Source organism: Microtus oregoni, unplaced genomic scaffold (genome assembly GCF_018167655.1).
Source record: "Microtus oregoni isolate MIOR12 unplaced genomic scaffold, Mior012 000011F_ref0000422, whole genome shotgun sequence".
NCBI lineage: Eukaryota > Metazoa > Chordata > Mammalia > Rodentia > Cricetidae > Microtus > Microtus oregoni.
Genome location: NW_024543070.1, coordinates 1,031,887 through 1,176,065, shown reverse-complemented (window position 1 = coordinate 1,176,065; position 144,179 = coordinate 1,031,887). Strand labels below are relative to the sequence as shown.

Sequence of the window (144,179 nt, the reverse complement as noted above, 5' to 3'; positions counted from 1 at the left end):
TTAATGTCATGGATTGGTGTGGGTGAGAAAACTCATAAACAATTGCTAGGATAGTGTACACATACTTTTCCTCAGGTAGATTAAAAAAATTTCTTTGAGTACCTGCTCCATCTTAAAAAGTATTGCAATTAAATTTTGTATTTTGTGGGTACACATATGCGCGTGTGTGTGGGAGCACGGGCATCGTGGCACATGGCCAGAGGGCGGTTTGTAGGAATCTGTTTTCTCCTTCCACCTTGTGGATCTTGGGAACCAATTTCAAATGTTCAGTCTTGATAGCAGGAGCCTTGACCTGTGGAGCCATCTTCTTCTTCATGTGCTAGGCCACCTTAAGTGTGGCTTCCACACACGACACCAGCACTACTTCATTTAGAAGAAACCAAAGAAACCATGCACTTGAGAAACTCAAGATAAAGCAATGATGAAAAAAAAATACCCAAACAAACAAAAACCACACCAATGAGTCAAAGGTGTGAGATTAATAGACATTTCCATGCTTTTACATTAAAAGAAAATAGTTAGGATGCCTAGGCCCCACTCATGATTCCATGCTATTTGATTTTCTTTTCTTTGGCTTACAAGCTACCAATCCTAGTGTGGTTTTTTCTTTTTCCTCTTGCTTTTCCTCCAGGCTATCATCGTTGTAGATGGTACTGGGTTATACAATGCTGTTAACCGATATTTCACACCCCTTCCCCCTCCTTTCTACTTTACTTCCTCTATGCATTTTTGATTTAGTTTATCTAGATAAAATGCAGTAACCACAAGTGAGAGGAACCACGGTATTTGTCCTTCTATGACTGACTTCTTGGAATTGACAGAATTATCTCCAGGAGCGTCGCTTGTCTTGCAAGTGAATTACCATGTTCTTTGTTATGGCTAAAAGACATTCCATTGCGTCTATTATACCCAGATCAGCCAAGTCCCTCAAAAACCAACAAGGAAACCAAGTCCCGTATGTAAAAGCAAAGAGCCTTTATTCTACACAAGTTTGCAAACTCCGACTCTCAGTGTGTTCAATGTATTGGAAGGATTGGAGAGCCCCTAGTTCAGTTAGAGTTGGGTTTTTATAGTAGCAAAAGTGGGGGTGAGGGATTTCTAAGGTTTAGGGCCACTGATTGGCTGACATTTGTCTAGGGATGTCCTGGTTAAAAACAAACAAACAAACAAAAATAACGATGGGTGTTTGCTGTCAGGTGATCCTATCTAAATGGTTGGAATGTTAGAAATTTCCTGGGTGTTTTCAGTTTGTGGTCCTTCCTGCAATCTGGTATTGCCTCAGGGGAAACTACTGAGAATCTGGCCTCCATTAAGCTTATCCTGGTTGGGTCGCACAGCGTCCACACTTTCCTTATCCATTCCTCTGTCGCTTGATAACCAGGTAGGACCCATAACTTAACTATTGTGAATCTTTTCAGTGTTTTTGATGAATTCCCATGGCGTCTGCATTAGTTCTCACCACCTCCATCAGGTGAAAGCTTCCCTTTTGTTAGTACCCTCACCAGCGTCCGTCATTTATTTACTTAATACCTGAGGCCCTGATTTGGGTTATATGTACTCTCCGGGTAGTTTTAATTTGCATTACTCTGGTAGTTAGTGAATACAGAGTGTTTCAGAAAGAAAGAAGTTGATATCGCACGTAATTCGGAAAACCATTCAGTTAAAACAGGACCGAGTATGTGGCTATGGGGCTAGACTGCAGGTCAGTGGCCTTCATAAGTCTCCAAGTTGGCTGCAGTACTACACATTGACCAGGTATAGTGCTGCATGCCCGTAATCCCAACACTGAGGAGTAAAACGACAAATTCCTGAGTATTTGAGAGAAGGAGTTAAGAACAGTCAGAGGAGTAGGAGTAGGGTGGGAGGTAGCAACTTGAAAAGACACAGAAAATCCAGAAGACAAAAGCTGATGGCACCAGGCACTGGTGGCTAACATCTTTAATCCCAGTACTCAGGAAGCAGAGGCAGGCAGATCTCTCAGTTTGAGGTTATCCTGGTCTACAGAGTGAGTTCCAGAATAGCCAGGTCTATACAACAAAACTCTGTCTCAAACAAGCAAACAAACAAACAAGGAAACAAACAAACAAAAAGCTGGTAAGTCCTACTTGTAATCCAGAGAAGAAAGATCACCAGGAGTTCAAGGCCAGCCTGGACTACAGTGTGTCTCAAAATAAAAACAAGACATTTAGATAGAAATGCTCTGATATTGTAAAAAAGCAAACAAATAAAATACATACAAGTCTGAAACTTGGAAGAGAGTTCAATGATAGAAGTGCAGGTTGGAAATAGCACAGACAGACCATAGCCGTTAAAGTCCAGAGGCTTGAAGAAACCTAAAAGAAATCAAGACAGAAATGGCTTAAGGGACAAACTTGTGATGGAAAAGGAAAGTTTGTGAAGAGTCACTAAGGAGATAAGAGAGTACAAAAAGCAAAGAGGAGACTTAAAATTCAACTTCATCTTAAAAACCAAGGGAGCAGAGAACTGGGGAAGTGACAGATGGTCAGGGACATGGTCTTCAGGTAAGTGTCATTTCATCTGTCAGTCACCAGGCTCTCTGTGGAAAGATGAGCGAATACAGCAAAGTTCCAAAGACTGAAGATTTAGTGTGGAGTAAAAAACAAAGGTCAAGGGGCTGGAGAGATGGCTCAGCAGTTAAGAGCACTGACTGCTCTTCCAGAGGACCTGGGTTTAATTTCCAGCTCCCACATGGTAGCTCACAACTGTCTGAAAATGCAGTTCCATGAGATCTGACACCTTCACACCAATGCACATAAAATAAAGTTAAATAAATCATTAAAAAATTAAAAAGAAAACAAAGGGCAAGGACAATAGGAAGTTCATTAACTTTGATGAGCAGAAGGGAAGACAACATTTCATCTTTGGAGGTAAAAGAGTAAACATCAAAGACTGTGGAGGATGATGAATGGAGGGAGAACCGTTTAAGATGGAGCTGTCATGAGATCAAAAAGAGTGGCTCGGGAGATGGGTGGATCAGTAGTTAAAAGCACTTGCTGCTCTTTCAGAGAGCCTTGCCTCAATTCTCAGCCCACACAAAATGGCTCACAACTGTTTGTCCCAGGGAAGCCGATGCCTTCCTATGGCCTCTGTGAGCATCAGTCATGCAAGTGGTACAGAGACAGACATGTAGACAAAACCCCCCATATGCTTATTTTTGTCCAGATGATCTATTATTAGAGAGAGTGGAGATTGTGATCACCTACTAATAGGTTGGTATTAATCTCTGGCTTTAATTACAGTAGTACATTTCTTATGGAATCAAGTGCACCAGAGTTTGGTGCATCCATGTTTAGGATAGAAATGTCCTCTTGGTTAACTTTTCATTTGGTTAGAACAAAGTGTTCTTTAACTATTTTGATTATCTTCCGTTTGAAGTTTATTTTGTCAGATACCATGATAGAGGCATCTTCTTGCTTCCTGGTCATATTTGTGTTTTTGTCCTTCTTCTTGCTCTAAAGTGATGCCTATCTTTAAAGCTGTGTTTCTTACAGACAACAGATAGATGGATTTTGTTTCTTTATTTATCCAGCCATCCTGTACCTTTTGATTAGAGAATTAAGGCCGTTAATAATTAAAGTTATTATTGAAAACTATGTGTTGATTAGTCATTGTGTTGTTGACTTTTGGTGGTGGTGGTGTGGATTTTTTTTTTGTTGTTGTTGTTGTTCTGTGTCTGATACAAACGGAGCAATTTGGGGCAGAAGAATGGATATATGGGTCTGGTTGAGCCTATTGGGTGGAATGAAGTCAAATAAACACAGGGGCTGGACTGGCATATGAAATGTGTGTTGTGTTCCAAGCTTAGTGTTTGGAGGGTGGGGCTGGTGGGAGAAGGGAAGAACCAGGTGGACTCATCTGGCTAAATTCTAGAGAAGAATCTGTAGGAATTGGCTGAGTGGAAAGGTTGGGTGTGGCTTGGAAGGGGTCTTTAGGTTGGGAGCACACAGAGTAGATCCCAGAAGAAACCTAAAGATTGATGGCAACACAAACAGGGATGGTCAAACTAAGCCAGGTTACTGAATATGAGACCCAGCCTAGGCCTCCAGGGTTGGAGAGGGTGATTAGAGGCAAGGATCAGGTAGACACAGCCAGCTAGAGCCTAGAGAAGAATGTGCAAGACCTGATTGGATGGAGAGGTTGGATGTGGGAGGGAAAAGCACATGCATAAATTTTAAAAAGAGAAAGAAACATAAAAGAGGGCAAAGACCTCAAGATTATCCTGTTATATAACAAGTTCACAAGTTCAAGGCTAGCCTCGGGTGCATAAGACAGTCTCTAAAGAACAAAATCACAAAACCAAATAAGAAAAAGAAAGAAGAAAGAAAGAAAGAAAGAAAGAAAGAAAGAGAAAAGATAGAAAGAAAAAAGAATTCTTGTGCTTTCTATCACTGTTACAAATTCCATGAACTCAATTCACTCCAGAAATACAGGGCTTATTGTGTTCCACAGTTTCTGGCATTTCAGCCCATCATCGTAACCGCCTGCTTTTTAGCCTGTGTTGAGCAGTGTATAATGGAACAGGAAACTGTTCCTCTTACAGCATCTGGGAAACAAAGACAGGAAGAGCCTCAGGTCTGATAGCCACTTCAAGAACTCACCACCAATGACCTAACTCCCTCCCCTAAGAGTCCAACTCTTGAAACTTGTGACCTTCCTCCTTAGCACAATGCGCTGGAGAACACCAGTCTTCCTGGGGCATTCCAGATAAAAGCTAGAGCCACTCATTTCTTGAAAACAAGAAGAAGGGGAAGAAAGAGAGAAGGGAACAAAGGTGATTGAAGTTTCCTTGTCTGCTAGCTTTCATTTTTTTCTCACTAACATCTTACAAAAAGATCAGGATGGTGTTTAGTGAGTAAACATCATGAGTGTAGTATAATTAGTTAAGGTAAGGGTTAGAGGTTCCACGAACATATAGTGGAACCCCTAACCCTTATTAGGTCATGCAATGATATTATAAACACTCCACACAACTCAAACAAGGAAAATATCTTGTTATTTGTTTTTCAATTTGGAAAAACATTTAACAGTTGTGTTACAGGTAGCCAGAAAAAGATTATATTCAAATGTGGGGGATTTTCTCTACAGAAGTCCCCCTGCTATGCCTCTTGAGCCAGGTACAGCCAATTAAAAAGGTATAGCAGCTAATCAGGTAGACTCAGGCATGCTCTATAGAAAGCCTGTAGCGCCGCCACATTTGGAGATAAACATGGAAGGACTCAGGGTTGCTAGTTTATTTCTGTCTTACGTTGAAACAAGGACTGATTTTACAGGAACATGGAAAGAGATAAACACCATGTCTACTACTTTTGGATGACACTCTCACTAATGTTTCAGGGAGAAGGAAAGAGAACGTGTTGGTTTGAAGCATGCTGGGGGAAGGGTAAGCCCAAGGCCTTTCTTTCCCAAGATGCCTCTCCCGTGAGGTTGCCCAAGTCCCATATAGTCTCATTTCCCTCTTGCTGATGAGGACACCGTGGTGAGTCACCTCCCTTTATGAGTCACCTTTAAGAAGAGGAAAGCCCCAGAGAAGAAATTATCATTAGAACGTTAGAGATGAGTGGATCAAATTAGCCTGTTGGCTATAGAGATTTAGATCGAGAACAATTAAGGACAGAAAACAAGAGGACCAACAACCCTCTCTGTTCAGATGAACCAGGGAGGGGCCATCTTGGGTGGCAAGCTCCCCAAGGTGGAATATCCCTGAGTCATAAGCAGGGATACGAGTGCTCACCTGCGCCTTAATTGCCAAGGGACTCAGTGACTGGTAGATTAGACCCATTCCTGAAAAGAAATTTAACAAAGTCGCCTGAATAGATCTTACCCAACTACTCCACAAATAAAACCCTAGTCCGAGTGATAGGATCCTACGAGGTGGACATTTAAACCTGATTACTTAGACCTCTTCTGACACCCAGTCTGGGATGCTGCAATAATACAGCTAGAAACACACGAGGCCAAACTTAGGATTTCCAGGGTTGTGATTAGCTAAGACTGAGAGTAAACATTTTGATTTCTTTAATTAATGGAATTATTCCAGCTCAATTTTCCAATTGTTTCTTGACTGGATGCGAGTACAGTGAAATCAGAAGCTGGCAAATATATTCATTCATTTATCCGGGTGAGAGAACCTATTCCTTTCACGTGCTGCTTAATGTTCATGGCTATTTTATTTGAAATTGAAAGTGTACTAAACAAACAGAAAATGAGATACATGGAGTGGCTATTGCATTCTCCAACTGTTATTTCCTTACTTAATTCTCTTCAAGACCAGTTGACTTGGTTATTCACATTTTGAGACGAGATAATGGATGTCATTGAGGTGAACTAGCTCATCCAAGGACACAGAATTCAGCATCCTACAAGATTTAATATGGAGTATATATGTATATATACATATATATTTATGTATATATATATATGGAATATATTCTCTGTCATCCTTTGAGCTACAAAATAGATACTTTCCACAAATCACCCTGCATTTGATGCTGAAAGTTCAATGTTCAATGTAGTTATATAATCCAAGACCATTCTCAGCCCAAACAGGATTCTTAATATAATAAAGAAGTTCTGTTCAGAGAACAAAGTTCAATGGATTGAAATGTGATAGACCATTCTAGAAGTTTAAGTGCTAGATAGTAAAATGAAGCTTTGGTTGTTTTGTAAGTTACAACAAAGACTCAAAGGCAAAAATGGGACAAGTTCCTTTAAGTTAAATGTATACTCTCTTATGTTTCCAGTATGGCTGCCCATGCACACCCAACTAGAATGTTTGAAATGATAATGACCCAGAGTTGAAACTATTTCTGTTCCTATCGCCTTTGTAAATCTTTATAACACTGGTGTTTACCATAAATGTTTACTAAACTGAATTAGATTCTCTTGAACTATAGCATCAGACTTTACTAGCAGTTAGTTATATGATCCTTATTTTTAAATCTATTCTTGGTGTGGGAGTCCTTCTGTCTATGTGTTGCTTTTATTGGTTAATAAATAAAACAGCTGTTTGAACCTATGACAGCACAGAATAGGGCAAGGCAGGAATTCCAAGCAGAGAGAGAAGAGAAAAGAAGGCCAAGTCAGAGAGACACCATGTAGCTGCTGAAGAAAACAGACACTGGAACTTTACCCAATAAGCCACAGCCTTGTGACAATATACAAAGTAATAGAAATGGGTTAATTTAAGATGTAATCATTAGTTAAGAAGCCTAAGCTAATAGGCCAAGCAGTGTTGTAATTAATATAGTTTCTGTGTGATTATTTTGGGTCTGGGTGGCCAGGGAACAAACAAGCAGCCCGCGCCTACATATTCTCTGGTACAGAACAAACTAAGAAGTAGGTCATGGATTTCCTTAAATTAGCATGAAAGCAAAGCAAAGTCAGTTGTTTCCTGTATGACTTGAAAACTGTTTTAAGTGACATTGGGGAAAAAAGTGACATTGGACATTCAAGAACCAAGTTGACTGTTTTACTTCTTCCTTTGTGTGTGTGTGTGTGTGTGTTTTTGTTTGTTTGTTTGTTTATACTCTCTTCATTTGGGGGGGGGGTTTCGAGACAGGGTTTTTAGCCTGTAGTTTTTAGAGCCTGTCCTGGAACTAGCTCTTGTAGACCAGGCTGGCCTTGAACTCACAGAGATCTGCCTGCCTCTGCCTCCCGAGTGCTGGGATTAAAGGCGTGCGCCACCACCACCTGGCACACTCTCTTCATTTTTAAAAATGGGGGTACTGCAGTGATGGGCTGAGTCCTCAGGTAGGTGTGACCTGGGGACAGCAGCTTGTGGACTATTTGAGATACACATACTTCTGTGCTAGAGGAAAACAGACCTTAGCCAGTGCCAAAGGGAGATATGCCATATGTTGTGACACACCTGACCATAGGGGTTGAGGACAAGGGACCTCCGATGGCAGTAAGAGGCACAAAGTTTCCAATTTTGTTGTGGAATCCTTGGGGGAGGGGCATTGTCATTGTTAACCACTAGAGAAAATAAGACGGGGGACACCGCTATCACTGACTGGGGTTTCAGGGGTTCAGAGACTATCTCAAGTCCAGGGACCCCAAACATGTGACTCTTCCCCTGAGAAGAAACAAAGGGTGATGAGTCAGGAATTATTTGACATTTGACCTCTTCTCCAGTACACACAGGAACACAAAAACCTGCTGCAAATCAGTTCATGAATCGTACCTTATCCAGGACTTTAGGGAACACCTGGCTCCCCCTGATTCCCTACTCATCTGTGAATAAGCTTATGCACCCTTCATTTTTAGACTCATAAAATGACAGAGCTCAGAATTTAGCCACTTCCCATGGAAGCTGGTAAACACCTGGCCCAGAAGAGAAAGCGTGCTTTGTTCCCCCGCTGTTGACCTTTCTTGGGCATTAGCCATCCTTTTCTGCAGAGATGGTTTCCAGGTATATCCAAGAGTGGAGGGAGCCACGCCAGATAGTTCAAAATTCTGAGCACACTGCAAAGTAACTGCTGTTGTTCTCTAAGCACTTTTGAGTGAGTGTCTTGGGAAATTCTCTTCCATGGTTACATATCTGATTTTATAATAGACATCAATAGGGAAATGGGATTTGTTTTTACAGGAATTCACTTTATAGCCAAATTTACTAGTATGCATTTCATAAAGTGAGAAATGAATTTATGTATGCTGATATCTATCCTCTCTCTACATGTGCCTACCTCTCCGGGGCCTTCTTCCCGCAGCATCCGACATGAACAAATTCACTGAGAGGAGAATGTGGCTAATTCGGCGAACCCACTAGGCTGGGTACCGGAAATCACAACATGCCTGCGTGACCACCTCGCCAACCCTAACAGCTAGGGTGTAACATGCCATCCTCTCCCCATTCCCTATGTAAAAAGTAAAACGAACTAATGAAGGAGTTATTATTCTCAGTATGCCGTTCTCATCCTTTCTTTATGAATCCCAAGATAACACATTAGCAAGGCCATTTGATTTTCCTGTGATCTCAAAGTCAGGAAGTACACCAGGACTACTAGAATCTTTTCATACCCTTTTCCCCAGTCTCCCGTATTCCCTTTATCCGTGAGACAGCATCGCCGGGCCTGTTCCATCTAACCACGTACTGGCCATTCCTCTTTCTCTTACCTATAGGCAGTTCTACTTTTCCTCTCTACCTACTGAAATCCAGTCCTGCCTTCTTCGCCCTCCTGAACCAAAGCAGATACACACACGAGTTCCAAGTTCTCAGAGGCTAGCTTTTCACGGATTGCCCCTCGAGTCTGTGATTAAAGTTCTTACCACGCTTGCTTTCAGGTGAGAGCAATCTTGAAGCCAAACTACAGACCTTAAAAGCACATACTTGGTGTGTGTGTGTGTGTGTGTGTGTGTGTGTGTGTGGCGGGGGACAAAGGGGGCTGGGCAGGAATGAGGCTAGACGCCCAGATGGGCTCTCTAAGTACAATTGCCACCACCATGCCTCAAGAGTCAGGAAGGAGACCCACAGCCCGGGAGTCTCTCTGCGCTTTAGATTATTCACTTTCCTAGCTAATCAATAATTGTTATAATTAAAATTGATAGCTGCAAATAACATGACAGAAGAGTGCTGCCAGAATACTGATTGTGTCTTTGGCTTGGAAAGATAGGCAGCAGAGTGGAACACTTATTTTCCAATTTGCTTTGAGCTGTGTGCAAATTGCTTTAGCTGTATCCAGCTGATTTAGACCTTGCCTGGAGGTGCGCGAGATTAATTGGGAGCCACACATTCATTGCTTACAGAATGGACTCTGTAATTGGCGAAATTTGTTAGTGCCAGTTATAAAATAACCATATAGTTCTACTTTTAGCTGCCCTTCCATTACTCTTTCCATAAGAGAGGCCGCAGGAGGCAATTAGGAGGGCTCTGATGATGAAGATGGGCCTTTTCCATGAGGACTCAAAGGAACGGGTCTACCATCGATATTTTTACCCAAGCAAAGGGTGGTGTGAATATGGTATTGATTTTTTTTCAAATGTTGAAAAAGTACTTGAGTACACGTAGGAATTTTTCCATCTTTACTGTGACCAAGAGTTACCTAAGAGAATCCAGTCTGTTGGAAGAACGAGCAGGTTTCTGAAGATGATTTTTTTCTTCTCTCTACTTGTTATATAGAACAAGTACTCTTTCTTCCTTATTGCAAATGGAAGCAATAAGAACAATCCCGAGGCTACAGTTGGGTGCCCCGCGGTTGGCAGTTTTTCTTCTCTCTCTTCTTTGTATCACAGGATTCTATGGGCCCCGCCTGCACAGCCTCCTGAGGACATGGGGTGAGGCTGAATAGACACAAGTTATTATTGTCCAGAAGGCTCCCCACCCCCTAAGAACAACAACTAGAAGGTTAACAATGAAGCATAAGCTATAATGACAGGCAATCAAAATAAAGGCTATCTTTCTTTTCTGGTAAGAGTCTCAAAAACTATTTTATAGCCAGGCATGGTGGCTCACACGCATCATCCCACCACCAGAGAGATGGAGGCAGAAGTCTACGTCACAGAGTGAAAATTGGTCGCAAAAACAAACAAACAAAAACCAAAATAAAACAACAAAAACCAAAAAAAAAAGTATCCTATAAGACAAACAAACATGCAAAGAAGTAAATTACAGCCCTTGGATCTTCTTGGAGTATTGCAGGGCACACCACATACAGAGGCTACTCTGTTCCCATAGATAATGAAAAACCAACTGTGGGCACAGAGCAGAAATATCTAGAGAGATTCTGCCACTCAAATGGCAAGTCCCATTTCTGTTCATTTAAGTAAACAAAAAGGTATAGGGAAGGGACTGTGGTCCCAGTCACTGGGAAACAGCAGGAGGAAGCTGTGTTTGGTGAACCACTGCATTTGGTGGCTCAAGAGTAGGTCCTACCTGGGCTCCTCCACGTCTTCCTTCTGTTTGTTCCTGTTTGCTTTTCTTCCCCTGCCCCCAATAGAACTTTCACCTTTGGAAGTGCCCATCATCCTGCATTTCTATTAGGTCTGTCCAACAACTGCTCTGAGAAGATGGAGCTTCTTTTCTCATGTTCCAGCAAATTCTATACACTAATACCAAAGACCCACTGTGAATAACAGGCATACTCACGAGCCAGCCACTGAGGTCAGGAGCGTGGAGTGTGTTTATTAGCCACATCTGAGTCTATACCCCTGGAGAAACACACACATAGAGCCCTTCCCTGTCTGACCTGCAGTAACCTTGAATGAGGGGACCCTCTTCCTCCACAGGAACACTGTGAAGGAGGGAAGCCTTCATAGAAATACTGGGGGAGACCTTAAATGGAGAAATGGGTGCTGGGCAGAGACAATAGCAAATGACAGCCACATTAAAGCTATGTAGTCAGCTATTAGGAAAGCTTTGAAATCTTTTGTGTTTGTTTTTATTTCTAGAGACTCGGTTTCTCTATGTAACAGTCCTGGCTGTCCTGGAATTCACTTTGTAGACCAGGCTGGCCTCGAATTCAGTGAGATTTGGTAACTCTGCCTCCCAAGTGCTGGGATTAAAGGCATCCGCCACTGCCCAGCTTTAAATCTTTCGTATTCAATGAGAACTTTGGGATCCAATTAAACCTAAAAACCGTTTGTTTCTCCTAGAAAATCGCCTACGTGATCACAGCATGGAAAAGGCCGCCCACTGTTTCAGAAGGGGCCACACATCCCTAAAGCTCAGCCACTAAGGAGGAGAAAGTCTTTCCTAAGTGAAAGAGCACTCTGTGGGGCTGCGGAAATGAGCCGGCAGGCAAAGATGTGAGTGAAAGCAAGAGGACAAGAGTTCAAATCCCAGGCACCCCAGAATTGAGGGGGTTCTAGATAGGCAGATCCTAGAGACTCCCTAGCCAGTTGTCCTAGCTGAAATAGCAAGATCCCTGCTCAAAATGAGATGGAGAGGTAAAGACGGACACCCGAAGTTATACTGTGGGGCACACACACACTTGCCTAATCTCCCTCTAAGTGCAAAAATTTTAAGTTTACATTTCCTTCTAACTTTACCCCCTCTAAGCAATTCTTGCCTTCTTTTTTTCTTAAATGAAGTTAGGTTGAGGCTTAGAAGATATATTTTAATACAAGCTTTAGCATGAAGTTAAAGAGAAAGAGAGACATTGAGAAGAAAGTAAGACACACCCAGCTGAGAGCATGGGTGTAGGCTTCCCCAAGAAACATCATTTCTCCAAGTAATTCTGAGGATAGGAATGTCTTCTTATGTGGTTTATTGGCAGGGCCAAGCTCTTCAAGGGCAAACTGTGCCAATTCCTGTTTTGTCCAAATGATAGGGGGTGCAGAACCAACTTTTCTAGCAGAGGACTAAGAGAGGCCACACAAGTGATGCCCATTCTTTATTTGGCACAAGAAAGTGAGAGTTCTGAGCCACAACTTTGTGTAGAGGGTAATTTAAGCGCTCAGAATGAAGATACAGCCAGCAAATATCAAATTTGCTTTGATCTTCCAAAGTTATATAAGAATATATGTGATCACCAGGGAGGAAAATTGATGCATAATAAAGCAACTTCTTTTATGGTTAGGATCAGAGGGCATGCTTAGACATTAAAGAGACTGCTCAAGAAAAAGTATTTCAGAACATTTACCTGGGAAATGTTCATTTGAATGCATTTAAATTAAAATTATTCTTGTGATTTGAAAAAAGTTAACTGTATAAAAAGATAAAAAATACTTTTAGAATTCAGCTGTGAGATATCTGAGTGCATAAGAGTACTTGCTCACAAGGCCAGCTACCTGAGTTTGAGCCCCAGAACCCACGCAGTGGAAAGAGAGAACTGGCTTCTCCAGCTGGTCCTCTGACCTCCACATCACACTGGCAATCTGGGATATTTGTGTGTGTGCGCATACAGAACACACACACACAAGCACACCATACAATAAATAAGTAAATGCTAAAAACTTATTTTTATAGGAAATAGAGAAAGGGAGGAAGGAAAGGAGGGAGGAAGGGAGCGAGAAAAGACAAAACCCTGGATATTAACAAAACACAAGATTAAAGGCATGAATTAACACATGGTTCAACTTCTCATACATACGTATGTAGAAAAATACTTTGCAGTTAACCATATATTTTCAATAAAAGAGTCAGAAAGAAGGCGAGGGAGGCATTTCTTCTGTTTCGGTCCAGTTATACATGACTTTGGCAATGAAAACACGCTGTGTAATTGAAACAAGACAAGATATGAGAATAAGGGTCCATAGAACAAACAAAAGGACAATTTGGTTTAAAATATCACTTGTCTTTTTATCCTCAGCCAGATGATAAAATATCATGACTAAAATAAAATAAAAATAGCCAAGAAAAAATATTCATACATTTATATATTGTTATATAATAATATCACTAAAATATCACCAACTCGTCAGGACTGTGAAAAAAATATCCATAAAATTTATATATTAAGCATTGCTACCAGTGCCTACCCAGGAAAGTGGCTCAGCATGGACACAAACATGTGTCTGGGGGAAATGTGTCTGTCCCCTATCACAGAAGCAGTTTTCAGAAAACCGGAAACCGATGAAGACATTTCAGAAAACTGGAGGCCGGGCAGTGTAGCTACAGCCACGTAGGCCATGGGGGATGGCCCTGACCATCAGTGGCCGAGCTGCAGAGAGTAGAACGGTGACCCCATGAGTCAAGCTGCCTGGCAGGTTTCCAGAGAGTTTGCCACATCTGATTGTGCCCTGTGCACTGATGAAAGTCACCTGAGAGATCTGACTGGAAAAGTCAATCAGGTTAAAAACTGCAGAGCTAAAATGGGGCTACTCAGGAGCTGTGAGCCACAGAAACATCTCCTTGAAGATTTCTGTTCCGGTGATGACTCCACCTTTGACCTGGTGCAGCTGCCGCGTCTCTGGCGCTGCAAGGCCCCCCTAGGGAAGACACTCTCGTTGGTCCTGTGAACCACCATCCAGCACACATGCCTCCGAGGCAGCACCAGAAGGACCTTTGAGGGACTTACTGAGCCTAGGATTTTACCTTGCCTGCTTCTCATTCCTGGCCAAAGGTGGTGGTGATTTAGTCCTAAGCCCCACCTCACTTCAGCTGAATTACTGTTTATCTTAAGAGTGACTGTAGGTGGAAATTAGCTGTGTGCGGAGAAATGTTTGAGTCAGACAGCTCGAGGCAGATAAACATTCTTGGACTAAATGAACCACTCACTTTGCCCTAATTACATAAAGTGCAATAAGCAAATACAGAAGAAAATAGAACCCGATAAAGAATGACGGGTTAACCAAGGTCAGCCCAGCAAGACCTGGATAGTTTGGTCTACCCGGAGCAGGCATGGCCTACATCCAATGGTGCCCTGTGCCTGTTCACTTTAAATTCTCTGTCCTGGGCTTTATAGTCACAATAGATCCATCCACACCAGCCTCCTGCTTTATCCAAGGCAATTTTTTTTTTCCAGACACACTCAGGGTGGTGACTTGTGCCTTTAATACCAGAACTCGGGAGGCAGAGATAGGTGGATCTCTGTGAGTTCAAGGCCAGCCTGGTCTGTAGGAGCTAGTTCCAGGACAGCCAGGGCTGGTACACAGAGAAATTCTGCCTTGAAACTCCTGCCCCCACCCAAAAAAAAAAAAAAAAAAAAAAAAAAAGATCCAAGAGGTTGGATGTAGTAATGCATGCATTCAGACTGAGCATGGGAGAGGCTGAGACAGGAGGATCATGGTTTCCATACCAGTCTGGGCTACTTAGGAAGAATGTAGCTTAAGAACAGACAATAATAGTAAGTAAATATAATAATATTTATTATAGTAATAAATAGTAATAAAAGATAGGAGCCTCCAAATAAAAAATAACTATTTTTGTTCTTTGTTTGTTTCCAGTCCCCAATTTTCTCAGTTTATTCGCAATTTAGATACATCCACTCTGAAAATGTGTTCATCTCCAGGAAGGACCCTTGCACATGATCTGTCTGTGATCAGTGGAGGAATGTTTGCTTCCGTGTACACGTGACACAATTGTCATAAATTGACCATGGAGTGAAAAATTAGTTGAACCCCAAAGGAATGCTCTTTGCTGGCTTGCTCCCCAAGGCTTATTCAGCCTGCTTTCTGATATGCTTCAGGCCCATCTTCAAAAAACAACTCTGCCCTCAGTAGGATGGGCCCTCCTACATTCATTGTGAAGCAACAAAATACCCAGCAGACATGCCCAGAGGCTGGTCTGTTTAGTGGAGGCAATTCCTCAACTCAAGGTCTCTCTTCAAGTCAGGTGACTTTAGTTTGTGTCAAGAAGACAAAATCCTAACCAGTACAGAATGAGCTACCTCAAACGACTAGTAATAAGCTTTCCTGAGGTAAATGAGACCTACGCATGCAAGGGTTGGGGGTATGACTCGGCCATGGGTCTTGCCTAGTCTATGGGAGAATGGGACATTCTTGGGGTTACAGCCTCATCCGACACACCTATCCAGATGTATGAAGTTGCTAGGGAAAGTTAAGTCAGAACAATCTATACTCAAACATATTCTAATATGTTTATGGAGATTAAAGAATAAATAATCATCTGTATTATAAGAAAAACTATCAAGTCATTTAAAATAAGATTGTTTTTAAAGTATGGAAGATATTTTTTATTGTACCTCAAAATATAATTAAGTGAAAACCAAGGACTGTAAGAAAGCATGAGGACTGTATTTGTTTTATGATTTATTCTGTTCGGTTTGGCTTTGTGAAACAAGGTCTCACTATGTAGCTCTGGCTGGCCGTAAGCTCAGTATATAGAGCAGATGGGCCTCAAACTCACAGCGATTTGCCTGCCTCTGCCTCCTGAGTGCTGGTATTGAGAGCATGGGAGCCACTACACCGAGAAGGGCCTGAATTTGGATCCCGGCGTTCCTGTAAACACTAGGTTTGCCAGGCCTAATGCTGCATTCTTAGGCAGATCTCTATCAGTTGGAGGCTACACTAGTCTACATAGTAAGTTTCAAGAGAGCCAGGATTGCACAGAGAGACTGTCTCAACTCAGCAAAACTTAGAAAACTTAGAAAAGTACATGCACTTGTAATCCCATCTCTATCAGGGCCAAGGGAAGTAGTGACAGGAAGGACCCTGGAGCTTGCTGGCCCCTAGAAAGATGCTTTGAGTTCCAGGTTCAATGGGGGACCCTGTCTGATGGCAATAAAGCATTAATGGATGGAAGAAGATACCTGGTGGCCTCTTCCCTCCTAAGTGGGCACATAGGAATGGGCACATGCAACACACAGACACAGACACGCAGGCATGCAGGCACACTATATACATATATGTTTAATATATTATATATGTACATAAAATTAAGCAAAATTTGTAATGAGATAGAAAATAGAAGAGTATAATTCAGTTCTCTTTACGTCGACAAAGCGAGTAGGTCGTAAAAGTGTAATTGTCACAAGGAAAAGATGGCATTAAACTTGGAGGAAGGAACATACACAGGGAAGGAAGATCATAAAAAGTAATTTATCACTGACAACAGCATGGGGCAGAGCAGTCCGGCAGCTTTTCTGTGAAGTGACCTTTGAATGAAGTAGACTTTGCTTGAGGTAATTCTCGGTTTTTCTTTGTCGTACTGGGTATTGGGCCAGGGTCTTGTGCGTGGGAAGCATTCCCTCGACAACTGGACCCAAGTCCCTCTTGAGGCAGAATGTCTTTAACACAAGCAGAAGAATTGTGTAAAATGTCCACATAAATATCCAAAGTGTGTGTGTGCGTGTGTGTATGCAAAGTAGCGGACTTTGCAACTATCACAGGAATTGTGTTTATGGAAACAAGCAAAAATCGCAACAAAATAATGAAACGGGACAGAAATAAGCTATCTTATAGAGTCATCAACAAAAATGGACTAAATTTTATTTAAAGAAATCAATTTTCAGACTGGAGTTCTAAGGAACTTAGCTCTCTAGCTTGCCTAAAAGCAAGATTCAGACAAAGATGGACAAAGATACTTTGTCCACACAGTGCTTAGCCCTGTCCTACCCTTCTTTGAAAGGCTCCCTTATCTCATACTCACTTGTTTTTCTTTTACCTGTGTGGTAAAACCACAGTGGCTGGGAGGCAGACCAGAAAAATTAATATCCATTAGCCATTAACGGCACTCCCCTGTCCCCAAGCCAAGCCACATTCTAGTCACCTTCCACTTGACACCACTCCACGGAGGCCTTCTTTCTATCCTGGGTCCCCTGCTTCCTGACGTCAGCCTTTTCACAGGTGATGGAGGAAGGTCATTGGCTAATAAAGGAACTGCCTTGGCCCATTTTATTGGTTAGAGGATAGGTGGGAGGAGTAGACAGGACAGAACGCTGGGAGGAAGAGGAAGTGAGGTCAGTCTCGACAGCTTTCCTCTCGGGAGCAGACGCCTGAGAGAGACGCCATGCCCTGCTCCCGGGATGAAGCTCCGACCCAGGATGGACATAGGCTAGAATCTTCCTGGTAAGCGCACTTTGGGGTGCCATACACAGATGATTAGAAATGGGCTAAATTAATATGTGAGAATTAGCCTAGAAGAGAATGGGCCAAGCAGTGTTTAAAAGAATACAGTGTCTGTGTAATTATTTTGGGGCATAAGCTAGCCGAGCAGGCGGCTGGGGTGCCAGGGACGCAGCCCCGCAGCTCATACTACTACACACAGGTATGAAGACTCATCCACAGAGACAGCAGAAACAACGTTCAGAGCAAATATGAAGTCCTTATAAGAAATGTCAAGGTCCTAGTTAATCTATCAATCTCCTGCCCATTTCTCCATCCAGTTCTTGGACATCAGACAGTGGATGTTTCTGAACAGAGAATATTCCATTCTTCTGTGAAAGACGACACAAATAAATGAGGCTGATGGGTGTGCATTAAATGTGTTCAGCGGAGATAATTAAATTATTCACCTGGGAACTGTGTCAGAGGAACAAAGTAGAGTATAGGTGTATGAACCTAGATAGGAAGGGACAAAAAAAGTTTCCAAATCAACACTAAATATTCATGATACACTAAATATACATGAAATGCATGGAGGACTGAATATTCATTATATCCTAAATATACATGAGGACACAAAATACTCAATATCCATAAAATCTTACTTTACCCACTCAATGGTGACAGTTGTGTGTGCGCGCACACACACACACGCACACACACACACACACGCCTCCTACCCTGAAGACTTAAATAAGCTGAAACTGCTCATCAGTCCAACACTCCAGCCCTTGACCAGGCAGTTCAATAGAGCAGGAGGGTGCTGACTGAAGGCTCTTGAGCTTCCTCACCCTCCCCTCTGGCCCTGGGAACTACACTGTCAGTAAGAATGACTGTGGTACCCAAAGGTCCACTGTGTATCACCCTTGTGCACCACAGAACTTGTGCAGTGTGCTAATCCGCATCATTCCTCGGCGCTATGTGTTGGCCAGAATCACTTCAGGAAACTGGGTAACCCCTGCATTTGATCTATGAGTTCTCTGACTATGGAATGGCTTCCTGGCCGTATGCTGGAAAGCACCAGCAGGTCAGCAGTGTGCCACACAGCATCTCATTCATCTCTGTCTTCCACCTGGAGCTCAGCTACTCTGGCCTCCTTGCTTTCTGTGAAACAGTTCGAGCACATTCTTCCCTCAGGGTCTCTGTGCTTCCTCTGTCCTCCACTGGAGACATTTGCTCCCGGCATCTTCACGCCTTTTCTCCTCTTTCCTTCCAGTATCTTCTCCTCAAAGCTCACTGTAAAATTACACAATGTCATATAGATTATTTCTTTATGATTTTTATGCATGTATGTGTGCACCTGTGTGAATTTGTGTACCCCCACATGTGGGCAAGAGCCCGAAAAGGCCAAAAGAGCACATGGTCCCTGGAAATAGTTACAAGCAGATGTGAGCTGCCGTGTAGATGTCTGGAAATTGAACTCACGTCCTCTGCAAGAGTCCTAAGTGCTCTTAACTGGTGAACCATCTTCCCAGCCCCGTTAGAAAATCTCATCATTTTCTAACAATTCTCCAACAGTCCACTGCCAAGTACTACCTTAAAATAGAGTTCTGACACTTCTCTCCTGCTAAGACAGATGCAACAGGCTAAGCACTCAGTCCTACAAGACTGCTCCACTTCCAGAAGCCAACCACAAGTGAGGCCCTCAAGCTGCTTCTGTGCCTGCTGGGATACCTGCAAGGCTGAGGTTTCCATGACCCTTCCCTCTCGTGCCTGCCTCGGCTCAATCATTTGCTATTCTGACACACAGAATTAAAGACTATTATACTTATAACTATGCTTTTATTGTAAATAATAGATCCCAGGAACAGAGGAAGAGAGATTCATAGGCAACAGGGGCACTGGGAAACAGGAGACAGATAGGCCGATGACATGGAACCCACCTTGAAGTTCCTTGAACGCTGTCATTGAAGTTTATATTGGAATCTCATTCTTTAGACATGATTGTAAATCATCAACCATTAATAACTCAACTCAATACCCGGTATTCCTCCTCGGATATCTTTATTTTTTTATTTTTTTGAGACAGGGTTTCTCTGTGTAACAGTCCTAGCTCTCCTGGAACTAGCTCTTGTAGACCAGGCTGGCCTCAGACTCATAGAGATCCACCTGTCTCTGCCTCCTGAGTGCGGGGATTAAAGACATGTACCACCACCACCAGGCACCTCCTCAAAATTCTAAACCACTGGTCATGTGACTGATTCCTGTGTTGTCTAATATCTGATCTGAGGCTCGACTCTTTAACATGAATCTAAGTATGGTTGGAAGTATGGTTCATTACAAATGGCAAATTAAGTCAGGAGGTTGAGGGAAGTATATTCTCCAAACAGAAGTTGGGGGGAGCCCTGACATGGCACCCCCATCTCCACTCATCTGACTGCAGTTGTGCAGTGAGTAGCCAACATAGAAAGAACACAGTTCCCGGGCCTGACGATAAGAACAGTAACGTGATTAAGTCCATGCCTTCTCCGAGTCTCATTTGAATGGAGGAGAAAACCATAAAAACTCTATGAACAAAGAGAGACTATGTCAGATCATGGAAAATGACGAAGCAGTAAAGTAGGGCGAAGATTCACCGAAGGAGAACAGGGATGTTTCCAGTTTGGATCTGTAAGGTAAAAACTACATAGTTGGCTCTTTTCCCTACACCACTCCCGTGCCTGTCACAGGACTCCTAAAGCCCTTGGAATGTCCTAACTCGCAAGCCTGCTGACTGTGCTTGGCTAGACAATGCTGCCAACATTTCCCAGGCCCGTTCCAGGCACATTTGGTTATTCCAATGATGGAAACCCATTACACCTGGCATGGGATTTTGGAGTATGCACAAGAAAGCTGGGCTAGTTTGATGATGGTGCAAAGTGAGCCAAAATGAGCTTCGGAGCTACCCCAAGTCTCTTCCAATCACAGAAGCGGGGATGCTGAAAGCTGGCAGCAGAAGCAGTAGGAGGGCCCACGGCTTCAGAGAATCAAGAGTGTGTGTGCACGACATTTCAAGATATAAGGGTTTTTTTGAAACACCATGACTGGCCTGTCAATTCTCTTCTTGCTCTTCTATACTATGAGATGCTCTTGTAGCCTTTCAATATTTGCAAGGAAGCCAGTTTGAATGGGCTTCTGCTTCTGGCCACAAATGGTGTTTGGACAAAGGACGTAGACACAGTATTGTAGGTCCTATCCAAAGAAGCCCAAGCTAGTACCTAATCTAGCAGCCTAGAGCTGCTTCTCATTCTTTGTGGTGCCCCACCTCCCAGCAAGCAGGTTCATCCCAGCCTACTGGACTCGCAGGCTCATCAGACCCCAGCAGGCTGCCCCCCTTGAACTTGAACATGAACACATTTCCTATTCCTGATCACTGAGATCCCCTCTGCCCTTGGATAAATCTCCTTTGCTTATGTTAGCAAGGCTCTGCTGCTTACACCTGCAAAGACTCGATGAAGGTGCGGTGGCACCGATGAGCCAAAACTAGACAAGGAGCCCTGCCAAGCGTGCAGAAGGAACAGCAGCGCCCGTACAACTGTTCCCGTTGAGTCGGATAAGATTCAAGACTTTGTCATCCAGGAGAATGCCACATTCGTATTTGCTACCGATTCATCCATGTCCACCCCTGCAGGATACAAAGTGAGTTCTTCGAGTCCACCTTGGAATGTGGCTCCGCATGCTCCAGAAGGCCCCAGTCGCCGGCGTCAGAGGACTGTCCCTGGCTCCGCAGGTCGCCAGAAAACTGCGGCAGTGGGAAGACAGGAGCTGAAACGGACTTGGTTTCTGGCGGAGGTGTGGGTGTGTGGCACTCGCTTGCCTCTGAGCCCAAGCCTCATTCAGAAGGAAACAAGAACGTCTGGCCGACTCCACCAAGGTGGAAGAATCAGCCTCCATGTCTTTCTACCTATGGTCATATCTGTCGCTCCCGGATAGCCAGTAACACCTGGGCTCACAGTGACATCGCATAAGAGGCCTGGTGATATTCCATTTTCGCCTGACCAGAAGACAAGGCAGCCCGATACAAAACTGTTTCCAAAATCCATCTTTTATTTACACACTATTTCATTCACTATCCTTCCCTTCCCAGGGTCTCTCGTAGCCCATGCTGGCCTTAAACTCAACATGTGTCTGAGGATGACTCTGTTCCTCCTGCATCTACCTCTTCAGGGCTATGGCTATAGGCACCCACCACTGCACTCAGTTCAAATGATGGCTAGGGACTAACCTAGGGACTGGTGCATGCCAGGCAAACTCTCTACATACTAGGCTGCACCTCTAGATTCGTATTTGATATCTGCATGTCTTATCATTGAAGGACTAGTACAGGTTTGAGAATATCAGGTGCACAGGCATCTGGGAATTTCTGAGGCTCCAGAGTTGTTTCCACCAGCGTTCCAACATGGATACTTGTCTGCATCATAGATCTTTAGATGTGGCTTTGCTGGATTCTTCAGAAACAGCCAGATTCTCCCAGAGGAGAGGGCTGTCCATCGCTGTCTATGAAGGTCATTAGGGGAATGTTTAGATTTTCTGGCTCTAGTAATCAACGGGCCATAGGAAACAGGGCCTGGATAGAATCTGTCTCATGCCATTATCCATTGCCAAAGTTCTGCATTAGGTCTTTGTCAGTTTGACATAACCTGGAGTACTTTAAGAAGAGGGAATCTCGGTTGAGAAGAAAATCTCTGGGGCATTTCCTTGATTGCTGGTTGATGGGGGAGGGTCTAGCCCACAGTGGACAATGCCATCCTGGATGGGTGGTCCTGGGGTATATATAAAAACAAACTCAGCAAGTCGTGTAAGTAAGTGAGTTGTGCTCCTCCAAGGCCTCTGCTTTAGATTCTGTCCCCAGGTTCTTACCTTGAGTTCTTGCCTTGGCCTCCCTCAATGGACTGTGATAACAATTCTTCCCCTGTTACTTTTGATTGGAGTCTTTAGCACAGCATAGAAAGCAAGCTAGGCCATACTTTATATATATATAAAATAACCCCCTTCCCAAAGTGTAGTGTCTGAGTACTAGATATGGTAGATGGGTCCTAGACCATCACTCCAGGTCAGAGACCCTCCAACAGGTGACCACTTACTCTTCCTTCCTCTTGTAAGAGTGTTAGTTCCTTGTGTAGGAAATCCAGACAAGGTTAGTGAAGGGAAGAAAACTGTGGCTGCTCCTTAGTCGTCTTCTCTACCTGAGAGGCTCCACTGTGCTGTCTACGACGGGACACAGTGTGAAGGCAGAGGTGACAGATCCCTTTTGCAACTAGACCTCCCCAGGACTTCCTCCCATATGTCTTCCATCAACAGCGTCATTGCTTTCTGAGATCTCGACAAAGATCTCTCTTGACCTAAAGCCTTCAGTTGTCCAAGCCTATGACGTTAAGTCTAAAGAACATCCCTCAAGGAATCTTCCTTGTTCCTGATACGGTATGAGTCTCTCTGTGCTAGTAACTAATCTTTCCTCCCGTTCCCCAGTTTTGGTCTGCTCCAGGGCGTGCCTTGCCTACCATCCATCTAACCCCTCCCCTCCTGTCTTTGCTTCTGTAAGTTCCTTTTTAGTCTCTGGAGTGAAGGTTGTTGGATTTTGGAAGTAGGGATGCCTTTTTCTGTCCTATACACAATATTTCTAAGGCATCTCTATAGGCAGGAGGTGGGGCTATGTGTAGAATGGGGTGTGTGTGTGTGTGAGAGAGGGAGAGAGATGTGTTAGGGAGTGGTTGTAGCGACTAGACCTTTTCTCACAAGGTGAGTCCTAATTAACTTTGTCACAAAACAAAATGAAAACCAAACGTAACAGGCTTATGAGTTACTCCTTCGTTTTCATTTGGGAGCTCAGCTCCTGGATGTGAAGGAAGCCCAAGTATACCTGAGGCTCTGTGCGAGTTCCTCATGAGCACTATCAGCTGCCTGCTGCCTGCCCAACCCCCACAGAGTCACACCTGTGGGAACCAGGCTCCAGGAGAATCAGGTAATCCCTGTGGTCTCTAAGCAAGATGTAGGCAAAGCAAGAAAACATGGACAACTCTCTTCTCTCATCCTAATGCAACCTTCGTTATGGGCCAGAGCCCAATCATGCCCGAAGTATCCAGGGTAGAGTCACATCCTCCTTAGCCCGTGGACATCTTAACGGACGTTCTCATCAGTGATGGTTTAGGCATGTGACCTCACTGGAGTTCAGGAGTGATGAGGAAAGGTTTCGTCTTCATTCCTAAGAGACAGATGGGAAGACAGAATGCTCTCCGGGGATGTTGATGCCTCTGGGTGGGAGCTCCACAACGGCCTTAAGCAAAGACCCGAGCGGAGGGGTGGAGTCATCTGTATAAAGTACGTGTTGGAGCACACCAAGCTTCTGACTTCATATCTGGGGATAGAAGCGCGCTCCTTGTTGGAGAAGGCAGGCTGGAATAGTGTCAGTTACGTGTAGCCGAGAGCATCCAACTGTCCAGTCACCTCGCCAGACCCATGCTCCACCTCCATGGCGATCATGCTGAACGCTATCCCCGTTCCATGGGTGACCCCAGCCGTCCTCTCTGTGGAGAGTTGTGGGGAAAGGGACCACCTTTTGTTTCTGACCTACAGTCTGTATTGACTGAGTAGGAACAGGACGACTCTAGTCCCTAACATTATTATTAGAAAGAACTAAAAAAAAGAAATCAATTAGTATGTTGTGACTCTAGAAAATTTCATTCAAGACAGAGACTTTTCATTAATCAAGAAAGGGGCTAGAAAGACCACTCAGTTTTTAATGGGCTGGTCAAACAAGAGGACCAGAATTTAGATGCTCAGGACTCAACAAAATGCTGGGTGGGCATGGTGCCCTGCACTGGGAGGCAGAGACGGAGAGTTCCCAGAACAACTGGTTGTCCAGACAGCTACTCTGTGAGGTCTAAGGTTGATTGCAAGAAACTGCCTCAGAGAATAAGAGAGAAAAGTAATGGTGGGGGATTCGGACATCATCCTTAAGGCCTCATATGTGTGTAGACTCACACACTGGCAGACATGCAGAAAAGGAAAGAGGACAGAGGGAAAGAGAAAAGGGGAAAAGAGGAAAGGAAAAAAACGTCTTAGGCCAGTTTTTGTTAATTTTTTTTTTTTAGGCTTTTGTTCTAATAAAAGCGGTTCTAATTCAAGGTTAGGAAATTCCAGTTTAAACATTTACATTGTACAAATCAATGTTTCTCATCGCTTTGCTTCCTTTGGTGCATACAGAATGTAAAGGAGAGATCTAGTTACAGGAAGTAAGTGTAAAGTTGTAGTTTAAACATCCTCCTCTTCTGACTCGCAAGTCCTCTGGGACACGAAGAATGACATCGTTTGGAAATGATTAAGCACAAAGTTGAGAGCCTTTGTCAGCACATAGCAATGGCCTGCGTTGGACTGACCCTATGGCGGTCCACTAGAATCAGACCTTTCTGCTTCCCCGCTTGGCCTCTGAGCTCTAAGCCCGACTTTGGCATCCTAGGCTTTTAGTTCAGGAGCACATCACAGAAGATTTGACCTCATGAAAAGGTTGACAAACATAGGTCTCCCCCAAACACCTGCAGCAATGCCCTGAGCACACCCCTGTCCCCAAACTCCTGAGGAGGCCTGGGCCTGGGTTTAGAGTTTAATAGGGTTCTAGGCTTGGCTCTGACATGGTCTTTGCCACATTCTCTCATGACTGGAGAACCAGACTGAGCTTCCTTCATCTTACTCTGAAAGGCATTAGCGAAGGTGAGCTGCTCTGTGCCTACTTCTCCAGGAAGTTTATGACGTGGTTTCAGAAGCAGTAGAGTGCAGATGTTATGAACTACACAGCAAGGACCTGAGCAAATGACCTTTGTGTTGTGTCTAAACACATCCAAAAGTTTAATCCCCAGCAAAGTAGTGCTGAGAGGTGAACCTTAGTGGGTTGTGCCCTAGAGGATGTGACATTATAATAGCCATGGAGGTGGGTTTCTTCAGGAATGGATTCGTGATACAAAGATGTCTGGTCCCTTCCCCATTTATAGTGATATTTTATTTATGATTTAATAAAGCTTGCCTGAAGATCAGAAGGTGAGACAAAGCCACTAGAGGCCAAGCAATGGTGTCACACCCTTTTAATGTCAGGATTTGGGAGACACGGGCAGATGGATCTCCTAGTGAGTTCAAGGCCACCCTGGGCTACACAAGATCAATGCAGAAACAGATTCAGATAGTGGTAGTAGGTCACCCCTTTAATCCCAGTATTAGGGAGTCACACACCTGTAATCCTAGCATTAAAGAGGAATATAAAACGGAAGGAGACAGAGGCTCAGGGCTCAGTCTGCAGTCGCCCAGCCTTGGTAGAGGGGAGACTTCTCTAGTGGCTTGACTGTTTTGCTTTTCTGATCTTCATCTTGAACCCCAATATCTGTCTCTTTGTGCTACACCCTGCTCTCTTCAGAGGATGTTTTCCACCATGTAACAATGGAGCCAGAAGGTTCTCATAAGATACACTCCTGCCACTGAGGATTTCCCAGGCTCAGTAAGTATAGGCCAAATAATCTTGTTTAGAAACTATTCCTAGCAAGCTGGGTGGTGATGGTACATACCCTAAATCCCAGCTCTTAGGAGGCAGAGGCAGGTGGATCTCTGTGACTTCAAGGCCAGTCTGGGCTACAGAGCGAATTACAGAACAGACTCCAAAGCTACAAAAAGAAACCCTATTTCAACTTCCCCCAACACCCCCCCCCCCAAAAAAAAAAAAAACTACCTTAGCTGGTGGCGTTGTATCAGCAACATTAATCAGACTAAGGCACTTTTGGGGTTTTACTTTAATCTATGGGGACATTTTGTAATCTAAAATGGTTATGAGATTTAAACTAGCAGTTTCTAACATTACCTACCAGTTATGGCATTCTGTAAGACATAGCAGTATTCCTGCGCTCTTACCTAGGCTAAATGAAAATTCTGTCAATATTGTAGACACAACGGCCCATCCGTGTGTGAGCCCTGGAATCTTGGGCATGTTAGGTAGCATGGTAGAGGGAATAGAGTTTGTAGATAGGAGCCAGCAAGATAGCTCGGTCAGTAAGGGCACTTGAGTTTGATCCTGAGGCCCACGTGGAAGAAGAAAACTGACTCCCAAAAGTTGTCCTCTGGCCTCCGTACATGCTCTGTGACACGATTCTGATTCCTTCCTTTTTCTGACTGGAAGATTACCCAACAGTGGTGGTTGTGGGGCTGGGGTTGGGGGTGTCCTTGAAAGCTATAGGGTGGTGAAGCTACCTGGTTTTCCAGAGCACAGTCTCTCGCAGAGGTGGCAGGCAAGCTCCACATGGCATGCCAAGTTCAGTCTGTTCCCTGGGACTGTCTACAGGGCTGTGCCAAGGTCTCCCTCGCACTTACATGGACAGACGGTGCTGCTGGGATTGGCCATGTCCTCTGTGAATTTAGGTGACCATTTCTGCACCACCTTACACGTCATCCTGGGTGAAAAGGCTTGACTATGGGTAGCCAAGTTTCAGTCCATAGTCAAAGCGGACCCTTTCCTGGGCTTGAAACTTGCATAGGCATGGGTGGTATCCATGCCCTATGCTCAGAAACATCTGGAAGACCCTCAACTTCCCGTTTCTCAATCTGTGTCTAAGTGGAGAACAGACCTCACCAAAATGCACGCTGTGTCTGACAATCTCGTAAAGATTATTTTTGTGGATGAAATGAATGTCTCCATGGAAAGCAAGTTCAAGTTCAAATCGAGCAAATCACTTAAGAATTGCCCATGTCCCCCATTTATCTACCTTCATGCTAGGAGACAATATATTGGAGGGCCAATGCAAAATAATATAGTAAATAGAACGAGGTGCAAACTGAATTCAGCCTCATGCATGTTTTCAAAATCACACTATACTAATTATACTAACGATTGTGCAAGGGTCTTCAGGATGGCTCAGTGAGTAAAGAAGGTTCAATCCCTGGGACCCATACGGTGAGAGAGAAAATCAACTCCCATGTAAGCTGTCCTCTGATTTTCATAGCTGTGTGTGTATGTGAGCGTGTCTGCAAACAATAATCTCCACACATGTACCGTGGGTATGTGTGTCTGCACATAATAAACAAATAATAAAAGGTAACATGCTTTAAACAACAATTTTTGAACCATATCCAATTCTCTTAGAAACACAGCCTGTACCAAACCTGTACAGTTTGAGCTACAGAGTAAACTCTACTGAGCAAAACAAGCCGTGGACTTGACCCAACTTTATCCACTAGCGAAACGACAACCTTCATTGTGTTTCTGTGGCGGTTCCTGGAGCCATTGATAGTTTTCTTATTTTGGTGGCCATGTATGTTCGTATGCACATGTGTGAGACCACGGGTGCAAATGTGCACTTGAGGGGCTGAGGAAACCACCTCAAAGGATTGGTCCATGCCTTCAATTTGGAAAGGTTTTTTTTTTCTCATTCAAAGCAGCTGTGTGTAGAGGCCTGCGAGCTGTAGTTCCTCCTCTCTCTGTTTCTGACCTTGCCGTTAGGAATTCTAGGATTACAAGTTAGTGCCGTGGAGCGCCTACCCCCAGTTTTTTTAATTACTAAAGTAACAAACAAGAAAGGACTTGGGAATCTACTGTGCAGCTGGACCTGGACAGGAATTCTATATTCCCTCTGCCAGTTGGTGATGAAAGCTTGTTGGGAAGGTTGTTTCTTATCTCATCCCGGGGAGTACTGAACATCCCAGAACCCCGAGACCAGTTTCCCAAACAAAGCACTACCTGGTCCAAACTGTCAGCATGGCTGAGCCTGAGACCCATCCCCCTATTTGCATATTATTTGTTTACAGAACTCAGAGATGATCCAAGGCGCAGGCCTGGCTCAGGGTCAGCTCGTTGGGGCTTCATTTGGCTTTCTCCCCCTCCCCCCAAGTGAACGGAAAGAAAACGGCGTTTACGACTCAGAGGGCTGCAGGAAAAGGGAATAAAATGACTGTGGTTAGTGACACAAACAATCATAAATGGCTTTGCCTGTCTTGTTTCTTTTTCAGAGTCAGAGCAGGACTGGCCTGGCCAGTAATTACCATTAAACGGCTGTTTCATCCTGTCTCAATCAGCTCTATTCATTCAGGTCATCCCCGGAGCCTTGGGCTGCAACTGCGGTAAGTCGGGGTCAGAGCCAGTGTGAATGGAAAAGGCCAGCCTTTTCACTAGGCATGTGTTAATGACCTGGGCCCAACATCAATGGCAAGTTTCCATGAAAACGCCATCTGAGAATCTCACGGAGAAATAAATGGCTCTGTATAGAGCCTATTGCCTTGTTTTTAATATCTGGCATTCCCTGGGACCTCAGCTGTAAACAGCCCCTCATTCGCTTTTGTCCAGGAAGTTCATTTGCACTCTGCCAGCACTGCAGGCTTTTTGCATATGTTCAGGACAAGCTGATATGAGCAGGCCTGGAATGAATAATGTTTAGTAAAATCAATAAACCCTATTATTAGTCACTAAGGGGACTGATTTTATGTCTATAAAAGTAAAACAATTAGAAGCGTATTAATGGCAGATTCATCATAGTAATATAATGGAGCCAAGTATGCTTGTCTTTGGGGAATCTTTAATTTACCATTCGGTGCTGAATATAGACTCAGCCAGAGAAATGGCACACACAATGTCAACGAGCCTTTGGCAATTCATGGCCTGCGTGAAGACACCAATGGTGACCGTAAGGGGGACAAATACAATTTCATTTTGCAAACACTGCAAAGCAGTCAGGAATAACATTCCAGGCAAAGCCTAAGGCAGAGGGAGGCTATTCAGATGGCCTTGTGTCTTTGGTCACGCATCCCTCCATATTTATCAGCATCCACATCCACCGCAAGCGTAGACTTAAGCATGGTCTCATGCACCTGTTTGTAATCTCTTTAGCCACCTAAGTAGGAGCGATCAGAAGCCCGATAAACAGACACGCACGACTTTACAACTCAAGAGAAGACTGGCTCCCTGCATAGTATTTGGAAAATAATTGCAGAGCACTCAAAGTTGAGAAACCATCAAGCATGCCCGGTTATCTCCCAGCCCTCAACAGGAACACGCTGCTTTAGCTGGGGAGGATAAAAGCCGACCTGCATTTTGTTCTAGTGTTTTGGCGGTTACAAGGCTGGTCAGGAACCGGAGTCGCAGGAAAGCCACCAACAGACAGACTAGAAAGCAACTGTTTGAACAGAGGAAACATACTCGCTTTTAACTGTAGAAGATGGCACCAAGTCTTGAAGGAATAAAATAGTCTGGTGGCTTGCAGACACAAGAACTGCATGAATCAAAGTCCAAAGAAAAATCATCTGAAAACTACCTGAGTGATCTCTTTCTCCTCAACACGGGTTAGACTTGGGAGCAAATGACACCCCAGGTAGCTTGGCCAAAGCACAGCAAGTCTTGCTCGGCAGTGACAGTAATCTATTTGTGAAGGAATAATCAAGGAATATACCCAGACAAGTTCTGTCTGTTCCAGCACTTTAACTTAGTGAACCAACTGGTAGAAGCGTACTTAGAGGAAAGTCCCAGAAACTCGCGATTGCAATGAGTTATGCCAAGCTCAAAGGCTCCGGTATGTAGCTCAGTGACAGTAGCCTGGTGTGCATGGTGTCCTGGGTTTGAGCCCCAGCACCAGGAAAAAGAAAAAAAAAAATCAACCAATCCAAGATGAAGTAAATTCGCAAAGGCAGATTTCTGCACTGGCTTTTCCATCTCACTGTAGCTTCTCTCCCACAAGTTTGCAGGAACCGCCTTCTTGTCAGTTAGTGACATCATCCCCGACTAATCAAGCTACAAACGCCCAGACATGCTCAGCTTCCTTCACTTTTTTCATAGCAATTATCAGACAACCTACCATAACCATATATATTTATATTCCAGAAAATGCAAGCTCTCTGAGCACGGGGATTTTTGTTTTGTTCACTGCAGTCTCTCCCAGCTTAGGATGGTACAGGTGGATCATGAGATGGGAAGCAGAGGCAAGGAGAACAGGTGTAATTTGATATGAAATACCCTTATGTCACTCCAGTGACAACCAGCTGATGTGTTATATGTTCTATCTACTGTCCACATGTCACGAGACTTACATGTTTACTCCAGGCATGGTGTTACATGCCTTTGATATGAGCATCTGAGAGGAGGCAGAGACAGGGCATGCCCTTAATGTCAGTACTTGGGAGGCAGAGGCAGAGGCAGAGGCAGGCAGATGGATCTTTGTGAGTTCAAGGCCCGTGTGGTCTACAGAGTGAGTTCCAGGACAGTCAAGGCTACACAGAGAAACCCTGCCTTGAAAACAAACAACAACAACAACAACAACAAAAGAGAGAAAGCAAAAACAAACAAACAAAAAAATAAAAAAAAGATTTGCGTGTTTGGCATACTATTATACCTGTGTCTATCAATTTGGGGTGCTATGTACCCATGCCTAGACCAAATGCCCTGTACTTATGCACATATTCACAGAATTAAACATTGTGTTCAGCTGTTATACCTGTGTATCATGTATGAAGAGTTGGTATCTGTATTGTCTGGATATCATGTATGAAGAGGTGGTGTCTCTGCACAGTTGCCTTACGCATTCACAGTCTATATGTTGTTGCCGTGTATTAGGTATGAAGAATTGGTATCTGCACATTGTTGTTTTACATATTCGTAGTATGAAGAGCTTCTTCTCTGAAAGTTAAACTTCCTTCTAGCCAACGAGAAGTAACATCAGACACACAAGAAACCATTATTTTAAAAAAAACAAAACAAAACCTTTTTTAATTCTGATTGCCAAATTATTTAAGGCAGGTATAAAAAAGGAAAGCATTCAATATACATTTTACATAAAATAAACTAGATTACAGCATAAAACAAGTAACCAGGCAATGGCGTTAAAGTCCTTCTTTTCTAAAACTGGATAATTGTAAACATTAAAGAAAAGAAAAAAAAAAAGAGCGCAGGGCTATTCAAGTACTAGAGCGATCACAGATGTTTCTGGTAGGTGTGCAGGCTATTGGGTTATCTGCCATTCAAGATTATCAAAAAATGATGCCTTGTTATTCACAGATGCTCATTATTTCCCCATCTTAATTTTTACATTATATATACAACACAGTTTTTGTGGCTCTGGCAACCCCATGCCTTCCAAAAGTATTTATTTCCACAATAAACAAGTACAAACAGTGACTACGGGAACATTTCACACTGATGCATCTTTAACAGGAGCCACCAATTAGACATCTAAATTGTACCAAGTGTCACCATCACAGTTGGCCTTTCTGGGGGGCTTTATGGGAGAGAGATGAAGGATATGCAAGGTTCAGGCACACTGATACAGAACATTATTTATTTACAGTTTCAAAGGGAAAGAATGTAAGCAGCCTGTTGTGGCTAACACTTTCAACATGACAAATACATTTTTTTAAATTTCCTTTACTGAGTGGTTTGCAACTTGGCAGCAGACCCTGTGTGTGCGAGCCTGGTTACTGTTACAAAAAAGTAAAGAATATATATATATATGTATATATATATATATGTATATATACAGATATGTATACGTATATATATATATAAAACAGAAGTTTAATTACAGCAACATTTGTTACTCTGTGATAAAATCTGTAATTTACAAAATGAAATGACTGGTTTTTGCCTGCCATTAAGGCATTTCAAATTAACACCATGGAACTGATGTCTATATAAAGCGCTTCCCCATGTGATCCAGTCACATGACACCGGACACGGCCGATCCTGTTATTCTCTGTAAAAGAAAAGCACACCTTAGCATCGACTTCTGGAAGAACACTGACGGGGAAAGCCTAAAGACAGCGAGACTAGAAGGCTCCCTTCACAGCTAATTCTATTTCTTTTGCTGAATTCCCAGGGAAATAAAACACGAAGTAATGCACTCCATCGTGGGAGAGTGTTAATTTTATTCTGGCAATCTTCTTTTGCATTTATTTTTCCTCCTTACGACAGCTTGTAGGGTAACTTAAAACACCAGGGAATAAATATAACCCTCAGCATTATAGGAGCTCATTTCTCCCCTTGCAACTTTATTTTTAACTATAATAAAATGAAGGGATTTGTGTCCTGGTATTTTATCATATAATACTGAGGCTAGAGCCTAGGATCCTGGGCATGGTAGTCAACTGCTACACCACTGAGTTACACCAGCCCCGTGAATACTGTTAACAAGTTGTAGGGATAACCTTTCCTTAACCTAAGGATGCTACTCTCATCTTAATATTAAAAAAAATTATCAATCATTTCCTTACTGATGTACATCACATTTATAGAATGAAGCCCATGGAATCTAAGTCCCATGGGAAGCATACTGCCATAATGTGTTCATTCATTACAATAATATCAAATGCAAAGCATCAAGTGTTTCATCCTCAAAGCCTCTCTTTCCTTCCCTGCAACCGTTAGCATGTCTCTGCTGGAACACTAATTTCAGGTGTTGGGAATATTTACCTTCTCTGTGCAGGAAACATTCCTGATGCAGACGCCTGGGCGGCCACCTGCTGAGAGGCAACGAGGGCGGCAGAGGTCAAGCCTAGGGAGGGGGAAGGAAAGGCGGGAAAGGTAAGAGGGACACAGGCCCAGCAGTGATGGGCACAAAACCAGTAGCAGTGATTTGTCCCTTCCTAAACGTCTATGTGAAATGGTTCATGTGGCTAGGGCAGACTACACACCATTCAGGGCAGCCAATATCTATGCCTTTCCTGGACACATAGTGGGTTTCTGAATAGCTATTCAGAGGATACAGCCCTTCCACCTCGCGGGCTCTGCGGCTCTGCCTGGCGCTGAGTGGTTCACACAGGTACCAGCTAATGACAAGCAGCAGAAGCCAGTGCAGCAGAGAAACAGCACGCCATTGTGTTTAGAATACTTTTATAATGGCTTCTATCACTGGAACATTTGCCCCAGTGACTTCAACATGATGGGTCCCAGAAAGTACGTGGGATAAATCAATTCAGAAAGACCTGCACTTTTCTGAGTCTAAATCAACTTAAGAAAAACAGTCCTAATCTCTAAGACAAAGGAAGCATGGGGGTTGTGCATGCTACTAATTCCCAAGACAGAGGTCAAGGGAGACTCAGACCTTCTTAAACTAATGCAATAAAAAAGAACAAGGGAAATGCTGTACAAGAAAAAAAAAAAAACATTCTGAGGAAAACACAGTAAACAAAGCAAACAGGAAGATTTTTTTCTCTGCTTCCATGGTTTTTATCTGGATATGTTTTCCTTATCCAGGGATAATCTGAGACATTACGGCAACATACAGAAACAACGAGATATTTATTCTGCTCACATATCCCCATTTACGTCCGTGATTCCATTTTCCTTCCACGTTCTCCTCGCACTTTGGGATTTGGGAGATTTAGCTATTCTGTCTGTCCATCTACCATATCATCTATCTATGTGCATTCTTTCAACAGAAAGTAACAAATGAACACAGAAGCCCAATTCCTTTATACTCCCTAAATTTGGACACATTTTTCAACATCGTCTTGCTAAGTAGTTGCACTGTGCAATCACTGATTTGCCCCCTACCCTGCAGAGATCCCATGTTGAGGTCCAGATTCCCATTTTCATTGCATTTGGACTCAAGAGCTTATGCAGAAGTAATTAAAATGAGGTCCTAGGGGCCCGTATACTGATCTGATGGGCTTAAGTGTTCTTATAGGAACGGGTTCTAGAAGCCTTGCTTTCCTGTTATGCCCTGTGAAGAAGGAGTAGGAAGCCCCTCCCTCACACTACTAAGAAGGGCCTCACCAGAAATGGTCCAGCACAACCAGCAATAGGCTCTCCAGTATTGGGACCAAAATAGAGACGGCTACCGATGCCTTATGTGGTGACAGATGGGGCAGGTAAGATGTGATCACCTCATGTGTCGTAAACGTGCTCTCTGTCTTTCTCATTTTAGTGCAAGTGTCCCATCAGTCAAGGGATGCCTTCTTCGACCGGGTAAGAAGTATTAGTACTGGCCATCTGGTTACTTGCATGGGAAAAAGAACTGGAGATATCAGAATAAATGACTTCACCAGAGTCACCTATCATGACTCCCTTCTCTCTATAATTTCCCCAAAGAAATTATTTTTTGATTTTTTTTTTTAATTTGGGACCCCAGATACTGGCTGGCTGCCACCCTCAGTTGGCAAAATAACATCTCCCAGTAACACTTATTAAGTGGTAGCTACTTCAAGCCTCAATAGAACACAAATGACTTTAGGTGAGTCTCTCAGGAATACTAGGAAATAAGTGTTAGGAATCATCCCCACAGCTAGTGTTAGTCAAAAATTCAGTATTGTCATTTTAAGTTAGTGACAAGAAGTCACAGCAACTGCTTGCCCAATCAGAAGGGCACCAATGTGATGAGCTGCTGACCTTGAAAAGGGTCATATTGACCAGGGATGAGAGGGTAGCCCATGCCAACATGGGTGTGGTGGTGGGTGTGCAGGTGCCGCTGGCCAAAGGGGGAGTGGCGATCCCGGTCCCGCTCTGTCTCCCGTTCCCGCTCGGTGGAAGTTTTCTCCACAGGCTGAAAAGAGAAATAGGGCCTCCTTTAATTCACCGACATACAAACATTAGCACATTAGCAGTACCAAAGCGCCTTTCCTACAGTCATGATACTTCACAGGTCATTGAGTAAATACAGACTCAAAACCCTATACCAATGGAAGACAGCTTCAAAGGACATGAATTTGTCTTAATAGAACTAGGCTCACAACAGAGAGCCTACCAAAGCAGGCTAAACAGCATCAATGTTTTCTGCATATATTTCCTAAAAATGATCTCAAGAGTCACTACTCACAATTGCTGTTTAGACACTCGGTGTCTTCCAGAAACAATTTTTATATATGAATTTTTTAAAAGGAGTTTTTGAGACTACTCTTAAAGGTTTTCTAATTATCCTTTTATTTATGCTTTGTGGAGGGAAATTATCAGTAAATTTTTCAAAAAAAAATTATAGGTACACTTTAGTTCCACAGCTCTGAAGGCAGAGGCAGGAGGATCCCTGTGAGTTTGAGGGCAGCCTGATCTACAAAGTGGGTTCCAGGACAGGCAGGGCTACACAGAGAAATCCTGTCTCAAAGCAAACAAGCAAACAAACAAACAAAAGCATCCATTGTGTTCCTACAGAAACACACACCCAAAGTCAAATTCACACAATATACAGCACACATATTTTAATCCCTTTATACTTCTCCTTCCTGGCTGTAGTCATGAGTTACACGGCTGTGATGCAGCTAGCCTGCATGAATGTTATGAAGGAAGTTGGCATACTAAAAATATTAAGACTTGTTTTCTTGTCATTATTTCCTCAACGGTGCAGTGTAAGAACTCTTACATAGCGCTTTCCTTGTAGTAGATACTTGGAGCTAATCGGGAAATTAAACTGAAAACACAAGGATGAATGCAGGCTTGTAGTCGAATACTATGTTTTATAAAGGGGGACGGGGTAGCCCAAGAGGTTCAGGAACTACTCCCCTGCACTTTCAGGGTGGGTGGACTTGACAGGAAACCACAGTCCTGCCCACATTCCAGATTCTTCATTTCTAAGAAGTCACCCGAAATGGCAGCTCTTCCTCATTGGAGAAAATTAAAGATTGTGTCTCTCACATACTTCTCCCTTTAGACCCTTACTCCCCTTCCCTGCTCTAGGCTCCCTCACTGGAACAAAGCCTGAATGTACAGAACGGAGGAATCACAAAACAAGGACCATGCACGGATCACCGTTTTAGCTTCTCTGTAGCGGTTGTATCCAAACTGTAAGCACGATTTTAATGTTAATCGGTCTCTTTATACACAGCGTTTAGGACCAGCAGTTGTCATTTTGCTGTCTCTTTCACAAAGACATTTTTTGGATTGCTTCTGTCGAATGAGAGGGACAGGGCAATGCATCAAGGCCACTGGGCGGGCAGCAGAAGCAGCCTTATTCCCCAGCCAAGTGACTCTGGCTTGTATGAGAGTCCCCGGACTCAAATGAATGTCTGGATAAAATCAGCTGCCATGGTGTGTCATGGACCCTCAGCACTGCTCCCCACGCGCAGAGTTCTGACTATGAATATGGACCATGGGAATACCCAGGTCAACAGAAGGATCTGAAACCTCAGGTTGGCTGACCAGCACAGGGGACAGGGTGACCTTTATCTATGTACATACTTAGACACATGAGGAGCTAGGCAGACTGTCTAGATTGGGTTTCTTTTCCCATCAGCCCCTGTCATGTAATTTTGGGCTACATTTGCTACTGTCTTTAACAGGAAGCAAGTCTTCTAATTTGAACAAGAAAACTTCCATTTTTGAAAGGTGCTTCTGAGGAAAACATTTGTTTGTTCGTTTTTAATTTGTATCTTTGCTGTTTGTTTTTCAGGCTAGAAATGTCACCTGGGCACATGATAGGTAAGTGCTCTACCACTGACCTACAACCCCCACCCTTAAGAAAACATTTTGTAAAAGCTCAATTTGTCTTATAGGCCAACAGTCGGTGGCCTTTGAGCCACTTTGTCACAAGGACACTATAAAACAGTCCTCCGGCATTTCCTTTCCTAATGTTTTAACCACAAACATTTTACACGAGAAGTCACTATAAACTTAAATTTCAACCTTACACACCTCCTCCTGGGTAAGCAGAGAATACCACACTTTTGCAACAGAAAAGCTCCCTGCTCCCACAAAGGCTGCAATGACATTTTCCCCTCCTGTGTGACCACATCTTATATTTCAACATTCCATTCTTTATGTATCGGAATAGAACAGCATCCTGAAATCCCAGCTGGGTTCCTAAACCATTTCTCTTTCATGACTGTTCTGTTGCTTGTCCCCCCTGTCCCCCCCAAACATGGCCTTTTAACTACCAACAAAAGGAGGCTTACAGCAGGGGACTTGCTGCGGTATTGGTTGGCGTGATGTTGGAGCAGGTCCAGGGCTTTGGCTTCACTGGCTGTTTTTGTGTTGATGCTGGGGCTGGTATTGACTTTCTCTGCCTCCTCTCTCCCAGACATCTTCCCATAAACAGGATAATGAAATCCTGGAGAGAGATAGGCCCCTGTAGATAAACAGCAAATGACACATCATGTTACAGGCTACATCTTAAAAACAAAACAAAAAAGAAAAAACAGTTCAATTACGTGAATTTTGGGTCCGAGTCAGACACCTTAAAATAAAGGGTCACATTAAGAACGGGCTACATCATTGTTTATCTGTGTCTAGGTTCCCCGATTTTCTTCTCTGGTTAATTCATCCTGATGAACGGAGGATATAAACAGAATTGAGCTTACAGCTACTTCATCCATTTATGTGTCCGCTTAAGTGAAAGAAACAGTAACTATAATGATTATGACAGTAAGTGCTTAGAATATTTCCACAGGCAATAAAGTATCTGTCAGTCTAAACGTCTCCAGTAAGCCATCAGGAACCAGGGAAGCTAGAGCCCGAGGACTCCTGACATTTCATTACAAAATATAAAAATCTCACATTAAATCAGTTTCATCTTGGGGACTTTAAGTAGCATTAAAAAACAAGCAAAACAAATGTCATTCCCGAAAGCCTCTAATTTATCTTCAGTTGTTAATAGCTATCATTTGAACACATCCTCTTCCCTCCAATGTAGTTAGAACCCACAACACGTACCAGGGTAACTGTGCATTAAGACAGGAGAAACAGCCCGGTATGCAGGGTGGCTGGGGTCGTACATCTGCGGGTAAGGATAAGCATGCAAGTACTGTATGTAGGACTGATGCTGGCTCATGGGTGAGGACACAGCCGCTCTTGTCCCCCGAGAGTCCTTCCAGTTCAGCGGCGTCCTCCGATCATCGGCCTTGAGCTTGCTTTCCTCCCCTGACTGAGAGTCGGGGCGCTTGGCCTCCTTGGGCTCCTCTTTGATGTTCGTTAAAGACACAGGAAGGCCTGGGGCACCACTCTCTTTGTTAGGCGTCTTCCTTGGACTGTCCTCTTTCGATTTCTTTTCTCTGTCAAGTTCTTCTGGCTTTTGTTGATCTAGATACTTGGGCTGGTACACATAATGATGCCATGTCCTTGCATCTGGATCCTGGTTTTAAAATAAAGACCTGCCTTAAAATCTCATTGATTAGAAAGCAAACCCATTCATCGACACAACAGCGCTACTTACTATTATTTCACACTGGGTTAACATGCTGTTCCTCCTATTCTGATAAAGTAATAGTGCCTGAGGTAGGCTTCATCATCAATCCTTGCACCACAGGCTAAACCAAAGGCTTTGAAAGTTCAGCCAACATCAAGGGGGCACATGGCAGCTGGGCTGAAAAGCTGGAACCTTAAATAATATCCTCAGACGCATTTAATTCAATCTTTGCTTTCCTTTTCCTATCTCACGCAGGTAAAGGGGATTTCAAAAACTATACCTCAAGCTAATAGTAGGAAATTTAAGCAATTGCTACAGCTGTTAACACCAATTAGAAGGAAAAGCAAAAAAACTCTTGGTGTCCTAACACATTTTCTTCACTGACTACAGCTGAGGCTTGTTAAGCTGCCTTGCTTCTCATTAATATGCTAACATTTTAGAACCAAAAATGTCAAGTTAATGGCACGTATTATGACTTATTTATTAGAAGACAAACCCAACGATAAGCCCTCCCAGATTGTCTTGTTCTACTGCAACCCTGGGAAACAAGAGCCTGATTTCGAGCTCTGAAGGGCATGGAACTGAAGATCCGTATGGCCTTGCTGACTCTGCACGTTCATGGCGTTAAACCCCCTGGAGGTTCAAGTCTTGAATGAGAATTTCAAGTTGGTCCTCCGTCCCAGCTCTGGCCGGAAACGTACAGAGCAGTAAAGTACTCTTGTTCTGACTCACTAGGGGGCAAGCACAGGGAGGTAAGTTGGGGTGCTGGTCCCGGGGAATACCAGAATTAATGATCACAGGGCAGCAGTGAGTCGGGGAGACCGAGCTGCATATGTATGGTTTCATGGTGACTGCACTTCACGTGTTCTCAGGGTGGCTGGAGGAACGGCTGAGACGCATCACCTGCAGCTCCTGACCCCTTGCAAACCCGCAGCACAAGAGTGTTCTACTTTGGGTTCTAAACAGAACATAAAACAGAAATTCTGGCATCTGAGACCCTTTGCCAGAGACATCTGGTGCCCACAGTTCACTAAGTGGTGAAGCAGGAGCCCAGTGCCCTGGGTTTAGAAATCTTAGAAGGCACTGACAGAAACTTGGTAAATAAAAAGAACGAGTGCTTTAGTGGAGGGATGGAAAATCTCAGAGTTCGAGAGACGTCAGAGGCCCTTTAGTGAAACGCCTTCACCTTAAGCTCATGAAGAAATTACCCCAGAGTTACAGACTTAGGAAACCCACACAGGGCGCATGCCCAGAGTTCCTCTACACACTAATTCAGATAAACAGTGGGTCCTGTACATTTTAGAGTTGTACAGGAACTCCCAGGGGTATTTTTTCAAGAGAGGAGGAACAAACTCTGATGATCGCTTCCTCCCAATGAAAAATGCCTCGCAAGATCAAGCCCAACATATGTGCACAACTCAGACTGCTCCCTGTCTGTTGGGGCCACACTCCACAATCTTACTTGTTTAAATCTCGAGGTTGGGTCTACACCTGTCTGCTTCATAGAGTCCATGACAGACTTCATTTCTACAGCCTCCTTAATAAGCTGGTGGTTTTCCATCTGCTTAGCTTTGAAGCTGTCGGCCTGAAGCTGCTGCTGGTGACTGGAGAGAAGCTGTGATTTACCTGTCTCCTCAGTTTTATTAGGCACTGTTGGCCCTACTTTAGAATGGTTTTTGTTAGGCTCCGGAGTAGAGGGAGCTTTTGAGATTGTGGCCGATGGCATGTTTTTCTGTTTACCGTCTTCCTTGCCCAGTTCTTTCAAGGGGAGCTCAGCCTTTCTTTCACAGTCCCCTCTCCCAGTCTGGGCCATTTTCTGCTCGGCCAGCCTCTGGTCCTCATAGTACTTCTCATACTGCTGTCTGTAGGCGGGGCTGGTGGCCATCAGAGATTTCTGGTCCATATAGAGCCCATAGGCATACTGGCCGTAATAAAGTGACTGAGCCAGGGCAGGGTGTCTTTGTGTGATGACTGACTGGTGCTGAGGCTGTAGGGATGTAGAATTATGGTCCACTTTCTTGGAATCTAACTGCTCTGCCTTGTCTTTCTTCTCGGCATCTTCCTCCGACTCCTTCTTGATCTTCATGCCCTGCGTGTTCCCACCATTCCCAGCTGTGGGGGCCCCAACTTGTCCAGGGTGCATGTAACTTGGAGAATAATAAGACTCGTAGCCGTGGTAATAGGGAGAGTGGGACTCTTTCAGCTGAGATGATTGCGCTGAGGTTGAAGGATGCCCTTTCACGACACCGTCTTTATTAGCAATGATATCTGATGGGGAACTGGCCTTTGACCTCATACCCTCCGACCTGCTGTCAGAACCACCATCATCTGCAGCATCTGATATATCCGAATAGGCTGGGCTGCTGGTCTTGGCCGCTGAACTCTCAGCCCCGTTCTGTGTCAACACATGCAGGGGGACCATGGGTGCCTGCCCGTTCACCAGGGTGCTGCATTCCATCCGGGAGGCACTCCCGATAGAAGGGCTGGGAGCGTTGTCCGTGAATGTGTAAACCTTATCGGCCTCAGCTTTGATGCTGGCCATGCGGCTCTCCTGAGACTCGGACAATCCATTCGCCAGCCCTTCACTCTTACTGAGATGGTCCTTTAAGAAATGCCCCGTCAAATCCTTGCCAGCTACCTTGGCATCCTCCAGCTTCCCCAGCTTAGCATCCATTTTGGGACCCCCAGTCTCTTTTCCTTCTTTGTCCTTTAGCTTCCGCTTCTCCTTTTTCTTTTTGTCTTTGAGCGACACCAGAGCTGGGTTCACGGTGATGGGCTCCCCCATAATTGTGGGCTTTGGTTGAATAGGCTTCAATGGAGGGCTCTTTGGTGTAGCCTGGACCACAGTGGTCGTGAGGGAGGGCAGTCCAGGTATGGTCCCCGTGGTGGTGGATGTGAAGGCAGCGGTAGGGATAGCAATCAGCTGTGGGGGCGTAGGGGCTGGGGCAGGGGCGATGGGCCGGGCACTTTTCAGTTTAGAGAGGTTTTTGTCCACTTTGCAATTGTTTGCTTTTTTGCCCTTTTCTTTGTCCCCCAAACCTTTTTTGTCAATCAGTCCTTCAGCTTCCAGTTTGGGCATTTCGGCAGCTAAGCTGCTGTCTGCTGCTGTGCAGCCGTCCAAGGCGGCTGCCATGTTGGAGATGACTGGAAGGTTGCTCAGTTCACTGTTAAGGCCCTTCTTCTTGCCAGAATTCTTCCCGGTTTTCGAACCTATGACAGAACCGGGGCCATTGCTCATGAGTTCTCTCTTTCCTTTGGGGGTCCCAGGGGGGTTCCCAGTCCCGGGTGATGCAGGTGCCTTCACCTGGTCATATGATGACACACCTGTGCTTGGCTCACTGCACTCGAGGGCCACATTACTCAAGGCTTCCTCACAGTCCGAGATCTTGTCCTCACTATCAGGCTCGAACTCCAGCTTGTTCTCTGGGTCCAGGTGCGCATGTGCCTGGTGGTACCTAAGGCCATTTATGTGCTTGTACTTTTTGTTGCAGTTTGGGTGGGGGCAATCAATTAACACTGGAGAGGAACAGCCTTGGTCCAAAAATGTCGTCTCTGGTTTCCCTTGAGGGGTGGTAGGGGTGCTTCTGGAATTGGTGCGGACCCGTTTCCCGGGTTTACTGTCCTCAGAGCTGGAGTTCAGATCCAGCTCCATCGGGGGCTTGTTCTTCCTTTTGTTGGTGGAGGAAGGGCTGGCTTTGATGTCCTCTGCAGCACAGTTTGGGGGGGTCCTTCGTCCACTGGCGTTGAGGCTGCCACGCCTCCCTTTCCCATTGGCCCCCCCTCTGTTCTTGCTCTGCAGCCCTCTGGACTCCGTGAAGCTGACCTCGGCGCCGGGGGCGGCCGCGGCAGACCTCGCTCTCTTCCCTCTGCCCCGGCCCCCTCGCATCTCCAGGTCACTCGTTGGTGATTCACAAAACCTAGGGAAGCAAGGAATGGATATCACAATGAGCATCTTCAAAAGAGCCAGGGGAGATCACAGGGACACAAGCTAGCACAGAGCACCGGCCACCTTGCCATTTCGAGGGCGGGGTGCAGCCAAGGGAAGGACATTCTATTTTTGCACAGGTTCATCGGCTCAAGACCAGGCTACCAAATGCATTATATCCACCCACAGAGAATCAAAGGGGAGCAGCTCAAAGAGCCGGCTTTCAATCAGTTCCAATTCCCATCTTGAAAAAGGAGAAGAAAACAAAGGAGAGAAGGGGGGGGGGGGACTGACAAGAAACCCGATGGAAAAGAAAGCTAGCATCTGCACTTTACAGATCAGGCCTAAAGGGCTCAGTTCTCCTTTGCCTGGTTTCAATTACAGGAAGAGTTTTATATATTATTCATTTCTTTCTATAGCTTCTTTGCAGAAATGGGAAAGGGGAAGCAGAGGAAGGAGCAAGAAAGAAAAGGCACCCACCTAGGAGGGGCCCAGTCGTGCTTGGTGCAGTCTAGTAGGGTCCCCACATACGTCTTGTTCCTCCACGTGACATTGACCACCAGGACACCTGTAGGGGAGAGGGGGTGGTTAAAGGGGAGCACATTTAACACCTATTACTTTATTTCCACTTCGTTTATTATTATTATTTTTACCAGCAAAGTTCTATTCTCACATGGCTTTCAGAAGCTGCGGTTTGCATCCTTCCCCTTTCTGGTTTCAGTGACCTCAAGTAAAAACCCACAGGAAATTGTGTGTGTGTGTGTGTTCGTGCGTGCGTGCACACACTCACGAATGTGGTGCACAGGGGTGAGAGTGTGTGAGGGTGTGATCAAGATATTGCTGACAGAAGGAAATGGTTTTTTGCCATGTCCTGCTGTAAAGCGGTGACATTCACCTCTTAATTTTTCTATTATTACACATAATTGCTTTCGTTTGGCAGGCAGCCAACGTAAACCAAGCCGGAGTTACCAGTGCTTAAGCCAGAGGGTGACTGAGAGGAATCTGGTTTCCAATTCAACACTATAAAACAATGGCAACTTTTTTTTTTATTAAGAAAAGAAAAATCCCACTTGCAGATATGTAAAAATAGGCACGGCGGAAAAGGCAGGGCCTTGGGGCAGCTGTGACTTCTTCTTGACCCTCCCCTCTTTGACTCTGTGAAGCAGCGAGCAGCCCAAAGGGCTCCGAGGCTCTTAAAATAGCTCTCGTAAGAAAATAAGTGTGCACAACACATTCGCTCTTGGGGTTATCGGCAGTCAACTTTGGTGAGCATTTGCCACAGAGGATTAGGAGAGAACGCTCAGAACCGTCACACGTTTCCTTCCAGCCACCCTGCTTTCCCTCCGCTGCACTGCAGGCTTCACCTCGGCACTGTGTCTGTGGGTCACTAAACCTGAGGGTGTGCAGTGTGCCAGACAGCGCTGAGGGACACATAACACCCTGCTTGTTCCTGCGAAGGACAAGTGCTACTTTAAGGAAACACACACACACACACACACACAAGTCCTTAAAGCGCATCTGTAAAGAGGCTGGATTCTGAGACAATTACAAGAGTAAGGTGAATAAATGAAACATTGAAGGGAGCCATTGTTTCTTTCAGTGCCTACCCCTTCCACCCCCAGAGACCCTTTCTCCAAGTCTTTACTGGGCGACTTACTCACCTATACTATCTACCATCTTGGGAACCTCACAAAGCAAGACCTTTGTTGTTGTTGTTGTTACTGGAGAACCCTTAAATAGAAGGTAAAATAATCTAAATGGTTGGGTCTCGAGTACTGGGGAAGGGAGATTTTTTTCTCTCAAAAGTCTCAAAAAGAGATCTTAAAATTGTTTTCCATATGGTCGGGGCTGCTGCTAGTTACGTGGCGGCTGATTTTACTCACTAGAAATTCTACCGGCAGTAGGCTAGCCGGGGAAGAAAAGCTAAAAAGAATGGCAAGCATCGCCTGAAATCAGGCTTGATTCCTTTTTATTCCCCCATGGAGGAAGGGTGGGGGCGTTTTTAACCGTTGAGTATGAAAAATCCCATTGTGATGAGAATCAATAGCAATTAGGCATTCGGTCAAAAATTGCACAAGATGGAACAATCGGAAAGGATTCTTTATGAGCACATCCCTTCAGGAAAGAGGGGTGGGGTGTGGAGGAGAGGGGCAAACTGGGCTGCCTTTCTCATCATCTGCTCTCTGGGGCACCGTGTGTGGTGTCAGAGACCTCTGCAGCTGCTTAAAATTCTTTAGCGTGTCAGCTATATTTACAGTGAGGGAATGTATCTGTATTGCCAGAAGGTTACTGCATTTTAGCTTCAGAGGCAATAGGCTGAAATCACTGCGTTCCAGAGTCCCTGATGTAGCACAAATGTATAATTAAAATTGCTTGAAAGGAAACATGAAAGAAACAACAAACCTTCCATTCTTGCAGTAATAAAATTAAAAACAGGAAAAGTCTGCACAGACACTTAACATTTGTCTGCAGTGAAAGGCTTTTGTTACTGCTTCTCCCCTAAGGGTTTCGCGTTTCCAGAAAACGCGGGCCGCCCATTGGCCAGTGCCTGCTGCGAACGCTCACGTCTGATTGGCTGGCCCGATGCAGCTAGCCTGAGCACAGGATGACAAGGCAAGGAGAAAGGGCAGGAGGAAGGATGCTCCCAGCTGCGGGAGAGTTGAAGCATCCATCGCCAGAAGCCCCACAAAGGCAGTGGAAGTTGGAAGCAGCCCCACCCCCACCCTCATGGTACCCTGACAGCCAAATCTGCGGCCTCCAGCCAGGCGAGGGTAACCGGGCCAAAAAGAAGGAAGGGACCCAACATAAGCCATAAATCAGTGGTTATCCCGGGCCACAGGTTGAAACGGTCAGGGAGACAGAAGTGCAGTTGCAACTTCCACGTGAAAAAACAGTTCACATCTGCTACTGCTTAGCAGCCACGTGCGCCACGTTGTTGTCTGTACTGGAAGGAGTAAAATTCTGTAAAGAAAAGTCCACTTTCAACTTCAGCGAACCTAAATAAGTCACCCTAATTTCAAGAAGCACTCTGAATTTAAAACGCTCAAAAGAAATGCTCCTCTCCCAGGGTGGCTTTTTGTTTTGTTTTTTGTTTTAATTCATTTTTTAACAGCCCCCTCAAGCAGTGCTAATTAGATTCATGGCCCTGTGGTGGTCCATCTTGTGCAAGCCTCTCCTCGGAGTCATAGCAGTTGAATTTGCTCAGAGGGAGTACAGACACTCAGCTGAGGCTCCAGGTTGGGGGAGAGGTTTGGGACTCACTGTTTTTTGTAGGTGGTCCGCGGCCATTGTGAAGGTCCAAGTAGGCGGTTTAGCTCTGAAACATGGAAATTGCTGGGAGTGGTGGCACTGTCCTTTATTTCCAGCAGAGGCTGGTGATTCTCTGTGAGCTGGAGGCCAGACTGGTCAACAGAGTGAGTTCCAGGCCAGCTAAGGGCTATACAGTGAGACCCTGCCTCAATCAGTACATCAAATCTATAATTTTTTATGATTTTGATGAAATTATAAATTTTAAATGTTTTGTAACACAAGGCTATATGAAGCATAAGTTACAAAAGGCACAGTGAGTGATGTAAATCAGATGAAAGTGCCCAGAAAGTACAGGCTTGAACTTCATAAGCCCAGGCTTAAAGGTACGTTTCTTTCTAAATAAATTAGACAATATACATACTTAGTTCCCTGAAGGTTTGTCTTTTCAAGCACACTTAATTCTTCTGAATCCCTTGCCTGTCTCTCTTTCTCTTCAAGCCCTTTTTATGTTTATAAGAATAAGGATCTCACTGGGATTTTTTTTTTTTTTTTGCCATTCCCTTTCCACCTATTTGAAAAATTCCTGAGGCATATTCCTGTTAATCCTAAGCAAATGGGGGGACATACAAGGATAGAATGGGAAGCTCAATAGTATGACTTTCTTCTTCATATTGTTGACACTTCATCCCACATACTGGTATACACACACACACACACACAGAGGCTTCATAAAGATTCACGCTCTGTTTCCTACTCAGATCCATCAAGTATTGGCTGTGTCTATTGGGTCTTTTTTAAGTACTTATTGGTTGCTACTGAATCACACTTTATTGGAAAATCTGTTCAGCTTCTGTACTTACAGGGTCTACAGTCTTACAGTCGGGGTAGACATGCATCACAATCTAGAAGTCGAAGCATGGCTTTGCATATTACCAGTACTTAAAGAGTGTGCTCTTTACTAGACTAGGACAATCTCACATTAGATGAGAACCTGGGTGTGATGCTCTTGGTTCCTGCTCTACCCTCATGCCCTGCTCAGAAGGACGTCTTAGACCAGCAAGTTCTCATACCAGTAATCCTAAACCTAACCTCCTATCACCGGATCAGTGACTGGAGCCTGATACAGAGGCAATCAGACACATTCATGCCAGGAATCTGGGTTGGCAATGTAGAAACTTGGAAATGATGATACAAAGAGAAGTCTAAAGATCTCTGTGTTAACTAAGAGGACCAGGATGGGCAAGGGCCTCAAAGATGTAATAGCTAAGAGATGAGACAAAGATGCCAAGCGCTAGATCAACACCTCAATACTTGTGTGTGTGTATATGTGTGTGTGCCTTCTTTGGGGGGAGTTAAGTGGGGTGGGACCAGCAAGATGGCAGAGTTCTCCCTCCTGTGGGAACTTGAGTCACCCATGGCTTTCTGCTCACTAGGAATGCTTCCGTGAGAAACTCATACATGTTTGAACATAAGATGTGTCATATCCTGGTAGGACGCTCCTTTACATTTCCCTCCATTCCTGGGCACCGTGAGCGGGTCTCTTCTAGCACTCCTTTGTATTTGGTATGGTCTTTGCACATACATCCCTGAGAAGCACTGACCCTCAAGCACAAGATCACTCAACACTTTCGAACCTCCAGGACTCTCATCACAATCAGCGCCTTTTCTCGAGGTCTCACTGCTTCTGTATTTTTTCCGTAAGAGTAATTTCCCACTAACTTACGGGGTGGCAGACTTTCTCTTTGGAGAGATTCTGCTTCTAAGTTACTATTTCTTGTATCTGTGAAGCCGCTGCCTCAAGAACTGGGCAAATGCTGATTGCCCAGTGGTTCTGCATCACTCTGCTTATATTACAGTTTAAAGACTGTCTGAGTCTTAAAAGAGCCTCATCCTTGGGAATGGGAGCATCACCAAGATACATCTGGATGGATTTGGTGTGCACTCAGGCAGAAAACACAAACCTCATTCTAATAACACCAAACTGTAACCCGTTTCTGCTGTAAATCCAAGCCCCGCCCCCTCGTGGGCTACACTTTCTTTTATTTTACTTTTCTAGAGAAACACCAAGGATAATAGAAAGGCCACTGTTTCAGATCCTGGGTCCCAGTGTGACTACTGCATAGGGCGGGGCTTATCAGCAGTCCTTTGTGTGGAATTCCTCTCCAAACAGTCCCTGGTTTTTCTGTTGGATGCTATCCTGGTGCTCTTCTCAAAGCTGAGACTGCTCTAGTGGCTCCGGACCGCTTTCCCTTCAACTAGATTCCTTTTCAGGGCACAAAGTTTATAATTATTTGAGAAGTTTTTAAGTTTGTCCATAAAATACCTACCAGCCAAAAGAGTAAAATGGCTTTTCTGTTGCCTATACCAAGGATGTATGGTGCACCAGCACAAGAAAAGTCAGTGTTGTCACATGACCATGAAACAGTTTTTTTTTTTTTTTTAAGGGAGCCCTACTGCTGGGCTGAATGTTTGAAGAGTCACTTTAACCACATCCTGTAATCAAACCATCTGGAACACAGTTCTGCGATTAGTCACCCTGAACATTGGGCTTTATCTGAACAAATAATGTATGGCAATGGAGCTTGCGAGATAGGGCAGGGCTGACAAAAAAAAAGTATAATGAAATACTTTATGCCCTAGTATGCCGCCACCCCAGTCGTAAACCCCAGAGACACACTGTTCTGGCGCTAATGCACTACCTTGTGAGAGCTTAACGATTCAAGGACAGAAGGGCCAGCATTTGCTGGTCTCCATGGATCTCTGTTGGCGGCTGGAATATGCTGGCATCACTGTACCTCTGTTAATTATAACCTCTATATGACAGTCCAGCATTCCATTTTGGTGCTATTTCCAGGGCATTAGAAGCAGGGTTCATTCATGGCAGAGTAGTTAGGGCTGTTTGCCAGGGGTTAAGGCGCATATCTAGATATTTGTTTGAGTTCTTCCAAACGCCACCATATAGAAGAAGAGGAGGGGGGGGGGGAGGGAAGAAGGAAGAAGAAGAAGGAGGAGGAGGAAGAAGAAGAAGACCCAATCAATACTGAAAAGCAAAGACTAGATCTTACTCTATCTATTCTACCTTTTGAAAAACAAAGTGGTCCCCCCCACCACTTTTCAAAATATTTTAACATTTATATACAATCTGTGTAGTTATTATTTTAATCTGGAAGGACTTCCCTACTACAAATATATCTAATAAGCCTTTAAGAACACATGCATGCGTGCGCGCGCACACACACACACACACACAGAAACCTTGTTTTCCTGTGGGCCTTATGGTTTAATATACCTAATAAGTCTTTAAGAACACACGCACACACATACATGCACACACGCACACACACACGTACACAGAGAAACCTTGTTTCCCCGTGGGCCGTATGGTTTAATACACAAAAGAACACAGAGCCGCTTCCATCACTGTCACCTCCCAGCAGCCTTTGTTCTGGGGCCTGATGAGCTGTATTGATTTGGGAAAATCATTGAGCTTCTTGGAAAACTCGACTCTCACTTATTCACTGCCATCTATTTCTTTCTCATGAAGACAGGTGGTCAATATCCAGCTGGCTGGTCAGCTGAAGGAAGCTCTGGTTGGTTTTCTTTTCCTGGCTTCCCTAGTAACGACATCCTCTCTCGTGTCTACGAATTACAGTGGCCTGTTAAGAAGTCTACTGGTGGAGAACAGGGAGCAGAAATGCGGCTTTCCCCAGCCATCACCAGAAACACTAAAAGGCTGCCCTACGCAGTTACTGCACAGGCTGCCGGTGAAGATGGGGATAGATTGTCCTCTGGCCGAAAATCACCCATGCAGAAGTATGAATGAACATCACAGCAGCCTAAGATCACACCGTCTAGGAAACAGCAGGCCAATGCTGGGTGTGCTGGCACACAGCTGCGACCCCAGTACTCAGGAGAGACTAGCGGAGAATCAAGACTTCAAGACCAGGCCAAGAGACATCGTGTGTGCAAGGCCAGCCTGTGACACAAGAGAGTGTCTGAGAACAAAATCATTTCATTACTGGTCGTTACAAATAAATTCCTGTTGATTGCAGAAAGAGATGTTTCTTTTCAGCAGTCAGGACCTATGCTGTGCAAGCAAGTTTCCTACTTACAAAATGCCATAGGTTTTATAATATGCCTCAAATGTAATAAAAACCATCATGAAAGAAAATGCCACGTGGAGATCTTTGGGGAAAAAAATACGTTTAAAGCACGCTCAGTAACAAAAGCATTTGCTTTCATGGTAGGCAGGCAGACGTCCCGAAGCAGTACGAACGGCTTTACAGTATGTTCTTCCTCTACACAGCAGCATGCACAGCACCACAATTACCCTTATTGCTAGCAAGTTCCTCTAACAGCTTCTGCCACGCTGTCCAGAGTCCCAGCTGGGGACAAGCTGTAAACCAAGTCTGAGGTGATAGTGCCAGAACAGGGAAGAGGACATCTCTTGAGGGAGTTTCTACAGGACAGCAAGCCAGAGACACTTCACTGGGCACCATGCCAATCCTGCAGGCCACTTCCCACCAAGGCTCAGTCAACACAGCGTGGTAAGGAAAGGACAAAGAGACACAGGGGACATGAGGGTTGAGGGAGTCTTCCGAGATAAATATTTGGAGTCATCTAAATGCAGGAACAGAACGAGCAAATGCCACGCTATGCCTACAGTGTCTCTCTCCATTTGTGTAAAGAGGCTTCATTTCTGGCTTTTGAGTGAGCTTTCCAGTAAGTAAGTGCTGCCCCGAAGGCTTCACACAATGGAGCCCACAGTGGCACTCTGACTTCCGATGCCTGGATCTGCACTTGGACCTTCCAGGCACCCTCTGGTTTATGTGAAACCTGAGTTTCCTTGATGACCTTTATGGAGCCTAACCGCTAGGGAAGGAGAATGGCTTCTCACCTTCTCACCCCTCCCCCACGGGAAGGCAGAACCCCCACCCAGACCTTGATTAGTTCATTAAGGAGATATTTTTCTTCCTTTAAATAAAAGCATTCAAGAGCGTGGGAAAGGTATTTTATAAATGTTTGTCGAATCGGGCAAACTGTACTATTCCCTCCTAAGAGCCACTCCCTTTGTAAAGAGTGGTATTTCAGGACACGGTTCTGTTCAAGCGGCCCTGGGTATACAGCACATGGCCCTGGTCTCCCCAGCGAGATGGACAGAGCCTCCTCTCCGTCACTGTCAGAGCCACTGCAGATGGACAACTGGAAGGATGCAGCTTGTCAATCACTACTCCCATAGATATCGTCAATTCATTTGACCCTTTTGCATCAACAGCTCCTCCTTACCCAAGCTCTCCATGTCATCATGGCTTCTGCTGGGAAACAGGCAGAGCTAAGAATAGCCAATGATGATGGAAACAGTTACTCAAGGCAAAAAAGGCCCCCTCCGGGTCAGTCCCCATTAAAGGAGAGTCCTCACGGCTCAAAACAGGAGAGTGCACAGTACTGTGAATATGGGGTCACGTGACAGACAGCTTTCCCATGGGGGGGGGGATCAGGTACTGGGGAGGGGGGAGGCTGCGAGGAAAGACAAAGTAATTCTAAAGAACAGAGGAAGCAAGAGGTTAGAAGGAAAACTTCATCCTCAGGGCCTTAGGGAAGATGGGGTGGGGGAGGGGGAGTGGGAGGGGAGAGACAAGGAAGAGGGAAGTGGTCCTCTAGACACCCATTCTCTCGCCTTAATCAGGACCAGATTAGGTCCTGGTAATTTGCAGACTTCCAGGTCTAAACACTATTAAATTGCTTGTCAAAATATGTGTATCACCATTCTACATTATGGGACCGGGTTTTAAAGAGAATTTTTCCCAGCCACGGTCCTGAGTTATAAGGAAACAGTGGGAACCAATTGACAATTATGCTCCACATCAAAAGGCTGCTACTGATCCGCATATCTCGCTGGGACTGAAGAGCTGGGCTTCCTATAAATTAGGATGCTTTATTTAAAGTCAGAGCGCTTATTTGCTTTTGTGCCAGCTCTGGGCCCTTTTCATCCGTAGCTCGCCAGGCCCAGGAGAGCACAGATTCCTGCAGCCCTGCTGCCCACCAGCTGTGTCCTCTGTAAATCATAAAGCCTCTGAAGGAGCCGTGCTTTACAAAGGCCAACAACATTTGCTGGAGATGATCACTCAGCTATTATTCCACTCGCTGAAATTTAAAATAGCAATTTACAACAGCAGCTCAGACTGGGAACTGCTGCTCTGAACTGCGGGGTGTGTGTGTGTGTGTGTGTGTGTGTGTGTGTGTGTGTGTGTGAGAGAGAGAGAGAGAGAGAGAGAGAGAGAGAGAGGAGAGAGAGAGAGAGAGAGAGAGAGAGAGAGAGCGCGCAAGCAGAAGGCACACAAAGAGGTAACTGTTACACAACAGAAAATGCCACCATCTTGGCCAATCTAGAATGGAAGCAAAGGGCCGGATAACAGAATATTGGACTCAGCACCCCCTTGAAGGAATGCAGCTTGGTGGAGGGTTTTGCCCATTCCCGTTTCCAGCTGCGGAGGCCATATCCCACAGGCAGCAAGAGAGTGGGTCGGATCCCTCTGGTAATGGGGTCACACACTGTGGCTCAGATTCAGAAAGTAGTATGGGAAGCTGAAGGTGTGTGTACCAAGGGTGGTGGGCAGTGAATTCTGCAGACTAGGCAGTGGGACAGCACACTGACCAGGAGTACCTTACCCCACCAAATGCAGCAGTGCAGACAGCCCCCTCCCCCTGCCTTCTCTGGTCCCTCTGGAGCTCACCTACACTTTCCTGAGTTCCAGTTCCACACTCTGTACTGTCGTGTGACCCCCACATCTTTTAAACCCTCCCTTAACTCAGTGTACAGCTGAGGAATGGGAGACCATGTTAAAATAGGAAGAGTTCCCAGCTAAGAAGGCAAGTCTTCCTGCATTCCTTCCAGGTGAAGCAACTCTGGAGCTAAGCCTCTGTACCCATTGGCCTCTGTACAGACCAGGCCACGGCTGTGACTTATCTAAGTTTCAGAATCTTAAAGGCTGCAAATTCCAACCCTGAGAACCTTTTATTGCTTCTCTACACACACTGCTAATCTCAACCAATAGGAACTTATCTCTCCTCACAAACACAGTCGTTGTTTAAGCAAATGCTTCTGTTGTTCCTTTGCGGGCCTGATTAGTACTTGGATGGGAGACCACCTGGGAATAGCGGGTGCTGTAGTTCCGCAAAGGAACAACAGCTTCCTCGTCTGACTCTCCAACTTGAAATCCCAGAAGCCACTCCTCTGAATTCTTTTTAAGGTAAAGGAAGCTCATTTCAAGGGCTCAGGAGCAGCTCACGTTTTCGAGGTTACAAAAAGGCCGAATTCCCAGTTCAGTGAGGACAGCTAAGGGGCCACAGGACCTGGCTCTGAGAACACAGTCCCTGGTTCTGAGCCAGCAGCACCTCAAAGGCCAGCTCATCCCTTCCAATTCCTGTCCCAACAAACCAGTTTTCTTGTCAGTGGTGCGAGGTCCCTCAGCACCCTCCCCCACCTCACATTCCAAAGTTCTTATCTTTCAGGGAGGAAAGCTTTTTTTTTTTTTAAAGGCCCTATGGAGTTACAAGGATTTCAATAGGCTGCTTAGAGACCAGCTCTGTTCTGTAAACAAACCTAATGAAGTGTGACTAACAGTGCTCTCCTAGTGCAGGGCGAAGGTAAAGGGGCCTTTGTTGGCACTTACTGGAGCAAACTGTCATTTTGCCGGAGAAGAACAGAACTTAGCTGGTTATTGATTGACCAGCCCTGCTCCATGTCATTGCCTTACTGTCAATTTCTGGGGGCTGTATGAATACGCTTTTGTCTGGGCATCGTGATGCATCATGCGCATGCGTGGCCAAGCACAACAATTGAGGCTAACTCTAGGTTCTGCTTCTCTGCAAACCAGACAAAATCGTTTCTCTCTGACTCAAGGCTCCGTCCCTGGCCTTGGTATCACTCCCTTGGGCCTTTAGAACCTGTACCCAGGGTCACTCAGAGCTGTTTCAAAATCACTCTAATTATACCTGCCATGGTCATTACATTTTCGAGGGAAGTCTGGTCTATAATATCTGAAATTGCTGACTCTTTCTTTTCCCATTCCACTGATGAATTCCGAAACTCCCCAAACTCATTGCCAACTGCTAACTAAATCTTCCACAATGACTTTTAAAGGTCTCCTTTTTAATTCCCATTTGTCTAACGTGTTATCAAACACACACAAGAATGCTTTTTGTTGGCAGGAAGACTTGAAGTCCTTTCACAGAAAGAGGAAGGGATTCAAGTCAAAACCTGCTTTCCTTGCGAATCTGAGCACAAATTTCTGTATAAATTATTGACTGCACTTTGGCCTCATCAGAAACATTAGCCCCACAGGCTGATAAGTTCTGACCCCAGGTGGCACATCAAGCCCTCTCGGAAGAGGCAGAAACATTAGTCCTTTGCACGGAGGACTAGGGCATGTGAGCCAATCAATCAAGCTCTCTGACAGGTTTTACAGCCTCTGAGCATTAGGCTTAAGTCAACCCCCAAGACTCCTAGGCTTGCATTATTCTCCTCTTCTCTGGTTGGATGACGTTAGGGTTAAGTCCAAGGCTTCAGCAAGAGAGAAAGGCTATTGTTAGGAACTCAGTCTTTATTGACTCTGACCTGCAGGGCAGCCAACTTGAAGTCTTTTCTAGAAAGTAATGCACTGTTAATTGGTGCTCATCACTGGGATGTGTTTTATACACCTCTTCACACGGAAAGACCTGACTAAACATTTCAAATGTCTTCCCGGCTTGTCTTTTCCTTCTGTCAAGAGCGAAAACACCCACACCCACACAGACATACTATAGATACACAGACACATGAACGTATACACACAGAGGCATTCACATACATACACACAGAGAGAAAAAGACCGAGGAGACAAAAATCTGATTTCTATCCCAGATTGCAAACAGAGACTGTCTGTCTAGGCAGAGCTAACACTGGAAGCTGGCACAGGAAGAAATAGATAAGGGTTTTTTTTTGTTTTGTTTTGTTTTCATAACAAATAGCTGTGGGGTTAGTACACAGGACAGGAAAAGGCCTGGTGGAGGGATGAGGTGCAGACCTATTATTTCCTTCTGATGTCTTTTGCTTACAATAACTAAAGATGTTTTCAGTAGAAACTGGAAGCTGTATTTATGAGCAGCAGAGAGATGGCCTCAGGGGTGAAGAGAACAAGATGCCACTCCTCGGCTTTGTTTGAAGAATCCAAGCTCTCTAAGGCTGTAGCAGAATTATTGGTCCAAAGGCTTCCTGGCTTTCTTTGAAAGAAAAAGCAAGCAAGCTATTATCTCTTCTGTTCTGGGAGAGGGTGGGAAAGCGAGTGGCTGATGGAAGGTAATCATGACAGGGCCCTGCCAGGCCTACTTCCTCTTGCCTGGCCCTACAGGCCCGTTAACCATTATTCTTAGGCCCTGCCAGGCCTTTTACAGTCCTACCAAACACCTTTTGTTGTTGAAAGTGGTAGATGACAGGGCAGAATTTGAGGAAAGAAATCATATGTTGGCATTTTGGAAATCAATATTTTGAATGGGGGGGGGGTGGCTAACACTAAACGGCTAAATCAAGTTTGTTGTTGTTGTGTTGGTTTTTTGTTTTGGCCACAAAGCTGTTGATATTTAGCCAAAGGATTACTCTGTTTCTAGTAGTGTATTCCAGGGTATGGATTGGTACACATGAATTCGCATATTTTTTTTCAAGCAAGAAAAGATTTTCCCAGGAAGCTGCTGTTCCAGTGCCATGCTAACATCTGTTCTGGGTGTGTGCTGGTAAATCTTGGACACGCTGATTCCTAAGTTGAGCTTTAGATAAAAAGACTGGAGAAGAATGGGTGCTGCTTTTTGTCCAGCTTTTCTGTGGGGCCACTGGAGTACCACTCAACTGAACACCAGAGAAAAATGAGGTCAGGGAAACTAGCTCTTTAAATGGTCGTCTTGCACCTGTAGCTTCGATGCGTTTGTATAAATCCTTGTGTATACCTACTGCCATAACAGATTAAACTCACAGATACAATGGCTCCCCAGAGGCCAAAATATATTCCGTGAAGGGCTCAAACTGAAAACGACTGTGTAGCCTGTTTTCACGTAGGAAGCTTTTTCCAAAAAGTCCTTTTCTGGTTTGTTTTGCTTTTGTAGGCCAAAAGTAGGTTAGCAAGAGAACCAGAGAGACACCAAGTAGTTGCCTGAATAGAGTCAGAGTAGACAAGTCACCCCTTGGGATCTGGGGGACTGCTTTCAGAAAGAACCTCCCCCCCCACTACAGACCCTAAAAGCTTTACATATAGGGGCACAGTAATTGCATAAAAACCATGGCACATCCTCTGATAATGCCAACAACACAACAGTTACGCAAACAGTTGTGGCATTAGTTAAGTGATGTGATAGCCATTATCTTGGTTATCAAATTGACACACCTAAGAGGAGAAAACTTCCCTTGAAGAATTACCTCTATCAGATTGGCCTGTAAGCATGTCTGTGGGGGCATTTTCTTGGGTGCCAATTGACATAGTAGGCACCCATTGTGGGTGGTACCATCCCTAGGCAGGTGGGCCTGGGCTGGAAGCAAGCCAGTAAGGAGTGCTTTTTCATTGTCTCTGCTTCAGTCGCTGCCTTTAGTTTTCTGTTTGTATCCCACTCTGCCCTGACCTCCATTGGTGATGGACTGTAAGGTAGAAACAAACAAAATAAACCCCTTGTCCCCTCACGATGCATTGGGTCATGGTGTTTATCATAGCAACAGAAGGAAATGAGAATAAAAGCTAGTGACATATTTTATGTGTAGTTGGTTGGATCTAAGGATCTGGAACTCATGCCCGTGAGGCAAGCATTTTACCAATTGAGCCATCCATTTCCCCAGCCCCAAGGCCGGAGTCTCAATTTTAGACTTCTTTGGATCCAGAACTGTGGAAAAATAATTTTCTGTGCATTATAAATTATCCAGTTCCTGGCATTCTGTTGTACCCGTACAAAGCATCCTAAGACAGACCTACACATATCACTAAAAATGGAAACCCACAGAAAAACTGAATCTTGATAGAGTCGAACCTATCAAGGGTGTCCACCGAAGCATCAAAAAGCCAACTTAAAATTAATAAAATGACCTGACCTTACATATCAGGAGGCTAACGTTTGCATCACAGTTGCCAGGAAGAAAGATGCAGAACAAATACAAGGAAGAATGATGGAGAACTTGCCATGCACGCGACACGAGAATCAGTGTTTGTACACAGATCATCTCATTTGTTTTCGTAGGGCTTGTGTGTCAGGTTCCTTAATTATTATATTACTAATGAGCAAATTAACTCTAAGGATGCTTAACCGATGGCCCCTGGTTAGAAAGCCAAGGACACGAACGCATCTGACTTCTGTTGTCCTGCACCAACGGGTATTACGTTATAGAACACGGTGTTCTAAATAGCAGAGTTTCACACAGGAGCTGCAAGAGCATGGCTGGAGATCCCCTATGGGTAGGCGCCTTTGTGATGTCCAGAAACACATGCTGCAGGTACACAGATCTCAACTCTAGGTTTGGTGGCATCATCACCTTAGAAGCTTGAAAGTGACCACAGGGGTGACATGTGCACAGGCCTGGAAACGGCAAGTGAAACAGAGCAGGGCTTTCCCTCTCCAAGTCCCTTGCCAGAGTCCCATGGCTGATGCTCACTGTGGAATTCCAAAGGTTCCCACATTCATTTCTGTCATCATAATGCTCCTTGTCATGGAAAATAAGATCTGGAAAAAGCAGAGAATCTCAAACCCCTTCTAAGTCAATGTTTAACTACTTGGGAGGTGTATGATTCCAGAACTCACTGTGGACTAGAGTTCTAACACCTTACAATGTGGGTTGTCTTTCAAAGGAATGAAAATTCACAGTCCAGACATCTCTTTCTGCTGAAGCTCTTACATCTCATTGGTCATTAGAGTGTGCCTACATTTACCTCTTCATAACTCCTGTTGCCACTACTTTATCCACACCATGGACCACATCCAGACTTCGATTTGGGTCCCACCATGATCTTCTATGGCCTCACACTTCAATGTGCCTTTAATCTTTTCCGGGATCCACTTCTTGTCCATTAACCCTTCGTTTCTATCTGGGGTCTGGAGAACTATGGCTCACTTTGCCTGACTGATTGTCAGAGTTCAAGTTCAGGAGCACTGAACTCCAGTGAGCTTTTCCCCAAATCCCTCACCATTCCTGGGGGATTCCTACCCAAGCAGTTTCCCTCTGAGACCCAGGGTGTTGGCAAAGAGTGAGCACTCACCCTGCAGGTAAAGGGGAGGCTAGATATTAAAATGAATGAAGACATAAAAGATGGACACCCACAAAATTCCCAACTGCTGCTGCTCTGTCCCTTCTCAGAGCAAGATTCCACCCCAGGTAATGCTTCCCATTTGTCAATCAATCTTATAATACAGGCCAAAATCACTCGGCTTTTCCGATCTTTTCATTTTTCTTCTTCCTTTTAGTAGAACTTGTGTGGAATAAGCAACCTTGCATGTTTAAGAAGCCGGGAACCTTCCCCTGGGACTTCAAAAGGCATTCATTTTCTTTCTGAAATATTCCAAAAGCACTTGGTGAGGTACATCTGTCGCTCGCCTGATGTTGAGGCTCTAAATGCAGACCATCACCCACCCAGGCACGGAAGATCCAGACCAGTGGCTTCTCAGACTGCTTGCAATTTAATGAACAGTCATATCCAACAAATCTCATCCCGATAGAGCCTGCCAGTGGTTCTTCTCCCAGACTCAGGGCCCCAAAGAGAGATCTGTCATTGCCTAAATAAATTTTACAGATGTAATAGATAAAGGCAATAAAGAAACCAGAGCTTTACCTAAAACACAGTTGACAGAGCAGAAAGCTCCGTCTTCAGAATGGGCAAGTGCATTTGTGCCTACGAGGCTGCCTGTGTGTACCAGAGAGAAAGACACAATGAAGGTTAGGAAGCATGAAATGGCAGCCTCTTTGCCTTTCAGGGAACGTAAATTTTATTTGCTGGATGTAAATATTCAAAAGCTGTGGTTTCCACCTCCGTGTGTGATCAGCGGAAATTGATTTCAAGGAGACACAAAATTATTCAGCTTGTTGCTTGGCAACGTGAAGCTCACAGATCACACGTTCACACGCATCCCTATCGAACAACTCAGGGGGGTGCTTTCCTATTGTGACCAGTGTTGGCACAGATGGCTTTGTGTGCCCTTGGTGAGTGTGCTCCTGCCAGACAGAAGTGGACACAGTCATAGCTTGTCTTCAACAAGTGCCTGTGACCTGTAGTAGGTGCTCCCTGCACAGTCTGCTTCTGGGGAACCTTAAACCTTACACCCCAAATAATTCAAACATAGTAGCTTTGTTTTAAAGGCCAGGTGGCCAACTTTTTAGGAATCAGTACCTGGCCCCAATATAGGAGACAGACACAGGTAAGAAATAGTGTTAATATTCTTGTCCACATGATCCATAGTAAAGGAATACTGTTAGCTTTGCTCTAAATGTGTGTGAGTGTACTTGCTAGTGTGAGTGTGTTTAATTTGTTTAGCAAATTGTGGACTCTAATATTTAATCAGCTAATTAATTAAATTAATCTAATTTTATGTGGATGCATATTGAAAAATAGAAACGGTACGTAGATAGAAACCCTGCCATCCAGGCATACGCTACAGAACAGAAAACACTAAAAACCAGTCCTTCTAAAAGAATATGGCTGCCACAACAGCCCTGTGCAGAAGCTGATGTAAGTCTGGCCAATGCTGCTCCATTCTCTTTCCAGAAGACTACAGAAATGTGAATTCCATTTACTTAATCCAATTCAAGTCCAAAATGAACTGCCCAATCTCTAGCCCTTGGTGGATTTGGAGTCAACCTTATAAAATCACCTCTCCTTGGAGATTATACCCATGCATTGGGAAGTGATGAGAGCAGGATAAATGGGAGGAGTCTGTAGTTTTTACAAAGGAATTAGCTGCCAAATGGGTCCTCAATCACGGTTTCTTGCAATTTACATTTCACCTCGATCCAGAGACTGGGGATATGGGACCCATCAGAGGAACTGAGTCCCAGGCACAAGCACTGTTCCCTGTGTGTCTGCTACTGTGTCCCCCTAACCACAGCTTCTCCTTCACCCCTGTTGGGTACAGACATAACATGACCACCGTTGCTAGTCATGTAACAAGACCTGCACATTTAAGGAAACCCGAACCTAGGTATCATGCTGGCTGGCTAGTGAAATACCCCTTTGACTGTTTCTAGAATAAACATTATTATGTTCAACACGCTACAAACTTTCATTTCATTTAACAGAGTGCATAAAGTGCTGACTGTGTGTTAAGCACTTTTCAAAGATTCTCGTAAATATTAACTTCCTTAATCCTACTACCAATGTAATCCTCCACAAATAAATTAACAAAGACCCAAGCAGTTTTCAAGAACAAAGCATCTTGGGGAGTTTTCCTGAGAAGGCAACACCGTAAGGGCCCAGAGAGATGAAATGGTTGCTTGGATCTTAAGGCTAATGAGAACAGAGCTGAAACCAGGACCGAGACCACCCGGATATCTTCCACGTTCTTCTTTTCAAGTAATCCTTTGTCTTAACATGGCTGCATGGGTATAGACACCCATCTAAAGCTCTTGGTGATTCCTTCTGAGCATGAGATTTGCCTAAAGCCCAACACACCGTGGAGGCCTGGCTCACAGCTAGAGTCCTCAGGAATCCAGCTCTAGTGAGGCCAACGCACAATGACCGGATGTTGCTCTGGAGACCAGGAGAATCAAGAGGAGGATTTTTGGACTGGGGCTAGACCTCAGTGGGGAGAGTGCTTGCTTAGCATACACGAGGCCCTGGACTCCATCCCCAGCAGCACATAAGCCAGATAGAGTGATGTACACCTCCAGTCTCACCACTTGGGTGGTGGGAACAGGAGGAGCAGAAGTTCAAAAAAAGAATCTTTTCAGACAGAAAGAAAGCGAAAGACTGGACAAAGAAGTGCACTGGGTAGGACTGAAGTCCTATGGTATGTGACACAGGCATCTTCACTTCATTCAAAACTTCTCAATCCAGATAGGAGGAAACTAAAACTACAGGGGGCTATGTCAAATTTATGGCATATAAAATTATTAATAAGGTGAGCATGGAGATTATTCATTGCAGTCCACACACAACAAAATGCTGTGTGTTTTGAGTCATGTTTAGAAACAAACAAACTAAAATGGAGAAATCAACTCAGGGAGTCACGACTTCATGAATGAACGTGACCACAGACACCTCAGAACAGTACTTGAAGGCAGCACACAACTGTTCTGTCCCTCAAAATCACATTATGGAGCAGGCTCTGTCTGACTCACACCACGAGATTCTTGCCTACATTTGTTTTATTTTATCACAACATCTGGAAAGTAGTTCCTGATGGCTGACAGGTAGGGGTCGCATCCTCCGGGATGCATTTTGCTTGTGCTCCAAAAAACGGAGGCCAAGGTGCCCTTAGAATGGTGATGAGTCAGTATGTCAGCCTGCAACTACCCTGAAGGCCTGGAAGGTCAGTGTGAACCTCGGGATGGCCAAGCCTAATGGGAGTGCCCAGTGTGTGTGGACACTGCAGGTTTCAAGGCCCTAGCTTTGTCTACGTGGTGAGAGTCAAGGTTCCAGTTCTATCCGGAATGGACTACAAGGAAGGTGAATCTCGCCTCCTACTTGGTGTATTTGTATTTTAGCTCTAGACAAATGGCATACTTTCCCCAAACTCTCCAGGCACTAAACAGTCCCCTTAGGTGCTTGTTGAAGATACTAATTGCTAGTTCTACCCACAAGGACCTAAAGTGGCTGTTAGATTCCCCAGGCTAATGGTCTTTAAAGGAAAAACGTATATCATATAAAATAAGAGAACCATACCAGACCTGAACATTTTCAGAAAAGGGGGGGGGGTCATGATTTGATGAGTTCCTTTCCCATACTCTCAGGGTGAGGGTGGGAATAGCATCTTGCTATTCCCTTGGGGAAAGTTACTAAGGCTTTTTCTCAGAAGCTAAGGACTTTTAACTCCTGAGCCTTTTGACAGGAGTATTAGCATAGCAGCTTCACTTGAGTTAAGGAGAGAATTATTCTGCCATCCACACTAATCTCTTCTGGCAAGAGGCAGAATACCAACAATGGCTCCTCACAGAAGAAGACAGAGCCTCAGCCATCCTTTCCTTCATGGACAGGAATTTGGAACTCTTTGAAATATTAATATAACCTCACTTATAAAAACAAAGTTGCAGAAAGCAGTATATCACAGAAGCTTCCTATCCTCCTCCCAAACAATTGTGAACGGCATGCGTTTATAGCATACCTATTCTTCAGACCCCTTACACAGACACACATGTTCACGCCAGTGTGTGTGGTGTGCGCATGCATACCGGCTATGCACTGGCCACAGAAGGACGTCAGATGTCCTGCTCCGTCACTCTCCACACTATTCCCACAGAAAGGTTCTCTCTCTGAATGTGGAGCTAAAGCTGGTAGCCAAGCAAACCCCAAGTAAACAGATTGTTTTTCTTATTTAGTGATGGATTTGTTATTGTGTAGGTGTGTGTGTGGATGGACCCCTTCTGCTCCAGCACACATGTGAAGGCCAGAGGACACCTCGTGGCAGGACTTCCTGTCTGCAAGTTCCATGGCAAAGACCTTGACCCACTTGAGTGATCTCTCTGACCCCAACTTTCCTTGTAGCGGTAAAGGATTTGATCTCAGGTCTTTGTACTTGGGCAGTAAACATTCTTAGCTACTGAGCCATTTCCCAAGCCCCAACGCCTAGGATACTAACATCTTATTGTGCTGTTGCGATTGCATGCTAGTTTGGCAAAAGTCAGACAACTGGGGGGATCATGGTTCTTGATAAATGAGCCCTGAGACAAAGCAAACAGCACTGCTGGCTTTGCACACTCACACTGGGCACGGCACCTCTGCCGAATGCCTGTGTGGGAAGGTGAGCGTGCCCCACAGACACACCATGCACACCTCCTCAGCCTCCTGGGAATCTGTGAGCCAGAACCCTTTCCAACACATTCATCAAAGACCTTCTCAGAGGACAGAACCAACTTGCCTTTTTACCCTGTTCCACAACAAAAAGCTCTGGTGAGTGCTTCAAAAGTAACGACCCAGCAAAGACGTGCCTTGGGAGCAGCCCCTGCGTCAGGCCTCCGCATCCTTTCCAGAAAGCCGCCTCGAGTGAATGCATGTCCAAGGCTGCCGTAGTTACTCTTCAATAGCAAACTCCCTGGCCCTCCCCTGCTCCTCTGGAAATTTGGTAACCATGGATTGTGTATCCCGCTGAGGCTTGATACGTAGAGCAGTGTTCTACCTGCTATTAAGCTGCTGATAGCAGTGTTTCTGTTGCAATTTATGAGCAATGTCAGCTGAAGGCAGAGAGTATTGTACACACTATATTTTCCCAGCTGGAGATCTCCGTGAATGGAGAGCAAAAACATGAATACACACGCATTGTGGGCTTGAGGGAAGAAAAAGGCAGGGGAAGAAGTCTGCAGGCTAAAATCAGGTGGGTGGTCTTGATCATAAACCAAGTAGATAATAAAATATTCAAAGAAGGGCCAGCTAAACGGTCAGGAAATACATACAGAAAAGCAGGAAAAGTCCCAGAAAAGCCACTCTCTATTTGTACCTTGCCAACCTAATTCCTAGTTGTGCCAAAACTCACCTTCCTGCCTGGGGTTTTAAATAGCTTACCATAGCCAAAGGTCACTTGAAACCGCAAAAACAAAAACCCACTCAACATCAAGTTTCCAAGAGCTGCCTCAGCAGGCAGCAATGGCAGTGCAGCCAATCCCCACACCTCCGCCCACACTCTTCCTCAAAAGGCAAATTGTCTTTAGCCAGAAATATTTTACATGGAGTTCTTTTTGTGGTTAGGAAATGGATGCCTCATATTGTCCAGCTGTCCATGAGCTTAAAAAAAAAATCATGAAATACATAGAGAAACAATCGGCTCTAAGAAATCCAATGCTACAGAAAAAGGCTCAAATCATAAGTCAAGAAACTGACAGGCAAAATCCCTAGAAAGCCATTCTTTCCCTAGAAACTCTAAGAAACACAGCAGAGAACATTCTCAGGGATCTAGCTAAATAAGCTTCATTAAACTTCTAGCTGAAGAAAATGGAGAATTGCTTTATCTGGGCAGCTGGTTTCCAGTTCTGCTGTGTGTCACACTTACGAGGATTTATTTTTCTAACCATCATGTTAGAGCCTGATCCCTGAACACTGTGGTTCAGTGGTTGTGATTTCCAGGTCAGCTTTTAAAAGATACGTGTCTAATGTGTAGACAGGGCTTTCTGTGGGGATGATAGGTCTCTAAAAAACACCGCACAAGCAAATCTGAGTCCTCCATGACTGCAGTAGGCTGTGTTGACTGTAAAAACTGTCTTCCGACATGTAAATGGAACACTCAGGCATAGTAAGTAATAATTAAAAGCAAAAGGATGATTCGCTTTTTTCCCCGATGGAACATAAGCCAACATTTGATGGTCTAACACTGAACCAGATCTTCAACAAAAGTATTCATCTGTCTCTTAAACCTGAACTTAGGTGGTTTTGATTCAGAAAAAAATTCATCTCACAGTACCAACAAAATAAAATAAAAATACTGAGCCTAAGAAATGTATCAAGCTCAGAAATAAACCAGGGGAAAAGTAATTACCATTCAAATATAGCAACATGACATTCTTTGAAGGAATATCCTTTTGACGTTAGGTCTCAAATGCCAAGAGGCAAAAATCTCAAATCTTAACATTGTTCAGAGGGAGTCTGGAGAAAACAAATATGTCTCCTGAAACTGCTCTCTCTACAAAGAGGAATGAACCCATCTGTAGTCAGTACATGATCAGTAAGATTTTATTAAATAATTGCAGATTCTCTAAGAAATACCGGGAAGAAAAGGGGTATATGATGGATAGCCTACACTCAACTGGCAGGACATACATACTCTGAGAGACTGAGCACATGCAATTACATTTCTGGAGATCACCATCTACTAAAGGAAATCTCACTGTAATAACTATAAACTACCAGCATCCCCCAGTATCAGTAGATTGTTCATCCTTTCAGATTCAACATAAAGCTAGGGACGCTTGCTATTGAAGGTGGATTCTTTCTTCTTTCTTTTCTTTCTTTCCTTTCTTCTTTTCTTCCTTTCTTTCTCTTTCTTTCCCTTCTTTTCTTCCTTCCTCTCTCCCTCCCTTCCTTACTTTCATTTGTTCATTTTTGAGACAGGGTTTCTCTGTGTAGCCCTGGCTGTCCCAGAACTTGCTCTGTAAACCAGGCTAGTCTTGAACTCACAGAGATCCACCTGCCTCTGCCTCCTGAGTGCTGGAATTAAAGGTGTGAGCCACCACCTCCTAAACTTGATTTTTTAACACACACCAAATGATTGGAACTATATTAGAAATGCAGAACAGTGCCATACCTGTAGATGGAGATGGAAAAATGTCCCACTTTTTCACAATTACTTAACAAATTGTTGGGTTAAAAATGGATTTTACAGCCAGACAGTAGTGGCACACATCTTTAATCCCAGCACTTGGGAAGCAGAGCTTGGTGAATTTACATTGTGCAAACACTTTCACAGTTAGGCTTCAACCACAAGACATTGTCATACTTCTAATTCCTTTCATAGTTGCTGACACAATGTGACACACACAAAATAATCCAATAAATTCTGTTGAATACTCTTGGGTTTTCACAGTTGCCTTTTGTTTGCTTGTTTCTCTCTCCTCCTCTCTCTCTCCTCTCTCTCTCTCTCTCTCTCTCTCTCTCTCTCTCTCTCTCTCATGCAGGTGCACACACATACATTGTATGAGATCATGGAGGCCCTAAGTTGACATCTGGTGTCTTTCTCAATCCTCCGTCTCACTCTGTACTATATTTATTGAGGCAGAGTTTCATTAAAATTGAATCTCACCAATTCTGAAGAGCTATCCCGCTTGGTGCTGGGATTACAAGAGTTTTTGCCGGGCAGTGGTGATGCATGCCTTTAATCCCAGCACTTGGGAGGCAGAGGCAGGTGGATCTCTGTGAGTTCGAGGCCAGCCTGATAAGCTACAGAGAAACCCTGTCTCAAAAAAAACAAACAAACAAACAAACAAAAAAGAGTTCTAAGCACGGACCATCCCACAGGTATGTCTGGAGAATACTCTCTCTCTCTCTCTCTCTCTCTCTCTCTCTCTTTCTCTCTCTCTCTCTCTCTCTCACACACACACACACACTGTATCTTTGAGTATCTCTACAAAACAAAAGTCATGAAAATGAAATAGAGAAACTTACAAACCAGACAGCTCCAAATTAAAAAAAAAAAAAGACAACAGGAAGAGGGAACTGGGAGGAGGGAGAACCCTCAGTTAGGAATCTTCTTATCAGCTCTGGCTTTAATTACCTGTGATGGCTGCACTCCTGAAAACACAACCAAAAATTTGCCATATTCCTATGATAAATACTTATCTCAAATAGGCTGTTTATTTCAAGAATTTACACCACTTGTAGTTTATGATCATTTAACTGTAGAAAGAACGCAATCATAATTGTTTCCTAAAATGGCTTAATTGACACCTTTGCTGTTTTTCTACATTTTCCCCCTAAATATCAAATTCTTTAATCTTAATTATTCAAAAGTTAGCATGTGTCTGCAAAGCAGGACTCCATGTTCAGAAGCAAAGCAGGTAAATTATGCAACAATTTGCTCGTAATCACAATATAGTAAAGAAGTGTTCAGATTTGCATTACAAAGCACACACACATGGGGTGGGGGTACCTGGAATCCCTAGCATTTCTCTGGATACAGACCAGTGTTCAGGAATATGCATAGTCGAAAGCATTATGAATAAGCTGTACCGACAGGTGACATAGGAAAGGGAACACTATCTACATCCGGCTCTGAGGCTCTGAAAGCTGCGTCTGAGTGTTAATGATTAGGAAACTGCGGTACATTAGGGTCACCTTGGAGTCCTTTAAATATTCTGATACCCACTCAACTTCAAGCAGTGCGTGGGAAGAGATTCTAACATTGGCATGCTGGAGTCTCTAGGTGTTTGAGAAAACAAGCACATTTATGAAGTGACATCCTGGTCTAGGTGAGTAGTTGTAAACCATGACCGTTCATCCGAGTCCCATGCAGGGAGTTATAGGCTGACAGCAATAACTTAGAAAAGATGAACGAAGGAAGGGAGGGAGGAGAAAAAGTTATCACTTCATCTTAAGCCACATGAACACAAATATTGGGTCCAGAAGCCTGAATCAAATTTAGGAAAGCATACTTTTTAAAGTTCCTAACATGATCTGAATGTGAAATCCAGACTGAGAGAAACATAATGAATTTTAAGGTTAATAAAACAAGCTTCAATGATTTGTTACATTTAGACAAACATACTTTCTTTGCAAAACAGAAGACTGTGTGTTGCCAAATACAATACATTTAAAAAAAAAAAAGAAACAAAAACAAAAACAAACAGTTTCTCCTGTGGTAGAACCTAAGCTTATCTGGTCAGGTAAATAATATACGAAGGTCAAAGAACAAAAGAATAGTTCAAATACTCCATCAACAAAGGCGATACTTATAGAACTCAGAGTACCTTAAGTGTTGGAAAGAAAATACAAGTATTTCCGTCTCATGTTGGCTAAGGGCAAAGCATCCAAACATGTCCAGATTCTGCAGGAAAATGTCTGAGACTCACTTGGAGGGAAGGGGTGGAAAGAGGGTGTCCTCCAGAGCCTTCAAACCTAACCCTGTCTGTTCTTTTGGAAGAATGTCTTTTTCCTGCCGATGGAGTCTGCCACATGTTCACCTTAAAAGTCTTCAGTGACCCGAAGGGCTAGTGTACCATTGTAGAGTTTACATATCAGCTTTGCCATTTATTTTTCAAAGCTTTATTTTTAATATATTACCATTTACTACATTCCAAATCCTTAACCCCATTTTGTGGTTAAAACAAGACTGTGGGAGTTTAATGGCTTAGTTACACATCCCTTCTCCCTACCAAGATTCATTTCCATGAGACTACAACCATCCTTTACTTAGAAATATCTTCAGTTTACGTGGTACTTAGGTACCAATTATTTCCTAAGCCTGTTTTAATGTCTTGCTCTTTTAAAGGCTTAGGCGGCACAGTGAGGGTGAACTACAGCCATGAGCAACAAGACGGATTATCACGCTAAGGAAACAGCAGCATTTTTAGGCATGACAGCCCTGAAGAAAATTAACCAACCAGATAGGGGTCAGGGAAGGGATAGAAGAAAAGGCTTTTCGGGGATGACAGTCAAGGAATGTTTCATTGGGGAAGTAACATTGGAGTCAGAAGCTAAAAACTGTGAAGCTGGAGGTCATAAAATGCTAAGGTCCACAGGCAGCAGAAGAGAGGGTGCCAAATCCAAGAGAGGCCATCAAGATACCTCTAGTGAGTGCCCATAGAGAGACAGGAGCAGAATTCCAAAGAGACAGACAAACAAAGGCTCTGTGGATCCTTGTAGAGGTGGAAGTACCCTCGCTTTTTTTCCCATTTGTCTTTTTCATCTTAAAATTCGACTTGATTCCCCAAGCTGTGGTCTGAGCAAACATTATAACGCAATGTGCTTTGCAGCAACAATGGCTTTTATCTGGATGGCTGCAAAGAGGAGGAAAGCCAAACTCGGGTGCCCTCCTACTGCTGTGTCAACGCACACCTCTCTTTGAAGTATGTAGTAGGCGACTGTTTCCTAATCTGTAATACCTGAAATACTTGGTGACGTACCCTCTTAGCCAAACAAACCTTAAGGAAAAACAGCGGCGTACTGTTTAAAGGAGATTGTTTTGTTTAAACACGAGCTTGGAAACCAAAGGACAGCAATTGAAACAGCCAAGAACTGGCCACAATCCAAAAGTCCACAGGCACAAAAATGAAGAAATAAATGAGGATGTAGTCAGGCAAGTCTGATAAAGTCGTTGTAATGGGCTCCAGCTTGGTGCTAAGTGAAAAGTGAAAGCCGAGAAAAGACCTTGCCTATGATTCTGAGGAAGAAAAGCTAAGCAGTGTCTTGTGTGGCATTTAGAGGTCTGTAATAAAATATGGGAACAAAGCTACGGATTTCAGAATAGAGATTACATGGTTACATGGAGAAAGAAGAAGACAAAGACTGAAGAAGGCGCACCCAGAAGTTTCAGTAATTGGAAAATTTCATTCTTATTCCTGGGTGGAAGATGGGTATTTGTTTTCATGTTGTTCCTTATAAGTGATGCATATTAAGCCATATTTTGCATATATTTAGAACAGATAAAACAAGATTTAAGGTTCTTCCCTTAGCAAGAATCCAGATCTTGACACAAAGGACACTTCTGCTTATTCCATCTTAGAAGGTTTATAAATGTCTTTCTTGAGTTTACTCTATATTTTATTGAGCAGAATGCCAAGAAAAGGAAAAGCACTCCCATTTTCTGGAATAAAAAGAAAATTCAGAATTAACTGGGAATGAAAAGATTCAGCCAGGAGAAACTCAAGTGTGTATATCTGTCTTTTTTATTGTTGTTGTTGTCTGTTTGGTTTTGGTTTTTTGAGAGAGTCTCTCTATGTAGCTCTGGCTGTCCTAGAATTCACTATGTAGACCAGGCTACCTTTGAACTCACAGAGATCCTCCTGTCTCACCTCCTAAATGCTGGGATTAAAAGCATGTGCCGTTACATCTTTAACAAAGCAGTCTGTGGTGTTCGGAGCTAAGTGACATATGACATACACAGGGCACTCAAGAAACACTACAATCACTTTCATTCAGAATGGTGTGTTTACAGGTAACTGAAGATTAATTTTCTCAAGGCTCATCGGCAAGTACTTCCAAAAAATAATAAAATAATAATAAAAGCATTACAGATCCATGTAAATCAAACTTCACAGAACAATGGCAGCCAGCCAGCCCAACCATTTCAGGTCTGCTGTCCCATCTGCTTGGCCTGTTAACTGTCGGAAAATACAAGCAAATCACTTCTGCAACTAATTCACAACAGGGTTTCTAAAAACCAGACTCCATGATGCAACGTTAATAAGACCAAACAGCTTATTATGATCAATAAAGCAGAGTCTTCCAGCAGTTCAGAGGCAAAAGTTGTCTCAAATGACTCTTTGGTGGTCATGGGGCCCAAGTACAAGCATCCTTGCCTGGGACTGGGGAAGGCCCACAGCCAGGAAACCCTCAGACAACAGGAAGCAGCTCTCGGCCTTGATTCTTCTCTCCATATGAACCCAGACGCATTCTCTTCCTGCTAGACTTTATTAGCCCAATACATGGTAATTAATTTACTGCAGGCTCTTAATTCATAAATGGATCAAATAAAGTTTTCCGTGGCTTTTGGCAGTCACCCCTTACTAAATTATGGTGACTAGAAGTTGGTTCAAACGCTGCTTCTAAGTCAGACCCTTCAGCCTGTAAAGTTCAATTAAGGAGTTCTTTGCTTATTGTGCGTGTTAAACCTTCAAAGAAGGAATTATCCATGTATTTTCCATCCTACAAAAGAAAGGAAAGTTGGCAATGAAGCAATTACAAGAATGTTGATCCAGGCATTACCAAGAAGTTAAAAACCTTCCTCCTCAGTACCCAAACACCTGTACAAGATGGAGGAGAGAGAAAGCCTGGCAAAGTATAATACACTAAAATTAATAATGGACTCAAACTATCAAGGAAGGTTCTGGACAAACAAACTCAAACAAAACCCTCTAGTTGAGTTTTGTCCTCTGTGTTCCCCTGCTCAATGCCCTCAGCAGATAAATATAGTCTAAGTTGGATTTGGGACTTAACTGGCAACCAGGGAAGGCAGATTGAACTGACATCACTAGAGGGCTGCTGCTGTCTCATGTATTCCAGGCTTCCCTGATCTCATTATGAAGTTGAGGATGATTCTGAAAGTCTACTACTCCAGCTTCCACCTCTAGAGACTAGGATTACCAGTATGTACTACCATCCTAGTATATCAGTGGATTACCAGTATGTACTACCATCCCAGTTCATGGGTGGATCACCAGTATGCACTACCATCCCAGTTCATGGGTGGATAACCAGTATGCACTACCATCCCAGTATATGGGTGGATCACCAGTATGACTACCATCCCAGTTCATGGATGCTGGGGATTGAACTCAGGGCTCCATGCATGCTACTCAAGTACTTTATCAACCAGCCTCAGTTCTTTCGTTTATACCTTGACTGCCAACCAAAATCTTTCCCTTTGATTCTTCCCTTCCCAGCAGGTTGGAGACTGGCCTCCAGTTCTCCTTTCTGTGGCCAGGCTGCAGTTGCTCCAAGATATGAAAAAAAAAAAAAGTGTATTTCTCTTCCAAAACTCCATTAATTCAGAAATGCTCTGTGTAACAAATCCCCATGTCTATCAGGAAAAGAAGCATTTGGTCCTGCCATTCTATAAACACGCAGCCTTCCTGGAGCCCGGCAGCACCCTTAGATGAAGGAAGAGGAAAAGAATTCCATTGTACACCTGCCTGCCAGGGAGGCCAAGGCTCTAAATCTCCTTGAAGCTGAAAACAAATTAGCAGCTTTGCCTGCACTGACTTGGCCGTGTTAGAAGCGGCTTCTCTCTGCTCTAGCATTCCAAGCTGGGCTCTTCCAAGATAACACGTTTAAAGCTATAAAAGCATTTCCTTTAGCTTCCTGACTGTCACCTCATTGACTTGACTGAGAACAGCAAGAACCTCAGGGCCTCCCACCCTACCTCTCCCCAACTCAATCACCCACTCCATGACAGCACAGACTCGAACAGGGTGGAAGAGAGGTGAGGAGAGAATGGATTTGAGCACCACTGTCTAGGTTTGAGAATAAAGTCTTGGGATAATGATATTCATCCATTCAGACAGCACTGGAACTGAGACCTTCCCGTATGTTCTGCATTGGTGAAGAAGACGGACATCTCTGCCTTAGAGGCATCAATGTAATATTCAAATCATCATTCACAATCTTTAAATGCTTTGTTACTTTACGACGGGCAGGCAGCCTAAACCAAACAACCTTTCTAGACAAACAATACTTGAAAATTTAAGTAGCTGCATGTGTGTGGTTAAGTGAGCAAAGTTGCTCAGAGACACTGCAAACACATCCCGCCCAAGTGTGGTTTTACTAGTGAATACAACAGGGGAACTTGGTTTCCTTCAACACGTCTCTCCGTGGAGAAAGTACTCAGGAAACCCGTCTCAACTAGATCTGCATGGAAGTTCAACAAAGAAGGAAGTAAGAGTTTTGCAACAAATACTGAAAAGAGTTTTGAGGAAATAAGAAAAATAGCAGTGGTGTGAGAAATGCTTCTCATTAAATTAAAAAAAAAAAAAGAAAAGAAAAAGAAAAAAAGAGCAGAGCTCTGGCCAAAATAATGACTGCCAAGGATCTACCAGGAGGTAGGCAGGGTAAGGGCGGCAGAAAGCTCATTCCAAAAGTCACTAACTTACTTACTTTAGATAACTAATAATCAAAAACAACAAAGTCTGGTGACATTAGAAGTTTCATTTCCTGTTTTAAGTTCCCAAACTTAGGGTCTGTATCAAAATCAAACACAACGGAAGCCACATTTCTGGGAATAACTGGGTCTAAGAATCCATAATAACAGACTGACCTTAATCCCAGCCCGTGGGAATCTGAGACACCAGAACCCCAAGATCCAGGCCATTCTAAGGTAGATGGAAAGGCTTCAGCTTAAAATAAAAACAAGACAAATGAACAACAACAACTAAAAAACCCAAATAGCAATAATCTTAAAAAAATTGATTGCTGATGTAAGTGATAATTATGGTGGCATATCCCGTATCAACTAAAATTTTCTCATGGTAGCTGCCAGAAATTCTCAGCTAAGAAACTATACTATAGAGATCACATTTCAGTCCAAAAAAGGGGCAGGGGCAGGAGGATAGTAAGATTAAGCTAAATTTGGACAATGTAGAGAAAGCCTTTAGCCTTTAGTTCCCTGAAAGTGACAGCAAGAAAGATGGCAGTCAGGAATATAGCGAGAGCTTTTCTTAAGAAATTGATAAAAGCAGATGAGGTAAAAGACAACCCAGAGGCACTCTGGAAATGATCCCTTTTATCCCATCATCAAGTCCCCCAAGATACGCTCCTTAGTGGTTAGCACTAGATAGCCAAGAAGCCACAGATGGTTGAGGGACATCGCCACTGTGACATAGAAAGCCTAAACTAGACGCAGTCGAAAGAGAAAGAATTTAAAATAATACTGAGAGAAAATAAGAAAGAGGAAAAATAGGATTTCTGTAGTAAGAAGAAAAAGAGTTATTCATGAAACCAGAATGGAAGGCTTGCGGGGACACTTCTGGGTTGTTGTTCTTAAGCTTTGAGAAATGAAAGATACATGAGAGCAGATTTGTCAGAGAAAAAACAATGATAAATTTGGAGAAAAGTCTGCTGAAATAAGAAAATACATAAATACCTATAAACCAGAGTTTTGAGAAAGGAGGGAGAAAGGATGTAACAGGAGGCTCTAAATAAAAGGTCTAAAAAGAGAGTGGGATGTAAATCATAGCCATTGCAGTCTGTCTACACAGTCCCTAAAAGCACTGATTCCAGGCATAGGACCAAGCTTAGCACCGCAGATTTTAAAAGATCTCATGACAAAGAATGTCAATGAGATATGTCAGAATGCTCAAAAGAAAAAAATGAAGGCTTAGGAGACAAGACAAGGATCAGTTACAAGAGCTCAAGTTAGGGTGATATTACCCATCTCCAACACAACAAAGGGGAGCTCAGAGCAATGAGGTACCATCTTCAAAGGCTTAAGGTCAAGCAACTCCCAATTATTCCCTCAGCTGACACAGCATTAAGTAAGTGTGAGGATAGAAGAAACACATTTAACACATTTGTAGGCCTTCAGGATCTCATAACTTTGGTCTCCCGTGAACACTCCTGAAAGATACACTCCCCCCAGATTAAGGGCAGACCAAGAGAAGAGGATATGCAAAGTAACAGTCGATGTTAGCTTGAGCAAGCTGTAAAATAGCAAGCCCAGATTTGTATAGACATGCATCATGTTCTTGTAATCAGTCCAGTCTGGAGCAGGTCAGAAGACTGGGGAAAACTAGTCCAATACGAAAACTGTGTGGGATACTTGATGCCTTTCAATGTAATGAGAGGCAATTTGATTCTGGCAGGGTAATGCATGCTGAATTAGTGATGGGCTCAGAGAACACTAAACAAACAAAATAAAAGTTAAATATTCACTCCAGGGAGAAAGGTAGATGAGAAAGAAAGGTAATCAATCACAGTACATTGCTACGCTGTGGGTAGTCTATTCATAGCCATAATAATGTAAACATTTCCAACAGAAAACTACTTGTGGTAGGCAGCCTCTATCATGGTCCCTAATTCCACCACTGCTTAGTATTCACGCTCTGCTTGAAGTGAGTACAGATATTAGGTCTAACATTAAGTTACATAAAAACATGGATTCTATTTGGCACTTTACATCTGTCTGTCTGTCTGTCTGTCTGTCTATCAGTCATCTACCTGTCATCTATCTATCCATTCACCCACCCACCCATGTATGTATGTATGTGTATACATATCCACCCATCCATACACCCTACCACCCACCTCTCCATCCCTCCATCCGTCCATCCATCCACCTATCCATCCATCCATCCCTCCATCCATCCATTTATCTTGATGGAGAAGCAAGCTGTCACACTGTGAGTAGTTCTATACAGAGGCACCTGTTAAGATCTTTGACCTAGTAGCTCACAACAGATTAAAGCTTGCCAATAACCACATAAGTAAGCTCAAAATGGAGTCCTTTGGGTTCAGCCAAGTCTTCAGCTGACAGGAGCACTGGCTACAGCTTGACAGAAACCTCAGGAGACAGTTTGGTCAGAAGCAACCAGATAAGCTGTTTCCACACTCCACATTCCTGACCCAAGAAAACTGTGACATAATATATGTTTGTTATTCTATGGCTCAATGTCTTAGAATAATTTGTCAAACAGCAACAGAGAGCTCGTAACTCATAATTATATTGGGAGTATGGGTGAGGTAAAATATATTTGTGTTGGAGGAGAAAAAGAGTCTTTAGTCATTATGTTTCCAAATAAGAGGTTCTGTAAAATATCCAAATCAGAGCAAAAAAAAATTAAGAAATATTTACCAAAAAGAAAGAAAGAAAAGAAAATAGAGGAAAATTGAACACCTGAGAGTTCAGAGTAGTTAGTTGCTGCTAAAAAACAGAAAATAGATGAAAAGAAAACTGGGCTATGAAACTACTGCCCTTCGTTTGCTTGTTTCTAAGACAGGGTTTCTCTGGGTAGATTTTGGAACCATTCCAAAAGTTGCTCTGTAGACCAGGCTGACCTCAAACTGACAGAGATCCCCCTGCTCCAGCCTCCCAAGTGCTGGGATTAAAGCCACATGCCACCATGGCCTGGCTAACTACAGCTTTTTTTAATTGGCCTATAGGAAATTTGTGCCCTTTTGAACTATATGTGTGTCTTTGCGTGTGCATGTGCTTGTGTGTGTGTGTGTGTGTGTGTGTGTGTGTGAGAGAGAGAGAGAGAGAGAGAGAGAGAGAGAGAGAGAGAGAGAGAGACTTGGATAAGAGTTAGAAAGCAAATGAGGCTGCATTCCTATGCTCATTGTCCTGTTCACATAACATCTCTGTTTTACAGTGGTGTTCGCTCAGGTCCATTAGGCCAGGGGCTTCTCTTTTTCGGAAGGAGTGGGCTACAGAATTCACCTTTCCCGCAGGAGTGCTAATGACTTGACACATGGTTTGAGTAAATGAAGAGCCCTAGAAATACCAGTTTATGAAGACTAAGATTGAGCCTCCCCATCCAGCAGTAACCCAGAGGGTATTTAAGAGTAATGCCATCAGCGTGATCTGCTAAGTATTCTGTGTAGAACCCTTCAAGTCTGTGATTACTCCGGCATGAAGACCTAAGATCATTACACTCCTTTGCACCCAGAACTTCGTGTATCAACAGAAGATCATGCACTTTAGCCCACTCCATTTCACACCTGGGGAAAGCCAGGCCCGGAGCCAAGAGAAAACGGCTAAGGATGAAAATTGAGACCATAGCCTAGTACATGCATTTTCTCTCCCTGTGTTTCTTTGTGTGTATCTCTGTTTCTATCTCTCTTTTTCTCTGTCTTTTCTGTGTACGTCAGGCTAGCCTTAAACTCGCAATCCCCCTGCCTCAACTTTTCACATGTTGGAATTATAAGCATGTGCCACCAAACTCAGCACTGGGTTCTCAACACCTAAGCCAGTGCTCTTTTCCAAGGTCCCTTTTAACCACTGTGCCTTATTAATCTTCCCAAGTTCCAAGCATGGCTGACCCACATCCTGTCACTTGAGTTATGTAAAATGCATTAGCTGTCAAAGTGAACAGGAGATCATGTCTGCAAAAGCTGGGAGGCAACGAGAATACATTCAAAGTATATCACTAAGCTATTTACACATATAGGTATTTATGTAACAAATGGGGACAGAGAGATGGGACTGGCCCCCAACCTGGTCTTCCAGCCACACCTTTTTTCTTTCTTTCATCTTTTTGGTTTGGGTTTTGTTTTTTTTGTTGTTGTTGTTGGTTTGTTTTGTTTTGTTTTTTTGAGGCAGGCTAGCACACTGTAGGTGCCTTAAAATATACCATACACCTAGGTCAAACTTGTGGCAATTCTCTGGCCTCAGGCTCTTAACTGCTGAGGTTATAGGTGTGAACCCCCACACCTTGGTTGGCCTCTCATTTAAAACCAACTTATTATCCGTACCTTAGAGCTGTGGCAATTCTGTCGCCTTAGTTTTGGTTTAGTATTGCTGTTTGTTTCTTTGTTACTTTAATTTTTTTTTTCTGTTGGTTTAGTTACCCATCTTTTCTTAAAAAGTATGAGACTAGGACTTGTCCCACTTAAACAAGAATGAATGAGAAAGAGAGGATTAAAGAAAGAGGGAAGGAGTCCACAGGCTGGGAGAAAGGCTCCGGCTGCCTTGGAGCCATTTCCATGTTCCATTTTGCGCTCTAATCAATGTGATTATGCTTCCAACAGACCAGGCGCGCCTCTGACCCTTTCATCATTTTTCATTAATGACCAGAAGGAAATACGAGAGAGAGTGACATCTAACACTGAACCATAACAAGTTGGGCTGCCAGAATTCATAGCTGAAGAACACAAAATCAGGCTCCCTGACAATCTTCTCCGTAAACTGCTCCTTCTCCTTTGCAAAAGACACCCACAATCTTCCCCCAGTGTGCAACGAGGCCCACCTACCTCTTGCTAGACTATCTGCAACCCCCACAGATCAAGTTCAATGTAAAGGAAAGTCTGCTGATGGCTGTAGTCAGGGGAGGCAACTCTAGAGGGGAACAGCAAGCAACTCCTCGTCAGCAAACCCCAACCTGAGTTCCCGGGTCCCGGGCTCAGCTGCCAGGCTGACTCTTGAAGGAGTCCAATGTGGTACAGTCCACACTCTCCTGGAACTCTGAGGAGGTTCTAGGTAAACAAGAAGGACAAGCAGATCGCCATCACTAAAGCCCTGGAACTTTGTGCCTCTTGGATCTTGTCTTGATGGCACAATGGGTCATAAATCCCCCATACTTTCTCCAGTGAGAGAAAATAAAGTTGGTGACTTTAATTCAGGCTTGAAGACTTAACAATTACATCCAACATGTAATATGCTTTGTTGAAATTCCATTCTTAGAAAACCTTGCTTGCAAGAAACTGCGGGCTCAGGGGGACTGGCTCAGCTCATGATATTTATTGCAAGAAGATATCTAATCCACAAGCTAGACATAAGATGAGATCTCCTGGAAGGTATACACTTTGGGAATTCTCGAGTAACTGACTGGAGGTTTGAGGCAAGCCTCTCCTCTGAAGTCACTAAAGACTGATGTCAGTCAGCATAATTTTAAGTAGCTCACAACATTCTGTGTCTTTGAAAATGGACCCTTTGTTCTCCAAGTTCCATTAGGTTTATTTGTCTCATTATCAATTCAAAACTAAAAAAAAAAAAAAATCCAAAAAACCCTTTGTAGCAGATAGCCTTCTAGTCTTCCTACCAAGCAGGGTGACTACAGGGGTTCAGCCATTGTGGCTGGTGCTTTCCAGTGAAGAGAATTCTGAGTCTGCACTTGAGTCCTCAAACATTTATTGAAAACAAGACACCTCTCACGTCGCCATATTGCTGCAGCCACCTTGGTGACAGTTTCATGGTGCTCCAAGTCAAGATGGCGGATCCTGATTCTGGCTCCACCATTGGGCATCTGATAGGACAAGAGATCATTCTACTCATGGACAGGAGATGTGCCACTCAGATGTGACTCACTTCCCACGCTGTCTCCAGTAGGTTTGCTTTCATATTCTGAAAAGTGGCTGTGTCTCTTCAGGAAGTAGAGGAACATTGGAGAAGGCTGCCTTTGGTGGGTCTTGTTGAACACGTTGGCCTCCACTGCCGCTCCAGGAAAGTAAGACATGTTACATGTTCTCAGCCGACTTTTTTGACCTGAGTAACTTCAAAAGTTGTCTGTCAAGAAGACATCTCCATGGCAAAAACCCAGCCTGCGGGTGTCCACAGGAGTCTCTGAAGAGCTGGCAGGACCCAGGCCTCCTGCCAACCCAGGAGAACACGTGGGGCTCCCTCTCCAAGGAAAGGAGAATGGGTGGCTGTTTTGATTTTTCTTGTTGTGAAGAACAGAGCTGAAAACTACATTGGGGGTATTTTGTAAAAATATTGAGTGAATATTAAATTTAAAAAAACATTTCTCTCTATAAGCCAAACTGAGCTCCCATGTATCAGCCAAAACCTTCACAGCCAGGAAAGTGTTTACTTGGTTTTCGACAGTTTGTAAAAACTAGCTATATTTGCCCACACGCTCAGAAGCAAAGAAGACCAATTACTTTAGTTAGGAACTAGAGATTCTGAAAAAAAGTACTGCCAATAGTAACTTTAAGAAGATGTTCCGCTATTCTACAGAAGAACTCTGAGAACAAGGGTCTTCCCTCCAAGGCTTGGGGACCATTCCAGGGGCCTGGAAAAATTTGTAATTTGCAGAGTTTGGGGAGAACTAGGGCAAAACAGTGTCTTCTGGAAATGACAGGGCTACTCGTCTCGGGAACTTCCAGCAGCTGTGATATCCTGAACCAGACCACTATCAGATCAAGCCAGCCAAAAGCCCAGTGAGGAGGGGATAGGGGACATGAACATCACTACCTGTCTTGAAACCTCTGCCCCCTCCCCACAAAGAAAAGAATGAGCGTTGTAAGGGAGCCTCCGCTTATGGACAGAGGCTAATTAGGTGGAGAGCTTGGTGCATGTGCGCTAGTTTTCTCATCACCCTAACAAAACACCCAAAGGAAGCTGAATAAATGAGAAGGATTCATTTTTGACTCTCGGATTCAGGGAATTTCAGTCCAATCTCAGCAAGGGAGCTCTGACAGCAACAACAGCGAGAGCCCACAGCTCCTCACAGGAAATAGGACATTAAAACAAAACTGTGGGCAGGCACAGCCTTCAAAGTCCTATGCCTAGTGACTAACATCGGCCACCTGTGTCCTAAAGATTCTGCCACTCACCACCATCCATGAGCCAAGTGTTCCAAGTGTGAGCTTGACAGAGGGGCACGGTAGATTCCAACCTTAACAATAAGGATCTCCCCAGACCAAAGGGCTTAAGGGTGCAGACACAGATACCCGGCGTGTCCTGTGTCAGAGTCTCAGGTGCCACCTTTCTAACAGCCAAAGAACGAAATGCCACAAAAGTGCCTCAGTTACTGATTGAGTTGGGAGGTTTAATTATGAAAAAACAAATATGAGCGTGCATGTGACTGCTCAATTTAGTATTCGGCTATAAGAAATTACCAAATGAGCAATCAGGGTTTTGCTTACCTCGCTGCAAGTTTTATCTGCCCCTCTCTTGAGTCTCCTAAATGCGTGATGTCGGGCCCTGCTAGGTACTCTGCGATTGTGCCCACGAGCCTAATTCCTGCTATTTTCTTTGCTGAGCACAGATATCTGGAACATATATGCTATGCCTTCTCCCACACTACGGCTCATTTTCCCTTTGCCAAGGAAATACCAGCCAAGCTTCTTTCTGAACAGGAAGTCTGGAGAAGGGCGCATGGGAGTGCTTTGGTCGACATCACTGTTAAAAAGTACCCTGATAGTTCCACCTGCCAAGGGAGGAGAGATTATGAGAGGGAGCTTGGGAGGCAGGCAAAGGGACAAGGCAGGGAGGGCTTGGATGTGTCAGGGAGAAATCTGTACACCGCTTGATATGCCAAGTGACAAATTGTATATTATAAACAGGTTATGACACTCAAGGGATTTCCTATGAATATGCTGTCCTTCCTGCTTCCCTGAGGAAGCAGAACTGAACAGAGAGACACTGGGAAGACAAGCCTAATTGGTTGTGATTCAGAGGAACTGGTGACTGGACTAACGTTTCCCCACTGTGGATTTGAATCTCTGCTGTCTAAAGGTCTCCTTTAGCTTCCTTCCCTTTTCTTGGGGGATAGGGTGCTACTAATGCCCTTCCAGACCCAAGCCAAAGCTGAAGCCAAACATTTCTGTGATGGACAGCAAAGGCCTCCACTGGGGCAGAGCCCAGTGAGCTTGGACATTAACACAAGCTAGACATGGAACTTGGAGCCGAATCCCACCTGTTATTAAAATGAAGGTGGGTCCAAAGCTGGGCAGCCTGAGAAAAGCATCCTTCCATCTGGGATGTGCACATTGGCCCAGCCCATTAAAGGAAGGCGTTAAACCATGTGTCCTAGTATATTACAAATATTTATTTGCATAGACTTAGCAATCAGTTTCTTGAAACTAATACCAGCACTGTAGTTCCAAGCGCACAAAACAAAAAAAGCAACCCCCTTTACATAAAGATATACCACCCTATGAACTTATGTTCATTCAAAACTTGAAAGCAATGTGAATAAGCACTGGCAAATTTTAATCAAGCCATCGTATACATTCCATAGAATATTCCATACCCTTAGATAGGTAGAAAGTGCCTTCCTTTCTGAAATAGTCTTGCAGGGTAGTGTAAGCTTGAACTCATGATTTTCTTGCTCCCAGCCTCTCAAATACTGCAATGGTACAGGCTTCCTCCACCACTCGCAGCTTTGAAAGTGCTGTAACAACAGCGGAATATTTCACACACTCGAGAGAGTAAAAGAGCCAGAGGACCAAAGTCTGCTGTAAGACTGTGTCTCCTAGAAAAGACAGAATCTAGACTCACGATACCGCAACAATATGGCTGCCTAAACAAGACCTGGCCCTACACCTGAACAGAGAACAGGGAGAATTCGTCTTTTATTTATTAACAGGGTTTCTCTGTTTATTCCTTGTCCTGGAACTCAATCTGTAGACAAGGCTGGCCTCAAACTCACAGAGATTCACCCAACTCTGCCTGAGTACTGGGCTTTAAGATGTGTGCCATCATTGCCTGGCTGAGAAATAGTCTTTTTTAGAAAAAGGTTTAAATAATTTTTTAAAAACTAGTAATAAAATTAAAAATAAAAGAAAAGATACACATATGTATTTCTGATTTTTCAAGACAGGCTTTCTCCTCTCTGTGTAGCTCTGGCTGTTCTGGAGCCCAATCTCCAGGCCAGGTTGGCCCTGAACTCAGAGATCTGCCTGGCTCTGCCTTCTGAGTGCTGGGATTAAAGGTGTGTGCCACCATGTGCCGCTACATGTAATGGGGAGGGAGCAGTAGAGAAGGCAACATTCAACATGACTATAGAAAACTAATAAGTGATAAGGCCAAGGCACAGGACACAAAAGTCAGTCACTCTCTCGATTCTCAGTAATAAACAAGTGGAATCTAACATTTCAGACATAACGGTTGTCAAGATGGCTCAGAAGGTAAAGATCTTGCCACCAAGTCTGATGACCTGAATTTCAGTCGAGTCCCACATTGTGGAAGAAGAAAACCGACAGCTACGTGCCATCCTCCGAACCACACACAGGCTAACCAAGTGTGAGGGCATGCATGTGCTCAAAAAAAAATAAACATAAGAAACATTTTGGGGGCTGGAGAGATGGCTCAGTGGTTAAGAGCATTGCCTGCTCTTCCAAAGGTCCTGAGTTCAATTCCCGGCAACCACATGGTGGCTCACAACCATCTGTAATGAGGTCTGGTGCCCTCTTCTGGCCTGCAGACATACACACAGACAGAATATTGTATACATAATAAATAAATATTAAAAAAAGAAATATTTTAAATGCTATTTTCATTAGTATCATAAAACATAAAACAATTCTAATTAAACATGTACAATAGTTAATAAGGAAAACTATTAAAATTTGGTTAAAGCAATCCAAGAATTAAATAAATGAAGATATCACACTTGTAGAATTACTTGAAATAGTCAAATGTTAATTCCTCCCACTTTATGGACAGATTCCATGCAATATTAATCTGAAACCCAGGAGGTTACTCAGTGGACCCTGATTAACTGATTCTAACGTTAACACGAAGAGGCAAAGAGTCAAAAAAAAAAAAATAGCCAACTCAAAACTGAAGAAGGTCAAAGTATATGAAGTATAAACTCTGCAGCAGTGTTTCTTCCTAACGCTTCCACCCTTCAATCCAGGTCCTCACGTTATGCTGACCCCAACCATGATATTATTTTTGTTGGTACTTTATAACTGAAATTTTGGTACTGTTATGAATCATAACATAAATATCTGTGTTTTCCAGTGGTCTTAGGTGACTGTGAAAGGGCCATTCAACCCCCTAAAGTGGTTGTAACACATAGGTTGAGAACCACTGCTCTACAGTATAGCTATAATAATCAAGACTGGTTTTAGCCGGGCAGTGGTGGCGCACACCTGTAATCCCAGCAGAGGCAGGTGGATCTCTGTGAGTTCAAGGCCAACCTGATCTACAAGAGCTAGTTCCAGGACAGGCACCAAAGCTACAGAGAAACCCTGTCTCAAAAAACCAAAGAAAGAAAAAATGAATAAAGGTATTCCAACATAACAGCACCCAGGCAAACACACACATGTCGATATAGTGGACTGATTTTTGACAAAGGCGCAAAGGCAACAGATTCAGAAAAGTTCTACAACAGCTGCACACAAAAACATCTAGACATAAACCTCATGCCCTTCGTGCCATGCATTCAAATGGACTACAGATCTCGACGTAGGCGCAAAACTGAAAAACCGAAAGATGGCACAGAAGAAAATCTTGACGAAGACTTGACAAGGAGGGGGAAGGAAGAGAGAGGGGGGAAACCATTGTGAGAAGAATAAAAGAGAGCTGCTGACTGGGAGCAAGTGTTTGTTATCTAAGATAGGCAAGGAGCTCTTCAGCTTCCATAGCAAAAAGCAAACCGTGTTTTGAATGGTCCAAGCATCTTAACAGACACACACCATCACAGATGACATACAAATGGCAAAAGTCCAGGAAGCACTGCCTTAACCCTCCTCAGGGAAATTCACCTAAAACAAGGTACTCATTCCAGGGGCCAAACTTCAGAATGTGAGAGCATTAAACGCTAGCGGGTGCAGGGTCGCAGGACCTTTTATTTATTACTGGTGGGAATGCAAAAAATGGCTCAGCCACTTTGCAAAGGCAGTTTGACATCTGTTTTCATGAAGATTTTATCAAATATTTGCCCAGATTCATAAAAAGTGCATCTTGTATATGAGCTCAACTATTCTTTTGAAAGCATAGGAAAATGCTAAACCTATGGAAAGCAAAAAGCAAAATAGTTTAGTGGGACTATGTAAAACCGAAAAGCTTCCTCATAGCAAAGGAGATGTTTGGGGGGAGGGGGGAGTGCAGCTGTGAGCCTACATCAGACCAGCAAAGGAACAACCTTCCGATCAGCCACAGAAACCTCTGCTATGTCAATTCTTCACATTTCAAAATCATCTCAGACTTGAGCAGACATTTCTCCAAAAGGCATGAACAAATGGCCAACAAGTACATGAAAAGATGCTCAATACACTAGCCATCCAGAAAATGTAAATCACGATGAGATGCCATCTGATGCCTGCCTGCCTGCCAGAATGGTAACCACTATATAGAAAACAAAACATCATGTTCTCTCTTGGATACTTACCCCCAAAATTGAAATCAGGATCTTACGATAAGTTTTGTACCTCCTTTTTTTTCCTTTCTCTGTCAAAATGTGGAAATAAGTCTCTTGATGAAAGAGTGGATATAGAAATTGTGGTGTGTGTGTGTGTGGGGGGGGATATTACACAAGTCTGAAAGAGAAGTGAGCCATGTGCGATAGCATGGATGACTCTGAGCATTGAGGCTAGCTGTAATCACCTTGAGAAATCATTCTCTTCTAGAGATGCTTAAGCTACGTTCTACCTATAGCTAACAATCTTAAAAAGCTAAGAAAGTTAACCGATAGACTAAGGGTCACCTGTGTAGTGATTACAGATTATTTTGTTAAATATTTTTCTTTATTCCCACATGGCCTTACATGAACCCATCCAGAAACCATACAGGGACACTTTATAGTCAGAAAACAAAGGCCATTTTGAGGGCAATAATGAATGTATAAATCATTGCATTTGTTTGCTTATTTTGTAAGTGTCGTTTGTGGGTATGGGGGCATGGACGCGCCATGACTTGAATATGGAGGTCGGAGCACAACTTTGGGGAGTCAGTTCTCTTCTTTTCTCATGTGGGTCTTGGGTATAAAACTCTGGCCTTCAGGATGGGAGGAGAGTACCCCATCCTCTGAATTATGCCATCATCTCTGAATAACTCTGATTATGCTTTCTTTTTGTTCTGATTAGTTAAATACTAGCAAGGTGAGAAGTTAAATTACTTGTAAAATAAGATTTTTCAATAGATTTTTTTTAAAATCAACAATAAGCGGAGGGAGTGGGAATTCGGATTGTTTTTTTAAGTAATAAAAAAGGAAAAAAATCAACAATAAAGTATTTCTAGAGCTATCTTTCATTGTCTAAAGCAAACATAATCTATAAAATTGGCTCTGAAGCTCCACTACTCCCACTCACCCAGGTATTTAGCCTGAATCTCTTTGTTCCATGAATCTATCCAACAGTCAACAAATATGTATGCCTGGGCTTCTTCTATGCCAGGCGTGGAGGACAATGGAAGAGCAGTTAGTCACACTGAAGCCGCTCTCAGGACAGTGAGGCTAGAAAGGACAGTGGGCACACATCAACCCAGCTGAAGATTGACCACTGCCAAACCAGACTCACAAACTACAAAGAACTTCCTTCACACTTCAAATAAAACCTCCAGTTATCACACCACATTGGCTCCCTCTTTCCACCCAGCCTTTTGGGAAACACACGAGAACTCTGACAGAAGGAGAGCAGAAATTTAGAAAGCGGGGTATTGTGGAGACTAAAGTCTCCAGGTCCAGGTGACCTGAGTCCTGTGTCTCTATTAAAACAGAGATGGAGACAGCGAGCTTGCTTTGGTTTCAGTGAAATTGGTGCCTAATAAACACTTAGGCACAAAGAAAGTGCTTATCAAATCAACCCTTTGTCTTATCCCAAACCCCACATGCTTACCCATAAACCAGAAAAGAATCAGGGGCAAAATGAAAAAAATCACTTCAGGAGGACTAATTTGGAGTGATGAAGAACCTCTGAAATTAATTGTAATGATGACTGTCTAACTCTAGATGCAGTGAGAAATCTATGGATCGTACACTTTCATTGGACAGATTGCATGTTAAGTAAATTATATTTCAATAAAGCTATGAGAATTATTTTAAAAATCAATGAAATGCTTCAATTGATGTGTATAGATGGGTCACTAGCTATTCTCTGCAAATAATGAGATCATTTCCATGTTGTAATTATAAATGTATGTTCAGTTCAAAGTCACTGTAACATCAAGACTCATAAAATTTCTTTATAAATTCCTCCATTCAGGAGAAAAAAGTATGTCTGTTAGAGACGCACGCACGTGAGCACGTACGTGCACACACACACACACACACATACACACACACACACACACACTCATGCACGCACTTGTGCATGCTTTCATCTTTTCTCACATCTAAGTCCAAAGAAAAATTTACTTTTGAATGTTTGAAGTTCTGTGTTCAAATACAGAAGTTTATCTTTGTGATAAAGTAACAAAAAAGGTGTTTAAATGTCTTTATAAAGTGACTTCAGGGCTTCTGCTCCATTTACTTAACACCTGATGCCATCGCCACAGGATAGATACAGATAGCCAAACATTAACCATTTGTCTAAAACCATGATGCTGAGTCCTACTTGAAAGGAGCATGTTACTCATACTGATAAGAGGAAAAGTGACAGTATTGGTTTTACAACAAAACACACAGTACCAATCCCTCATTGCCTCCACAGTTTGCACACATTACTTCATCAGAAAAGTGTGTGTGCACAACACAGGGTTCTGTTATTACAATTCTTTTTGTGTTTTTTTGTTTCTGTTTTTCGAAACAGCCCTGGCTGTCCTGGAACTCACTCTGTAGACCAGGCTGGCCTTGAACTCACAGAGATCCACCTGCATCTGCCTCCCAAGTGGTGGGATTAAAAATGTGAGCCACCATGCCTGATTTCCATTTTTTTTTCCTAATTAAAGATGTTGCTTCAACACTGTGGTTCACACCTGAAACTCCAGCTACTTAGCAAGCTGAAGCAGGAGGATGGCTTGTTCCTAGGACGATTTAGTAAAAACTATCTCAAAAGCAAAACAAAACCACCACCCTGCTTTCAGAAGAAGAGGTAGCTAAATTGGTTGTGTTCAGTGAACACTAGCATTGGCTTTTGAGTTGGATTTCCCTTCCGTGTCAATGTGCGCTCTGGAAGACACACACTTAGCTCTGCTCTGCCACCAGTGATGGTGGCTTTCAAGGGACCAATCAGCACTCTCATTGGCAGCCTCCTGGAGGGTCGGTAAAAAAGACTATTGAACAGTTCATGGCCAGTGCACACAGTGGTTCTAATTATAATTTGTAGTTCTTTCAGCCCCTTAACACCTCTGTGGGGAGTTGTAGAAGACCAGACCAAGGCTAGACCCTTTTCCTTACCCACAGAGTAATTAAACCATTATTTATTTCCAGAAAACATGAACTGACAAACCTCAACTGAGCACTGGTCCCTAGCTCCAGCCACCATTTATCTCATTTGCTGGGACTGCAGGGTTACTAGTGATGGGAACGGATAACGAAGCATGCGAGTCAACAATGTCATTTCACGCCCCCGAGAATCACAGTCAAGTTTATACCAACACAGCTCTCAAAACAGTTTCTCACTCGGCGAAGCACCGCACAGAAAACGGGGCAGAAGCCTGGATTAGTGCGTAATCTCTCCTCAAATTAATCAGAAGTTTAAAAGAAATGTTCTGTTTGAAGTACTGGGATCAGGAAGTAAAAGCAGCAGAGTGGGAATCTTACTGCTGTATTTGAGGCTAGCCTCAATTATGCAGAGCAGTTGCCTTTCAGTGAGTTAGCCTGAAACTGCTTACACTGCACATTTACGACTTTCAAGATCCAAGAGAAACGGAATTTAAGAACATCTCTAGCGGTTTAAAAAGAAAAAAAAAGAGTCATTTATTTCTCCAGTTAATTACCTTTTGAACCCATCATTTCATAGATCTTTGTCTGTTTTCTTTTTTTTTCTTTTTCTTACTTTTTCTTTTTTTCACTTGGAAACCAAAGGCACAGAACACCAGGTAAAGAAGTTTCTTTATGGCGTTCCTCCCGCCAATGTGATTCTGTCTCATTACAATCATACTGTGCCACTGGCGTTCCACTGTCTCCTAGGAAATCCCCCATTGATGATCTAAGCAAGGTTTGTCTGCTTGCTTGTTTGTAGACAGGGTCTCCCTGGAGCCCAAGCTGGCCTCAAGCTCACATTTGTTCTGTCTCCTGAGTGCTGGAGTTACAAGTGAGATCCATTTTCTTCAGGATATATGCTACATTAACATCACTATTGGTTTCTGGCCTATTTCAAAATTAATTCAGCAGAAACGACAAAGGAATAAACCTATTGTGCCTGGCTCATTTGAAAACTCAACAGTAAGGTGCCTCATACTGTATTAGGAAGAGTGGTATCAGTCGGTTGTTCATGAAGACTGCCACTCAAATCCTCTGCGGTTCATCTGGATGGATGCTCAAGGCTCCCACCCACCCCCACTAGTAACTGAACAACTATGCTCCCCTGCCATACTTCCGCATCTTGGTAGATCTTATCAACTGTCAGGTAAAGGCAAATGTCCAGGTCCATTTTACTCTTGGGAACTTGAGACAATAAATATATAGGATGCCCTTAAAGAGAAACAAGCAAGGAACTTGCAGAGGACCCAGTGTCCTTTCTCCTCTTTTTTCTCCTCTACCTGTCTTTCTCCTCTGCCCCTCCGATCACCTCTGAAATATTAAAACACCAGTGACAGATCATGCACTAAAACAGACCAATGCACAAACCCATGCCAACTCAGGGCCTAGGGTGGTACCTGGGCATCTGATGGTTCTAAAATCCATCCCGCCTCGAGTGACTTAACAGCACAGTACTGAGAACTCATGCTCTGTTTTTCTGTGGGTGTTCGAGGCCATCATTGGCAAATGCCAGTTTTCCTTTCTCTAAGTAACTGTACTGAGTTAACCATTAAGATCCTAAAGAGGAGGAGAATGACAGCTATAAGCATGGACAGTGGGCACACATGAACCAAGTCTTTTCTCTCCTATGTGGCCACCCACCAAAAAAGGCCCAATAAGAAACATAACTGAAGGGATGGAGAGCTGGTTCAACAGTCAAGAATCCAATTCCCACCACACCCTGTGCACTGTAACTCCAGCTCTAGGGATCCAAACCCTTTTCTGGCTTCCTCAGCCACACCTGTGCTCATGGGCACACACCCAGAGAGGCACTCATGTACAGAAAACTAAGAATAAATAACAATTGTTAAAACCCCCACCTCAATAAAATGCAAAAGAAAACACATCGAGGCACCTACAGTCAAGCTCAACACACAACAGCGCTGGATCCACCAATTATTTTCCCATTTTTGTTTTAAGATCATATTTTCAAACAAACTCTTTTACTTTAAGTGTGTGTGTCCCAAAAGCCACGGGTAAAATGTAATGGAAATTCCCCCTACATCTGTGAGTAATCTCGTACAATTCATCATGGCTCCTAAACACTCACCTCAAAGGAGAAAGATCAGACTAGGGTAAGCAAACATCCACATGGAGTAATCGTTTATCTCTCCTATTAAGCATATTCTGAAGCTGGCTAATTTTTTCCAGAAGCAACCAGACTATTAACACTTCATTCCTGAGCACAACTAGGTTTTCGAACCACCAGAAATTCACTACGGGCAGTGACCAGAGGTGCAAAGACCGACTAAAGGAAGCTGACGCTAAAGAGGGCTTCCTAGAACACGAGGCAACTAAGTGTGTAACCTAATGACAAGTTCTGGTCTCACTATGGCTCCCACCCTCCACGAGGTTGCAGGAATATCCAAGAACCCCTGGAGACCGGACTATGGATTCTTGAAATTCTAGGGTCTGAAAACACAGGCATATACAACCTCCACACATGTGAATGCAGCATCAAATTAAATTTGGGGAAACACCACCCGTTAGGGCAGCACTGGAGGATCTGACTCAACTCAGTGTAAAGGCACCTGACAATTTTATAAGTGTGGGGACCAGCAGGTCTTTCTTTAGTGAAACCTCGTAGGACAAATTATTAGAGCTTGCTTTGCCCTCCCCTTCCCTCAAAACCGTCCGCTTTTGAGCTCTGCAAAATAATTGGCTCCAAATGTCTTTGCTCTGTGTCTTTCTTTATTTTTCCTGAAAAGAAGTTAATAGTCAATTGAGTTTAATTTTTAAATTGGTGCCAAGGCCTTAAGCACACGGTACCAAGAAAGAAATAAAAAAGTAAATGCCTCTTTCTTGAAAATGGGTGTGTATTAAATCCATGTCTTAGGACCCAGGCCTTCATAAAGACGGGTTCTTTAATTCTACAGAGGTCAGAAATTCAGCTTGTTCAGCACGAACAACCCTATGAATGGCTCTGGCTCCTTAAGGCAGCACAGTGAACAGCAGCACCCGCCATGTCCTGGCACACGTGGGGCAGCAAGGAGCCTGGATCTGCCCATGGTTGGCTACTCTGTCTTTCTTCTACAACTGTGAGTCAGTGCACAGACACCCATAGATATGCCTGGGTGGAAACCCAGAAAACCAATTATATCAAAATCTGGAAAGGACCAGGCATGGTGGCACATGCTTAGAATCCCAACAGGCAGAAGGCAGAGGCAGGTGGATCATGAGTTCAGTGTCAGCCTCCAGTACAGAGTAAAACTCTGGCCCAAAAAAGACTGTTTGCTTGTTTGTTTAAAATCAAAAACTGTCTTTTAAAGGCTAGGGTGGCAGTGGTAAGGGTTTATTCCTATATTATCAAAACAGCATCTTTAAGCTCTTTAAACATAGGGTCAGAGTATCAGAATTCTACTTTAATTCATGTACTGCTTTGGCTTTTAATCGCAACCTCTCAACTCCCCTGCTCTAAATAATCCACTTTTATTAGAGGCCAAGGTTAAAAGTCAAAACTAAACAGGTTTCTAGGCAAGCTGAAAAATAACCCAAACTGTCCTGGAAAGCTATGGCTAATTTTCTAACAGCTGCCATCCAGCGAGGTGACAGGGCAGGAAGGCTGCTCTACTCCACACTTACATAAATAAGATCACGGCAAGCAAGAAGCCCATTAGGAAACAGGAAGACAACACCTCACTTTAAAGAGTGAATTTCCCAGGAAATCTCCATTTCAAGTATATGGAAGTGAACCCACATTTTCCCCCCTTGTTGCTGAAAATCTTTATGTAACTAACTGTGATGTTGCTAATGTCTTGATTTGCTGGCTACAAAAGAGGGGTCGACCTGAACCCCTTCTTCACTACTCCTGCCTTACAGGAAGAACCCTAGGGCAGAAAACTGGAAACCTGGGGAGGTGTGGGGGTCCTGAACCAACAGGCAAGGATGAGGAGAGCTTCTATCTGCTCTCCACCATCCTCCAAGCCCCGCATTCTAGGAGGACTGGGCTAATAGGCTTTCCAGAATGGTGACAAACCCAAACTAAACCTTCAAAGATGTTTTGACCGATGCTTAGTTTTAGGAGAAGATTGAAAAAAAAAAAAAGTCAAATAAAATTTTAGGGATCATCACTTCCACTTAGACAAGAACTAAGCCAGGAGCTGCTGTTTTTACTTCCTTTTACTGTATAACGGATTGTTTTTCTTCATTATTGGCATCAGCTGCAATCCTTGTTTTGAATAATTAAGAAACAGACCATACAAGAATACATATAATGTTATAGAATCCAAAGGTTTCTCCAATGATCTGTTTTTTTTCCCCTTGAAACAACCAGAAATAAAATATTTTTTTCTGCCCAGCAATAAACCCCTCATAGTGGCACACCCAGGCTTCCCTGGCATGCGTCCTACCTTTGATTTTACATGAGAATGCATGAGGATGCAAAACCAACCTTCCTCCTTAACAAGTCCAACCAATGATTCAGTCTCCGCCCACTGTTGTCAATCTCAGTCTTGTCCAGACATCTGCAGCTGCCATCCACCTCTATTACCCTTGACCAACCTCGCTGAAGGGAGAGAGGTTCCCATGCTCATGGTCTACTGCGCCTCTTCAAACAACTAATGTGTTCCCTCCTTCAACCCCCTCTTCTCGCTCTACACGGAGCGGACTGCTCTTGGTCTCTGGGAGTTGCTTCTCAGTAGCTTCTGGCTTGTTAGTGACGCATGCCACTTGAAAGACTCCGCACACCATGTGCTAAGAGACACGGCAAACTGATTTGGACCCACTGACTATCTGCATGGCCCGTACTATGACTTACATTCCCAGTGGCGATGGTAGATGGGTCTGAGTTTCCCAGGTGGTGGTTCCCTGGTGACTAAAGGGCTGCACTTGCCAAATGGTTTGCTGAGCTAAGGGTCTGTCGGGGGGCACAGAGAGATGACTGGCTCAACTGGGCCTTAAACCTTTGACCTTAGCTTCATTAGCTCTGAGCACCAACCAGCCTCAGCTCCATCATGACAATGGCCCTGGCTCCACACAAGGAGCACCGATACATTCAGAAGGTAGGCAGATGTAGAAGACTCCACAGAAACAGACAAACTGGCTGGCACACCACAAAAAAAAATGAACTTTAGCTCCGCCTCCTTGATACCTGGTAGGAGAAAGCTGCTCCTGACCTCGCTTCTCACAGAACCTCCGTGTTAGCCCTCAGGATGGAGAAGCATTTTTAGGCTCTGACGTATTTATAAGGTAAAAGCAGCCAGGAACACGACGATTAAGCATCGTTATTTAAACCAAGTCAGAGCACCTACCAACCGCCTTTCTGTCCTCTCAAACCACAAAGCAAAGAAATCCCCCTCACAGATGGACAGAGAAACACCATGGAGAAGAGGGCAGAGGGAGATAAAATAAAAATAAATGATATTTACCTTCTTCTGTTTCATGCCACACGATCCCTTCCAAATTGACACTGGTCCCAGGTTCACAGGGCCCAAGACACTCTGGCTCTGTCACTACTCCAACTTCACACGTATTGACCCCCACGGACCGAGTCCGAACCAAAAGCTGCTCGACTGGCGCTGCAATATTGGATGAAGATGGGGAAAAGTAGGAGGGCAGAATCTGAGGTGCGAGACCGCTGGCAATCGGCGGCGGTGGGGCCGGCACTGTAAACAGGGGGTCAACCTGAAAGACAGACAGGCTTACTGCAGGGGTGATGCATTCTGGGAATTCGCTGTAATGCAATCTTCTTACATGGCTTCTAGAACAGATCATCATTCTACATTCCATTTGCAATTACCATAGGCTCTGAGTGCTTTCGTGGGTGCCAAAATATAAGGAGAACAGAATTGAGCGGTTCGTGTTTTCAAGTCCAGGAAGGTGAAGACCGGAGCGCTCGCTTCCCGAATGAGAAGCAAGGCCTTCTAAATTCACCAACGGGACAATCTTTTAGTCTCCGGAGACGTGAATGAAATTGCGTTGTAAAATTAACACTATTTCCCACTCATAGAGAAACCTCATTTTCAAAATGATAACGTTGTCTAAAGGAGAAACTGATAAACACTAATAAACAACAATATCTGCGTTATTGGACATTTAAGTGAAGGAGATGGACTACAATTGTTCTCAGAGTACTTTACAACCCATAATGAATTAAATCACTACTAAAATATATTAACTTACTCTGCCGAATGTATAAAATTTAAAACTTGATTATACACACTAAAGCACGTAAGCTGAATATTAGCCTGTGTTAAGAATCAATTCCTAATTAAGTGTTGTAGCGTGAAGTTTAGCAGGAATTCATAAAGAGGATAAATAAATGCATGTGCCTGCATCCACACAGCCTGAGCTTCCCCACCCACAAAGCCTTCGATGACTGAGCTCAATCAAGGTTTGGTAGCCCCCCTACAACACACGCCCTAATCCAAAGAAATGGATACCACAGCCAAGTACAAGGCCTTGAGGTGCAAGAAATTCCCTTTTGCATCCCTAAGCCCAGAAGGACAGCAAAGGTGCTCTGCCCAAGTTGAGAGGCCTGACTGTGATGAAACCAGAGCCCACAAATGCCCTAGACAGACCACCAGCCATTCACGTGGCTCACTTAACAACTACTAGCTAGGACTGTTATTGAGCAGCATGGATCTGACCTTGGAAACAGGTCGTCGGCTGTGGAGAAGACTCAGAGGAACACACCTGTGTACTAGGACTCCAGATGCCCTATGCACTGTGTGCAGACAGGGCCTCATTTCAAGGGACAACATCTTGGGCTCATGATCCGCCGGGTAGACAGTGAATGTTAAGAAGGATCCACAGACGGCTGACCTAGTAAAACTTGATCTCATCTGCTGTGCATACATCCCTTGCTTCATCAAGTCCCTTTGCAGTCTTTTGGCTACAGATTTAATATTATAGTCTTTGTTGCTTAGAGAAGACAAAAACTAATAAAATAAGTATTTCAATTGGGTCAGAAGAGGAGCTGTGCTCCTTGAACTGGGGAGGCAGTCATCTGTGTGGGCTCTTGGATGAACTGACCAGAGGATCCTCTACAATTGCATTCCACCTACAATGATCAACTGACATGCACTTGCCTGAGCGATTCTAGAGGCCAGAGAGCAGCCCTCCACCCATCTGCATGTTAAAGAAACTTAATTTCCTGCTCTCAAAGCTGCCATAAAACTTCTTTTGCACCATACTTTTTTATTGTTCTGACCGCAGAGTCCCAGAAAGAAAAGCCCCTGGCAGGACCAAGTCCCCAGAAGGTGATTTATGCCTTCGCGAAACATAGCAGAGCATGGATCAAAGCTCCCACTGAATGCTCCTGTTTAAAAATGGGGGCTGACAAATGAGGGAAGGGGTTCTGAGGAAGAAAATTAAGGAGGCGGTGGCGGGGAGGAGAGATGAGCTCAATCCTAACTACAGCTTTTATTGCAACTAAAAACCTGTGTGAGGAAAGAAGAATTGCTCTCCGAAATTAAAAACGGCAAGATGATGCAAGGTGATAAGAAGCTATCGGGACAAAGCGGAACCGTTTTACTGAAAATAGCGTCAGGTGGCCTGATCCACAGCCCACACTAAAGATGAGAACAAAGACAGCTTGAGTTGATGAGTAAGAAAATGGACCAAAGTAAAAGAAGTGAGGAGTCAAGAGAGCAGGGATGCAGCTCTGGGAGGTGAGGACTGGACAGAGAATGAATGGGACCTTTCTGGATGCAGCATGCGTTCACTCTAGGCTTCTGGCTCCGGGCCTGACCCAGTCCTAGTCCTTTCACCTCTCAGAGGCCCACTTTCCTTAGCTGGGAAATGGATTCTTCAGCCTCCTAATACCGCTAGCAATGTCTATTTCACTTGTTTCAGCACTGAATCCCCATTTCAACCCAATCCCACTTATAGACAGACCGATCGATAATACATCCCATGATATTTGTGATACTTATGTAAATTTTTAAAAAATCAAGTTTTTGTTGTGGGGTTGCTGCTGCTGCTGGGGCCAGACTTAGGGCTGGAGCAGGCTCAACCCACGCTCTATCACTGAAAAATTTGGGTGTCCTGAGAGCAAAGGCCTCCAAATAAGCCGGCCGTGGTTGTTTCCTTGAACACAGTCCAAATGTCATGATCTAAGCTGAGTCAGTGATAATGTGGAAACCTCATCCAACAGTTTTCAAATAAGGAAATGAGGGATCAGAGGCTCTGACTATAAATATGAACCTACTCATAAGATGATAATAGTCTAAAGCCTTTAACACTGGGTATCTCAAATATTCAGAGCTTTGATTGTCAAAGTGAAGTCTTGTCTCACTTTCTCTATAATCCTGGTTTTTCTTCTGGAGCTCAAATCTCCGGTTGCCAGAATAATTAGCCCTTGCCCTACCCTGCATTCTACTCCCCCACCCTCTCAGTCCCGCAGAGGTGGGACACAGAGACCACCCACGTGGCTTCCAGCAGCCCCTCCTCCCCTAGAGGTCACCAAATGGAAGGAGGGTTTTGGGGGCAGGAGTTACAGCCACTCCCGGAGTGTTTTACTTGGCAGATATGGTATTTTTAAAAGCATTCCTCTTATTTACCAATCCGTAAGAGCTTAGAGAAGAATCTGAATTTCCATTAGCTCAAATGATGATTGGAGAGCTTGCTTCACGAGCCCACACTCCTCAGCAGTCACACGAAGCTCTATATGTCTGTGCCTTGAGCCTTTGCGTTCCAGCAAGAAAGCCATCTAGACCAACCCACCCAACTCTAGGGGAGCTTGTGTCCCATATATTGTGCAAGAACAAAAAGCTAGCACCAGTGTTAGCCAGGGGAGAAGAGAAGAACACACTGCGGTGGGAAATTCCCAAGAGAATCACCTATCACGGGAAGTTAAAATGGAGAGGACTATTCAGAGACCATGGCTAGTATTTCCAGCTAGGCAATGTCCCAGTGGAGCTGTCCCTCTGAAAAGATTTAAGTTCTCTCATGGGCATCATGGTGTTACACACAGGGTCTTAAAGGATATTGCATAGTTAATTTCATGTTAGTTGCAGCAGGGGCTCCTAAAACAGAATAGTCTGGCTTCAATCTGGGGACTCCCCTTCTTCCATCTCCCTAGTGTTGGGACTTCAAGCTTTCACTGCCACACCAGGCCTCAGTAGATAACAAGTCCGCGATGCCCTGATCTCTCAGGTCACTGATGCACACTGAAGCCATAATTTCTTCAGTCAGTGAAGTCTGTTAATACAGAGGTTGGTAACAGGCCTGCCTGATGGGAGGCAGCAGCTTCTGAGCAGGACAGCTGGGGCGTGGGATCCAGAGTTTTGTGAGCAAGGAGTTCAGGGTTCAAGTCCTGCCTCTACCAGTTCATGTTCAGGGGACTCTGAGCCAGTGATGGAACATCAGAACCAGAATCTAAGAAATGGGGGTGGTAATGACCATCGCCCCCACTGGGGCGCAGGGAAGACTGAGATAACCCATGTAAAAAGAGGTGCTCAGCTCAGGGTACAGCTCAGTACACACTGGCTTAAGGGTTTGGCGAGTTCCCAGTCTGATATTCCAGCTCTCTAAACCATGCACACAGCCTTACAAGGCTGCTTTCTACATGCTACTATATTTAACATAAATCTGTAATCCCCTCCAAATGCATGGCTAAGTGTGGTAAAAGTATAAGAAAAGGGGGCTTAACCCAGAGAAGCTCAGCCCGGGAAATGCGGCTTTCTACCACTGCCACCTGGCAGTAGCCTGCTGGCGCCTTCCACCCCCATCTACAGTTTCCTGGCAATGAGGAGAGCACCCCGAGGTCCTGGTGAGTCCTGAATTACTCCAAGATCTCTCCACCTCATCTCCAGGTTCCCCTCTCTTCCTCACATGGCCTCGCCCAAAGTACTTCTGCTCACCTCAAAGCCCTCCACACTCACTAAAGAACTACTTGATATGTTAAACTCTGTGCGACCTGCTCCGAAAAGAATGGGCCCCAAATCCCTGTGTCCCAAGGCTGCAAGCTGCATCAATCGAATCAATCAACACTAATTAAACAATCACAAATAGATCGACACGGCAACTTCAGCTGTAGAGCTGTGTTCAAGGGAAGAGTGCAAAAGGCTGGACTTTAATGGTAACGGGGCCAAAGGTCTTTAGAGCTGGAATCCTAGCGTGGCCATTCACTATGGGACCTCAGGCATTTGATCTCTGTGTGACTCCGTCTTCATCTGAAGAAAAACAGAAATAGCACCCAGCTAATGTGACATGGAGTCATACAAGCAACCTGAGTTCAGGGCGTAGGGCAGAGTAACACTCACTAAGTAGGAGCTAGTCCTGCCATTAATATCATTACCATCGTTGCAAATATATCTCAACCTGAATGAAAGGAAATTGATGGGTGGTTTGGTCCTGTGAGGCCAAAGGTTAGGCTTTACTGCATTCAACAGCAATTCAAGTGAGACAACTCTGCATGGCTTCCTAGAGGAAGAAACATACTCCTAATCAGATGGTCCTCATTTAAAGCTCACTGTATTAATAACGAGAATTAAAGATCGGAACAAAAGTACTGGCAGTTTTAGCCAGGGTTCCTTTGTCAACGCTCTTGTCTGTCATCTTGATGGGATAGTGATGCAACCTAGCAGAGGCCAATATAGGAAAGCAGCCATCTTCCAGTTGGGGGAAGGGAAAGAAGAAAAAAAAAGACTCGTAAGTCTAACAGCTGGTGGTGGCAGCCTGTCAAACTGAGGAAAGTTAATGTCAAGAACAGACGCGCCGCAGTCTCTCACTGTTATTTTTGCATGATTATTCCCAGGTGTTGGTGCACGCTGTGCAGTAGCCTGGCTATTTATCACGCCAGAGAGCCTAAGAGCAAGGGGCGGGGGGGGGGGGGGGGGGGAGCAGAGAGGGCGGAGGGAGGCGGGGAACAGAAGGTTATTTACACAGATAGCGGCACTTAGTGTGTGTAATCAGAGGTGGGGGAGGGGAAGGGACGACGGCTCTGCAGAGGTCCTGGTAATATTTTCTCTCTTCACCTTATTTCAAGGGCTTCCTGAGTGCTGATGAGCCAGGAAGGCTCCGAGGCTGGAGTGCCGGTGGTGGCTGCTTTTCATCATCCAGCGTTTGCCTGTGTCAGCCGGGGAGGCTCTACAGTGCCAGGAAGCCCAACGCTAAACCCGAGGGGTCTCCCGGGCACGGATGAGGGGCACTGCCGCAGACACTCTAGACCAACAAAGACGCATCCACGTGGCTCTGCAGCAGGAGACAGCCGGGGCTGCCAGGGGGAAAGCCCGGGGCTGCAGACAGGGGAGCCTCCTCACTGCAGAGACCACCCCCACCCGGATTGGCCTGCATCAGGGCTGAACCCTGACAGGGCGACGTGCCCTGGGTTCCTTCCATCTGTTCTCACAAATCTCCACGAGTCCTGTCGTTAACCCCTCAATCCTAGGATTCTCAGACTGCCAACTGCCAGAGGCAGGAGGAGTGTGGTGTTTCATTTTCGCACAGAGTCAATGTTTTGATTCTCTGAGCATGCTGGGGCATGGGTACTTAAGGCTCTCATTTTCTTCAGATCCTAGCATTTGGCTGCTTTATTAGATTGCCCAGTCGCCTCTTAATTCTAAAAGCATTAGGAAGAAGATCGCTCTGCTGTAAGTGGAAACCTCTGCCTTTTGGAAGTGACCAATGCCTGCTGATGGCAGAAAATCTGGGCTATGCATCTGCTTGATGTCACTGTTTCCTTAACAGAGTGGGGTCGGTTTAAAAACATGTTCCTTAGACATGGATACTCTCGCCAAAATTAACTACGCTCGAGTTTCCATCCCAGGGAACAAACCAGAACAGATCCAACTTTGGTCATTATTCTTAGTTAGGCCTCCCCTAAATGTGGCAGACACTTCTGAGAGCCAGGATGAAAGCAGTTTATGCTCTGGAGCTTGCAGTGCAAACATGAAGGGGGGTGGAGGGGACAAACTCATGCTAATGATTTAAGGGTCCAGTTCTCTTCTAGCCCGGAGTCTCAGCCACTACCAACCACTTTGCAGAAACAGAACAGGATCCCAAAGCAGGGGCAACTTATCCAAGGATCTAAAATTCAAGACCAAAGCCCGGCCTGCACAGGGCTTTTCGACTTGTTTGTACAGAGTTCACACCCTGAGCTACTGTTTAACACACACGGTGTTTAGGGATTAGAACAGTTTTCAAACAGACATAGGAGGCAGGATTACACTGTGTACTCATTTTTCTTTTTCATTTAATCTTCACAAAACTGTGAGGAGGTGAGAGTGACCTTGAAGGGTCTCTTAGAGTGGGTGGCCAAGCCAGAATTTGAACCAACCTAGGTCAACCAAAAGTAACCTCATCTAAATGTAAAAGAGAGCGTGAGATAGAAAGCCTCCTTCGAAGGGAATTTCTGAGCTTATTTTTCTGTACACAGGAAGTCACACACCTGAAGCTTTTTTAATGCCTACAGTTTAAAACTCTCCCATACTGTGACCCCTCCAGAACCCCTCCCCCACTCCTAGGCAGAGGCCATGACTCAGCAGTTAGGAGCTCTCTGTACCTGAGTTCCAATCCCCCAAGCCCATGAAAAGAATTTGGGCATGGTTGAGCACACACCTGTAAATCCTGTGGTGGAGAAGTGGGTGGTGGAAGAGAAAGAAAGATAACTGGGGCTTTCTGGATATTATACCAGCTCAGTTCTTGTGCCAAGAGCCCTCAGGGGGTATGCAGAAACACACCATACACACACACACACACACACACACACACACACAAGCTCCGCGGTAGAGCACTTGATAGAGCATGTGTGAAACCCTAGGCTCAATTGCCTGCATTGAGAGAGAGAAACAGCCACCTGAAACCACCAGCTGAGCTACTGCCAAAGTCTAGCCATGACCATGGCTCTGCTCCCCTGGGGCCAAGAAGAATGCTTCCATTTCCAGCCAAGACAAACAGAAGCCTGGACACACAGAATGCCAACAATCTAGGCTCTGCTTGATGCTGCTTCAGGGGAAGGGTGTCACTAGCCATCAGGAATAACCTCAGAGGTGGCCCTATGTGCAAGCACACGTAGAGAATATGCTTAAACAACAGCATGACTTTCAGCTTCCTTGTCTAGCCTTGGCTATTTTCCAAGCACCATCAAAGGTCTGAGTGTATACAGACAGTGTAATTACACCACTCAGCCCAATGCTTTCAATTGTGTTTTGCTTTGTTTTGTTCTGAAGCTAAACTAAATCTCCTCTCAAAGATGCTCACTGTAGAATTTTATAGGGATCTGGGCCTCAAGAACTCTTCCAGCACACCGTATCAGTTGTCACATACTTAGCCTCGCTTGTACTCCCGGAAAGACTGCTGCCCCACCGCTGAGCCACAGGCAATCTGTTCTCAAAGTGCCGCTGACATTTTTCACTGCTCAGAGTGGGGTGTGCTTTAAATAGTGGCGGTAAATGGTAGGAGTTTTCATATCTGGTTCAGAGGGCTTCTCTGGTCTCCTCTCGTCGCATTTCCAAAGATGCTGAAAACAAAAACAAACCACGGGGAAAGGCGGTGGCGATCACACGCGGTACTGGAAAAGCCTTCTTCCTTTTGGGAAGAGTCCTTTTACTGTCTCCTTGGTATAAAGTTGAAATTTCACCCAAATTGCATTTCTACCAATTAAATTTCATTCCTTCCCTTGACAGAGATAGCGCAGAGGTGAGCTCGGAGGCTGTTCCTCAGAGGATGCCTATGGGAGCCAATGAGCCAGTTTCAACTCAGCTGAACAAGGCATGTGCTTCAGGAGCTGATGTGCACACTGCCTGTGGCTCCAGGGTTCCTAAATCCCTATGAAGTCAGGTTGAAAAAGGGGGACCAATGGCCACGTCTCACCTCACTCTGCCAGATGTGGACGTACTTCTTGAAGGAAGGGAAATGGGGAAGAAAGTCTATTTGGAGAAAATCCTTTTTTTTTTCCTGCTCTCAACTAAAATCCTTTCTCTACCCAGGTTAGGTGATTTCTTCCAACCACCCAAATGGACTCCTGTAGAAGTGTACGCATTTGAATTATCCAATATATCTGCTGGTGACAAATGACAAGGGACTGCCTGAGTCATATCAGGCCCTCAGTGTCTTGCAAAGGGTCAGAACTTGCTTTACCAAAGCACCATGGGTCAACGCACAGAGAGTGACAATTTTAACTTTGTCTATCTTGGTACCAACACCTACCTATGTTTAAGGACACAATATAATTCCTACCATGCCTCTACTGAAAGGCAGATGTGAGTCTCCTCATTTGATTTGGAAATGAGTCCAAAAGAGAAGCTGCCTGCTCAGGTAAGAAAAAGAAAGAAAGAAAGAAAGAAAGAAAGAACCAATGAAAAAAGGAACAAAGGGAAAAAAGGAGAGAGAAAGAAAGAAAACAACAAACACAGCAGAAGCCATGAATTTCCCAATAATGTCTGTAAGCACCCACCTCCAAGTTCACGGTCACATAAATTCTACTATGTGTTTGGTATTAGAGATCAGACTCACCCAGGGCTTCAAGCCTATTAGGTAAGTTCCCAGTCCCATAATACAACCTTATTCTCACAAAGTCCTACACGAGTAAATTACAGTTCCCAAGTTCAGGATTATTTTCCCTTCTGTGAACAGAACAGATTTTTAAAAAACCCAATAGGTCTCTCTCTAGAGAGAACATTTTTCTCTGACACTTTTCAAGTATCCTCTGAGAAATGTGATCCATATATAACACATAGGACAGGAGGAGACACCTCAGCTAGAGTACTCAATGTTAATGGCACTTGGGACATTTTTTAAAAAAAGAAAAAAAAATCTCTCTCAATTGCTGTTGAGAATGTCTCACACTATAGCCTTAAGCTGTTCTGGAACTCACAATGTAGCACAGGCTAGCTTCAATCTTTCAGTTTCCAAAGGACTGGGATTATAGCTGTGAGCTAATATATTCAGTTTAATAAATAAGGTTTAAAAAGATCTTTTCATAAAAATGATAGTAAGCCAAATTCTGGTTCAAATAAAAGCAAACACCTCGGTATAGTGGCACATGTATATCTTCCCAGGACTTGGGAGAAAGAGGGAGATGTATCAGCAGTTCAAGTTCACCCTTAGTTCCATAGAGCCTGAGCTATACATGAATCTGTCTCAGCAGAAAAAAAGAAGGGAGAGGAATGGAAGAGCTAACAAAATCCAATGCTGAGGGAGAAGGTACATAGTGAAAGATTATTATTCAGCTCCCCATGCAAGAGGTATTGAGCAAACAGAGTAAGTCCAAATTTTTTAAGGGCCTAGTTTTTGTGACAGGAACACCATGTATTGACCCAGGCCCTCCCCTTTGTAAGAGTTGCTAACAAAAGTTGCCTCACTGTTAGGGAAGTCATCCTCTTATCCAGTATCTTTCTGTCAGTTGCCTCTACGTGACAAGCATTGTTCCAGGAGAGATGAATAATCACTGCAGAGGAGAGACTATGGTCCGGATTCAGATGGTCAGTTAAGCCCAAAGCATTATGGGAGCATCGAGGGGGTGGGGCAGGGAGTGGGTTGAGGTAGATTTATGAGATTGTGTAGGACTTGGCCTAGGAGAGGCTAGGGGATATCTAAACTATCCTGAATGCAGCAGTAGTTAAGGGATTGGCAGTTGAGAGCCAGGCATAGCTAGAGGGAATTCAAGAGTCCAGGTAAGGATAAGAACCTAGGGGTTTCTGTGAGGCTAAAATATAGCATGAGAAGTTTCTGAAGTAGAAGTGTGGGAACATCAGCTGACTCACCTGGTAAAAACTCACATTGGCTGAGAGGGCAAGGCTGGCTGCGCACAAAGAGAGAAAAAGAATATGAACGTGTGTTATAATGCCATGGCAGAAGTCCGATAAGAGACACAGTCAAGACTCAAGAAGGTGGGAGATGAAGAGGAACTCAAAGATGAGTCTCAACTATCCATTTCCATTAGGAGAGTCGGTCTCTGGGAAGGGAAACCTGGGCAGAAGGCTGTCTCTGGGGAAATGTTTGCTGGGTAGGCACAGGACTCAAGGAGAAGTGAGCTAGACTAGACCAGGACACAGAAAATAGGAAGCCAGTGGAAGGATGAGAGGCTCTCAGTGAAAACCCGTGGAGTGTTAGGAAAGAGGAAGGAATCAGTAGACCCTGAGAGCCGAAGAAGAAAGTGAGAGCACGCCTTTAATCCCAGCACTTGGGAGGCAGAGGCAGGCGAATCTTTGTGAGTTCGAGACCAGCCTGGTCTACAAGAGCTAGTTCCAGGACAGGCTCCAAAACCACAGAGAAACCCTGTCTCGAAAAACTAAAAAAAACTAAAAAAAAAAAAAAAAAAAAAAAAAAAAAAAAAAAAAAAAAAAAAAAAGAAAGTGAGAAAGCTCAGAACAGTGGGAAGTCCTAGTCATCAGGAGGTAAAGATCAGATTTAAGAGGAAGTTGGTCTGATGTTCAAAGCCACTAGGAACTGGCCAAAGACCTCCTTCTGTCCCTCACCTACCAGAAGAGCAGGGATGCTAGCTTTTCCAAGCATTTTTCCTAACTTCACCCGAACAGCCACAGGTCACCTAGTGTGTGGTCCTTTCGCCAGCCAGGAGCCTCCTGTCTCCATGCAGGCTAAAGAGCATGACTCAGAATCAGCACCCTTTGTTCCGTCAGTGACTCGGCCTTTGAGAAACCCTTAAACGCCTCAACCTTTTGTGTAGCGCTGGCAGCCAGGAGGAAAGATAATGTGATCTTCACCTCAAGAGGAGTCAAGGAACCTGTGGAGATCAAGTTATTTCAAGCTCCTGCTCCGCCCAAGATCCCCAAGGGCACTAAGCTCACAGAATCTAATTTGTCACAAGGCTAAGCATAAGACAGACAAACTTGTTCCTCTGGCTTCTGAGAACCAGACATTGTTTTTCAACAACGATGAAAAGTGAAATGCTTTAAAATGCCTGGAAATGAATTTATAATTAAATATTTACAGTTACTTTGAATCTGATATGGAATGAGATTTGGACAGAGGGTGATTTTTTTTTCCTCTTCTAAAACCTGTATTCTGGGGAAAACCTTAGCTGAAGACTGAGGTCAGGGTCTGTTGATGTCATTTATAAAGTGGCACTTAAAAGGCTAATGACAGCTATGTCATAGCGGCACTTCTGAATTAAAAAAAGAAAAAAGATCCTTCTGAATCACAGATGCAAATAAAAACCAAGGTTAGAATCTATTTTTACTTTCACACTTAGTATACCTTTTGCTTACAGAGAAAGAAGACACAGGAGACGTTAACAGAATCTCATTCTCTGGACATTCTTATTTCCAGAATATTTCTAGATATGTTTTATTTCAGAAGAGAATATAGATTGTCACAAAGAGTTACTAAGACTCACTACTGACTGGACAGATAGCTCAGTGGTTAAGAGCGCTTACTGCTCTTACAGAGGACCCTGGTTCAGTTCCTAGCACCGAATGGGCAGCTCACAAATCCTTGCAACCCCAGTTCCAGGTGATGAGGTACCCTTTTCTGGCTTCCATGGATACTGCTCACACACGGTGCAATAAACTGCAGGGCTGGGTGCGGTGGTGTATGCCTGCGGTGGCAGGCAAATTTCTATGAATCTGAAGTCAGCCTTGTTTACATTTAGAGTTTTAGACCAGCCAGAGCGACATAAGACCCTGCCTTAAAACCAACTACAAAAACTCCTGCAAGCACACACATAAATAAAAGTACATCTTAAAAGGGAAAAAAAATGAAATTAGGACTGTGGCAGGGGGCCGGGAAGGCAACTCAGTCAGTACAGGATAAGGACCGGAGCGCCTGTCTCTTGTCCTACTGGGGTAAAAAGTGGAACAGCTGAGCGTGGCAGCATGTGTCTGTAATCCCATTGCTAGTCAGGCAGTCTAAGTTCCATGTTGAGTTAGAGACCTGTATGAAATAATAAGGTGGAGAATCAGTGAGGAAGACACTTGACTTTGATCAAGTGTGCTTGAGTGTCCGCCTGCCTCTGCCTCCCGAGTACTGGGATTAAAGGCGTGCGCCACCACTGCCTGGTGTGAATCAGACATTTTTACAGACTGTGCCCTTGCAAAAATGACAGAGACTTATTCCATCCACTGTTATCAAACTCCTAGCATTCTCGTGGCCACCAGGGTTGCCCTTATCTACCTTCAAACCCAGAGTTCTCACTGTTCCAGTCAAGAAACAACTGCAGTTTTAGCAGTAGAGTCAGCTAAATTTAAATCAAGCCGACCTGACTCATTTAAATCAGTCAGGAAAAACAGCTATCTTTTCAAATTAAAGAATTCATGTTTCTTTTTGCCATAATAACAACAGACTTCATAAAACTCATGGGTGGATTATTATTTCAAGATGGAGGGGACAATGTCTTCAAATAGTCTCATTATTTTATTTTTAATGCCATAACTCAGCCTTTCTACATACACATATTTTTATAATGAAAACTGCACTCCACACCTCTTCACGCATTTTTTTCATATCTTACAGCTATTAGAAACTCTACACAGCTGATTCTATATCAAAATTAAATGAAGCATCTATTTAAATAGCCAAAGAACTCTCTTCTCAAAGTTAATCATGGATATTTTCCCAGCATATTAAAATCTAATAACCTTAATGCAAACAACTTACATTTAAATTGTTTTTTGTTTAAATAAAAACCAGAATTACTCTGAACCATCAATCATGGTGAGATGAGCAGCTGAGATAACTACCTTTGTTAATCAGCATTAACGCTTACCAATAAACACTCAGTCCTTGATGGCGGTGCTAACTTTAATTACAGCATTAAAATTTACTAGGAAAAAGGAATGCTCATGGCAAGCCACTGTTAGCAGATAAGGAATACATTGTCACCTAGGATTAAAATATAAGAACTGGGCTGGGGAGAGATGGCTCAGCAATTAGGAGCTTGTACATTCGGGGATTTGAGCTCAATTCCCAGAACCTATGGTTCACAGACACCTGTAATCCCAGCTTCAGGGGATCTAACACTCTCCTTTAGCAACCATGGGCATACAGACACACGTATAATTCTTATTAAATCTCAAAAAAGAAAGTACTGAAAACTTTAGCACCATGAGATCCGCACGGTTTTGGTTTTGTTTGCTCTGCAGTTGTATGTTTTGTTGAGGTGGGGAGGGGTGGGGTGGATGGAGACGACTGGGCTGGTGAAATCTACTTTAGCAGCTTTGATATTGAGTACATTCTCATGCTTTGAGATAATTTTTTAAACTGTCACAATGAACAAATACCTACTTTCCAATATTTGTCAAGATTTTACCCTGAATAAACCTATACATAAAAAAAAAAGAAAAACTATTCATGTTGGGGGGAGGGGGAATGAGCCAGTCAAATGTAGAGCCATCCGAATGTGTGCCTGTGGGGGTCAGAGGACAACTCGTGAGCGTGCTTCTCTCCTTCCAACAGGCGAGTCCTGCGGACCGAGCTCAATTACTGGATGGCAAGCGCCTTTCTAAATAAGCCCTCTCACTGGCCCGAAAGCTATACATTTTGGTAAAGCAATCAACTTCTTATTTTTTTGTTTGTTTGTTTGGTTGGTTTTTGGCTGGGGGAGGGAGGTGTTTGTTTTTTGAGCCAGGGTTTCTCTGTGTAACAGTTCTAACTGTCCTAGAACTCACTCTGTAGACCAGGCTGGCCTGGAACTCACAGAGCTGTCTGCCTCTGCCTCCCAAGTGCTGGGATTAAAGGCGTGAGCCACCACTGCCCATCAGCAATCAACTTCTAACAAACTTTAGAAGTATGTAAATTTCTCTTTAAGGTAATACGTTTTAATTCTTTTCAGCCAGGGATAGTAACTAGCACACTCCTATATTTCCCACACTGGGGAGGCAGAGATAGGCAGTTGAAAACTCAGGGTAAACCTTGTTTTCAGGGTAAATTCCAAGCCAAAGAAGGCCATATAGGAAGACACTATTAAAACAAACAAACAAGTAAACATAACACCATTCCTTATACAGGCACAGAGCAGTGTTTGTAATCCCAGCACTCAGGAAGCTGAGGCAGGAGAATTACCAGTAGTTCAAGGCCAATCTGGACTACATAGTGAGTTCCAGACCAGCCATGGAACAAAATTCTATCTCAAAAACACAATAACAAGAAAATCTATTCTAACACATCACAATTTTGATGTAACCATTTCTTTGAAATCTAAAAATCTGTGGTTTTAAGAATTTATGGATACAAACTAGGCATGGTGGGGGACAGAGGCAGGATCTCGGTGAGTTCGAGGTCAGCCTGTTCTACATAGGGAGCTCCAGGGAAGCTAGGACGACATAGAGAGATCCTGTATCATATATGTATGTGTCTCTCTATATATATACATACATGTATATAATATGTGTGTATGTATGTATACCTATATATGTATACACATACAAATGCTTTAGCCAAAAGGATCTCAGAGGCTTTGTAACAATTCAAGAGGAGTATGCAAAATTTACAGAAAGGCAACAAAATGAGCTAAAAAATTCAGTTCTTTTGTTGTACTCTTTTAAATGTGGTGGAAGTAAGCTCAGAACCACAGGAATTTGTGGCCAAATAAACACCCACTACTTAGCAGAAGTTCCCAGTCATAGCCCACTGTGAACACGCATCCTGCAACCTAGTTTCGCGTCTCCAGAGCAGAGGGGGAACTCTGGGTGTGTCTATGGCCTTAAGTGTCCCCAGTGGGTGGTGAAGGACAGTAGACAGAAGTTCTGTGGCTTGTTACCTCATCATGTAAAACCTTCTGTCTTCTTCCTCTTGGCCTTCGACAGAAGGAAGTCATACCTGACACAGGGCTCGGCATACCCTGTGACTGAATGGTCACTGTAACCTCACAGTTCTGGTTACCCTGCCCCGGCCACATGTCACAATCTGAGCACAGGCCCACATTCTCAGAACTTTCTCGGCCCTTTGTCTCTCACTATGCCACCTTGAAGGATGGCAACGCTAGTGAAAATTCCATCTGCCACCCAGTCTGCACATCCTTCAGGAGGGAACTGGTCATCTTTCACTGCTTATCATCCTCCAACTGCCTCGTTAGCGAAACAAAACAAATTCTCCTTCGCTTGCGTGAGGGAGTCTAATATTTTGTCAGACAGAAATGAGAAATAAACCTAATCTAAGCTGTCAGAGAATCATGAAATGCCCCTGGCAGTTCAGTACGGACTCTTTGAAGAAATGAAACTTCAGTTTATCAAGCGTGATTTTATAAGCAACACTGATTTAGCTGGTAGATAACACGGCTGTCTAATCATTAGTAGGCAGACAACAGCCATGTGAACACATCAATTAGGGGCCACTGCCAAAAGCCCTTGAGATCTTGGAGATTAACAGCCAATCCTCTGTTTTACAAGCTCACATCAAAAAGAATATTAATAAGAGGAGGGGCGATGTGCAAGCTTGTCAGAGTAATTCAGCCACTAACACAAGGATTTTTTTCCCCTTTGCCTTCTTCTCTCTGTTGAACTGAGCCCAGGAAGAAGCTGGCATCAGCTACAAAGTGCAACCCTGCCAATTTCTTGGAAGATGTTTTTCACTACCATATGGGAGCTTGTAAGGGTCTGCAAACTGCTATCTGGTGAATAAGGACAAGCACGACTTCTTCATGTCCCTTTGCAAATGCCAGGGTGACACAAACTGAACCGTCATTGAATTATTTCTAAATTAGCATGCACAGGAGAAATAGCCACTGGCTTAGCTCAATCAGAAATTCTGTAAAATCGCCTATGTATTCCGTTCCTAATACTTCTTCCATCCACTGAAATTTAATTAAGAGGCACTACTAGCTCTAACCTACACACTAATGAGTTTCTCCAAATTAACACAGTGCTTCCCATTGTCGAAGAAATCACAATGTGTGCTAAGACGTCAATGCTTTCCCTCCAGCTCTCTCAGGAAAACGAATACAAATTCACGGATATTTCTAGGGCTAGAATTAAACCTGTTTTCACCAGCCGCACAGGTATCATTTACAGAAATGAGTATCAGAGGCACAGCACTCATTTTAGGTCTATCAGTATTTAACTTGCTGCCAGTGAGGAGGGCTGTATTTTTGTCAATAACCAGATTAAAGCAAACAGCTGGCCACGAATTGTTTAGTGGGGTTCCAGCAGGCTCCCTCATGTACAAACAGAAGCCACTGCAAAAAGTGTGGTCTGGGTCTCCCCACCACTTGCAGATTCGCTTGCACTTGCATTTGTGAAAGGCCATACATTTACAAAGTGTTTTCTATCATTTCATCTGTTGTTCTTCATTTGAAAGTCAGCGTGGGGTGGTGGGGAAAACATTCGGAAAGGGAAACGAAGCAGGGGGTTCCTGTTACTTTTCCATAGTCGGGCTGTTTGGTCCCCAGTAAGTCACTTAATTCAAGGGCTTGTTGACGAGGAATTTTAAATCAAGGAGTCTGCACTTGGGTTCAAATACTTCCTAGAGTCTAAGAAGCCTGAAAGTTACGGAAGTTCCAGTCTGTACTTTTGTATGTTTGTCCTTTCTCCTAATCCCTAGAGACAGGACCCAGGGATGCTCAGTTAAAAACTTAACTTGCTAACCTAGAGGCAACTGCACAATCAGGAGGTAGTTCAGGCAGGGTTGTGCCACTTTTTCGTGACAGCAAACTTCAGTCAGGTGTGGTGACTCCTTTAATCCCAGCACTCAGGAGGCAGAGACAGGTGGATCTCTGTGAGTTGAGGCCAGCCTGTTCTATGTGGTGAATTCCAAGACAGCCAGGACTACATAGAGAAAACAAAAGAAGGATTTCTTTGTAGGCCCAGGGTTCTGACATTCATCAAAAACCAGAGTGTCTTTGCCTGCGATGACAGCCTCTTATGATTTCTGAAGGTTGTCATAAAAACCAATAAGATACTGCTTTGAAAGTCTTTAAACATAATTGCAGGGGCTCCTGAAGTCAAGAAACATTCCTTGAGCAACAAAATTAAAAATTATTGTATCAAGATTAAAAACAATGGACTACTTTTACTTATTAGAAAAGAAATAGGCTTCTAAGTAAGTAATGTGTCTGGAAAATGTAATGGAAATATGATGGCAGCTCTCCCCAGGTTCTGCAGATGCTATCAGCAGGTCACACAAAAGATGCAGAGACTTCCCCATCACTGGGCTTCCTCTGTTTCAATATTTTTCAGCAAGAATTCTCTCCTCCACCAGTATTGCTCAAACTATCTGTTGTTGTACCTGTAATGTTTGCCTTTGTTTTAAAAAACAGGGAATAACTGTGTAGTTATTCCCTACAGAATATGGCATTTAAAATGTTTTAAGAACTTAGACTTTTCTCAAAAATAAGACATGTCTGCTTCTGGCAGCACCAATTACTTCAGAGAGGTTGACGGACAATGAAGAAACTCATTATGGAATTTGCCTTCAATGTGACAAGGCTAGTCATTTTGAGCAAGAAACTGCTCTTGTCTAGACTGCTTGATGGTATACTGTATGAACTGGAGATGCAGGACCGACAGGAAAGTGACTACTGAACTTGCCAAAAAATGAGATGGTCCTTCAGTGTTCCTGCTCCACAGAAGAAACTGTCAGACATTCTACAGGACATAGAAGAAAACAACTGATGAACTTATCCAGTCCAAGGCAAAACAGATCTTCCAATTTCCTACTTCACTGAAAAATATGCCAGATTCTCTGGGTCTGTAGGTTGAAAATGGATGCCCCAATGTTGCAAAAGAACTTTGGGTAACTGTCCAGGTAGCAAGATGTCTCTGTCAATTGTAGAGTTTTAGAAGTTGCTTTCAAAGCATTTTCTGCTTATGTAGGTAATCTAACATGTCTTTAATGGAGTTGAGGACAGACAGTTATAGACATAGTTTTCCTTAGTTATGATAAAAGATAAATCAGAAATGAAACCTTAAACTCACAGAGATAGGATAGATGATAGCATATTTTCTTTAATTTTGCCAGTTCCAAATAGACTAAAAAGTGTAACTATAATTCTTGCTTGATACCTGTTTTGTTATATGTAATTTTATTATGTTAAAGCTAAAGTCTTCCTTTGAATTAGACAGAAAAGGGGAGATGATGTGGAATGTCCTTCTGTATGTGTTGCTTTTATTGGTTGAGGAATAAAGAAGCTGTTTGGGCAATGGCTTAGCAGAATAAAGGTAGGCCAGAAGTTCAAACAAAGATAAAGAGTAGGCAGAGTTGAAGAGATGCCATGTAGCTGCCGAAGGAGAAAGATGCCAGAACATTACCTGTAAGCTACAGCCTCGTAGCGATAACAGATTAATAGAAATTTTAATTTAAGATGTAAAAGCTAGCTAGGAATATGCCTGAGTCATTGGACAAACAGTGTTGTGACTAAAATAGTTTCTGTGTGATTATTCAGGTCTGGGCAGCCTAGACAAAAGCTCAGTTCCATTGACATGTAAATCTTTAGCTGACTTTAACTTGCTATAAAGACCAGGCTGGCCTCAAACTCACAGAGATCTGCCTGCCTCTGACTTCTGAACATATGCTATCATGCATACCCACCAAAACCACTTGTTCTTTTCAACCACAGTTATGGCTAATGATTACATAGGTGCACAATGATGACATATGCCATATAGAAACCCTCAGATAGGGTAATGTTTCAAGTTCTTTCGTGAATTCTAGCATAGACAGAAACGGCTAAATTCATGCTTGATTTCCTAAGAGCTCATCACACTCCAGACACAAGGGCTAGCTATTTTTGTGCCTGTGTGTATATGCACCCATTTGGGTATACACATGGGCAGGGCCTGAAGCTGACTTTGGGTGTCTTCGTCAATCACATTCCACCTTAAATCTTGAGATAATGTCTCTCACTAGACCTAGAGCCCTCCATTTCTGCTAGACTGGCTGGCCAGTACCCCAGAGAATAATGGCTGTACCGTTCCAGGCCAGATGTATAGGTGAGCACTGTTATACCTGGCTTTTTAACTGGGTGCTGACAATCCGAATTCAGGGCCTCACTCATACATAGCAAACTTTTCACCCTGAATCATTTCCCCAGTCTTCCACACCCCATTTTTCCCTTTGCAAATCAGGCTGGCTTTAATGTAAACTTTCCTATAGGTATCTCTTTTTCATTTGAATATTGTGGGTATTTTCTTTTCGTATTTGCAAGAGTGGCTGTCCGTTTTAGCCCTGGGGGTTTTGTGGCTAACAAAGAACCCATCAAACAAAACTCTCGCAACACACAGGACAGTCACTGTGAGCTGGTATTCTGACACAGCATACACTTCCTGAGTAAATCATCTTTACCTTTGTTCTTTAAAATTCAACAGATAGACCCTACCCGACTTGGGAAGCAGATGCAGTCCAACCAATTACATAAATAATGGCACTTGTAAAAAAAATATAACTACATGTAAATGCAAGACAGACAAAATCCCACATCATTTCTAACAGTGTCTATGCCTGTGATCTCATAGGAAGGACCCACAGGAGCCACACTGAAGACCCTCCTCTAACCCATGACTGCCACCAAGGAACACACTGCTCAACAAGTACTGACAGGGATAAAAAATAAGTAAGAGTGTCCTCAGGGGTCCCCCGGCTCACAAGGGGAAATGTGCACACACAGATCCCAGAACAAAATGGGAAAGGTGCGCTTAACAGACTTTCATCTGCAGAGCCTTAAGCAGAAATGGGGATGGGGATTAAGGCTCTTGGGGAAGGACATTCAGAAGATGTGGTCCCAGAAAGAAAGAAAAACAGAAATAGAAAACAGGATCCCCAAACAGTGGCTTTTGCTCATTAACACAAGAGAAGTCAAAGTGCTGCTGACCAGAAGAAATGACCTGCACAGGTAAGACTGTGGAGGAAATCCATGCCACTGAGTGTTTGGACACTGCCTAAACATCTCCCCTTGCCATGGCCAGTGTCCGAACTGCTCAGCCAAAAGGGCCAGCAAAGCACAGCCCGGCTCGGCTCATCTTTACTACATGAGCAGGTCATTTGTGCAACGGAGTTCCTGCTGCATGATTCTAGGAAGCGGGAGTAAGTGTGTCCTGGCCATAAATCTACCTGGGGCTAGACCTATATGGTCAGTGCTTCCGGCTCCACCACCCATATGGCCACATCTGCCAAACACCTTCCTGAATTGGTATTTAAAGCAATACTAGGGAGATTTTTGTATAAGAAGTTATCTTTTCTGAAAGTAGATTCGAATAATCATTCTTAAGAGGGAAGAAAGGAGAGAGAAAGGGAATGAATCTTCAGAGTGCCTTGAACCTTTATCTAAATTTGCAGAAAGGAGGAGCAGGGCAGAGCAGGGAGGAACAGGGAAATGGGGGAGGGGAGTGTTAAGCATTCCTTGGGTAATTGAGACGTACAACTCTGATAAAAGTGTTATGTTCAAGTCAGGCATGGTGGAGCCCTTCTCCTCTGTAATCTCAGAAGCCAGGAGGGAGAGCCAGGCAGATCCCTGTAGGTTCGAGGTCAGCCCTGTCTACAGAGTAAGTTCCAGTTCAGTCAGGACTACATTATGAGACCACAGCTCAATAAAACAAAACAAACAAAAGGACTTCAAAGAGAGTTAGAGCACTAAAAAAAAAAGCAGTAGAAATCGACTCGATAATCTTGGAATAAGCAAGGTCTCCCTAAACTGATGCAGTGCCCAGCAGCCATGAAAGGAAAATAATTACGGACTTGAATACACAGTTTAAGACTTTTTGCACTGGGGTAGTAGTTGGGAGAAGGTGGGGGACTTGAATAAACACAAACCAGTCCAAAGAGATGGGAAAAAAAAAATATTTGCAGGGGGCTGAAGAGATGAGATGGCTCAGCAGTTGAGAGCACCGGCTGCTCTTCCAGAGGACCGGGGCTTAATTCCCAACACCCGCATGGCAGCTTACAGCTGTCTGTAACTCCAGTTCCAGGGGTCCGACACCCTTGCACAGACATTTATGCAGGCAAAACACCATAAAATAAAAATTAAATTATAAAAAAAATTTGCAAACCACTCACCATAAAGGCTTGCTAGACCTCAAGGGTGCACGAGTGTGGAAGGATGGGTATGAGCAAGAAATGGGCAAAATATTAATATATTTAGTTAACATACATTTGAAATATCGGAAATATTTTAACATCAAGTAGTATCTGGCTTACTATAAAACCAGGCAAAGATTACAAGTTTTCAACGCTTAAGAAAATACTGAAATACAATGACTTATACTAATAAAAACTACAAATTGAAATTCAGGTATATTGCTATCACATTAACATTAAAGCCAGAAAATCATAAGCCATGGTGGTAAATTGCAGTGAAACACACATTGTATATTCTAGTGTTGGATGATGCACAACATACAATTGTGTGGAAGGAAAATTAAATTTTGAGATGTATAAATGAAAAGTTAGTTGCTCACCAAGACATTTTTTTTAATAATGGAAAAATACTGCCAATAGTTTGCATGCTAAACTGCGGAACCCAAGGTAAAGAGTGATCTTAGAACACAGCCAAGCGAAAGGCCGATGTGCAGATCAGTTTCTTCAATGCTCTCATTTGTGCAGGAGATGAGAAGTACAGACCTGTATGATTGACAGACAGGGACCACTTCAAGAAAGACACCGGGCTTAATGAGGACTGGCTCTAGGGAGCCGGCTGGGAAGGATGAGGGTTTGAGGAAAGAATGTCCCATTTCCATTATGAGATAGATAATTACAACTTCCGCTTCTCCAGACTCTTGTACTGATTTTTAAAACTTTTTAAAGCCATTTAAGAATTAGTTTAAGTCTGAGGAAGGAGAATCTCCTGTTTGAGGACAGCCTGGACCACAGACAAGGGTCTGCATCAAGGGCAGCAAAACAGAACGGCAGTTGACCAAATGCCACTGATTTGCTCAGGCCAGTCTCAGAGTAGCAGATGTGCTCTTCTGCTTCAATGTCTGTGACGAGGCCTCACTGCGTTGCCCAGGCTGGCCTCTGAGTCGTGATCCTCCTGCCTCAGCCTTCTGAGTGCTGGGAATTACGAACTACGGGACATCACCCAACATGTTAGACTCCACGGGAGTGTGAACGTAGAGAGTGTAAAAGATGAGACCCAAGAGATAGGTCTTTATAGCATCACCCCATCATTTTTAAAGCTGTTGTTTGTAAATATAATAATAACCAATTTCATTGATAAAGTGACAGCATATAAAGTATGTATGCGCGAGTGTGTGCATGTGTGTTTGTGCGTGAGAGTGCGTGTGCCTGTTAAGTGTGTGTGCTTGGGTGGTGATGCGTGTGCAGCGATGTGTTTCTAAAGTGTGTATGTGCAAATGTGTGCATGTGTGGTTGTCTGTAAGAGTGCGTGTGTTATAAGGTGTGTGCTTGGGTGGTTATGTGTACGAATGCATGTATGTGTTTATAAAGTATGTGTGTGCCTGTGCTGTTGAGTGTGAGAGTGTATGTATTTATAAAGATGTGTGTTCACATGTGAATGAACACCTAGAACCTAGAACATACTCCCTCAGGAAAGAAGCCATCTTCTAAGGAAGGTTCTAGCTTGCCCATTCCCCGTATCCCGCAGGATTGGCAATGTTCCATGTGGAATCAGTGGGCATAATTCACACAAGATAATACCTCCATCTCCTTTCACCACTTAGAAATGAAAAATCAAAATGGTCAGAAGATTAGCTAAGACCACTGAGACCACAGCCTGCCTCCCCTCCCCGACTGCAGCTCCTTGTTCTCTGCTCTCCATCAATCAGCTAAAGCCACTCTGGAAACTGTATCTCCTCAGGCACACAAACACTTTTCCCACCTCTGGGACTGTACTCTGGGATCTTCATTCCATCCCCGGATCAAATGCCTCTTGACTGTTCCCAAGCCCTACTCAAGCACAAACACATATAAATTCTCCCACCTAGCAGTTCACGCTTCCATCCTCCCCTGCTGCATTTTCCCTTACAAGACACACCACCATGAAACAAAAAGGGTTTCTCCAAAAGAAATTAGAATATTTGCTTCACAGGGGAGAGACTTGTTTTGCTCACTACTGTGCCTTAGAGACCCAGGCACAGGCATTCAAAATCCACTTGTTCAATGAAGAAAAGGATAAAGGAGTGAATGGAAAAATAAATTGAGGCATGTAGACGCACATATAACCTGAACACAAAATAGTCAAAGATCCCTAAACCACAGGAGAAATGGGGAAAAAATGGATACAACTGTTGTCTACAACATCTCTATTAAAGAAATTTCTAAGTTCCTAACACTGTAACAACCCGCACAGATGGTGAAATAAAATCTTCCTGGCCAGGGGTGTAGCTTCCCAGCATGCTTAGCATGTTCAAACCTGTGCAGTTTCCAACAAACTTTGCCAGATACTGCTGGCCAGTGGTGGCACATGCCTTTAACACCAGCACTTGGGAAGCAGAGGCAGGCGGATCTCTGAGAGTTCAATGCCAACCTGATCTACAGAGTTAGGTTCAGGAAAGGCACCAAAGATACAAAGAAAAACCTGTCTCAAAAAAACAAAAACAAACAAACAAAATATTTGTTGTTTTAATCCAAAGGGGCTGTTTTGTTTTTCAGCCACAAATACTATTGACCCTCTGTGTGTGACTGTACTCCATCTTTCTTCATTCTTTCTTTCTTTCTTTTTTTTTTTCAGTTTTTCGAGACACGATTTCTCTGTAGCTTTGGAGCCTGTCCTGGCACTAGCTCTTGTAGACCAGGCTGGCCTCGAACTCACAGAGATCCGCCTGCCTCTGCCTCCCGAGTGCTGGGATTAAAGGCGTGCGCCACCACCGCCCGGCCTATACTCCATTTTTCCAGAGACAACTTGTTCAACTACAAATGTTCAAGGCAGCCTCCAGGTGCCCAGTCTCCCTACCCTGACCCTCAGGCCTACAAAAGAGCATTTATTAAGCCTTCACTTTAGTATAATTCTATCCCTCCACCCCACTTCCACAGCAGCACACAAACAGGTCACTAAAAGTTCGTCCACTTTGAAAATGATAGATGTTTATTTTCAAGACAGGGTCTCACACGTCCTAGGCTGTCCTTGAACTTGCTTGACAGCTAAGGAAGACTCTGAATCAATCGCGGGGCTCTGTGAAAGCTGGGAAAGTACTCGACCAGCTGAGCTCCGGCCACAGCTACAGCCCCTCCCTGGTAAATAACAAAACGAATACTTCTGCCCTATGTCAAGCCATTTAAGAAGTATCTATATGTTCTGATTTTCCCCACCATTTCAGTGACGTTTTGTGTCTCCCTGCCCTGTGTTTCAGTTGGGACAGCAATCGTGGAGCTTAGCAGCCGTTGACTCTGATCCCCATCTTAACCTGAGTTCCTGGCACCATTTGGCACAGACGAGCAGAGCCACCTGGATGGAATTTCTAAACTTGCTTTTCAGAAACACCAGATTGCCTGGGGTTTCCTCTTCCACAGTTCGTGTGCCCCGGGCTCCTCTTAATACTCCATGGCTCAGCTCTGGTCTCTGTCTTTCCTAAGGACACTCATGCTCTGGGTGACTTCTCATAGCCACCAACTTCCAAGTCAGTTTCTTCAAGTTCAACCTAAACATTTAACTGAATGAATGAACCTCACATGCATCATTTGCCTCAGACTGTGTCCAAAATGTATCATAGGGCTGGGCAGATAGCTCAGCAGTTAAGAGCAAGTGGCTGCTCTTCCAAAGGAGCTAGGTTCAATTCCCAGCACCTACATGGTAGCTCACAACTGTCTGGAATTCCAAGATCTGATACACTCACATGGAAATATATGCAGGCAAAACACCAATGCACATAAAATAAAAATAAGTAATATATATTTATATAAAAATATATATAATATAATATAAATATATATTTAAAAATATATTTTTTTAAAAGTGTATCATAGCTGAGCGCACTAGTGCGTGCCTGTCAAGACAACACTCGAGGGTGAGGGCAGGGTGATCGGAAGTTCAAGGTCATCCTCAGCTGTTTATTGTAGACAGTCAGGAATACATAAGACCCAAAATAAATTTAAAAAGGGGGCTCATAACACTTGATTCTACCGACCCCATCCCACACCATTTAGAGTTACCCTTAACTCTTACTATTACACAACTCCAAATCAATTTCTAGCCCATCTTTACCCTTGGACAATGTGACGACTTTCAACCAAACTCTATAACTGACAAAGACATCTCTCTTGTGTCTCCTGGGGGCTTCATAAGCAGTCCTGTAACCAATTTCACTGGACTTCTGGCAATCAGCTCCCCATACCGAAGAACCACCGAAGGAAGTTTTTTAAAAAGCAAAACTAAATCACATTATTCCCGTGCTTAAAATCTGGAAGCATATTTTACTCCAACCAGGATTTGAACTCCTTAACCATGGCCTACAAGGCCCTGCATGACCAGGCTAGGTCCAGGCCCCAGTCCAATCTGGACATGGTCTGTGCAAAACACATGTCTTGTGTGTTATCTGAGGGGATTTAACAGCATGTCCAGTCAGCCAAGAAAAAAGGCTAGGAAGCACATCCAAAAAAATAGTGCTTGTATTCAATCCAATCAGTTCAGATTCCAAGTTCAAGCCCCCTCGAGCTCAGCATCACTTGCTGGGTCTGCTGGTGCAGCTCTTTCTGCCCCAGCTGCTTTTCCTCTTCCACCCCAAGCGTGCATTTGACAGGGCTCTTTATAAAACAGCTTCAAACCACAGCCACCTGGGCCTCAGAGATTCAACCTCTTCCAGAGCAACTTCTTGTCACTGAAAGTCTCAAACATCCCCAAAGTATTTCGCAAGCAGGGCAAATCTACCTTTTTCTAGTGACCCTCTTTTCCACTGTGTGGTTGTATGTTGATTTTCTACTCTTTTGGCCCTTTGAGGGGCCCACCACCTAGGTTCCAAATAATCACAGGGAGGTTTATTCTTTCTTATGAATGCCCGGGCTTAGCTTGGCTTATTTCTAGCTTTTCTTAAATTATTCCTTTCATCTTTTGTCTCTGGGTTTTTATCTTTCTCTATTCTATATATCTGTCTTTACTTCTTATTCCATGGCTTGCTGTGTGGCTGGCCCCTGGTGTCCTCCTCCTCTCTCCCATTCCTTGATTATTTCCTCCCAGATTTCTCCTCCATTTATTCTCTCTGCCTGCCAGCCCTGCCTATCCTTTTCCCTGCCTAGCTACTGGCCATTCTGCTCTTTATTAGACCAATCAGGTGTTTTATTTATTTATTTATTTATTTTGGTTTTTCGAGACAGGGTTTCTCTGTGGCTTTGGAGCCTGTCCTGGAACTAGCTCTGTAGACCAGGCTGGTCTCGAACTCACAGAGATCCGCCTGCCTCTGCCTCCCGAGTGCTGGGATTAAAGGCATGCGCCACCATCGCCCGGCCCAATCAGGTGTTTTAGACAGGCAAAGCAACACAGCTTCACAGAGTTAAACAAATGCAACATAATTAAACAAATGTTCCACAGGATAAACAAATGTAACACATCTTCAACTGATATTCCACAACACTGTGTCTTAAGATAATGCAGGATTTCTGACAGAAAAGAATGCAACCGTGTGCTCTGTCAACCCTAATTTCCATTGTCCAAGTCAAAGCTTGGGATGAAATAAAAGGTACCGCTGCTTGGACAAACCCCGTCTTCCTACAACCCACCCTGTCCTTGGGTTCGTGTAGCCTGAACTGTATAAGGCAGTTCTTACCTCATCAGTAATGTACACCATTCGTATTTCCATTTCTGGAATTAATTGTAAGGTTCATGAGAAATCTCAATAATTTCTAGAAACCACACATAAGTGGGTATTATATATATATGAATATATTATATACATAAAGTTCATAACAAAGACAAAATACAGAAACATACAGCATGAATATTACTCTCAAGTAGTCTCACAGTGCACTTGAATGACTGACTGCATCCATGCTCAGGATCTTCATTTGAATCATACTCTCTACATTAAGTTATAGAAGGTTTGAAAACTCAGGAGGGAGAAATGTCACATTCGGCTTCAATCTTACCACTTACATTTGTAATGCCATTATTAAAAGAAATCTCGAGAGAAAGGACAGGAGATGTGACTCAGTGATAGGGCATTTCCTAGTATGAATGAGGTCCTAGGTTGGGGAGAAGGACGAAGGGAGGGAAGGGGGAAGAAAGAAAGAGACAGCGGGTAGGAAAAGAATCGAGCAAGCTGATTCTAAAATCATCAGGACAAAGGAAGAAAAGAGGACCCCTCCAAGAGCTTCAGAAGACAGCGACCACACCCTCCCACCTGCCTCTCTACCAGACACTCCCTACAGTGTGCCTCATTCTCTCTGGTCTTTATCAGTCCATTTGCTGTGGACCTGTGAGCACTATCCCAAAATCACCATTGAGAGCCTTCCAACAGATTGCTACTGGACGTCAAAGCTCTTGATAAACAGTGGAAGAAAAACCAGACTATCAACAGATAGGAGTCTATCAGAAGATAGAGAAAGGTATTTTTGCAGGAGTTTAGCCAAGGGGAGCAAGGCAAAGATCACTTTCACATCAGAGTGGAGAACCTTCAGCTAACCCTGCTCTCCAACACCACAGAGTTCAACTTCCTCCCACACAGGAAGCACTCTCTCTTATAACCTGAAAAATCACCATACCAATACTGGCCCTTTTTGTTAATTTTCCTTTCATGCAAAACAACCTCAGTCTCAAGCCTTGGGCTGTTTCACAGATCCCATTATCACAAAAGCAACTGGCGTAGGTAAGTATAACTGATTGATTTAGCGCCCTAGCTCACTCCTCTGCAATGTCTGGTGCATTTCTCTTCCTGTACAAGAAATATGTCTGTGTTGCTTCCTGACAGACCATTTTCCAGAGCCCATGTCCACTTTGCTCAAACAAAACAAACATTCTCGATAGCCACACGGCCTCCCCTTCTGTCCGGCTATTTCCTGAAGTCATTGATATATCATTTCTTTCTCTCCCTATAAATCTAGGTAATACAAAAAAGAGTTCAGTGTAGAATCTATTAGCCGACCAACTTCAAAGAAAATTTACTGGGGAAATGAAGGGTAATTTATGAGGTCAAGAATTAGGTCATCAGTATCCTGACTACAAAGCATGAGATAGCCCATGCCTGTGCTTTCAGGGCCCATCGGCGTCAGACGTGATGGGAAAGGGCAGGTCTTAAATAGTTTGACTCATTCTGGCATAGCTATCATATGCAAAAAGTGTGAAGAAATGGGTGCTGAAAGCAAACTTCCTCCGTCTCTGGGCTACCCAGCGGCAGTGGCAGGGAAGCATGCTGGTCTAGGCTTTGAGGGTAAGTCTAAGGCGAGAGCACAATGACCTTAACCAGGAATCGCCAGTGATGAGGGAGTGGGAACTTGCCAACCTTGTGAGGAAGCCCGCTGGGAGCTCAGGGAAGGCTAAGCACTTAGGTGTGGAGCACAACCCAATGCAATCACTCCCCTTCCACATTCTAACCCTTTGTGCTGCTGGAATCGGTTGGGTCTTTAATCTTCTCCCGCCTGTGTGCACATGTATGCGTGTTTAAGTCTATAGGAGTGTGTGTTTATAAATACAAAATACACATATATGCCATATTTAGTGATCTATGGTTACTCTTAGTTCTTCTTTGTTGTTTACTCGTTTCCCACACTTCCCCAAAGGGTACTTTGAAATCTTTCCAGTTTTTACAATTAAACCTAACCATCTGGACAAAAATCTTCACATTCACTAAATGAGTCACAGATTTTGTGGGTAAGCTGAGAAACTAAATGCTATGCTGAGCGCTAGGATTTAAACCACATCTACCACAGCAAAACACTCTCTCTCCAATAATCTCTCCAATTATGCACGCACATTCAGGCTCAAATAACATGGAGGCGACTATACCCGACTGCACAGAATTATTTATCCAGTTAGCTTCAGCCTTTACATCCCAAAACAAGCAACAACAAACCCCAAATGAGGGAAGACTCCAGAAACCTTTTAGAATGCATGGAGATGAAAGGGAAATCATTACCTAGCTCTTTAGGACTGGTTAACTCTTGCCTTCTACTGATGTACGGTGGCGAGGCACTCACCAGAGTAAAAAGCAACTTGAGGGGCTGGGGAAGCAGCATTAAAAAACCTATACCCAGAGGAGTTAAGTTCAAGCTCCCAGCACCCATGCAGGGCTGTTCACACCTGCTGTAACTCCAACTCCAGGGGAGAAGATCCAACACCTCTGGCCTCCACAGGCAAACACACACACACACACACACACACACACACACACACACATACATATATATACATACATGTATTTTAATAAATAGAATAAATCCTTTAAAAATATCTATTTCAAGGAGTCAGTTTGTTCAGTGTTATACTCTAGTAAAGATGTGGACGAAATAAACAGTTCCAGTATAAAAAGTCTCTGGTTTCCACGGTGTTTACAACAATTGTCAGAAACTCTAGGTGTTTAAGAGTTAATATCCAGACAGCTGAACTCTAACAAGGCAAGTGATCTCGTGTTGTCAGCTGATCACTGGTACAAGAGGCAGCTAGTAAGAGTTCCCATCACTCTAAGACCCAGCAGGATTAGCCCTTGGAAGTCACTGCAGCTATGCTAGCTCCGGGCCATGGAAAAGATTGGTGGGTACCAGGAAATAATAAATGCAATCTTGCAGCAGGCTGGTGGATTCACATTGTAGTCTTTCAAAGTGCACCTTAAGCCTTTAATATAAGCTAAGATAGAAAGTATTAGACTTGGTGTAGGAGATTTATAAAAATCATTTTCAGAGCATCTTAGGCTAGCTCCCTCCCCCCCCCCCCCCACACACACATTTTACACTGGTAACAAAAAGGATCCAGCCAAATAGCATATAAAACAAGATAAACAGGACCAGAAAGATCTGAGAGGAACTCATATATTAACATAGAGGGGTAGAAAACTCAGCACATGCCTTCCCCATTCTGTGGCTGCAATCTGAACACCTGAGTAAAACACATGTTTAGGTGATTGTGTGTGTGTGTGTGTAGGTTTTTGAGACAGGGTTTCTGGGTGTAGCTCTGGAGACTGTCCTGGAACTCACTCTGTAGACCAGGCTGGCGGACGTACTGGGATTAAAGGAGGGCCTGCGCCACCATCACCCTACCAGGTAGTGACTTCTTAAGAAGTCACAGAGGCAGCGACAACCGGCAAAAAGCTTTCTTTCCAGGGAAGGCTAAAGCTGTAGGGACATTCATTCTTCCGCTGCCTCTGTGATTTCACAAAGGTGAACAGAGAATGCTCCACGGATTTGCCTGTCACCATTTTGCAGGAGTCATGCTAATCGTCTCTGCAATATTCCAACTTTGGTGTGTGTGCCACAGAGCATGGTTTTCAATTTCCCATTTCCATTTTGGTTTACTAAGTAAACAGACTGAGCAAACGTTAACATTTAAAGAAAGAATGATCACCAAAAAATCAAATTTAGGTGAATATTTGAAGAGGGTCATCATTTTTGGTAATAAATATTTATATTTGGAAAGGTTCTCCCATGTAGTCCAGGCTGGCCTAGAACTCACAGAGATCCACCTGCCTCTGTCACTCAAGTGCTGGGATTAAAATTGTGAGGCACCAAGTCCAGCAATTCTTTCCATTGAAAAAACACATTTTCATTTGGTCTGCTTGGTGACAGTGATAGCTTTGATAGAAGGGGAGATTTAAATGTCTGCAGTTTTAAAAAATTAAGTAGAATTCTCACAGCAGTGAAACCGGGTCTCTTCTCTCATTAGTATAGAATCTATTTCCAGAAAAACATCAGCTATAAATAAGAGCACATTTAAACGTCAGAAGTAGTTTGAGAATGAAGCCATCCAGACCTGATCTGTTCGACCCTCTTTGTTCCTCACTTCCTCCATCACTGTTACATACCAGTCCCTAGAAGAGAGCTCCCAAACCAAGCTACGGGTCTACCATTTGGATGGGAAATGGTACCATTTCAAAGGCATAAAAAGTATGAAAATAGTAGTGCTAAAACTTGAGGGAGAAAACAACCAAGACATTAAACAGACTGGGATCTTGCAAGCTCAGTTGATCGAGAATGCATCCAGCAGAGCCATGGAGGTGTCTCAGTGGTTAAGAACTGAGCGGGCTGGGCATGGTGGCGCAGCCTTTAAACCCAGCACTTGGGAAGCAGAGACAGGCTGATCTCTGTGAGTTCAAGGCCAGCCTGGTCTACAGAGTGAGTTCCAAAAGAGCCCGGGCTACGCAGAGAAACCCTGTCTCCAAAAAAGAAAAGAAAAAAAGAAAAAAGAGCATCAAGCTGGAGGACCTGGTTTCCACACCCAATACCAAGGCAGCCCTCTCACAACCATCTCTAACGCTCGTTCCAAGGCATCCGACGTCCTCTTCTGGTCTCTCTGGGCACTCAGCCTGCATGTGGTGCACAGACACAATTGCAGTTCAAACAACCCTACACATAAAATGTTAAAGAACTCATCAAGTGGTGAACGAATGGTTTTAATGTCCCAGTGTGGTGGCCTTGATTGTGGTTCGACAGATCAGAGGCCATAAAAAAATATTTGAATCTGGAGTTATCAGAAAGGATCACTCGTAGACAGAAGCAGTTTGAAATAAAGGGTTTCGCTCACGAGGCTGATGGAAAAATGTAAGCAGTGAATGAGGAAGTGTTTAGACTGACACCGCCAGAAACCAGTAGTTTATTGGAGACATCCCTAAATCTTTTTATCCAGGAGATTAGAAGGCTGAACTGCAATTGCTATGGGAACAAAGGCCATTGTTTCTGGTATTCTGGAAAGTTCATCTGTTATTTTCTAAAGAGAATCACTCTAGCTTCAGACTTCTGGACAACAGTTCTGTGGATCCTTCATTGCTAAGGCTCTTCATTGCCTTCCTGGAGAGTTCCTTTCCATTCAGAGCCATGCTACTACCCAGTGAAATAGGGGACATTTCTAGCAAATGTCCCAACAACTCTGGAGAATATGTTGAATAGGACCTGGGGAACCAAGGGCCCCCAACTATCCATCCTCTTGCCCAAACCCTTTTTCTACTCCTCAGCTAGTACACTTCCCAGTTTGACCCTCACCACCACCACCATCTTAACAAAATAGAAAACAAAACCTAACAAGAGTCCTCAAGTCCTTCTCTCTCAGCTACAAGAACCTTAGGGTTTTAATGTCTTGACCAGGCAAGGAAGTGATAACCACCTGCCTTCCCACATCCTACCTCATTTCTTGACAGTTTCAGACATGCTCTTGGCCAAGCAGTCTTCCTACCAAATAATTGAATGATTTTTCCTTTTGCTTCCTTTACACACAAAAAAGGCACCTGGGAGAAACCCTTGAGTGTAATCACAAAACACAACCCTGGCATTCAATCTCTAGGTTACAGCCACATTTTGTCACCTACCGGTCCATAGGGCTTAGTGAGGAGTAAGTCTTAGTGTGTAAACAAATGGTTTGCTCTACAATTAAACCATTCATTCGTCCTTTTTGTTGTTGTTGTTGTTTAACAGCTTGGCTGCTGCCCAACCCAGAGACTTCTAGGTTCGTCCATTATTTTGCTCTCCCAACAGTTAAAAGGGAATAAGCTCATTCAGAGTTTAGAAAGCTATGCACCATCAACAAAGGTATGTAATGCTTCCAAGATGCACAGGGGCTTCTAAACGCACAAAGAGTGGCTGTGTGCAGCAGCACCCCCAGCCCCAACACAAATGCCAGGCCCCAATTAAGCACCCAGGGGACCTTCAAAGAAGTTATGCTACGTTGCAAATACAGCAGGATCCACTTGAGATCCAACTGTCCTGTGTGCTTTTCCTCCCAAGACAGGGAGAAAGACTGGGGTAGACTGACCTCATTAAGGGATAATTAGTGAATCCCAATACCATAGGCATACCTATTGTGAGGCTTCAGTATGGAGATGCAATGCTTTTAAAGCTAGGGGAGCGCCACAATCTAAGAGGCCCAGGTTTTCAAATTTTAGGGATTTCAGTCTGCTGTTTTTCTTTTTGCTACCAGACATTAAAAGGGGAAGCAATACAAAACACTTGTCTATTTCTTTTATGGAGTTTGTACATAGTCTAAACAAAGGGCTTTAGTAGAAATCGTTTGAGTTATTTATACTTAATAGATAATAAACATAAAAAGTTTTTGCAAAATCATCTAAGTAATTTATATGCTATATATAATAACTAATGTAAAATAAGACCCATTTAAATGCAGAGAAATAAACACTCCTCCTGCTTGATTACAGAGATTGAAAATAGCACATGAAAAGGATGGTGAAAAAAATCATTCAACACGGAGCTGTATGATTATATGACAATGACCTTGAAAAGACAATAGATGCATCCATTTACACGTGAAAGTGTTACTTAGAAATTGAGCACCGCGATCAACATAACCACTGTTATCATCAATAAAACCCTTCACACCTCTTTAAAGCCCATCACTGCTGTTGGTATCAATCTGCCAAGACGCCTGAGGACACAACTCTCATATAAAATGTACCAGTAAATCTCGCTGCTTACATCCTTTAACGTGAAGAGTACCACCTCTCCGCCAATGCTAAGCCACAGGTCCACTGTCCTGTGTGCGAAAACTCTAGAGCAGTATTTGAGAAAGCAGTTCCTGAGGGATGGAATGAAATAACATTCTCAACGTTTCTTTCTTGGCCAAGACTTAACACTTCCAAAAGTCACACAAATCAGGTGATCAACAACTTTATGAAAATTCATTGAAATGGAGGCAACAGAGTAATGAACACTGTTGCGTAAACATCTCTCCCACCGTAGAACCAACCTGAAACCCAGAGCCAGGCCCCTTCTCATAGTTTGTGCACTGCTGCATGGGGGGGGGGGGGGGGGGCTTAAGTCATGAGACTCCATGGATGGCAACACAAGGGCGCCGACAGCCAAGGGGTTGTGCTCCAAGGACTCGGACACAATTTTGGGTACTTGTTAGTGTCTCCAATGACATCATTAATGCAATCCCAGTTATCAAAACAAGTGATGACCCAATTCCTTTACCTGGGGTTACAGCTTTTGGCCATAAAATGAAAGAATTTTAAAATGTAACATGTAACTGTATCTGGGTCAAATATAGCTGTGCTATATTTAGAAGTAAATTTGTATTTCTGTTCTATTAAAACACTCCACAGGGGCCCCTCCTTAGACAGATATCCTGTTTTGTTTATTTTAGAAAACCTACAAAATGTTTTTTGCAAAACTTACTCATATGCAATACATTCTGGGAAATCTTGAAAGATGGCTGCAGGGGGAGGAACCCTAGCCAAAGGGCTTCTCCTGTTCTGCATAGGAGAGCGGAGAAGGGGAAGCTATGATCCCTGGAAGTCGTTTCTAATAGTCGGGAACTCTTCCTCTTCGAGTAAATCCAAGGGCTCAATAAATAAATAAATAAATAAATAAATAAATAAATAAATATTGAAGGGCATTAATTTGTTTCTAGATGTGTGCGTGTAAGTAAAACAGCAGTCATAATGTGGAAATTTCAGTCACATTTTACAACTAATTGGAAGCAGATTAGAATTCCGCCTCAGGGGAACGTTGTCAGACGAGAAGCTGGAGCAAATGAAGAAAGAGGTGATGGCGTCCTGAAGAGCTGACAGATTTACTGTGCTCAGGGCCATAAACGGGTCCCTGGCTGCAAGGAGGGCTCATCCCCGCAGTCCAGGAGCGCGCAGCGCGGCCCCGGGAGCCCAGGCCACGCCCCAAGGGAACCAGGCCAGTCGGTACCAGGTCCCCTCATACAAATAAAATAAATAAATAAATAAATAATGAGATCTGCACAGTGACACACGGGTAGACGCCCAAGTCCGAGGGAGAGGGCCTTTCTTTGCCAGGTGGGGGAGGGGAGGGAAAGGGGAAGCAGCTTGTGAGGGCTCACAGAGCCATGAAGTAATGGAAACAGCTGCTGGCTTTCGACTTCAGTGTCTGGCATCTGCTGCGCCAGCACGGGAAAGGCTGGGGAAGGATTTGGGCAAGGAATGTAAATGGAGACAATTGCCCGAATGGAGCTGGATGCAGGGGGTGAAGGAGATCAATTGCTCGCTTCTGACATCATGTTGCTCCCTTTGGGCGGCAGCGGCACACTGGAGGGACTTAACTGAGATTGCACCTTCCAGCAGTGATCTGGGAACGCTCAGCGCTTCTCCATCAGTTTCCAAGATGTCAGACAACGCAGTCTGCCTAGTTGACCGGGTGTCCACTGTCCATCAGCGTTCTGCCCAACTTCCACACAGCTTCACATCGACTCTCTGTTTCACTCACTTGGACTTTTTTTTTTTTTTAAATCATCACTTGTTTTCGAACTAGGTCAAAGGTCAGGTTCTTTTTGTTGTTGCTGCCTATTTTTCTCCCTCGCTTCCTAGATTTGGTCCTAATTTCATTTCCATCACAAAAGAATTGGAACCTGGGAACACAGAACCAAGCGCCACTCTGCTAATCATGAGCCCATAATAAAACCCAGATTTGATAGCATTATCCATGTACTGTGGTGAGCCACATGCAAATAAACAGTCCTCCATGAAGAATGAAAACCCAAGGCTTTGGTCCTTCCAAGCCAAACATTATTGTTTTTAATATGAGCTATCCATAAAGTCAGTGAAGGAGATGACAGGAAATTCAAAAGTAAGTTGGTCTGGCTGAGAACAGTTTGGAAAAGGAAAGGAGGGGGTAAAAGGAGGGGAGGAGGGGAATGTTCTCCAGATCCCCCTCTTATTTTAAGTGAAGAATGAACTAAACTGTCAAATCTACACGGGAATATAAACGGTGATTTTCTGCTAGCGGAATTCAAGAGGGCGGTGAGGCTGGTACCTCACCAGAGCGCAGCCCTCCGACATAGGCCGCCAAGCTCACAAGGAGCGACTTGGACCTGACCTTTGAACCTCCAGTGCCTAATGTGAAAGACACAGAGGTATAAGGAAGGCAGCCAGCCAGAGGGACAGGCAAGCTTTCCTACCAAACCAGGGGTTTTCTTTCATCAAAAGGGCGAACAGTAACTTCCAGGACTTTATGAAAGTGTGGCCAACTGGAACTTGGTCATCGATGCTAAGTGAAGCATATAAAAGAGTCCATTTCTTAAAACACAGTGCAAACACTTCTCTCTCTCTCTCTCTCTCTCTCTCACACACACACACACACACACACGACAAAAACCAGAACCAAGCTCACTGGTACAAGATCAACGCAACCAAAGACCAAGCTATTATTTCAAACTGTCAGGGGAAGGCAGTAAAATTGCTACCAGGTCTCCTTAAGTTACCCTTCAATAAAAAAGAAGCCATCGGGGAAATAAGAGGAAAAGAAAACACATCAAAACCTTCAAAGTCCCTTTAAGTAAAATTATCCGTCTGTGGCACCATGCCATCTGCTCTCTGGTTAACATAATGAACCCATTCTCAACCCTAAACACGGACTTTCTAAGATCATTATGAACAGCACAAAACACAACCAATATATTTTTATTTACTCTTAAACCATGACGCCTACAGTCATAAGGGCATTATTTGGATATGCCTAAATGCCCCCCCCCCCCCGCCCCGCACTGTACATTTTTCTTAAGGTGCTCTCTGACAATGAAGAGTCTCAGGAGGAAGAAAGCTAGGAAAATGAGAATCCCAGTGAATAAAAATCAGGGCTGTGTAGGGGTGATGGGAAAGAAGAGGGAGTGGCTTTGAAAAAGTTCAAAAAAGTTCACAGTGATGTCTGTTGGCCACTTTAAACCCACGTGTCTTAACAGAACACCCTAACGGTCCTTGTTACAGCTACATGGTAGACTTTAAATTTTCATGTAACTTCCCTGGGAGTAAATATCAGATGAGATCCTTATTGTTTTAAGGCCCCCTGGCCTACCAAGCACATGTATTTGCTTTGTGATCACTTCAGTTCTTGAAGCAAAACCCATACTCTTCGACTGCATTCCCAAAGGTGTTTCTAAGCAAAATTTAGCAGGCATGTAGCAGTCAGTTGTCAGAAGCCAGTGCCAGTCTCATGATCTTGAATTCCCCTGCAGCTCTCAAAATGACCTTACAAATAGCCCAGCCGCTGGTCAACCAGCTAAGGGTGTTCGACAACTTTTCATTCAGTTGCAATGGCTTTGTGCCAGTTACTAAAACCTTTGGCTTGAATTAGGAAGCACTTGTAGCAGGAAGCAAGTAGGCCCTAAGAGAAATTTCAGAGGAAGAGACAGAACTGGAACAGAGGGAGGGGCCTCCTTTCTCTGGAGAAGAGTGATGTGTAAAATTAGTAGTACTTTTTTAAAATTACATTTTATTTATTTGTTTGCTTGCTTGCTTATGGGTGCATCTGCCCTCAGGTATGGGGTGTGCCCCTGCCACAGGGCACATGAAGAGGGTCAGAGGAGCAATCCCAAGGAATAAACTCAGGTCATTAGGCTTTGTGGCTTTATCCTTTGAGCCTTCTCCAAACTTTTGGGTTTTTGTTGTTGTTGTTGTTGTTTGTTTTTGGTTTGAGAATAAAGTTCATAGCACCTAAAACTACCAAACCAACATCTATATATGCCATTACATCATTTTGACTCACAGATGTCTATGACAGATCCCTTGCAGGGCTCTGATACGATCTTTACATCACTTACTTGGTGACCACCTAAATCATTACTGAAGCGAAGGTTTCACCTGTTTCCTGGTCCTTCCATATTCAATGGCCCAGGCATCAGACATGTGTTATTTTCTGGTAACAATCTTAATAAAGAAGTGATACCCTCACTGTGATTTACTGCCAAAGGCAATCCAATGTTTCCTTAGTTCTGGCTTCTACATGACAGGAGAATGCTATCCAGGTACTTAGAAATAAACTGTTTGGTATTCAAGCAAAACCCTTGATGTTCACGTCGCTGGCAAGTAGAGCGCTGGCGATCAAAATCATGTTGTGCTACAGTAATTACTATGACAAACTTCCCAATGCTTAATATTAAAGAATACAAGAGTATGATCCCTCCACCTCTTCTGCACCTCTAGAGTGTGTTCAACGTGGCAATTATCTTCGTTCAAGCAGCAGAGTTTAAATTGCATTGAAACTCAATTATACCCATGACTTTTTTAAACATACACTTCAAAAGGCAGGTTTCATCACACTCAAATCACTGAGCAAAATCTCTTTCCCAGCTTATAAAAAAGAGATTTTTATCCCCCACCCCCCTCCACACACACACACACACACACACACACACACACACACGAGACATCTTCAAATACAAAACTGACTTCCCTAAATCTCTAGAGCTGCCTTTACGTTTTTTCCACCTGTGAATGCAGAAGGAAGGCAGAGCAATGCTGAAAGACAAAGAAGGTGCCCACCTGATTTTAAAAACAAATGGTTCAACCTGCAGTTCTCCCAAACGTCACTCATTACCAAGAGCCCGGCTGCTGCCACCTTTCAAGAGCAGAACAGATAGTTCTTAACAAAAACACTTTACTTTGCTACTCTTGGAAAATGCAAAGCAACTAACAGTAGTAAATTTATGATTTAAGTGCTTATGGCTAAAATAGCTTTCCAATTATCAAGGGCCTCTTAAGACCGAGCAAGAATGCATTATGTGCTAATGACCACAACCAGGGGTCCCTTCTCCACTCCTTTGTCAGAACCCAAGCAGATACTCCCCTGCAGCTTCACCATTAACATGTCTGTTTCCTGTCAGCCCACTCAGAGATAATGTCATTTATCTCAGGAAGGCACAAACTCAGTCATTAGCTTCAATAAAAGACCTCAAACAAAGGCCAGATAATGTTTTACCCAGGGTTCCCACTAAGCCCAGAACCAAGAATCCCAGCGACTAAGAGTCAAGGGCTGGCAAGTTATCCTTAAGGGATGTTGTTGCTTATCAAGGATTTTAGAGTATAGCCTATGTATAGTAAACACCAAGGGTCCCCAGCACTATCACACAAAATTAGATTAATGAAGAGTGATGACCGGGGTTAGCCCTGGGGAGCCTTTCCCCTCAGTAGCCTCCAGGAGGAAAATTGACAGAATCATTTAATCTCTGAAGAACTGACCCCCTCATTGCGAGGGCCTGTAGAAACCGAATCACCCATAGGCAGTGGTCAATGGCTGAACTTCTGGAAACCCTCCAAACAAAAGTGGAACTGGTTAAAAGAAATGTGGGGACATGTGTTTTCACAGTAGAGCTCATATTACTGCAATTCCAATTTTCTATGAAGTACCACCAGGTGAGCTTTCTAAAATTAAAACAAAAAAAAGAAAAAAAAAGCACAGACATCGTCAGAATTGGGGCAAATCTCAGCCATTCATTGAATCCCTGTGTTTCATGCTGGAAACGAAGACCAGATGGTACTTTCCATGTCGTTTGAATCTGGTTATTGAACACCTCTGTGGCTAGGGAGATTCCTGCTTAGCACTTTCAGCCTTCATTTCGCTTACTAACTATAAAACGCTGCTTAGGAAAAACTAAGTCTTTATAATACTCTAATTAAAACCATCTTGCACCCAAACAATTTCATTTGAAGAGCATATTCTTAACCCTAGGACATTTGAACATCCAGTCCCTCCACCTGCCTTCCCCCCCTTTGCATTGCAGGCTATTTGACAAGACATTAAAGTAGCTGTGGGGTACCCTCTTAAGCTCAGTCTGGAACAATTGTGCATACTTTTCCTGTTTTCTTCCTTCAGCAAACCTAACAGATTTCAAATGCTAAACTCAGAATGCATTGATGGACCTGGTCACACAAATACTCCAAGATCCATGTGTTCTCACAGACGCAGCTGAACAGCTTCCCCCAGCCATCCCCACCCTCTACCCCTCCCCCCCCCAGGATGTCTATTGGAAAAGGAGAGGCAATGCTGACAGGAAGCCACCTTTAGCTAAATCCACGTGTAATTTTGCAAACTGTGCACCGTCCAACTACAATGGACTCAGTGGTTTCATTAAAGCAGGTGACCTTCCTGCCCTTTCATTCCGCCTTAGATCAAATGCACTCCCTAATTCACAGGACACACTATATTATGGAGGGTGTTGGGGGGGCATATCCACAAAAGCCATTAATCAAAATATGTTCTTAAACTGCTCACACTCACTTAGAGAATGTGTCAGGATTCCCTAGTGAAGTGTAAAAAGGCTTCTACAGGAGAATAAAACAAAATGAATGATGTCCTCTTACAGACAGGTCCATTTATAGACACCGTCTCTAGAAAGACAAGGCCCACAGAAATGAAAAGAGTTTATGATATTACAGAAATAACTCTCCTTGCAACACGCACTGCACAGACCCCTAAGACACAACTATAAATATGACCTCTGCCTTTCATTTATTTCTGTTTAAGTATCAGCTGTTTTTAGGACTTTTTTTTCCTGTGTGTTTCCTAATATCCTAGTGACTGAATAACCCCACTGAATTTAATTGTACTCAACGTTACTGCTTAATCCAGCCCAATGGCTCCTTCTCTGGTAAGTCTAAACTGTAAGACGATGAAGGGAGATTGAGAAACAGCTTCAATGAAGGACCATTATGCTTTGCAAGGAAGGCGGAGGCAGGTGGAGAGGCAGGTTTTAACAACCAAAAGCCAACCCATCAAATCTCCTTACTCAGACATGTCACTGATGGCTTAACCACAAAATGGGTTGTAGAAATATAGCTCAAACATCTTGGAATTATGGCGTGTTTTGATTTTTTTTCACATATTAAGGGAGTGGCGACTTTTACAACATACTTGTGGTTTCCACATAAAGGAGCCAGAACGCTCACTGATTTAATTAGGTTTCATAAGGTCCAATTTATCATGTTTTACATGACTCTGTGTAGTGAAAAGACAGAATAAACAGACCAAAAACAGACATGTTGGCGTGCTGGGAAAGTTACCCAGTGACAGCAAAACTCACAAATCCTGTCTAACCTTCTAACCAGGAAAAAAACATACTAACAACACACACATTGCCCATAGATTTTTAATGTGTTCCCCCTATACACGTAAGAGCCACATGTAAGAGCTGCAGGTTAATCATGTTTACTCGGGAGCACTTGTTCTTCAAGCAATGTTGAACTAACATATAGAATTTAAAAAAAAAAACTTCAGATATGAATTTTTTTTTTCAAGTCAAGGGGGCCTACTAAGTTTTTGCTTCCTAAATTGGCATCTTTAAAAGTGTTTTCTAAAGCAAAGGCTAAGTTGAAATAACCAGTAGTTAATGGAATTAGGTTTGCTTCCCTGCGTGGTACTGATGCCATCTCTGGGAGCCAAGGATGGATGTGTTACTAAGTCTTTTGGGGGTTGGGGAGGACAGGGCTTAAGGAATAATGTTTGAGATCTCAAGCCAACAACACCTCAGCTTGACAAGAATGGCCAATACTGTGGGTTCCAGCACCCTGGAAACCATCCTAAGGGAATGTCCGGGCCAAGTCTAGTGGCAGAGGCTGGTGCACAGCTTCCCCTCTGCGGGCCAGTGTTCTCTCTCCTCCCTCCCCCACCTCGGCGCCCACCATGGGTTGTTTGCTCCTCTTTTATGGAATTCATACGATTCCATTTATACTGCTCTGCCTGAAGATGCGTTGCATGTGTGTGAATAATTTAGCCTTTCCACTTCTCACCCACTTCCTTCTGCGACTGGGAAGCGAAAAGAACACAAAAACTGGAGAACCGACACCACGCACTAATCTCAGTTGCCATGACAGCAGCCTTGGAGAGCCTGAAATGTTCCGATCGCCTGCTAAACAAAATTGTTGAATGTGAACATTTGGCTGGAAGATTAAAAGGCTAAGGGGAATGCAAAAGGGCAGAACCTCCCACATTCCCAGCAGCCAGGGGATCCAATCAAACAGCTCTGACTCCTTAACCACAGCATTGTGAGCACTGGATTAGGGCAATTCATCCAGATAGTTAAAGCAGATTAGAGCTGCAATTTGAAGACTATTGGCAACAAAAGTAAATGCCCCACTGTACTAAGAAATAAGAAGATTTCAAAATGTCTTTTGGTAGAAATTATGTGAAACCACACATTTAAACTAAGAAGCAAAACCTGAGTATATTTTTTAAGTTCATTTAAATTCACCAATGTAAGAGGCTATCTAAGAGGATTTGGATTCAAAATGTAGGCAGTGGTCTTCTGCATGTTTGAGATTGTTGTCCACACCTTTACCTCCATCAGACCTAAATCAAAGCTTTAGTCCTATGTTCTAATTTAAAACTTGAGCATGAAGTTGAAAATAAAAAGGACCAGAGAACTGTGAATCATTTCATGCAGAAATAATTCCCAGGAGATTTCTCAGCATCACTTACAATTCTGATCAAGACAGAAAGGGGGAAATTACGTCGTATAATAAGCATATTTAGATATCACATTGCTACAACAAAAAATACTACATCTGCATGCTACAACTTGTGGAATGAATCTAAACACTAATTTCATAGAAACACATCGCTCACCTCCCAGCCAATGTTCCTGATAGACACAAGCCCATCAGTTGCCAAACATTATCCCAAAGCAACTGCATCCCAGACCAACAAGACCCAGGCCTCCATGCCTAAGCAAGGTAACACTGGGGGCAGTTTTTCCAGTACAGTGTCTAACCACAGACTTTAAGACAATGACCAAGAGGGGTGCAAGGGTCCAAATGGCCTAAGTCAAGCACTGTTAAGTGTAGCACGCATTTCCAGCATTCCCCTTCACTGTTGCCACCATGCCCCCTTCGGTTAGAGCGCCACATTTCAGGAACACGAGCCAAGTGTGCTTTCCAATTCTTACTTAACTGAGCTTCCGACTGCCCAGGCCAGCTAAATACCCAAGTGAGAGCATTCTTACAGCTCTAGCTGCAGACAGGTGAGAGAGTCAAAGGAGAGTCCTCACAGCCATCAAAACCATCACACTTTGGCTGTAGAGTTACGAAATCAGTGACCAACATTGCAAGACTGGAGTACATCCTTTGGCAGAACTCTTTTAAGGGAAAGTAACAGAAAAGGGAGTGCAAATAACCCTTCACACTCCTTCCCACAGAGGCAACTAGAACCCTGTTCCTAAGGACACATTGTTAACAATAACACAGACGCCAATCTCCTGAGGGAAGAAACCAGGACGAAAGTCAAGCTAGTGCTGCAGCAGGTTTTCTATTCAAAGCACGCGGACAATTTGCTGGCTGGCCAGGAGCCCTTACAAGGCAAAAGGCACTTAGGACACTCGGGACCTCCCACCCCATGACCTTTCAAACCTGGCACCACAAGCAGCAGAAGCAGCACCAGCAGAAGCAAGAGCCAAACACTGCACTCAGGATAACACCCATAAAGGATGACCGGCATAGAAATCACAGAGAACCCGAAAGCACTAGGAAGTGTAAGGCACCCGGAGGTACATCCCACATCCCCAAACAGATGCACACAGAGTGGGACACACAAGAAGGCGACCTTATCCTACCTTCTCGGTTTTCAGTTTCTTGATTCGCCTGTGGTTCTCCTCCTCCTCCTCTTCCTTTTTGACCAACATAGAGTTTCCCATGAGCGCCGAATCCGGAGCACTTTTGCTAACTTCCCCTGCAGCCGCAACGCTGCCACTCCCAGCGCCCCCGCAGTGGAAGGGGCTCGCACCACTTCCATTGCTCTTGGCCCCGAAGCCATAGAGGTGACCACCGGAGGGGGCCGGGCCTCCGCTGCCATTCTGGTGGACCTGCAGCAGGTCGTGCTTGTCTTTCCTGGATCTCGCAGCATCTTTATCCCGTTTGGCGCCTCGGCTGCTGTGGTTTTTCCCTGGCTTCTCTTCCTTGCTTTTCCCACAGGAGCTTGCCCCCGTGGTGGCAGCCGAGGTCCCGGTGCTGGTACCGTTGTTATTTGGGTTGCCGCCGCCGCCGCCGCCGCTCACACTTTGACCCAGCGCTGAATTCATGCCAGTAGCCTCTCCAGGGCGCCCTTGGACTTCCTGCCTCTTGCCAGTGCTGCTGATCTCGGGAATTCCATACAAGGCAGCAGAAGGCAGAGATTTATTAGCATCCTTAGAAGTTTTAGCCCTTTTCACTTTTGATTTGCTGGTCTCTTTGTGTGAATTCCCCTGGGGAGCGGAGGGCTGAACAGAAGCAAATTTTAGGCCATCAGCTAAGGCTGAGGTAGCACCGGTCCCATTGGAGGCCGGACCTCCACAGTCCTTAGTGTTGCTGTTGGTAGTGCAGTTGGTGGGATTATTCATCTCAAATTTCTGTCTGTCCTTCTCCAAATCGGCGTCCAAATCAATGATTAAATTTCCAACCCCGATTTCCCAATCATCGCCACTGTCATAAGTATCAACTGTATTTGGATCCACACCTTTTCCTGCAGTCGAAACGTTCACGGACATCCTGAAGATGAGTTCTCTAGATTAAAAATCCGATGAACTTTCCTTGGGAGATGAGGGGACATTCGTTTAGCTCCGCTGGGCTTTCTCTTAAAGAAAAAAAAAATCCTTCCAATCTTCTGCTTTTTCCTGCTCCAAGAATGTGTCCAGAGATCTCACACCCTCACTCCAGGTCCACCATCTCCTGTGGAGGGGGAAAAAGTCGAAGATTTCTTGTCTGGATGTTACCGGCATAGAAAACGATTCATACCAGGGAGTCGGTAAAGGGTATAAGGAAGAATAGAGAGTAAGGGGCTCATTATTGTCTCCACAGTCCAATACCAGGTTTAAAGGCAAACAGGCAGACTTGAACAGCACCCCTGACAATAAGCATCTTACAGAAGCTGAAAACCCCTCTAAACAACAGGGGGATAGCCAGTTCTTTAAAAACATTAAAATATCTCCAAGGATCTGAATCAAACCCAGAAAGATTTTTGTGGCTTTTTTTTTTTTTAAAGTTGAACATTTTTGCCTGGCACATGGGCTACTTCAACCCCAGGAAAAGACCATGGACATTGAGACAAGTAAAACACGTTGTTAAACATCCCTAAACATATCTTGGCTCTTGCAGGGTAAATAACCAGGCCCTGAAAGTTCTCTGGGACCCATGTTCAAAATGATGTCACTAAATTTTTTTCTTTCTAATTTTAATGCTACTTAAAATTGCCTGTGTAATGTAGTTTTGTTCCCCATAAGAAACGAGGGGGGGGGCAACAGTAGTTCCCCTCACACACACATAGATACCACCCCCTCTTCCCCCACCCCCAGTCAAGCAATTCTTTCTGAAAAATATACAGACCTCTCTAAGAGTATTTCTCTCAGTAAAAAGACAGTATGAACAGAAAGGTTAAATATCTGCCTTTTTAGAAAAAAGGGAAATTCATCTAAACAATTTTGCCATAACCCTGGGTCACAGACCTGCTCAGTCTGTTAAATACGGTGCTACTGACGATAGGGAAACTGATTAAGACATACACTTTAGGTGATCTGCGCCACGGTGGCCTCGGTGACCACAAATGACTGTGTGTTTGACAAAGAGCAGTTAAAACAGTTTTTAAAGGGATCAGCCCCCTTTTAACAGTTGTCAAGAAAATAAATAAATACACATACACCACACACACACACACACACACACACATACACACACAAAATGCTTACCTTTTAATCCTTTACCATTTTTTAAAATTAGGCCCGAAAAATCAAAAGGTATTTCTCACGCCACTCGGCACACAAGCCTGTGCCTCATTTTACTTAAACACCAAATGATCAAAAAGGAAAAAAACCAAGTAACACACCTCAGCCAAAATAATCACTCAGTAACATTATTCCACTTCCCCATCCCCCTTTTGGCAAAAAGGTCTGGAGTCCTTTTCTCCTTAAAAAAAAAAAAAAAAAAAAAAATGTGTCACTGTGCAGCTGGGAGAGGCTTCCCATTCACAACCCAAGCACCGAAGGGTGTTTTTCCTCTTAACAAGCATTCAGAATAATAGGGTGTTGAGAGAGGGGGAGGGGAGGGAAGGGAGGGAGGGAAAAAGGAAAGGAGGGAGGGAGGAAGGGAGAGAGAGAGAGAGAGAGAGAGAGAGAGAGATTAGAGAAAAAACTTTTCCGAACTTCTGATTCCGCCTTCAGTTGCAGACTTCAGAGCCACCGTGATCAGTAAGTAATGATCTCATGTAGCAAACCTACAGGCGTCCTCTAGTAACGAGACAGAATGTGCTAACATCGGGATAAATTAGTGAAAGGGAAGAAAGAATAAGAAGAAAGGACTGAAAATCTGGGCTGGATTCCGCCTGTTAGTCGGGAAGTGGCATTTTTTCCGCTCGTCCTGACATTTGATTTCTCCAACTAACTTACGCAGGGGGTGAAAGGATGAGGGTGGGGGAGGAGGAGGAGGAAGGAGAAGGAGGAAGAAAGGGAGGGATGAGGAGCTGGGCTGGTGGAGAAAAGAAAGGTGTGGAGGAGGAGGGAGCAGACGAAGCAGGGAGCTGATAAACCAGTTAGAGCAGCTTTCGCCCGGGGCGGGGGGGGGGGGCGGTGGAGCGGGGAAAATAACGGCGTCTGAAAGGGGCTGTCTTGGAAACCTGAAGGATGTGATGTTTTCCTGTTTTATGTTGTTTTTGAGAAAAAAAGAACCGAGTTCTTAGAATAGTCCCCGAGGAGGGGTTAAAATCCTCCGCCGCGCAAGCCGATCTGTCATGTGGTAATTCGATAATTAGAGTCAAAAAGATTTTTTTTTAAGGCAACCTTTTTCCAGGACAATTTTTCCCTCTCTACACGCAGCAAACAGCGCGTCTCTATTTTTTCCTCCTCTCTCCACCTCTCGCCCACCCCCTCCTGTGTTTAGTCAGATGGCCTCAGAGCTTGGCTTAGTATTTTTAATTAGCTGGCGTTTGGAAGCTAAAAGCAGTAATGAATTGTTGATGGATTGGAAGCGGAGAGTCGCTTTGCTGGAAATGTCGGGGCTGGGAGAGGGGGATGGGCGCGTTAGCAACACCAACCATCTAAAAGGAGCGATTTTGTTACAGTGCAAGCCTTTCACATCACGTGAGGATCAAGGGCTCAATTGGTTGTCGTGAGAACAAAAATGGTGACAAGCGTATCAAGAAAATACTGATCTGGTCTTTAAAAAAAAAAAAACTGAAGGTCTCTCCCTCCCCCCCCGCCCCCTCCCCCCGCACGCCCTGCAGTGGGCGAAGCTACAAGTTATGAATGTGAAACATTTCTCGGCCATCTAGGATCTCGGAAGTAAATGTAATGGCCACAAGAGCAAAGCAGATGTTTTGAAGGAACACCTTATAAACCTATCCTCAACTGATCTCCAATTTGTCTGCTTTCCCAAAGGGGTCAGGGGGCGGACGCCTGGGGGAGGGGGCAGGATACCTCGGAGTTCCTGCGATTTTTGTGACCCCCCCCCCCACTTCATGTATTAAACAAAGAAAAACATTTTGCTAGCTCCCAAACCCAGCCTTGTAATAAACACACCATTGTTACTATTTGTGGGTTTGTTTGGGTTGGGTGGGGCTCCCCCCCTTTCTCTTAATGGTGTTTTTTCTTCCTGCTTTTTTTTTTAAGAAGATGGAAAATGGTAGTTATAGCCATTACATGTAATGGATGAATATTCCCTAGTTTACTATTAAATTACTGAGCAGGAGGATGTGACAAGAGAGAAATCGGCTTGTTCTACCCGGGTTCCCATTTGCCTGCCTCGGTCTGGGCGGGGGTCTGCTCAGCTCCGGTAGAAAAAGGGAGGAGGGGGAAGGTGCGCTAGAGAACTCACACGGCGGACCAGGGTGTGTAACTGAATCACTCTTAGTTTCCTTTGGGTTAGAGCCCAAAAAGGTAATTTACTCTAAGTTAGCCCAAGTGCCCAGTCAAGCTTAATTTGTCTAAAGAAGTTACAAATGCTTCACCCTCCACTGGATAAAATTCACCCTTCTTGGGTTGTTATAAATGCAAAGCCAAACCCTGTAACTAGTTCCTCATTTCAATGCATAAAACTCGCACATTCCCCTGCATGAACACCCCACTAAAGTGCTATCGAGCGACACACCACGCAACCGTACTTACGGTCTGTATGGGAGCGAGTTGACCTTTTCCTTCTAACTGCAATGAGTGTGTTTGGTGGCAGCCGCTTTATTTTGGAAATTATAATTTCTTCAATTTTTTTTTATTATTAAAGATGAACCAGCAATGTCACAGACCGTCCCGTGTATTTTTTATAAAAATAAAATAAAATAAAATAAAATAAACAACAAAATAAAGCAAAATCCCTCCCGGTGCACACACACACACACCAAGCTTGTTCTGGAAGAGTGGAATCAGAACTGAAACACAACACACGCACAGGGGGAGTGGAGCCAAAGGAGCTCTCAGCCTGTATACCTGAAAGGGACTTTTCTTTGTTCCCAATGCCCTTTCGCATCGAGCCAATCAGAGAGCAGCTTTTATGAAACTGGGCTCTCCCATTGGCTAGCTGCTTTCTCTTGGCTACTGTAGGGGGTTGAGATATACACACGTATAAAACACACACTGAGCGCGGGTGGGGGTGCGATGGGGGGTGGCGGTGGAGACAAAGCGTTTTATTTTCCAAGCAGATTGGGGTTGCGGAACCTCCCGCAGGACGAAGGGAGGGGGAAAATGGGGCGCCTGTTTCAATTACTACATCATTCACATAAAACACTTATTTATTAAAACACATCTCAAGCAGGCTACGAAGAGAGGATGTCGGTAAATGCAAGTTTGATTGTGTTATCTTGGGGGAAATAATGTATGTGATCGCTCGGTGGCAGAGGGAAGCCAGCTGAGCCACAGGCGCAGAGCGGGGACGCCGCTCCGTGGAAACCCACGCGAGCGGTTTGCTGTTGTCCCTTCCATGTCCCAAGGACTCGGTAACCCCTTCTCTGCAGCTTCTGCCTCGCAGCCCTCCCCCACCACCTTACTCTTCCTGCAAGAAAAAAAATCTCTCTCTCTCTCTCTCTCTCTCTCTCTCTCTCTCTCCCTCCCTCCCTCCCTTCCTCCCCCCCCCGCCCCCCCCCCCCCACGGAAGGCGTTCGGTGATGGGTGAACAAGTAACCCTTTTGTTTCCAGGCTTCGCGTCTAGAAGAACTAACGTGTGGACCCCGACGACCATAAAGCCAACCGAATGAATGGCTCTCTTAAATTAGCAACAAATCTCTTCTCCTGATCTTCTGCGACTCGAATAAATAAATATAAATCAAGGCCTCAGACCAGCCTTATTAAAAAAAATAAATCGATTTGTAGAAGATAAAATACACTAGGCGTATTAACCCTTAAACAGTCCCTGTCCTTAATGTTTAACCGTCTGGATGATCTGTCAGAATTCTTTCCTCAAATCTTTAACTCTGGAGTGGACAGAGATTGTAAATTCTCTGAATTCTGTGTCCACAACCCACAAACGTACAAAATGTTCTCACTTTTTATGGTAAGACAAATGTAGCCACGTTAATGGGACTCCTTTTCCAGGACAAGAGGCTAATGTGAAATAGCAACTCGATATATTTAAGCTAATGTAGTCTTACATAGTAAGCCTTTAGAACACGGTTTATTTTTAACTCCGTGTTGCCATTTTCAATTATTTTAGGAGCTAGAAGGTGGAGATTTTAAAATCATGTAGCCTGTGAATTTTAATTAACCCTATTATAGCCCCAAGTTTGAGGGAGTGGATATCACTGGAGCTTCTCACTAGACCGTTGGAGTCTGAGATGGGCCTTCGCTTAGGCAAACGGGCACACAGGAAATTACCCTTGGCAGAAGACAGCTGTGATGTAAATGTTTGGTGGCGACTTTGTGGATCAATAAAAACATTTATGCCACATGTTATAAATAATGGCTATTGACTAATGTTTGTGTTTTTAATATATTTAGTCCATTAAAAAAATGCCAATTTGTTGTTTCACTGCCCTAGATGAACTAAACTAGATGTTGCAAACATTAACAAACAGTGATTTCTGACCTTTATCAGAGTAAGGCGGAGAATGCGATCTATAGGCCTGCTTGGCTGGCCCTCCCGAAGTCCTTTTCACTCCAATTGAAGCTGTACATTAACAAATAATCTGGGGCAGACTGGATGCCTAATGTCCACCCATCTACCATTTTAGCACTGATGTCTGTACAGTATTTCTGGCTATACAAGTTTTGCTTTTGTGTATTAGTCACAGGATAATACATATGGAGTCTTAACTTCTCTAAGAAGTGTGGTTCTTCAAAGACCATCTCAGTCTTGTGCACTTCCTGTGTCCTGGGTGTGTCTGTGTGTCTCCATTTCGGGTTATGGTAACCCCATACGTTGTTATTAGTTTAGAAAAAAATTAATCCTTAGCTCTTAAAACAAAATTACTTCACAAGGTATTTAAACATCATCTAGCGACACTTTCAAAACACCACTTTCCTAAAAAAATCACAGAGTTGGACCACAGGTTTAGTATAACCAGATACAAAATTTAACCATCGAGATGTGTACTTGAATCTAGCCCTGATTTCAACACCAAAACCTAAAAATTAAACACCACTGGCCAAAGATGAAGGTTTATGCCCAACTTGATTACAGATTTAATTCAAGTTATTTTGGCAAATAAAAGCCCTTTTCTTTCCATTTTAACATTCCCCCAGTCCTTTTTTCTCCACCCCCATCTCTCCCACTCCCCAGATTCTTCCAGGCAACTTCTGAACAGACTATTGTCACACTGGCTTTGCACGTGTTTGGCTTTTGCTTTGCTTGACAAGGGGTGGGGGGACAATCAAGAGGCACCAGAGGACACACAGTTAATAGAAAACTGAAAGAAAGATAATTAGCTACCAGCTACTCTCCACCCTCACGAAACAGAAAAGTTTGGTTCTGTTTACAGAGCTGAAATGTTTCATCTTGATTATTTAATGTTTTTGAGAACTTCACGCGACTATTCTTATATTTACATAATACCCACCCTTATGTTCCGCCCCTCCCACTCCTCCTGTGTCCTCTGGTCTCTTTCAAATTCCTGACCTCTTCTTTATCATTACCTATATTTCTTATCAAAGTAATGTGTCGGGGAGTGTCCCTGTCTTCCTAGCAGTGTCTACTGCATATATGTGATTAGACCAGTGGACTGCTTCAGTGCACACTTGTAATTTTACATTTCATTGGGTGTCTACCCAGAGACGCGAGAGACAGAGTAGATATCTGGTAAAAAGGACAGAATTGAGGGGTGGGGGAAACATGAGGTTAGCGTAAAGAAGGTAATTAAAGCGTGTCATCCTACCTGCAATAGTAACCACCACCACCCCTCCATGGGCGCCCAAATCAGCTCAGCACTGCGTGTAACACATCATTAGCAAGAAGGTGGAATCCTGGCAGGAGACTTGGTTTTTTATTTTGTACCTGCAAAGAGCTTAAGAGGAGGCACCACAGAACATCAAGGTGGTCTTTATTTGTGACTCTTCTGATGTAGGGGTGTATTATTAAGGGCCAGAAATCAGTTTTACCTCCTTTCCTTTTTTTTTTTTAAATGATCGTTTCACTAGGTAGCCCAGGCTCTGCCTTCCGAATGGTATGATGATAATGTGTCATCATACCCCTCAGAGTTTCTTGAGTTTTAATTTACTTTGGGACAAGTCAAAGCTTTTCTAAATCTACACATACCACACGCTTGGGAGTCCTTGGGACCAAGAGAAGAAATAGGAAGGGAAATCTTAAAATATGAATTCTATGTAGAAATTAGCTTAATTTATGGGGAAGGGAACTTAATTTAGATGTAATGAGAAGTGCACTGGCTACAAGACAATAGGGAAAGATTTGTATCTGCCTGGAGCCCTTAAGCAGTGGTCTTCGGGAAGGCAGTGGGCTGG

General features: G+C 43.9%; 1 protein-coding gene and 1 non-coding gene across 4 annotated transcripts; both read right to left on the bottom strand.

Moving 5' to 3' along the window:
• Window positions 1–31,194: 31,194 nt before the first annotated feature.
• On the bottom strand, window positions 31,195–140,513 carry LOC121453476 (zinc finger protein 608). 3 transcript variants are annotated; one of them, XM_041660282.1, is made up of 10 exons: window positions 140,403–140,513; window positions 135,891–136,980; window positions 92,110–92,365; window positions 42,904–42,991; window positions 39,961–42,415; window positions 38,027–38,444; window positions 37,270–37,442; window positions 34,778–34,931; window positions 32,861–32,942; window positions 31,195–32,144 (listed from the first exon to the last, which is right to left on the bottom strand). In XM_041660282.1, exons 2-10 carry the CDS (start codon window positions 136,797–136,799, stop codon window positions 32,138–32,140), a joined length of 4,542 nt encoding a protein of 1,513 aa, XP_041516216.1. In that variant the 5' UTR covers window positions 136,800–136,980; window positions 140,403–140,513; the 3' UTR covers window positions 31,195–32,137. The 3 variants fall into 3 exon arrangements, with proteins under 3 accessions (XP_041516216.1, XP_041516217.1, XP_041516218.1); XM_041660283.1 differs by lacking the exon at window positions 140,403–140,513 and adding an exon at window positions 137,994–138,052; XM_041660284.1 differs by lacking the exon at window positions 31,195–32,144 and having other exon boundaries at window positions 32,857–32,942.
• On the bottom strand, window positions 122,765–122,866 carry LOC121453733. The gene has a single exon (XR_005975053.1). It is a non-coding gene; the product is annotated as a U6 spliceosomal RNA (small nuclear RNA).
• Window positions 140,514–144,179: the final 3,666 nt, after the last annotated feature.

Bases quoted from the DNA above. Each gene is read 5' to 3' on its own strand.
- LOC121453476 (XM_041660282.1), bottom strand. From the start codon at position 136,799: ATGTCCGTGAACGTTTCGACTGCAGGAAAAGGTGTGGATCCAAATACA. The intron at 92,366-135,890 runs GTAGGATAAGGT...TCTGTCTTTCAG, and splicing joins AGAAACTGAAAACCGAGAAG to GTTGACCCCCTGTTTACAGT. The intron at 38,445-39,960 runs GTAAGATTGTGG...TTTTAAAACCAG, and splicing joins CAACCTCGAGATTTAAACAA to GATCCAGATGCAAGGACATG.